Source organism: Haemaphysalis longicornis, unplaced genomic scaffold, assembly GCF_048455015.1.
Source record: "Haemaphysalis longicornis isolate Haplotype H1 unplaced genomic scaffold, Haemaphysalis longicornis Haplotype H1 scaffold_2, whole genome shotgun sequence".
In the NCBI taxonomy this organism is placed as follows: domain Eukaryota; kingdom Metazoa; phylum Arthropoda; class Arachnida; order Ixodida; family Ixodidae; genus Haemaphysalis; species Haemaphysalis longicornis.
In genome coordinates, this window is record NW_027526295.1 from 183,369,195 (window position 1) to 183,513,373 (window position 144,179).

Below are 144,179 nucleotides of genomic sequence, written 5' to 3' on the forward strand. Positions count from 1 at the left end.
TGCCATTTGTATTATCTGCAATCTGGCTGGTCGGCTACAATATCAACCGCTAACGTATTTTCGTCTATGCCACTTAAACTGTTCGTTCTTCTCGGCCTTGTTATCATGACGTTACCTTAGATGCCTTCTTTGTGTGGGCACCCGCGTGTGACTCGTGATAATCACGGCTGTTGCCGTCTAGGACAGGGCGCCCACACTTGCGTAATATGAATGCTACAAACCGAGCCCGTGATATGCGTGGCATCTTTACTACAAGAAATGACCCCCCGAACCACCAGGATATAGAAAACGGCGCTGCTGCTTGCGAGGCAAACATCAGCGCAACGTGCCTATAGCGTCGTGAACCGGTACCCACGAGTTCAAGCGCAAGACATCAAAACGAAACTTTAGGCCTAAGCCGCGCCTACCTGAAAGTTGCTGTTGGCAATTTAGTGAGAGAGAGGGGGGAGGGAGGGAGAGAGGGAGGGAAGGGGAGGGAGAGGGAGAGGGAGAAAAGCAAACGGAAAGGCCGAGAGGTTATCCAGGCTTAGAGCCCGGATTGCTACTCGACACTGGGGAAGGGGTGTGCAGGGGATAAAAGAGAGGGCCGGCAAAAAAGAGGAGAAAAGAGCTGGGCCGCGCACACACTTTAGTCCCTTTGCGGGCACTATAGATTTTCCATTAAGCCTGTGTCCTTCATAAAACGCAAAAAAATTACACCATCTTCCCGTAGGGGAACCCTGTATGCGAAGCAGCCATGGGGTCGACTGAAGTTTACATTAGTTTTCAGTTCGTCGTTTCCGTTGACGTTCAGCTTCGCGTGCCTTCGTTGTATCAGTAGCTTCTTGACGTAGTTTGAATGAGTGAAGGACATAAGGCGCGTTCGTAGCACATGCTCTAGTCTCGGTTTGTAGCGCAGTGGGAAGAGCGCCACGTACCTCCCGTTGCGGCCAGAGTCGTGGGATCGAAACCGGGCGCCGCCGAACTATTTCTTTTTATAGTGGACTGCGCTGACGTCAGCCCTAACGCTGACGGGGCTGAAGAGACGCGCATGCGCAGTAGAGTGCGGACGCCGGACGACAAGGGAGGGAGGAACACAGCACCGAGCGTAGGATGCTCCACATCTAAAAAGGCTCTTTTTGCGTTCTGCGAAGTCGATTGTAGGGGTCGGTGTCCTAGAATAGTCTCTACTGTGAATGATTGATCGTCCAATAGGTTGAGCTCGGCGGCCAAAACATATATTTCCGATTAATACTCTGGCAACGACAAAGCACATGTTCGATTGTCTCTTCAACCTCGCAGGCGTCGTAATGGGCACTACTGGCCATTCCGATGTGGAAGGAGTAGGCTTTTGTGAAAACCACTCCCAACCACAGTCTACAAAGTAAAGTAGACTGTGATCGAGATAGCCCACACGGAAGACGGCGCTGGAGTAAAAGGTCCTGGTTATGGAGGCACGGATGCACAAAGTCCGGTGTATTGCATTGAGTAGTGGAGGGGCCTGCGCGCGAACTGACGAAGCAGCCTATCGATAGGTATACCCCTATAGGAGAGCTTACCCGCAGTGGTCTGATTGAGAATAATGTACGCTGGGGAATCAATCAATCAATCAATCAATCAATCAATCAATCAATCAATCAATCAATCAATCAATCAATTTGAGAGCTTGCACTAAAAGGTCTACTACAAGAAATCTGTGTCAAAAAAAAAAAACATGAGGAGGAAAATTGAGCGATAAGCAAACAGAGCGCTTGTTCACAACTGAATTTCCACACGGAGGAACATCTATACATACCCAACACGCGTCCCAAATTGATACTCGGCGTCTCGCCACAGATTCTCTCCCAAACACCATATTTCTTTTGATTTGGTGTGAGTGATTACTGGCTTACCCATTCGTCTCTGCGTTTCTTGATTGCGTGAACGTCGAATATGCGCAGTTTGTTCATCCCTTAACGCACGTCCTCGCGATTTTAGTTTTTTTTTTTGCCTTTTCAAAGATGAAGAAAGATATGTGCCCGTATTCCAAATCCCGTGTGCATACTCTGAAGCCTACCAAGGGGCTACATACCAACACAGGAGTACACACGTGTTAGTAGATCATTCAAAGATAGCACAGTAAAAAGGACATGGACGGAGACAAGACGACAAGGACTGCGCTGATCAGTAATAATAGTCAATATAGTAATAGAATCCAAGCATAGATGGACACATTGTAATAAAGAAATCACGTTTCACAGGAAGCATGCCAAGTGACGCGCCGTTTTCTGCAGAGTTTTGCTTCGTATGTGGGAATAAAGATACGGAAAGCGGTTGTTCCCCGGTAGAAATTGTAAGGGCGCACGGTGACTACGGAGCTGCTATAATCTGGTGGTCGACCGGGATGTGACTACATACCTGGTAAATGTCGTTGTCAAGAGCTCTGGAGAACGCATAAGACAGCAAATGTCTGCACATGATGCCGGTGTGGTACAGTATTGGCAAGTAAACCCATATTGTGCACATTGACTCCGTGACCAGGTGAAGGTGTGATGACTGGGGTGAAAGCCGAGAGACTTGAACTCTTCCATGCGCAACCTACCCCGCGCGGTAGGGCCCCGAGAAAGATTTGATCCATCCACAGAATGCAATAAACATGCGCGTGGAGCGCTGATGGACTCCTGTGTCGATTACAGAGCGAGAAATTTGGTAATAAGGATAGCGAACCCAATACGTCGCATGCCAGTTGCTGGAAAGGAGTTGGCGGCGGTGAGGCCCATTGGCTCTTCATGACATAAAAACGAGCAGCGAACAAGGTTTATTGAAAAAAGAAGTGGCCCACCGAGGCATGGGGATAAATAACTGCAATGACACGGAAAGGCGGGCTAGATGATTTAAATTAATCGCAGTGAATACTCCGCTCAATAAAGACGGACAGTAAAAAAGAAGACAATAAAATCTGCGCAAACAAGAGGAGTGCGAATGTCTTCTTGTCTCCTTTTTGCATTGTACGCGTCTCACGCGCGCAATTATTGCCCCATGACAGAAGGGAAACGGGAATGAATATAGAAGTCATGAGAGATGAAAAAGTATACAAAAGGATATTACCGCACAGCACTGGTTGCGGTCCTCATTTCAAGACTTCATTGGATTTTCCCATATTTGGAGACTGGTTAATCAGCTTTTTCTGAAGCTGCAGGTCTGGGCTGGCAAGAGCCGCCTCCCACTGCTCTTGTTTCTCCTGCGGTGTTGTACTACCTGGCCATGTCTGCGCACATTCTCGTGTAACATGGTATAATGTCGTATTACTGCCGCAGTTCTAGAAGCTTGTCGTGGGGGCTGCATACTAATGTGCCGAGGATGGCAGAAATAAAACAAGCAGTTCAAGTATGCTCAGTGTGGTTGGTGTAGCATCACTGTTTATTAGTAAGCCTTCAGGACTTTAAACGAGACCCCAGAGAACTCCTCCCTGGAAAGAAAACAGTAATTAATGGTGGCGCGCGACGTCACTTCCGTAGCAGCAAACGATGCAAGTTCTGGCGGGTCCTTGAAGAAGACGGATTATAGTACACCAAAGGCGTTTTCGTTTTCTTCAGTGGCGTTTCGTTTCTTGTCAAGCGGAGTGCCATCACCACTCAGCGAATACGAACAGTTGTGTGATCGCTAAGGAAATTAAGATAGAGTGCTTCCTGTGCGTCTTTATGTGCGTGTGGTCCGAGCACGAGCGCGGAAGTGTTTATGTCAATGTGAATGCCAGGAGGAGAGTCATTTGTCAAACTTACCATGTTATGCCTATTTACTTGAAATATAGATCATCGGCTGCATTGTTTCGAAGTTTTCAAAGAACTTACTGAACAGCAATTTCAGACTGGAGCGAAAAATAATGCACTCGAGTATGCGTATTTTATGATGCGTGTCCTGTTTTTGTTCTCTTTTTCTGGCGCGTTAAATTTTCCCTTTCGGCTATAACTCGTTCTCAGTGTGACTCGTTATTGATCGCATCGCCGAAGACTTTCTGACTTGTCTATCTTTTTTCAAACGTCCAATACGAATAAAAACTCGTTGATGTACTCTAGGCCCCCGAGCTCTTTTCAACGATAGAGACGCACTTTTTTGTTGAAAACTTCCGGTTACAATATAAAGTAGCTTCTCTGTGACTCATTTTTACATATTAGTTGTTACTTAAATAAAATATAATCATCAGTCGAAACAACGCTCACAGCGCGAAAAAAAAAAGAAAAAAAAGGTGGTGTTGTCAGCCCCGAAAAGCATAAACGCCGGAAAACGGCCCCCGGATCTTTGGAGCCGGCAGTGCAATTTAGGTTTCGATATGACGAATGCCCGGGGGAATCGGAAGCGATTCCTTCGGGCATTAATAGAACTGACGAATGAGAGAACTCAGTAAGAAAATCGCGATAAGAGAAAACAAAACCAGCTGTTAGTGGAGTTAAATACCGGTCCCGCGCGTGGTAAGCAATGGTGCAGCAGACTGGGCGACACGTGGCTAAGGCACTATGGAAGCACGTTCCGCTGAAATAGCTCCTCTTTAAAGTTCAATGAGTCAGCGGCCATTGATTGATTTTGATTGATTGTAGGGTTTAATGCGCCGACGCAATGCAGGCGATGAGGCGCGCCGTAGTGGAGGGCTCAGGATTAATTTTGACCACCTGGGGATCTTTAACGTGCGCCGAAATCTCGCACACACAGGCGTTTTTGCTTTTCGCCTCCATCAGAAAAGCGACCGCCGCGGCCGGGAATCGAACCCGCGACCTCGTGCTCAGTAGCGCAACGCCTTAGCCACTGAGCCACCGCGGCGGGTCAGTGGCCATTCCCTTAAGTTGGACTCACCTGGTCACATTACTATGGGTCTTGCTAATTCATGCCCTACGGGCTTAAAAATCATCGGGTGCTGATACGAAAAGTTCTAGAAATTCATAGAAATGTTCGTAACGGCCTAGTTTGCTTCTTTTAGAAATATATCACTTCTTTACTGAGATAAAAGTAATCAAGAAACGTATTTTGGTTTGTCGAGTTTTGACTAGATGGCGCTAGCAGTCTAGCAAGCATGAGATTACTTTTATTATTTCTGTACAAAAGTGACGTATCTCGGAAATAAGCAAACCAGGCCGTTCTGAACGTTGATATGTAATTGTAAAAGTTTTCGTATTGATGCTCGATGGTTTTTAAGCAGGTGGGTCCTGAAGTTGTAACCCCCGTAGGAATGTTAACAAGTGAGTCGTCATCAAGAGCCACCTATCAGCCACCGATATCACTGTGCCTGTCATCCTACATTTCATGTCCCGTTAAGCAACGGACAGTAGAATGGTAGGAGTAGAGCGCTTAGAGATTGCGAACTAGCGTCATGAATTAAGAAACAAGCTCATGCAGAATACATTCCAGCTAAAGTTAAGAGGAATAAAGTAGAGTTTGGACAACCATGGAATGAAGAAGACGGACAACAGGTCGCCCAGCCTAGTAACATGACGGCTGTCCAGGGACTAGATGGGAGAGTTCGGAGGGTTGAGAATGAAATTGGGTGACGGAAGCCAGGGGAGTGCCTGGACATTACAGGCTGATGGTGATGATTACCTGAAAAATACACGCCACAGAATGCGCACAAAGACCACAGGCATACATCAGGATGACGACACACTGCATATAAGATCGGGTATGATCCATATCAACCCAGCCGTCAGGTGGTTACCCACCTGACCCGCCAGTTACCCGCCAGTCTGCTTTATCGTCCAGTAGCTCGAAGAGGGTTCGGGTAATTGAAATTTCGTCAGTGACGCCCGCATTCACAAGTAGGGCAAACAAGTAACTGTAAAGACCCGCCAGCACTTAATTTTTGGACCATATTAGGGATCTTTTGGAAGACACGCATACACACAGAGCGATCATCCTTGGGCTGCACCGAATCCATAGCAAACATTGCTTGATTCGTGCTGCAAAGGTTAACCGCAAAACCATAGTATAAATATCATTTCCTCTGCAAGGACCATGCATTAGTGCATTACGCTTCTCTTTTGTGTTCCGCTTCAACCTTTCATATTCTTTTCCAGGTTAATTCCATCTGAAACCTTTTCTCGGCTAGCGAATCTTCCGTATACTTCAAAGGAAGGAAGGAAAGGAAAGGAAGTAAAAGGAAGGCAGGGATGTTAACCAGGCCATGGCCTAGTTTGCTACCCTACACGTGGGAAAGGGGAAAATGAAAAAAAAAAGAGAATAAAACAGAAAAAGAAGGGAAAGGAAAAACGTAGAACGGAAGGAGGAGTGATTAGCGTTAGGAAACTATAAACTTTAGTGATTGTTCTATAGACTGTACAGACATTTGTGCTAGAATCTTTTGTACAAGTCCGCCATTTTTAGGAAACACAGGATTGATTTTGTCGCATTGTACGTAGATGACGGAGAAGGCCAGTGGTCAAGGATTTTCTGCGCAGAGAACGGCCGCCGAGAGTTTAGCTTCCATATACTTCGAAAAATTAAAGTAGCTCCACTCGACGTGAAAGCTGTAAGAAGTGCAGAGCAGTGATTCACCGTAAAGGCTGTAGCGCCGTTCTTCGCTCTTTGCTACCACCTCTCGCGCTATTCCCCTCCCTGTGTCACTCCTCTTTTGATGAACTCAACGGACGTTTGTTCAATGCAATTATATTTTCCCGCCTTCGCAGTGCTCGCGCGCCTTCTCCTGAGACATCTCGCATCCTTTTTTTATGTTTTGTTCCGTGGTCTGCCTGGTACAGCACGAGCGGGAGTTCTGTTCTTTTTGTGATTGCTTTCATCTCGCACGTGCTGGAGCCTTCCTGTGCCATTCTGAACGCGTCGTTTCTTCTTTGCCGGCCACTTTTTACTACAAAACAGTATATGTCTAATCCCCCCAGTTTTCATTCCGGTGTCATCGATTTACTCCGCGCCGTTCCGGAGTTCCTCCTCCCCACCGTTGGCACCTCTTTCACTACTATTTTCCTCCTCGCCTGCACCGACGCCCCCTTGTAAAGTTGCGCAGGCGGCAGCTAACGGCGATATGCGGCTATCAGATGATTGCGAAAAATAAACTGAAGCACGGATGGGCGTTAAAAAATGCACTGACGATTACTACAAATTGTGCGCAGCAGGAGCTGCAGTCTTCTCGGTCACGGCGCATTTCTATTGCGTCTAAGGAAGTGTTCGCGTGATCAGCGAATGTGCAACGGCATGCGTTACTCCGCTGCTACCTTGCAGTGCACCGCCGCCGCCGGCCAGCATGTTGCAAATCGTGTTCGAATCTCCCGCGCAAATTTCCCGTGGTTCGGATTAGCCCCGCGCAAGGGAGCAGCGAGCATGTTGTTGCATATCGTGTTTGAACCTCCAGCGCAAACGTCAAGAAGTTTGGATTAGCGGAGAAAGGAACAGCGCCTGGGGAAAGTGTAGGGGGAGGGCGCTCCTTGGTGGCGACACATGAAACATGTGTGAAAGGAAGGCAGTGAGAGAGATGACGCGGTAGCCGCACGTGTCGTACTCCAGTTCACCCTTCGCTAGACGCTCCTCTCCGTTTTCTTTGTTTCGTCGCTGCTGCGCTCGCTCACTCGGTTACGCAGACATAAACAGAAGCCGCTCCCGCCAAGCCCAGGTAACGAATGCCAAAGGGCTGCCCCCTGAAACGACTGAAACCCGCCGTCGCGGCGTATGTCACTTCCACGACCGGCTTCCACTTCCACTTCCACTTCCACTTCCACAAGCACGCGTACATGACCGGTTCCCGGTTTATGCGTGCGCAGTTTTGTAGTGAAAAATAGTGGTAGGGAGGAGGGGAGGCGTGCACGCGCAGCTATAGGTTTCATGCCCGTACTGATGGATGGTATAGGCTACGGAACGATCACCTGGTGGCGCTGCACTCTCCCCTGCCGCCGCTTTGGCAAGGGATTTTTTCGCTGCGCGCGTGCTGCATTTCTCGCGCTACTATGAGGTCTGGGGAAAATTTTCTTTCGACTTATGAAAGCATGCATGTTAGCACGTGTCCAGCAAGTTCGGTTTGCACGTAGAGTAGCTACTGGGTCCATTTTTGCCGGCGCTTGTGTTGTTGTCTGCTAGAGACGCGTCGTCTGCTACGCGCCGCTCGAACGGCCGAGTGCCCAGGCGGTTTCACGGGATGAAATGTGCTCTTGGGTGGTCGTCGGCTGCCATGTTTTTGTCGTCCAGGCGACAGCTGTGCAACTTGTCAGAGCGCACTTTTCTTTTGTTTGCTACTTGCTTCACGTATTCCCACTTAGAACATCCGGATTTTATGGACAGAAACATTGAGGCTTACAAGAATTCCCGCTAATGCATTGTGTCTAATCCTTGAAATGATCAGCTGCCTCACATGAAATGCGCATTAAAATGGACGTGCTATTAAAGGGGTGCGCTGTGCGCTGACAACACCGCATTTCCATTTTGCTTATCTTTGAAGGAATTTTGTTCGCAACGTTCGTCCTATATATATATATATATATATATATATATATATATATATATATATATATATATATATATACAGGGAGCAGTAAACTTTTAAAATCATGCAGAATGCTAGCCCTATACCTTATAGAAGTTATCGAACGGCACGAGCTGAACAACTCCCAAGTTTATTTTTTATAGCGGGAAAGAATAACTGACAGCACACATCTTTTAAGAAAAAGGAGCCGCGAACTCAGAATAATTTTAAAACACTAGTTCGCATTTTGACTGACAGGAAATGTAAACTGAAAATGGAGAAGTACAATAAAAAAATGTGCCACCTATACTTGACCCTTCGCACCGCAGTGATCCATGCTTGCCGTCTTTCGTTTTGGTAAGCTTATCTTGGAATCTGTAGAATCGCACCGGTGGATTATTATCCTTCGCCTTCTTGCTACTGCTGGGGCAGCCGACCACGCAACAATATATTGTGGCCGACCATTGGCTAGTCTCACCACCTCAGACATCGGGAAACGACTGCGTTTGGTGAACGGCTTTTCAGCGCTGTAAGCAGACGCCCGCCGGCCCGCTCATCCGCGTCTGGTAAGTGCCCGTGCAGCTCGGGGTGCATGCTGTCGCACTTCCAGACCCAATCCTGTCCTCCCGCACCGCCTGAGGCACCCCCCCCCCCCCCTACTCACGAATGCGAACAAAGTGACCGCCGGCCGCACGAGCCACTAAACCCAGCACGTACAAAGGGCGGCGAAAACCCCCCTGACTGCCTCGAACCGAAAAGGACGCCGCTTCGCGATAGAATCAGCGCTGCCCTCACCCGGCTAACTTTAGCTTCGCCGCCCTATGTCTGTTGTGCTGGTACAAGATTTAAACGCGGACGTTAAACGGACCAGTCGGACCTGTCCGGAGTCCATGGTGGTAGAGCGGATTGGGTTTGTGTGTTAGGCTAAGTTCAGCTTACCGACGCAAAACCCATATCGTGATCTATGGACGTAAAAAAATGCCATGTCACGTAGTTCGGTTAGCTGAGACGTGAAATAACGTCATTCTTTAGGTCATTGCGACAGTTGCGGCAGCAGTCTGAACCCGGCCTTACACAAACATTAAGATGCTTACGATGCGGGAGGGACACAGGCAGTTCCATGTTTATCTGCAAGAAAAAAACTTGGATCCGTCAGAGGGTCATTCAGCTAATGGCCTAGGAAATATGCTCCATCGCAAATTACGACAAACGTGTTTTGTTTCGTGCGCTCCGTGGACTGCGTCCAGCTTTGCAGGTCATCCTTCTTCACAGAGCGGAAAGGCACTAATTTTTTGCTTACTGTTTGTGAAAAACGACCCAACGAGCGTTCCCAACTAAATGGACTCGGGAAGTGCAGGTTAATTACGCATATTTTGCCTCAAGTGTACCTGCAGTTTTCTTCGCGCTTAAAATGGGGACACGCACGACAAGTGCCAGCGGTTCGAGGAGTTTTAGACGGTTCTGCTCTTGTTTAACGATCCTCAACTTTCGGCCGGAAGGCTGAATCGAGGGACAAGCGGGTATCGTCTAGAAGCCTCTGTTTGGGTGCGTGACGCCGCGTGACTTCGGTGGCTAGCTAGCGTGACTGTGGACGAGCTTCGACGAAAAGCCGCGCTCCTAAAGTGCTCTGCACTTAAGAAGCATCTGTTGGGTGGCGGGCTCTGCCTGGTAGCATCTAAGTCTTTGGAAAAAGCCCCCTGTACGGCTGTGAGCTTATCGAAAGACCCATTCTGCTCCATTAACGCTGTTCGCGCCATAAAAAGGGGAACGCAGAACACACATTTTGACGTCAATAAAGGCTTGGCACATTAATTAAACATCGTCAACTGCGAGTTCTGAGATTGCTGCATTCTTGATGAATGACTTGTACCGGTGGGTAACCAAGCGTACGTAGATACATACATACATACATACATACATACATACATACATACATACATACATACATACATACATACATACATACATACATACATACATACATACATACATACATACATACATACATACATACATACATACATACATACATACATACATACATACACATGCGGACGCATACATTTGCTTATAGCTTATACCTTTTAGATAGCTTATAGATACAGATAGATATATAGATAGATTATAGCTTATAGATACATAAGTTCACATAGCTTATACTTAGCTTGTGCCCACTGAGGAGCATTAAGCCAGAATTGTTGAACCCACTAAATAAGTAAACAGTTGAAGCAAATAAATTATATTGCAGGAGAAATTAAGTAGGCAAATAAATAACAATTTCAGCTGATGTCTTATTTTTTACACATGCTGATAAGAACGAATGAATAAATAGATTTTGGGTAGAAAAGACGCCGCGTTGGGAAAGAAATGGTGTGTCAGGCAAAGAAACGGAAGGGGGTCCCTTCGCTAAAGCGGATTAGTGCGTGTACGACGAGGAGAAGTCACCCTAAAGCGTCTGCTCCGTGCAAAGACCCCAAACACAACTCCCACCAGTTTAACGAGTATACACGGATTTGCTCGCAGAGGTCCGCAGCTAGCACGCAATTCGTTCCTTACGCGCCGGAGTTTTCCCGCGATATGAGGCATTTATCATGGTTTCGTAAGAACTGTGGTCGGGAACTGAACACCGCCTCAAATAGCGGAGAGCGAAGGGGTGGCTGACGTTTGAAGAAAACAAGTACCACATTGCACTGCATGGAGGCTAATTTGCGCCACGTGCCGATGAGCTTTAGAATTAACCGAAATTTTTAATGAGGGCTTGAACGCTCGCCCGCGTGGACTTCTTAATAACCTTCCAAATGAGATGGTAGCCGTACTGTTCAAGGTTTCTTGTTTCAAGCTACTAACGAATACTAGTTGGACATCCAGTGTTCACGAGGCGGTAAGTCGCCGCCGACGGGAGCCCTCTTTCTCGACACGACGCCCCAAGAGTCCACCAAATCTTGTACTGATCAGGACGGCTATCGTGGACTGGTCTCCGGTTTCCGGGCAATCTCTCACCAGACTCCCCTTGTCTGCTTCGCACGGACGCTGTAAGGTCACGGGAAGAGTCGCACCAAACGCTGTCACATGATGCGCCCCCTCCCCTCATTCTGCGCACTCGTTAACAGATTCTCCTGCCTGAAGACGCCATCGCAAACGGCAGAGGAAACAAAGTCGCTGTCTCAGCAAGTGAGCTCGAAGTCATATACGGGCAAATTAGTGCTCAAACCAGCCAGTTTTGCGTATTACAATCCGAAAAACTCTGGCACTGACCAGGAACGTCGCAGCGCGATCTTTTGTGTAAGGGCCCGACCGGAAAAAGGAGAATGGTGAAGTCTGTTTGCCTTCTTCTTGCTTTCGTCATTGGAGTCTGGGGCGATGTTTTGGAGGACCGCTATTTGGTTCCCGTCGACATGGACAACTTCCCTGACAAGATGATCGAGTACATTAACTACCTCAATACCACTTGGCAGGTAAGGCTAACCTTGTGTGAACGGCTTGTCTTTGGCTGGTGCTCTGGATTGTCGACTGGTTTGGTTTAATTCTTAGTTTCTGCCCCTTTAGGTACGAATGGGGGTTTCGAGGTGCGTGTGTAATGTGGAAATGGGAAAAAGAAAGTGGTTTGAGCGATGGCCGGATATAACACCGCCACGTCACCAAACATTCAAGTTGGGGTTGAAACGCTTTCAGCTTTTATCGAGAAAATTGCTCGTTCAAATTGACCGGTTCGCTACAACGCAAGAAAGAGAACAAGATATATAAACTGCTTTTTTGATGTAGAGCGTGGTATCTCGGAACAAGAGGCTTAACAATTTCAAGAAATTTGTAGCCGTAACACTTAGGTATGAAAAGTGTGGCAATGCTTGAAAGAATGAGACCAATCGGTGACGCGAAGAGGAGGAATGCCGACCAGGCGTCGCTGTTACGACTCAACAGTGGCCGCCACGCAGATTGAAAGAATGTTCATATGCTTGATACCGCTACGCCTAACATATTTTACTCGACGTTACAGCAGCCGCCATTAGCGGCTGAACAGAGGACAGGGTAAAGCGATCGAACGGCCTGTTATCGCGAAGTGTTGCTCCACTCTCGTTATCCTATGGGTGCCTTGGAAATGGAAGGCAGCAGCACTGTGGAGAAAAATTTCGTCCTGACAGACGGTAATTTTTCGTTTTCGCAATCGTCAAAACACTCCAAGAGCGATGTTTTTCTGCTCTTGTATATGCAGCATTCTTGCGCAACAATGTAAACAATAATGTGTAAAATGTTCATTCAACTTCCAGTTGGCAAACCGAGCTAGGAGTTGGCTTCATTGTGTATTTCAGCTTGCGCAAGTGTTAATTTTAGTTAGAGACCAGAACTTTAACTTTTTTTAAAGCCCGTAAGAAGAACAAACGGCTGGCGCCATCCGCGGTCTTCAAGTTACTAGCGTAGTGACATCCCACTGATTTACGAGGGGGATTGATACTATCAAAGTACCGAAGATTTCGGTTATCACCTTATTTATTGTTAATAGTGACCCTTTCTTTGTTAAAGCCCCGGTTATCAGGTCAGACGGGCGTAGGGGCTTGCGAGCCTTGTCTCATCGGTAGACGTCACCAATTACGTGGGGATGGAAGTTTTGAACACACTATTTTTGGGCAAAAAATAAACACCGCGAACATGGCTGTTTTTTCTCGGTTTTTTTAAGCAGGGGACACACAAAGATTATGTCTACGGTTCTGGCGAAATAAGCCGAACTTTCTTAAAGAAATTAATTATCCCGAAGGGATGAGGCTATACGAACGACGTCGTGTATTCCGACTTGACAAGTGACACCTGAAAAAAAGAAAAGAAAAAGAAATTGGCGCAGCTTTCAGTAGTGGTGCAGGGCTGGAGAAACAGCAGAGCTGGCGGCCCCTCTCCCTTCATCGGAGACCCGGATGTTGCATCTCACATGAGTTTCCGAACATGCCGATTAAAGTTTTCCATGACTGGGAGGCCCGGACCGTTTTGTCCGCAGCCTTTCACATCTCTCCCAAAGCGGACCACGTCAGCACGCGCTACAAAGCGATGGCAACCGGGTTCGCGAACTCGGCGTCTGTATAGCACGACCTGTTCTGTGCTCCGCACTTCAGGCGCAAACGCACGTGAACTGGCGAGGAGAACAGTATGTGAGAAATCACGCCGCGAACGCTGGGCCGAGTATTCTCGAAGGTCGAGCTGGCCGAAGCAAGGCGCTCCTCATGAGGCGCAGGCTCACGTGTGCTCGGTATTTTTTTTCTGATATTTTTTTCCGATAAAGCTGAATGTCGGAACTAAAAGCTTAAACAGCTCTGCTGTTAAAAAATGAACTACCCCTCTCTCTAACGGCAACAATGGGAGAACGTGAAGCTTTAGTCTTTCAGTTTGGCGTTCGATCGCTGTGTGTGATCGTTTGCTTGGCTCGGATTTTGCGCTGGTTTGGCGGGTTTGAAGCGGGTAGGCGCGCTAAAGCTTAGCGTCGTCCAATCGTTGTCGTTAGACAGAGGGGTAGTTCATGTTTTTCTTTCCCTTCACCCACGATCATTCATAGTCGTCGTTAGAGAAAGTTGGCTTTCCTGCAGGGCGTATTGGCATACAACGGCATCAGTGAGGACAATATAGCTTCGCTTTAAAAGTTGCATTTCCCAACCGCCCCATTCGATGGGGGCGATTTCCCGTACAAGCCAGGTATACGCAGGGCTTGGTAAGTTTTCGAAACTTAAACAGCGTTTTCAGGTACGCTGTGCCGAAAGCGACCCAAAAGAGTACCAGCCCGCATTACTCTGATAAAAAACTGAATTCTCAAAGTGAAGAGGAGTGCTTTACCTGTGTGCTGAAAGCGACTTAATACGTGCCACCCCTCTAAATCTTCGAAAAATAAGACGCAGAAATAGAGCAGCTTGTAGGGTTGTCTTTTTAAAAACAGCCCCCCCCCCCCCCCCCACCCCCCCAGTGGAAAAAAAAGTAAACAAAGGAACTCCAATAACGCTTGAATTTCAACCAAGAGCATCTGCACAGCATTCGGAGGTGGCACTTTGACAGCATTAAGCCAAATGGCTTCATTCACGTAACCGATGCTCAGGAAGATATGCGGTCGTGCGTACAGCCATTTCCGGCAGTGGTACACGATGTCGTGCGTATCAGTAATCTCGGTGAAAACACAGAGACTCGTTTTTTAAGAAAAGCACTTTCCGTATTTCGAAATAATAAATTACCCGGATATTCCGGAGAAGTTTTATACGCACGAAAAAAAAAAAACATCTTTTTTTGCAGTCAACCGAAGTTAACCGGCGAGTTCGCCCAAAAAAGCACGGGTGTTGCGGGGCACCATTTATAGATGCAGTAGTGATGACCGGGCGCCGTGTTTGCATAATCTGCAATCGCAGAAGCCAAATAGAAAGCGGTGACTCATACCGTAGATAAATCTGCAGGGGCACGTTCCTGGCCACAGAGAAACGCAAATAATCCGCGACACTGCTTTTGAAGATCGCTAATGAGCGCAGGGGGGAAGCTAGGCAACTTACCGATAAGCGCATTCACTGCGTTCTTGGGAAAAAAATAATAAAAAGCCGCGGTATTTCCGACGACCAGTGTTTTTGCTCGGGGCCCGAAAGCCAATAATTCTCTCACGCTGCGTTTGCAATTGGCTGCGGGCCGGTAGAAGGTGGCTGGAAGATGACATCCACAGAACTAGTTCACGTTCAGCGCTGTATATAGTATGACTAAGCATGGTTGCTTCGCACAAGCAAACACCGAAGAATTGAAAAGCCACAAAAAAGAAACGTTGCGAGCCAAGCCAATTACGACACAAGTACAAATCTTCCCACAGTTACCATGCAAGCAGGCGATTCCAGCGCCAGATTATGCTCTTATAGATTTTTTTTTTGTAAGCAGCTGTTGTTTTACGAAAGACTGCTGATCTTCTGACGTCTGACAGCGCACTTTTGTACTCTCCTACAATTTTCGAAGGTTCAACGTTCGGATGCTGATTCATGTGCAGGTTAATGGCGATAGATCAAGTGGGTTAATGGGCGCCAAAAATACGCTCTCTTAGCTTAGTTATATTTGGGGCGTTTTGGTTAGGCGCGATTGGTTAAAATGCTGCCGTAAAAGGGCCAATGATTGAAAGCAAAGTTTAACTTTTCATTAAGGTATTCTTCTCCGTGCTGTTACGCAAAGCAAGAATGAGAGCTTTTTCGAAATACACCTGCGGCCATATTTAGTTGTATTTCACGCAAAAGGGGTGGCTTTGACCTCAATTTATTTGCGAAATGTGGCCGATTTTATCCCAGGTTCACCTGTCCTTTACTTAGCCGTGCTCATTTACGGAAGTAATTTTATCAACAGTTCTAACGGGCAGAAGAACATGTGATATAATCAAGCCAAATACGACCCGACATAAAATACGACCCGACATATTGTTAACAGTTCTATACTTAAAAAAGCTGTCACATTAGAGCCCGCCCCCCCCCCCCCCCCAAAAAAAAAAAAAGCGTAGAAACAGGACAATTTTTGGGCGAACAGGGGGAATCGGTTGTCTCCACGTACGTACTCGTGAAATAAGAATACACACAAACACCCAATTTTTATTTTCATGTGGGAGTAGTGGGTTCGTGGTGCATGACCACGCAAAAAGAAGAGCTCTTCCCTCAAGAGCTCTAGTTATAAAAAGAGATCTGTTATCTGCTATTCAAAATTGTGAGCCGGACGGTAAGGTTGTGTACCGAAGAGTCGCCCCTTTATTTTGCTCCGGGTAACTGAGCGTAAAAAATAAAATTTCATTTTGCCGCGGAAAACATAAAGGGGAAGCCATGGCAATTTTTTCATAGTGCGAAAAAGTAATGATAACAACGCGGATGCGCTATCGTTCATTGATTTTTTCTCGCGAGAGATGGGCGTATTGATATCGCTTACAGTTGTATGTACCGCATATAGCAGTTCATACACTGGGCGTACATGGTCTATTAGCTGGTTACTGGGCACAGCTGAACACTTTTCAATATTTCAAGCTTGCATCCAGTTAAGTTCCGGCTAGAATTTATAATGAGCCAAAACTTCGCCGTCTCTATTTGTCCTCTCACCCCGAAAAATTGTGCTTGGCCCATATAACTGGATATATGTAGGTATTGTAAAGTGTCCGACTTAAATTTCCGGAATAAAATACGAATCCAATAACCAAGTCACATCGGGCGTTTACGGGGTGAAAGGCACGTATACAAAGAGACCACCCATTCGTATGATCTGCTCCGCACGACTCAGGCCGGCCGCAACTTGGGCTACGAGGACCCCCGCTACGTGCGCACCCTGCTGGGCGTTCACCCGAACAACCACAAGTACCGGCTTCCCGAGATCGAGATCGACACGAGCAACGTGCAGATCCCCGACCACTTCGACTCGCGCCACCGCTGGCACGACTGCCCCACCATCCGCGAGATCCGGGACCAGGGCTCCTGCGGCTCCTGCTGGGTGAGTGTGCACGATGATGATGATTGATGATTTCTTTTGGTTTCCCCCTTGTATCGGGGTGATGGCATGTCATCTTACCAAAAAGGACTATTATACCTATGTTTTACACTCTTGGTTTAATACTACCGCTGCTTAGGGCAGGCACTAAAGCTTATTAGGCACGAAATACTTTTTTTTTCTGTTACAGGTGGTAACTGTCTTAGGCAATATTCCCCTCTCTGCTTTTCGTCCACCAGCATTCTCATCTTCTTTTCGTCCCCTCGACAGCCTTGAAGTTAACTTCCTCTGTGATACCCTTAGATCCTAGCGCTTCTGGAAGCCGAATATTCCCTTCATGTAGATTTGGATGGATACCCTCACATTGTAACACTCCCCTCTCCCCTCCCCTCCCACGTCTCTCTCTCTCTTTCTCGCTCATCCAAGGATCCGCCGAAGGGCGCCCTTGAATTTATACCTGTCGTGCTGAAGGGACCCTGCAGCACTTACGATAAACGCTCTCACTGTTTGTTTCGCGTCTGGAAGGGCGAGACCCTAAGGGGCTCGCCCTTAGGACTGCTCATCTGAACGTGTAGTGCAGCTACGGTCGTATGGATCAAGAAGTTATTGGGAACGGGGGAACTTTGTTGCGCGAACAACAGGCATCTCATTACGTCTCATACCGCCCATCAAGGCTTTATACCCGAAGTCGTTCGTTGACGGGCGCAGGATCACGCCGGTTACCCTCAGAGCCAACCTGACAGTGTGGCAGCGAATCCTTCAAGTGTATGGAGTTGTTCTGGAGGGAAGTACGCGCTCTTTTAATGTCCTACCGTTGAATCCGTTCTCATTAACAAATTTTTTTACTCTGGCTGCGCTGTGCGGGAACTTGTACGCTGCAGAGCATCGGCGAAGCGAAGGTTGGAGGGGTGGTTGGTTGCTTTAGAACAGATTTCGATCCAAAGGGACGTATTTTGGTCATAGATGCAAACATGCAGGCCGTAGCACTTGGAATATGATAGTTGCAGCTTCAGTACAATGCACAAGGAAGCTTTTAATTATCTCGCCATGCTCGTACGCTGCATGATCGTTGCTTATCTTCAAAAGGCTGATTATGACGGTACTTCTTGGGCAGCAAAACGAATACACTTAACTTAAGCATGACAAAGCTAGCGGTGACAAATATTCCCCAACTCAGACAGAGTACCTGTGCCCTAGCTTTCATTTTGGTAAATTTGACCTCCGATTGTGATACTGTTTTAAAACCTTACGTTACTCGTGCTTGAAGCCAAGCGCCAAGACTGTTTTCCTTCTCAGTACTATAGGATCCCATCAGCGTTTACTCCCGAAATCTTTTCCTGGGGAGCTTAAATTTCTCTATTACCTCGTGCAAAGCTTATTTTCGATATATTCGCCCTCTGGCTTGTTTCCACGTCGAAAATCGCTTTCGCAGCTCTTGCCTTACTTCAACTGTTTTTGTTTCCGTCATGGAAGGAAATAACTGGGCCGTATATTTGATGCCGGGGCTCTCGTCCAAACGGGATATCGTCCAATGTCGGTGTTATTGTCCAATATCCCTAAGAAACAGGCCTCAGCTCTTCTCTGGTTCTTTTGGGCGGCCATCGTCAATACACGCATATATAGGGTTATGAGTTTTTCAGCCGTCGACGTACATTCTTCAGAAAGTCCGGCCTACGAAAAAAGCCGTCAGCGCAGCAGATCACAGTCTGTGCAGTAAGGTTGTGCTCGATGGTGGCATCTCAAGGGACCTTATAGTCAGGAGTGGTAAGCTTACAGGACGTAGAAATCGAAACGTATATCCCTCGTATAGGTTTCGGCGGCGAAGGAGACAATGTAGAGGCCACTGTGTTGCAATATTTTCTTGGAACCTGTATGAGAGATGCCTTTGTGTTCTTCATCAAACCAGGCGTTCTCCCACGGCCGCTGCTGCATGTTAGGAAGTATTTGTTCATAAGGATTTCCTTTCACAACGGCGAAAGTACGCGCAGAATAAAGTAGCAAGTGTATCCCCCCCGCCCCCCCCCCCCCCCCATTCATTTCAAGTTATGCTAATGTCACCCGGTATCCAACGAATGCAAGCCGTAAATGCAACGAATGCAACGAATGCAAGCCGGTTTACAAGGCGTGAAGCAAGCGTGGAAACGTGTGTGAGGGAGAAAAAATTATTCCAACAGTGACTGTGACTGCGATGCTATTAACCTCAAAACTAGAGCATAACATTTTACGACAGGGAATATTTTGGGGCGTCAGGAAAGGAGCGCGTCTAGCTGATTAACAAGCATTCGATACCTTGACGAAAACCAGGCTGAGGAAAGAGGATAACGAACACTACCGTCGTTTGCGACCGCTGCGAGCCTTAAACACCAAGATACAGGGTGAGCAAACCAAGCCATAACAACACCCAGTCAAATATCGAGCATTCTCGCGTACGGCGCCGTGTCACGGACGCTTCGTACGATTTCGTATTTTTAGTTGACAACTGCTTCTACGTATACAGACTGGTTAGGCCAAGTAAACACGTTTATTTAAGGCGAAAGTAGACGTGTATTTTCGGCGAAAGTAGATAAATTTACAAGTATCCGATCTTTCCTTTGGAAGGAAATGCTTAGAAGGAAATGTTTGTTGTGCTGTATCAACGAGCTGTGGCCGCTCCACAGGTGGTCACGTTTATGGCTCTAAGTGGCACTTGAGGTTGCATTTCAAATGGTCCAACGCGCGCTATACTGGGCCCTGTTTCAAACCTGAAATGTACGTGTAGAAGGCCACATGTAGAAGGTCATCTCGACTTGTGTAAACATCTAGGTAGAGTGAGGTAGACACTCTCAACTCTCCCCCCCCCCCCCCCCTACCTCCCACACATAGCTGTACAGAGAGAGAGAGAGAGAGAGAGAGAGAGAGAGAGAGAGAGAGAGAGAGAGAGAGAGAGAGAGAGATGCGATAGCTGCAGCTCGTGGCCTGCCGCAATATCGTACGTTAATCGCCATAGAGGAACCACAAAATAAAGGCACGCGGTTTCGCCGGCAAGTACCAATTTTCGCGGCGAAGCGTGAAACTCGGCGTCGACCATGCGTCGAAAGTAATGTAAATGCAAATCACTGCGCTCAAGATAACTCCCGTCTCCGTGCGCTGCACGGTCTGCGCTTCGTCTCGATCTGCGCCGAAAGGGGTGAACACTTTCAGTAGCGGTACAACTGAAAGAGAGAGTGAACGCAATCTGCGCAGCGAGGCGGTTTGTGCTCAGAGGATGGTGATTGCCTTCGAGGTGCTTCGCGAAGACCGTAGGTGAAAAGGCCTCTCGAATGGTCGAAATTTGCTGAATAATGAATGAGTGCCACCATAGCTTTAATAGCTACTGTACAGTGAGCGTGGCAGTATACGCGGGATTTGCCCATCTCGTCAGAAAGTTATTGACCGAAAGCTGCGGCACCCACATGGAGTTTTATGTACCTGCATGTGCGAGTATGTAGATGGTGCGAACTTATACGCCCGCAAATTTTAGCTGGCCTCGGAGAACTGCTCTGCTCAAGCAAATATTTGCGTCGGTGTGTAAAAGCATATAGCCTGGGCTAATACGAATTCGGCCATGCGTGGAGATAGAGAAAAGATGTAATTTTTTGTGCTTTCGCTCGTGGAAAATTCTGGTGATATGCGCAATAATACCAGATATCTAGTTTTTGTTTCTACTCATACTCCTGGTATTAAGCGTTTTGTAACTGCTGTTGCAGACGCTTACGTTCACTTGAATATTTTTCTATCACCGTCTTCTCTCCAACCCACTCGTCACTCATCACTCTCCCTCCCTCTCCCTTTCTTTTTTTTTACTCACGATCCCTCTAATCCAGCGCGGAGATATGGGTCGCCGCCAGAGGCCTGTATTTTTGGCCTATATTTTAAAATATAATAAGCAATTACTCCTTTTCTAGAACACCACCCCGAGGGGTAGAGCCCTAAGGAAAGAAAATATTGCTGTTGTCGAGAAAGGAAGCTAAAATAACAACACTCAATTCCCTCTTTGCCATGAATTCCGTTGCAAGGGATGCCGGTGGGCCTAGACTTCTTATATCTGACTACAGTAAACGCAGCCTGACTTTCCTCTTCAGCTGCATGTCCATCTCCGGTTGTGTGGCGTTGTGACTCCTCGATGGCGCGCTTTTTCATGGCTGGCGGATCATGTTCATTGAGTAAAACGTTGTCCTCCGGTGACACGGACGCTGTACGATGCTGTCCTTCCGTTGTAGCCATGGTAGAAGCCTCCATCATTACGGCATGAGGCACCAGTGATGGCGGCCCCCCGCTTAACAGCAGAGACCGCTTATTGGGACCATGAATGGCTCTCTTGGCTAAGTTTTTCCGGTTCGCCGTCGTCCTTAGTCGTTTATAACGCCATACTGCATAGCAGAATGAGGCGGGAAGCTTTGCAATGGCACAAAGAAATGAAAACTCACAGAGCGGCGAAAGCAGTGGACCCTGCCCTCCTCTCTCTTGGGCCTTTCTTCCTTTTCCCCCTCCCCTAACAGAGTAGCATGAAGGCGATTTTGTACGCCGGCTAAACACTATGTTTTCTAATAAAGAGCTTCTCTCTCTCTCTCCCGTTGCAAGGGACATAACAAAGCACATTATTTGTCCATAGCCGATGACCACGAGTGCGGAATTAATGGGTAAAACATTTTTATACCTCGTTTAGCAGGGTTTTTTTAATGAGGACAGGGACTACGCTTCGAACTCAGCAGAAAAAAGAAACTCCGGAAACTATGAAGCAATATTTTTTAGATAAAAAAATTCGTGGTGAACTGCATCATAGTACACGATTTGCTCAGTTTCAGTTTCAGTTTATTATTAATTCCAAAACAGTAGTACAGTAATAGTATTATACAGACTAGGGTCCCAAAGTTAAAGTTCAAAACTGCAACCGGAAACTTCTTTTTTGCTTCTGCTGCTTCCGTTAAAATGCATTTTCCAAGAAAGGACACGTAGAGGATGAAAAGATGCACCAAAGAAGTAGCTAGCTAGCTAGCTCACTCACTCACTCACTCACTCACTCACTCACTCACTCACTCACTCACTCACTCACTCACTCACTCACTCACTCACTCACTCACTCACTCACTCACTCACTCACTCACTCACTCACTCACTCACTCACTCACTCACTCACTCACTCACTCACTCACTCACTCACTCACTCACTCACTCACTCATTTATGGTATAATATAACCAACATTTGTGTAGCTCAAGTAGGAACGCCGACGGAAGGCCTACGAGGGACTTCAGACAATGCAGATCAACGTTTCGGACATTACTGAGAGCGAGGGGAAAATTGCCTAGGCGACTCGTGGCTGCGGTCGATTCTCAATGCGCTTGTGCGCAGCCACGCAGCTACGATTTATAAACAGCAATATCGTAACATGCCGTGCAGTGAAATGAGACTCGCTTCCTGAATTCCCCGCAGCTGGCGACTAAAGGTCATTTCTCACGGAAGGCTGAACACTTCATGCCCACGAGGGCAGCGAAAGCGCAGCGCGCATTTATCATCGCATGTCGCAGCGAGCGATCGTCATTTGTAGGCAACGGGCGAATACGGAATAAAAAATCGGAAGAACCGAAAAACAATTCACTTTTCTACTTTCTTCTCGAGAGCGGTCATGCATGCGTTGCTGTGGCCGGCGTAGCGACTGAAGCCTTCGACATCGATGTCTTGGTGTTCCAGTTTTGAGCTGGCGCATAGTGTATACGCGCACTTAATTCGTTTCCGGTCCTCAAAGGGAGACACAAGTTCCCCAGCTGACGTGGTTGTCGGGCAATAAAGCACGTTTCTGTGCACGAAGGTTACCTGAGCGAAGCTAGCTGATAGCCGTACTTGGTGCACCGAAATAGAAGTCATGTACTTATTAAATGATCGATATACTTAATGAAGTAGGCTTAATGGGGTCACCTTGTTCGCTGAGGTTCTTCTCAGATTCGCTGAGAATCGCAAATTAACGCGGAGATGTAATAAGTACTCTGTGATTGTCAGTGATATACAACTTAAAATTAGTTGAAGATCCATCAATGTGTCTTATGCGTGAGCATCTCGTGCCAATGCGTATGCCTTGCTCCTGTTTCAGAAGTAAGCCCGCAACGTGGCGTTTCTCGCACGCCCCTCGTCCACCGTGTCAGCCGTGCTTAGCGCTCTAAGCATATCAGCACTTGGGTTTGCTCACTTTAGCAGCGGAATTGACAGCCTGTCGCTCATATTCTTGTCCACCAGCACCGGAATTTCGTCGCCGCCATTCACATTTCTTCCTCTTATGCCACCATGCACTGGCTGAGATCTTTATTCTACAACGCGAACAAGCGCTGCTGGTAGTCACGCGACCCGTCAAGACGGTGTGCGACAGGCGCGTCTGCAGAGGCAGGTGGCGGGCTGCGCTTCGAGTTGACATTCCCCTAGCACCGTCGGAAGCGTCCTGAAGTCAAAGGCTCTGCCTTCACGCGCTCCCTCCACTCTCTTTGTTATGTGACGTTCTCCCGCTGGCTCTGGTGACAGATCGACACGAAAATTTTGCCGACATGCCACATGTTCTGCTCAGGCGAAAAAAGGTTTGGTGCGACAAAATTAGAGCATTTTTGCATGAGAAGGGAAGCTTTAACAATAGGTATACCCTGGAAGGTTTCCAAAGAACAGTCGCAAAGTACTTCGAAAAGGAATGACGTAGCCTCGAAGTGTTGTCATGTGGATTCGGCATGCTGGGTTTGTTTACAGTTCCCTCAGAAACAATGCCATAACTAAACTACAGGAATAAACAGGAAAGCGTATGAACTGACTGTAATTGATATCGATCCATGTATATTTTGTAATCAGTTTCAATCGTAAAGCGACAGGGAAGGGTCTAGGACCGCTAAATCAGAAAGGACAACATCGCGAGGGGGGGGGGGTAGGAGGGGGGGAGTTCAGAGAAACAAACAGCGAGGGCTATTTTCTGGCTGGATTCGGAAGTTGCATATATCAATGCCTGATACGGGTGTGATACTATATAAGTTGCCAAAGGGCTCTTTCACTCGAAACCCTGAGATGAGAGAATATTCATCCACAATATTTATTACGGCAATTTGTTGATTAATTATTTTTCTGGAGGGACTCATATTGAATCAAAAAAGCGCGAAAGTAGCCAGGACAAAAAAAAAAAAAAAAGAAAACTTCACAGAACAAGCGCTCGTTCTGTGAAGTTCTTTTATTCCTGTGTATTTCCGTGCTTTTTTGCTTTAAAGGGACCCTGCAACACGCTTCCAGCAGTGCAAATAAACCTGCGTCTCGTGTAGATTACCATGATTTGAAGCGCAACAAAAAACACGGACGAAGAAACAGTGTAGACGTCCGTGTTTTTTGTGGGGCTTCAAATCATGGCAACTGTTCACCAACTAGCCCAGCAAGAAGTTCTCCTCGTTTAGATTACACTGCCTGGAATACCTGAGCCAAATATTACGCGTGCACGTGAAGCGGTAAGCACGCAAATCGCTGTGAAAAATGCGGAAAAACCAACCGCGCTCTTTTCAATTTTCCTCATTATGCACAACAGGCACCGCTCTAATTACGCCATTACAGCGTCCTATTGGCTGTTGCTGGTCAACTTCACGGTTTATTTCTCGCATTTCCTGTGACTATCCGCCGTCGGCGGCGCTGTTCACCAACCTCTTCTAAGCCTAACCCTGCACGAGCAGTTCGGCGTTTCTTTTGTGTTCTGAGAGCGCGCGGAGTTTGAGTGACGAAATCAATACTTTCCTTAAAACCAGACCACTCGAAAACAAACTTTTATGGCTTCAAAACGCCCTACCAGCCTGAGCGTGGGCTTGCGAGCAGGCAGCCATGCCTGCTTTTTTGTTGCACCAGACTAGAAATAGACACCTCCATGTTGCGGATAAGGAGAGAAAACTCCCAGGCCTGTGATATATCGAAGGCCGCCTAAGAAAACGCGGCGAGCCGCCACCGTCTCCGGAAGAGAGCGCACAGCTTTCGTCGCGTAGTCCACGGTCTAGTCGAGAGGGAACGATTATGTGATATTTCTCATCGCGCGTAGCTTCGATGATAGTGAACGAATTTTTATAATTCTTGCGGTAGGAGATATATTGCTGATGAAATAGACTTTATTCCAAAATACATTGCGAGTAGTCGGTGGTAAGTGCCGCAAGGCCCATTCCAATTTGCCCGTCTGTCGTCGCTTCTGGGGGGTCAATACAACTGTTTTTGGTAAGAACGTGACTGGTAATTTCGCTCAAGTCAAGCATCTCTAGCTAAGCTTATAGTCGGGCGCCATCGATATGTTGGCATGAAATGTAAGGCAGTACTTCAGGTTGCTGATAAAAACCAAACTCCAACAATGAGTCATGTTGACGAACTACACACGCTCAACAGTATAGTCATTAAACGGCGCGAGCCGCACAACTTCCCAACGTACAGTAATGACCGCACGGGTTCTTTTTGTCGGTTGTAGCATTTCCAGGAAGCCCCGAAGTTTTCGTTGATAGTGATTACGACTGCGTTGTGTTAAAGGGACCCTGCAACACTTTCGATAAACGCTTTCATTCTTTCTTTCTGGAAGCACTGCGAAAGCTATAGTTGTCGCCAGCAGGGAACGACACTGCGTGATTTGCTCGTCGCAGCAGATACGCCCTCCGTGTCTGCTTTGTTTTTGTGGTTTTCTTTTACAGCGAAGATGTTAGCCTCTCGTTGGTCGGAAAATTTTGTGTCGTAAACAAAAAACCCAGGCAGGACCGAGCTGTTCTCGTACAAGACGCCGAGCGCATGCGCGAGGATATTCAGGCGTGCAGCGTAAAGCTCAGCATTCGTGCAAAGAAAAAAATACCCAGAACAAGCATGGTAATCACATGATGGGTGATAAGGCGTCGGCGAACAATGAAAACCCCTCCCCCCCTTCCCCCCGCCAGGTGTTCTGGTAAATATTAGGTTTGCAGCTTCTCTACAAAGGGGGAGGGGGTTGAGGTCATTCGAGGGCTAGCGCATGCGTCGGGCTAGACAGGACCCAGCAGTTCTCGCCCAAGACGTCGAGCGCATGCCTCAGGACCCAGCAGTTGCCGCCAGAGGACCGAGTGCAAGCGACAAGCCCGCCGAGACAACGAGGAACATTTCATACCGTCCCCCATCAATCGGCATGTGTAGTGGTTTACAACAGCTCCACTGGACGACATCCACTCTCGCAGGGCGGGATGGCGCCCATTATTTAACGTGGCTATCGAACGTGTTCATGGCTGCAACGGAACGAAAGCCGGCCAATAGCCGCTACACCGCTGTAATGACGTAATTCCAGCGGTCGAAGAACGCCAAGGCCGGGAAAGGGAGAGACATCTTTTGAGCAAGTTTCTAAATTATCGGATGGGCCTAGAGCAGTAATTTTCGGGTGAGGTACTTTGCGACACATAATTAAGTACTGTATGTGTTGACTGACTACGCTCTGCCAGAAATGAATTGATTGTGATTGTGGGGGTTTAACGCGCCGACGCTGCACAGGCGATGAGGCGCGCCGTAGTGAAGGGCTCCGGCTTAATTTTAACCATCTGGGGATCTTTAAAGCGCGCCGAAATCTCGAACGCAGCGGTGTTTTCGCTTTTCGCATCCACCAGAAAAGCGGCCGCCGCGGCCGGGAATAGAACCCACGTCGTTGGGCTCAGCAGCACAACGCCATAGCCACTGAGCCACCGCGGCGGGTGCAAGCATTTAAGATTTCGAAAAAAAAAGTTAAAAAGAAATGGTGCAGCTTGCACGAGTGGTGAAAAGCTGGAGAAACAACAGAGCTGGGACTCGACCTAGCTCCTTCCGGTTTTGCTAAATCTTGCTAGGTTTTGTTAGGTTTTGCGATGCCTTTGGTAGGCTAGGCTAAGTGTTGAGGGGTTAGGCCGAGGTTAGCCGGATTTTGCAAGATGTTTTCGAGCAGCGACATGAACGCGTTCGCGCTGCGCTGCTTTTTCCTCAGGAGTTTCGTACCTCTGTGGCCGACCCATGTTTTGCGGAAGTCTAAACGATGTGCTCGGCGCGGAGTCACGAGGCCATAGTTGTTTCCGACAAACCTTCTTTTATGCCGCTCGTTACCGGCGATGAGCCCGGTTGTGAGGCTAGCTCTCGACGCTGCTGGAAGCTGGGCCCGACTACAGTTGAGCCCCTGCTGGGAGGCTAGGCCAGGAGGCCAGCGCGTGCCCTCCGCTGTTGTGTGACGGGCTCTGCTCTCGCGCTCTCCCTCCTCGCCAGGAGGCACCGCGTGCGTCTTTTTTCTTAGCTTTTTTTTTTTTTGCATACGCCACCGGACCTACCTCAAGCTTAAACATCTCCGCTGTTAAAAGTGTTGCGGGGTCCCTTTGATGTTAATAATGGTCGCCATCCCGCCCCGCGAAAGTGGATGTCCAGCGAAGCGTTTGTAAACGACTAGAAACGCTGATAGGGAGGGTATGAAATGTTTCTCGTAGTCTCGGCAGGCTTCTCGCTTGCGCTCGGCTTCTCTGGCGGCAAATGCTGGGTCCTGCCTAGCCTGACGCGTGCTCTCGGCGTCTTGTGCACGAAGTGCTCTATTTAGTGACACTATTCCTGTCTAGACTTCAAAGATAATCTGCAGACAATCTGTACCAGGAACACAGGGGGGGGGGGGGTCCCTTTGTTCACAGGCGCGTTATCATCCATAATGCGGTTTCGATGCTTGTTTTGTGGTGTCCTTAAACGAATTCTGAGCTCTATGTTGTATGCCTGATTAGCCTGATGCATGCGCTCGGTGTCTTGGGTGAGAACTTCTGGGTCCTGCCGGGGTTTTTTGTTTACGACACGAAATTTTCCGACGAACAGTTTCGCTGTAATAATGCGTAAGCACTGCAGGAGGCTCAGATCCGCTGGATACGGTTGTCACGATGAGCAAAGCCGTCTCAGCGGTGCGCCGCGCCGGCGCAATGGGGTGCGGGGCACCACGTCAAAGGTGGAGCACTGGCACGCGGGCAACTGGGATCGGAGCGGTAGCGAGCAGTGTGCAAAAGGACGACGTTGGTGTCATAATGCACTGAAGCCACGGTCAGCGCGTTGAGCGAAGTGTGATGAACGAAGTCAGCGCAGCAAAAAAAAAAAAAAAAAAAAAATCATTCTAATCAAATCAAGGCGTCTGAAAAGAACTAAAAATATCGAAAACGTGATTAGCACCTATAACTGACCTGAAACGGATTGTCACCCAAAAATACATTTCCTTCGATTTTTTACTTACCTTATGCAACAGGGTCTATGTTTGGTCCTGCTGAATTCTTGGGAATGCGGGGTTTGTGTGTTTTATCCATAACGGAAGTACGACGAGGTGAAAGCGGCTTTCTGAGTACCGAGAAACTAGGCAAATTGGGGCTGAATATTTCATATTCCTAGGGCCCATTCTGGTCGCACCGGGGGCGGTCAGGAACAGCTAAAAATATATGCAAACGACACCGTTTGCACGATGGTCATCAAGGGGCGGCAGGAGCAGTAACCAGGAGCGTAGCGGAAAAAAGCTAGGTTAGCTGGATGTTAACCGATGATCATGCGCCGAGAAGCCCATACATATAGAGTCATATATCGTATGCGTCGTCTGGAGTTGGTGAAAGGAAGGAAAAGTGCCCGATGGTTACCATACCAACACAGCGAACAAGATAGATCGAATGGCGTGAAAATCACTGCGCAAGTTTCCATTCTGCCCTCGGCCTATGGCGCAACAACTTCTTGCTCTGGCCGTGACGTCGATAGGTGTATAATAAGCAAATCGCCCAATGCGACCGGGCGTGCATACGGTGGATGCAAACGTTGGGCAATTCGCCGAGTTCCTTCACTGGCGACGTTCGATTGTTTCGCTGGAGATTTATGTGGTCGCGAGCGCACGCGGTGAGGTACGCCGATGAAGTCGTTGCTAGGGGAGGCAGGTACACAGTCGCACGAAACATCGATGCCGTCAGCACTCATTATGTGCCTTTAGGGCCCGTATGCACTTGTAGAAAAAGAAAAAGTGAAATGAAATTACTGCGATAAACAATAGACTACATTGCATTAAAGCGTCGTTTCAATGGGCTTGTTGCGGGGACACGTTTATGTTGGGACAGCGGTGCAGAGCTCACACTGACGTGTATACGAGGCGAATTTCGAAAAGGCGATGTCTGGTCTATTATGCGCGAAGCGTATATATCTTAGCGAACACCGTAAGATATTCATAACGTCGGTATTTCATGCCACAAACAGTAGTACCACTGCAATGTCTGTGAACGAGTTGTATATGCTATAAGAAAAAAAAACTTAGTCAACTGCTAGCACAAGGGCCACGCAAGGGTGCATTTGGGACAAAACTTAAGTACCATAACCAAGTCTAGCAGCGTTAGCTTACTTACAAATATCAATTGAGTTCATTTGCACCAGAACAATGTAAAACTAGCGGATTTGGGTTGCATATTTATGCTGCGTCATGATTATGAATAAATTGAAGCCATTCCACTCAATGTGAAAGCTGTCGTAAGTGCAGAGCAGTGATTCGCCATAATGGGTGGTAGCACAGTTATCCTCTCTCTGCTACCACCCAACGCAAATCAAATTTCCCGCCTTCGCAGTGCTCGCGCGTCCCCTGCCTGAAACTGCGCCAGCAGGAGTTCTGTTCTGTTTGTGCTTTTACTCCCGCACGTGCCGGCATTGCACTGCCACTTTTTTTCGCTTACTATTGTAAAAAACCAACCCAAGGGGCGTTCTTAATTAAACGAACGCGGGCGCTGCCGGTTAATTACGTATATTTTGCCTCAAATGTACCTATAGGTTTCTTTGCGCTAAACAACGGGGAGATGTTGGACAGGCGCCAGCGGTTCACGATTTTCGAACGAGTCTCGGACTATATAAACCGCTTGATTTTCGAAGCCTCCGGGGTACGCCGCGAATGACAGCGTTACCACGGGACGACCTGTTGCTGTACTTGGGTCCAGCGAGCGAGCTACGACGACAAGGCGCGGCCCCAAGGTGCTCTGCACTTAAAAAAGGAATATAGCTGTTGTTGTTGTGGTTGAAAACGTTTATAATAAGGAAGACAGTTGGGTCAAAAAAGTAGAGAAATGCGTGGCCATCCCATTCCGGTAGATCGCGAGCCATAGCTGGAGTCTTCTTAATGAGAATCAGGGCTTCCTGTTCTTCGAGCCGGTTGTAACGCAGCACCCGTTTCCAATGTTCAGTAGAAGGGGAGGAGGGGTATAGAGGGGGAGATTAGACGGACATGTTCCCGAACTAAGTGGCTGGTGGCGTTGGGAGAGTTGTAGGATGGGTATTTGAATGGGTGGAGGGTGGGGGAGACATGCCGAAGGCAGGTGTGACTGCAGTACCACTGGGTTTGGATGCGCCGCCACATGCGGGCGTCCGTGGTTGCGAGGGAGGGGTAAGGGGGGATAGAGCCGTCGGGTATATGATACTTTGATATGCCAGACAGCTGGCATATCAAAGTACGAACAGAGAAATAATAGGAAATTACAGGAGGCACTTAAATTTGCTCGCGCGCTTTGAAGGCTTTATTACGACGGTGGTTAGGTGAATAGACGGTGAGCCTTTGTGGGCAGGTGTCATCATCATTAGCGCACCCAGGGTTTTTGTCTGGGGTGGGGTGAAATTTTAGCAACAAATATAAAATGTAATAATTTATAAATTAACATATATACACAATCAAAATAAATGTAAATAAATAAATAATTAAATAAATAAATAAATAAATAAATAAATAAATAAATAACAAAAATAATGAACGGCGAAGACAGCTTCGAGGAAAAAAAGCCGAAACCTGAAATACGTATGAATGCAAAAGTTTACTCAAATTCGATCTACCTGCTAGTGAACGAAATAGTATACGTTTGCACAATTTACGCTGAGCAGTAAAACTAATGCATATTTCTTGAAGCCTATTCAGCACGACATTATTGTTATCCGTGTTCACTGGCTTCCGTAACTGTGCACAAAACGTTGCCCCTATCGTCGCTAGGATGTCATAAACTCAGGTTTTATATATATCTATATATACATATACAGGGTGTCCCAGCTATCATGCACCAAGATTTAAAAAAAGATAAATTGCGTAACTCGAAGAAAACTTAGTGCATAATGTTTGCAGTACTGTGAAGAAGCGGAGAGTAATTTTTTCGTTAATGAGACTTAATTAATAATTGTGATTAATTATCTAACTCGAGAAATACTGTCCTAATCACTAAAATGTCAATGAGGTACTTGTAGGTAACCACGAGGGGCATCTAACTGCGCTATTTTCAGCGACGAACTAATTGCGTACTCATTTATTCTGGCTGATAAAGGAAACCCGCGAAATATGAAAAATACCACGTGACGACGCTTACGCGCGCATTGTAAAGCAGCGTCCCCAAACAAAGCTGATTGAAAGCAACTGCTTCGCGTGTTACCCGCCCGAAGAGACAGCGCATCACCTTGATAATAGCATGCATGGAAGGAGCAGCAGCAGCAAGATTCGCGGGACCCGTGTGCAGATAAGGAACAAACTCGGTCGCGATTTCTTCTTTCTTTCTTTTGTCTATTTCATTCTGGCTAACTCAGAGGCAGCCTGTTTGAGGGCGTTGCTTTACGGTGCGCGCGGAGGCGCCGTCACGCGGTATTTTTCATATTTCGAGGGTTTCCTTTATCAGCCAGAATAAATGTGTACGCAATTAGTTAATCGCTGAAAATACCGCAGTTAGATGCCCCTCGTGGTTACCTACAAGTGCCTCATTGACACTTTAGTGATTAGGACAGTATTTCTCGAGTTAGATAATTAATTACAATAAGTTTATTAGGTCTTATTAAAGAAAAAAATACTGTGCGCTTCTTCACAGTACTGCAAACATTATGCACCTGGTTTCTTTCGAGTTACGCCTTTACTCTTTTTTTAAATCTTGGTGCATGATAGCTGGGACACCCTGTATATATATCCCGAAATTTTTTTATTTAACGGGAGAATGAGGGCTATTTCAGCTTGCAGGACTCTTGGTATTAAGTGCTTGGTGCTTGGTATTAAGAAACAGTTGTTTTGGCTTTCTCAAGAAATAAAATAAATTCGATCTGATCCAATGAAATTTGATCTGGGGTCAGAAGGCAAGCTCGACCATACAGAGTCCCAACGTATGGGAAATTTGAGCGTCCTTTTTTTTCAGATGTCGGCAAAGGATTCAATTTCGTGGCTGCAGTTGTGCACAAAAGTTTAAAAAGTGGTATTACGTGGCCCTACAAAAATTGTAATTGCGGTTTAACGTGAGTGAACTATGAGGGGCGCCGTAGATTGGGGCTTGCGCACTAAAAAATCTTCCTACCCACGCACACTTTTTCTGTCACTAAGACGTTTTCTCGTTCTTTTTCTGAAACTATACTTCCAGTAATACGCAAGTTGGTCCGCACTGTCTTAAAAGCACATAATCTCAAAAGCTGGTGCTCCTGTTTTCTTCTTGTTTTATTTGTTAATACCAACGAAACTGTATTCTTTTTCGAGATTTAACTAAGAATGTCCAACAATAGAAGCTCCCGAGACTACAAACTTCTCTCGGTCAAATTCTGTTATCGGTTCGGTGGAAGAGGGGGGAGAGGGTTTGGGTCGACGGACCTGGGGGGTAGGAATTACAACCCCCCTCAACCCCCCCCCCCCCCCCTTCCCGTAGGTGCGCCACTGATCACTGGTCATTTCACCTAAGAGGATACGTGGGCATTTCGGATGGCTATGTTTACATCACAGTCAAATCGAAATAGAGCTTTTGACGACAGCTTCCATCGTCCTGGGCCACTTTCTTTAAAAAAGTATTTTATGTCTACATTCCCTCTTAGCCTGTTGTTACATTCACGTTAAGCCTAATTATGGGCTAAGAAAAGTAGAATTCGTTGTATGCCGAGCTGCGCGTGCCAGTTGTCACCGTTTTCTTTAAGTCGAAGGCCACAGCACATTCACTAGGTTTACGTATAGTGAGAAACAAATGCGTGTGAATGGGCCGAACTGACTCGGTGCTTGATCAACGCCTTACTAAAGACCGTAATCTAGTTAGATAATTAGGCTACGTCTATAGGTTCCCATTGTACAGTGTAGAAGTCACTTTTGACCCATATTGTGTCACTTCTTTTAGCTTTTCTATGGTGTTATTCCCTCAACTCGATGTAAGACCAACTTTTGCTCGTAATCCGCACGCGAAACGCACACACGCACACAAAGAAAGAAAACACTGTTTCTTTCTTCTCACTTCTTTTTTTTTCTTATTTAGCAAGTTTTCACCTCAACAGAACCGCAGCGCCGCATACCGATTAGCTCCGCTCACGGCGCTGCGGCCCGAACCCAAACAAGCATTCTACGCAGGCTCGCATGCGGACCCCCGATACCGGCCGTTAAATCCCCGAAGGTGCTCGCACGGCGCGTGTCGTAAACACGTCTAATCGGGAGGAAACTTTTTGAGGTACAAGCCGGTGCCGCGGTGCACCGCACAGCGTTTTGGCTTCGCACTCGGCGACCTCTCATGGGTCCGCATAAAGCCTAATGACCCCGCAAGGGAGAACGACTGCTGGGTAGGACCCACCGAATTATAAATAAGCGCGAGTTTTCTGCCGCTGTGTGGCATACGTGTCGCCCTCCTGCGCACGCGCGGTTATTAATGACGCGAAGGGCAAATGGCGCGTCTGCACGTCCCAAATTCACCGGTTACGAAGCCGCCCTGTATTGCTCCTGGCAGCCACAAAAGCCGGCAGAATTGGCGCGGGGGCTGACGGAGTGGGTATTAGGTCAAGTGCAAAGGGGGACGGAAACTAAACAAGCGCCCTGCGTACACGCCCGGGAGGGATTATCTCGCTGTTTGGATGACACTCTTTGGAGCTAACGGAGTTAGTGCGCCAGCTTCTTTTTCTTTTGTCTTGTTGTTCACGCAACAGCATGCATAATTGGGACATAATCAGCTAAGAAGGAACAAAAAGGGCGCGAGAACACAATCAGTACGCACACCCCACTGGCATCCCACCTTTAAAGGGACCCTGCAACACTTTTTCCAACTTTTTTTGAAATCTTAAATGCTACTCCGTGTTGCCGCGGCAGTGGACCGATGACGTTGTAGAATTTCAGTGAAGCATCGGCACGCAGACCGAATGGATCACTTGGAAGAGTCAATTAGGGAACGTGGGTGTGCGTGCTCGTGTGTGTCTGTGTGTGTACGTGTGCATGTTGGTGTGTGCGTGCGTGCGTGCGTATGCGTGTGTGTGTGTGTACGTCTGCGTGTGCGTGTGCGTGTGCGCGTGTGTGCGCGCGTGTGTGCGTGCGTGTGTGTGTGCGTGTGTGTGTGTGTGTGTGTGTGTGTGTGTGTGTGTGTGTGTGTGTGTGTGTGTGTGTGTGGTTGCGCGTGTGTTCGGAAAGCCAGCCAGTAACAGAAGGAAATGTTGGCAGTCTATAGAACGCCAAGACAGCCATTGAAGTAGTGTTAGGCTTTTTTTACTACGATTAGTGAAGTTAAATTTTTTTATTTTATATGAGAAAGAAAACGAAAAAAAAATCCCGGGCCATCTCCAATAACGTGAAACCTGGGGAGCGGCGAAACATGCAGTATATAAGTGTATTCTTCGCACCTTGTCGTTTTTCCCAGAGATATGAAGCCGTTGGGGGGGTAGAGGTATACAGCTTTTCTGTAAAAGTCTCGTGTCTTTGAATTAAAGCTCGAAGCGTGCTAGCGCGAGGCGTTGGAAAACGAATGCCCCAGTGTGTTTTTGTACCGTGACTACATGAAACGACGACAACAGGAGATGCCGAGAACCCAAGCCCCTAAAATAACAGCCAACAAAAGATACAACCACCACCGGCAACAATGTTCAACAACAGCCAACAATAACCAGAGCAGCAGCGACAATAATTAAATACGACGGGCTTGTCTCCACGGCCACGAATGGTTATTGATGGCTTAGTTCCTGGAAAACCCAACTTTTGTGACTCCAATGTTTGGTACAAGTTACGCACGCGCGCTGCCGGTCCACTGCCAATCACAGCGCAGCCACTGCGCTGGCCAGGCGGCATTATATTAATTGACCGTTCGTTGAACCCACACCGCCTCGGACGGGACTTTCACCGTCCTTTCGTCGGAAGGAAGTGTTCGCTACAAATCAATATCAATATGCCGGGCGACTCGTGGGCATTGTGCTGCGGGTGCTTTGTTGCTGGTGGAAAGGGAAGAGCAAGCGGTAACATTCAGCGAGTCGATCAAAAGGGATCTTCGGCTTGATCGATGACCGGTGTAATTACATCCCGCGCATAGTGCGGAATGTAAGCGCATCGTCATGAACCACTACTTAGAGGAAAAAAAGAAAGAAAGAAAGAAAGAAAGAGTCAGAGAAGTAAATAAAGAAAACAAACCAATCGGAAGCGCGGTTGCTGATTGAGAGCGCGTGTAGGAAATGTACACGGCTGAGTCGGTGACAAGCTTGACGTTGTCAAGGAGCTACGTGTTGTTCCGTCCGTCGATTCAGTTTGCCTTATCGATCTGGAGGCTTAAGTGAAACAACGTCGTGCGGGCGACATCCTGGAGATTGAGAAATGGCGTGGTGAATTTTGTTCGGGCGAAGCCCAATGGACAATGGGATTGAAGCCGCAAAGTAAACAAACAAACAACTAACAAAGAAGCCGGGAAAGCACCGCGCTGGTGAGCTGAAGTTGATTTGTGTTCCTGGACTCACTGCCGCTTCCTTGTAACTGTAATGAAGCGAGGATGGCGAGATAGCGAGAAGACATTATAGTACTACAGCGTCCCCATTACTTCGCGTTCAGGCGGCCATTCTGTTGATCGGCGCGGCACAGTTAAAAACAAAGATCTGAGAGTGCGGCCATTGATATATGGGGTGTAATTCCGACTGCTTGGTATACGTACGAAGTGCGGCGCACAGGTTGCGGGTTTTTTTTACTGCGTTGATTTTGAGGCTAGCCGTTCGAGCTGCCGATAGAGTGCGTGGACAAGTGTAGCGTTGTTAGTGGCGTTGTAGCAGTCAATCTATACCGCTTAGATTTGGTGGAGGAGAACGTTGTTGTTAGAAATGTTATGAACATCAAACCCAAAAGCTAATATACTTAAGGTGCCACTTCATTCTGTACACGTCGAGAACTTTGAGTGATACGTTTCCGCATTTCCACACCTACGACGTCCCGTGTAGTTTGATATTTCTCATGATCTTATTGAGGTTCAATTCACTTGAATAAAGCGAAACATTGCTACTGATGATCATGTGCATCTAGAGTAACGTTTTCGGGCATTCAATGTTAAAAATTTAAAAGAGAATGTAGCGCTGGCTTCATTTATGCGGACCCGCCGCAATGGCTCAGTGGCTAAGGCGTTGTGCTGCTGAGAACGAGGACGCGGGTTAGATTCCCGGCCGCGGCGGCCGCTTTTCTGATGGAGGCGAAAAGCAAAAACGCCCGTGTGTACGAGATTTCGGCGCACGTTAGACATCCCCAGATGGTCAAAATTAATCCGGAGCCCTCCACTACGGCGCGCCTCATCGCCTGTGAAGCGTCGGCGCGTTAACCCTGCAATCAATCAATCAATCAATCAATCAATCAATCAATCAATCAATCAATCAATCAATCAATCAATCAATCAATCAATCAATCAATCAATCAATCAATCAATCAATCAATCAATCAATTCGGTTATATGGAGCATTAGAAGTGATGTGAGCGTGAGAATGCTGAGTGTGAAAAAGCACGCACAAAAAACAATTAATCAGAAAAAAACCTCGTCGTATTCTAGCACCTCATTTGTTTCTTAACGCCTAGTTCTTTCATATCTCGTTATTTTATTCATGATTACTTAATTTCTTTATACCGTTGGGATTATTTCAATAACCAAAAAATGCCTCGAACCAGAATAAGCGGCGAAGCCGTTTTATTTGTATTGGTTTGGCATTCAGCAATGCGCGAAACATAAATGAGCTTTAACTTTATGCAGACATCACCAGCAGCAAGCGGGCGCTATTATTGCTGTCACTTTACGCGCATATGCGCACCACAGAAAGCAGGCCACCGATTTATTACGTTTAAACTATCACGCGCATAAAAGCTGCCGCGTTTTCTACGCAGCGAAGAAGAAGAGGAGCCAAATAAAGAATAAAAAAGGAGATAACGTCCATGCAACCTACTTGAAATTCTACGAGTAGTTTCTTTCTTGTGGCAGGCAGACTTTATACGTAAACCATAACTCGTGGAAGCAATGACTCTATCCGTACTTGGGTCTTGGCGGACTAATGTCCTGTGAAATCGTGGTCTGAACTAAACCGTACAGAAAATTAAACCACAAGTTTGGTGAAGCCGTACCTTCATTATAAAATGCAGTGCTGAAATATTGGTTTTTTGAGTACATATATAGTAGATGCTCGCGAGATATGCTGCTCTGACCGCTTTTCTTACTGCACGCCTCTTACGCCGCTGCTGCGAAGCCCTAATCATGAGAAAATCAAGTGCAGCAACTAAACTTCTTAGAGGGCCAACCTAGTTCTTTTTAGTTTAAATGAAAATAAAATAAGTCCTATAATTAGAAGTGCCTAAACGAAACAAGACCGGCAAAAATTTGAATTTATGATGCTAACGCTAACCTAGATCGATTCTTGTACTAAACGCAACCTGGTCAAGCGACTGACCTTTTTGCGCTGGTCGAACTTCTGGTATCTCTACCATACGCTTGGTTCATGTGGCGCTAAACTCAGTGTCCCCGATGTCACGATTGTAAAGCAATGTTTCATGCAAACTGATACACCTCGGAACGAGGAAAGTATTCAAAATTGTGCGTGGCTATCTCTTTTACAATACCATAGCATTGTAGTGGAACGTTCTTTGTGCACAACTTCATTCAAAGTAGCAAATTTCTCTCTTCAACACCAAATGCAGTGCGGTGTTTGTTAACATTGATTTGATATGATATTCGATAAATTCACGACGATTACGACGTTCCGCAACGCGAAATTTGAGCGCAGCTCTTTAGGTGCTTTGATTGTGCACGCATGTACAGTTACAGATTACTGCTAAAGCAAACTCGCTCTGTTCTCTGTGTTCACGCTGTCTGAAGCTCTCTGTGCTCACCTGGCTGTAATGCCCTTTTTTTTTCATCCCCATGGAGGAAATGGTCAAGATTGCCTATAACCCGAGTCAATCCTTGGAGTCGAGAACACGCTATCCAGACGGGCGCGCAGGGACAAACCTGCGCGCAGCGGAAACCCACTATAGCTATAAAAATACGGAACAAGCCAAGGCCTTGTTGCATGTTTTGAGCTGCGAAGTCTCACATGAAACGCTTCTTGTAACTTCATTTTTATACTTCAGGGTGTGACCCGCAAGTGCTTTTAATGCATCTCTGGCCCCACCTGATATCCTGGCCCATCCTTCTAGCGGTAGCTGCCTCCCTGAGTTTCTGCACGTAGACATATATGTACGACCGTCATTCTTATCTTGCTGGACGACAAAAAAAAAAAAAAACCATCAGCGCGCTCATCATTTTCTTAGGAGAGGTGGCACGGTGGTGGGGTTGGGGCCGGGATATTTTTGACAACAGATCTGGAGGAGATGGGAGGCAGGCACGCAGCGGGTCGAACTCTTTTTTGGCCACGGGCGAGCGGAGACGGAAGGCTTGTACCCTGTAACCCCCATCACGCTCTTCCCAACGGCACGGTCGTTGCACCACGAAACACAATCCGAAAATAGCGCCTATAATGAACCCGCCTTCACTTGTGTCCGCACCGTGCGTTAGCCGTGTCAATACGCAGGTTCAATTGGTGCTGCCCGTGACTGCGAGTCATTGGGAACCCACCCTGTCCCGTCGTGAGCTTTGACGTGACATCTTGCGCTCTCTTCGGCGGTATCGCTTACCGTCCTCCACCTGACAGACGCTGGCGTGGGAGCGCTATGTTTGCTGCCCGGAACCTCCCTGTTTACTGTAGCCGCGCCGCGATATACTCTCACCGTGTGCGTACTGTCTTATGTTCGGCTTCCGGAAAAGGCTGGGAGCAGACTGTGCTTTGTCGCACGCAAAAACACTGGCAGCAGCAGCAGCAGCAACAACAAGAACAACGTGAAAAAAAAAAAAAAAAACTAATGACCTTGCCAGCTGTTCCGCGTTTCGCTGGGTGAGGCAACGTGGCAGGATGCTTGAGTCATGAGAAACAGCGGTGAGTGATCGTCCAGTTGTGGTTCTTGGATTCTTCGTGCACACGCCACAAAAAGGTGGAAGTACAGTTTTCGCTGAAATTATAAGGGAGTATAGTAGGAGGACAGGTTTCGTTGCGACAGCCTCCGCAACGTCAACGCCACCGGGCGTGAGTTCAGCTTGATATCCAGGCTCGGTGCGCAAGTGGAGTAGCAGCTCCTGTCGAATACCAATTCTCTAAAACGAGAGGCCGTCGTTTCGGAACGACGGGGTAGCGCCATGCAAATGCATCTGTTTTGGGTTGGGGCGCCGCTTTGAGCTGTTTCGGGCATGAGAATCCCTGCAGAAAAGCACTGCGGCAAGGGCGCAAAGCGACACTCTCTGCCCCCCGTCGTTTCGCTTTTCAGTTCACGCCTTTGCAGCAGTGCTTTTCTGCAGGGAGTCTCACGTCCCGAAACGGCTCAAAGCGGCGTTTCAACCCCCAAACAAATGAATTTGCATGGCGCTAGCCCGTCGTTCCGAAACGACGGCCTCTCGTTTTAGAGAATTGCGCCCCTGGTGTCACAACGCGGTTGCTGCAGCGTAAAGCAGAAAGTTTGCCATATTCGTGCGGTATAGGGGTTCATGGCCACCTTTGCCGTTTACGTGGAATGACAATCCGTACGAAAATTCTCGTTCCCACTTTCCGCTAACCTGTTGTATTGAAATTGGGGTGGTAGAGGGGGGCATACACCAGCCGTTGCAGTAGTGAAGGGAGCGACTGCGGTCTGGGAGAATAATTATTTTTCCTGGTTAGCATTCTGCGAGAAAACAAAATTTATGTAAAAGGGTTCAAAGTTGGGCGAGTTGGTAATGGTCCATCTTAAAAGCAAGATGGTTTTAAAGATGGAAAATTTGTGTAAGTTCAGTCATAACACGCAGCGTGAAAAGGCTACATCTACAAGAATGTACAAAGGGCTAGTGCCTGCCGCCCATCAACACGTCTTCTCTTTTTGAAGTGTGCAACTGCAAGCTGCACCCTCCGTTAGTCGAAGACCAACCTGGCCTACACTATTCTGGGGCGGTAGTCTCATGTTTTGTCCGTTTTGTGTCCGTTTCAAAAGTGTCCGTTTTGACCAAGCCCTGATTGGCTAAAAGCGAACACCCGGACGTGACGCGCCTTGCAAGCACGGCGGAGCTATGAGCCGCGGATTCTCGGAGGAGACGATTTGTAGCAGACGATTTTTCGTCGTCTTGTTGTTGGTTCGCTGGCGGAACGATAAACACATAAAAGATAGTTTAAAATAGTTTTTAGTCGTTCAAAATGTGTTGACAAGGACAGTTGCGCAAAAGTCAACCCAAAGCCCGCCTGCAACTGGAAGTACGCCACAATAAAACGGGAGCAAAACAGACGTTTTCAAAACGGACAAACACGAGAATACCACCCCTGCATGTAAGGATGGCAAGACGGACGCACGCAGGACTTGCGTACACGTAAGAATTTCGCACAACCCATGGGCATGAAATATTATGCTTCGTTTAAACCTGAGTGTGACAGTTTAGTTCGGTTTGTTCTGCTTTTCAGGCCTTTGGTGCTGTCGAGGCCATGTCCGATCGCCACTGCATCCATTCCGGTGCAAAGAACATTGTCCACCTCGCTGCCGATGACGTGCTGTCGTGCTGCATGAGCTGCGGATCAGGGTAACCTCCTCCTCCTCCTCCTCCTCCTCCTCCTCCTCCTCCTCTTCTTACTGAACAACATTTTTATTCGGGCATAGCAAAATGTTTCTTCAGGCAAATTTATCCTGTTATGTGGGGTTGCCGTTTTGGGTGAGTGCTACACGTATTATTGTTGGTCCTTTTGGCAGCGTGGTACTGGTTAGTATTGCACAGATGTGTTTGTATTGGTTGTCGTTGTCTCCATGTGAGTAACCTTGCCTGCAAGTGCTGATTATTGTAGTACCCAGTCTCTTGCCACGCCCTTTTTCCCTCCATTTCCAACTTGAGTGCTTTCTGGTGCTGTCTCTGTACTACCTCATTACATGACCGCAATCGCCAAGTTTACTTACTGGAAGTGTATACTTTCTATACTTACGACCTCTACAGTTTATCGCGTGCAGTCATTGAGAGGACATATCAGGTTCCAGACAGTGAATGTTCTTCATATACAGACAATAAACTTTAAAAGTTTCGTACTTACACGAAGGACACTGTGAAAAACGAAGCTTTTCAATGTGGCCCTAGTTTTTAAAAACAAAAATACAATTACCGGTAAGGAACCTTTGGAGTTATCGTTAAACTCAGTCGTGAGTCCCACCTTCCATAAAATTTTTATAATAACATCGCGAGCAACGCCTTTACTGAGGCTCCTTTTCTCAAAAACGGTGACCTAAACCCCCCATTTAAGGCTTTTTTGTCTGCTGAGCAGGGGTTACCGTGTAGGCCCCAAGAGATGAACGCCCTCGCTAAAAGACGTTCATAAAACTGCGGGCATACTTTTTAAATCTAGCCCTGATGGAACAAGCATCAATGTTGACAGGTGGACAGACGAAAACTTTCGCGTTTAGGCAACTCAAGAAAGACTATTGCGTTTAAAAAGACCCCCCTCAACACCCCCCTCCCTCCAGCAGAATTTGTTCCGAGTCACATCCCTGACGGTGCGCGTTCTACGCGAATGGTTTAATGTAAAAGCGAGGGCATTAACTTCATGTATGGCATGAGTGCGACCGAAATAAAATCATTGCACAGTTATATTAACTGCACTGAAATCTAACTGCTTAACCCTATACTTGATTTCTCCCATTTATGTTCGTGCTCGCTCCACAGTGAAATGTGTCATAATTTTATGTTCAGCGACACTGGACGACGAATCGCGCACGAGTCTGCGAGGCTTCGACCAAGTTTTCTCGCTAAGGTAGTGCTCGCGGCAAAGCTTGCCATGTGCAAAATGTCAGCTGTACAAAACCGTTTCATTGGGTTTCCGTAGCATACCCCAGTGTCCGCATATGCGGCCGGATTTTATAGGCTTTACGCGTGTATACTCACGAGGAACTGAACAAGGAGGACGACGAAAGCCTCCAGCAAAATCACATGGTGGGTCCTCAGTTGCCTCGACCACTTTAAACCGTCAGAGAAAATTTAAAACTAACCCCATGGCACTCACACATCATGCACATGCACAGGTCCCAATCAATCAATCAATCAATCAATCAATCAATCAATCAATCAATCAATCAATCAATCAATCAATCAATCAATCAATCAATCAATCAATCAATCAATCAATCAATCAATCAATCATGTCGCTACAGGTGCAACGGCGGCTTTCCGGGCGCCGCGTGGAGCTACTGGGTGCACAAGGGCATCGTGACGGGCGGCAACTACGACTCTGACGAGGGCTGCATGCCGTACCCGATCAAGGCGTGCGACCACCACGTGAACGGCACGCTGGGACCCTGCGACAAGAGCATACCGCCGACGCCGCGCTGCGTACGCATGTGCCGCAAGGGATACAACGTCGACTTCGCGGACGACAAGCACTACGGTGAGCGCGCTATGTGTCGGCCCACGTCCTGGCGCGTGTGACAAACCCCGTTTCAATCTCCCTCCTTGCGGCAAGGGTGGGTCTCAACGGAAGGTGATCCGCACTCTCAAACGTCGAAGGTCGAATTCTTGCAGAACACAGGTCAAGCTCGGTCGAGGAACAACTTTTCACGGAAACCCTTCGGTTGGGGCCACTTTCTAGAGCACGGAGTAAGAGGGACACAGGACGAAGGGGGGACAATAGTGTACATGTATACCCAGAATGGTCTGCTTTGTATAAGTTTAGCTTGATAACGTGGAATAAAATTTAGCTGTTTACGCGGTGTCGCCTCATTAAAATGGTTCTGCTGGACAGTGGCGTCCGCGGGATTATTAAGTTTCTTGAGAAAAGTGTTTTTCTTGAACCGTACTCTTGAAGAATATAAAGAAATAACGCTTATCGGAGCCATATGTTTCTAAGAAAGGCTGGACATTTCAGTCTATTTTTTAGCCCGAAGAGTTGTAGAAAAGAATGACCTATTCCTTATCTTTGGTATTGGCTAATACGCGCTGTTACTGTAGGCGCAGCCGGCAAAACAGCCACCTCCAATGCCACCACACATTGCCAGAAGTTCAAATGTGATGGCTCAATCAATAAACCGAGGCTATCGATTGCGTACAGCTGAAAATAAAGAGCACGAACGTCCTTCTGACTGCCTCGTCCGAGCTCGCTTATTACACATCCTACAAAGCAGCCGTATACAGTCGACGCCGATACACGTGCATGGTACGAGTACGCCGTCAATAACTCTGTTCTCCTCCCTCACCCTTCTCTCGACAACTGAAAACGGACGAGAACAGGCAAGAAGTCCTACTCGGTGCCATCGAACGTGACGCAGATTCAAGTGGAGATTATGACCAACGGCCCCGTGGAGGCTGACTTCACCGTCTACGCGGACTTCCCCCTCTACAAGTCCGGTGCGTGCTTCGTATAGAGCCCTGTTTCTCAACCACGTATTGTATGTATTTGCCGTGGTGCGTCAGAGGGTGAAACGGTGGAGAAGGAACCCCATTTGATAGAGGAGAAGAGGGAATCTTGACACGTGGCAAAGCAATTCGTCCTTGCGGCCAAGTGAGTTTTACGCAAGCCTTTTTGAGTGTCCAGTTGTATCGCTCAGTTATGGTGTCGAAAGAAGGCAGTAAATTAAATAGCGGGCGATAAGCGGGAAAACGAGAGAAATGTAGACACGACGCAGCAATAGCCCTGGATACATGGATTCGACGAGAAAGAGTCCAGTCGACTGGCGGGTTCAGCTACCTCGGTCCCTCCCGCGTTTACATGAATTCTGCCCAAAAATTCGAGGTTAGCAGAGGGGAGGGGTTCCCAGAGAAGGAGCCACGTATTTTCACGATTCTACCGCGCATCATTTTTTGCTAAAAGGTAGCCTTAGTATTTGTGTGCGTGTTACAGTCGGGCTGAGAACCTCAATAGGCTTTAAAGCGGCCAGCAGCATTGCCATACGGACCGGACACGAAGTCCCCCCAAGATCCTACCCAATCCAATAAAAAAAGTCCGCCAACACCACTTGAGTAAATTTCGGCGCACTAAACCCTCAATGTCACGCCGCATACCTTGGACAGCTGTTGCACATGTGCTGCTACTATTTCCCCGGCACGCCTAGAATTGGGAAGATCAAGACACTTGAAATCGCAAACAGCTTCAATGTTCCCCGCTATAACTTTATTTCCAGCAGCAGCTGGATAAGAAATCTTATGAAGCACAATCATTTTTGGCTTCCACAGATGCATACGCCGAATAAAATATCCCCTTCTTCCAGGTAGGTGATGTCATGTCCTTTTCATCTGTGCGGTACAGTCAGCGTCAAATTATTTTGTTTTTTTTCGATTTTTCCTGCGCGTTAGTACCGCGCAAATACGGTATTCTGCTCGTCGCGGCCCGCCAATTCTGCCCGACGAACGAGTCAGCCTCCCCCTGCCTCCGGGTCGTCTGGACTCGCCGCGACGGCTCTCCGACCCAACCCGTCCGCTTATACAGGGGGGCGGGGGTTGAGTCCAAAAAACCTGTTGTTTTCGACTCAACGCATCCTCGTCGGGTCAATGTAAACGGGGCTAATGCAAATTTGGCAAGGAATAGGCGGAATAATTCATTACAAGGGGCATACAAACGCCGTCGGTGCGGAACGTGTTCATTACGGCGGTACACCCAGCGCAGCCTCAAGCTCACTCAAGGAGGGCCGCTACCTGCATTCGTGGGGAGGAGGGTTGGGGCCGGTGTGAAAGTGAATTCGTTGCGCGCGTGCAGCCAGTCAGGGAAGAGAGTTATTGGGCACGACGTTGCGCATCCTGAAATGGACTCATCGGCTGCAGCAATGAACTACACCCACTCGAGGACAAGGCTGTTCCACGGAGCGAAATACGTCAAGGAGATAGCGATCAACGCGAGACAAAATGCAGGTTCCCCCGTTTTCCTACGAGGTTTCCGACGCGGCGCGGAAGCGGCTATCCCGGGGTCTTCCGGCAGCCAGACCGGTCCTCGGAACGGGTGACGCGTGCCCTGACGCGCCCTTTTACGCTCATGTGTTTCGCCCTCGAGGCTGCAGTGGGGGATCTAGGTGCCCTTGGTAATGACTTCCGGGAGTTTCAACTCTAATGTGATATGGGGAATGCATCAATAGGGCAGCTGCCGCTATCTTTGAATTAGTGAAACGGTTGCATTATTTATGCGTAATTTTTGTTCTGCATAGCACCAGGATCTGGTAGAAAGACGGGGTGTAATGAAAAAAAGAAAAAGGAGGGAAGAGCAGAAAGAGTGTAGGGATATGCACGTTTGAGAGCCCAGGATGGGCAGAACATTCGGATTTGTGTGCATCGGAGTGCGGAGCCGGTGTGCGTAGTGTGCAGCAGAAGCCCTCGTTTCAATTCGGTGCAGTGTTGAATACACCGAAGTCACTACAAGCTGGCAAATTTATTTGCTGTCGACGAACAATACCTTGAATAGCGTTACAAGACATAGGATGCGATTATTTTAATTTTGTTAAAAGGTGTAACTTTTTATTACAATCTCTCGGTTTCAAAAATAAGTGCAGAGGGAGAAAGACCATCCCAGTTTTTTTAAGTCAGCTTCACTACCACCTTAAATGAATTGCCGGGAAAACATTTTTCAGGGCGATACAGCCAGTCATGCTGAAATGAAGGCCCTAGGGCATTTTATCAAATACCTCCTTGAAGACCATGTAGCCCAATGAAGTTCCACTAAAATACATTAACGAAGTGCTGGAATTACATTTTTTCAAAGGGCAATATAAACATTTGTATTAAGATATGAATACCTAAGGGCATCTTAATAAATTTATTCAAATTTATCATGCCGTATGTAGCCACATGGAGGGCAGCGCGTTACGTTACCGTCGCATCATTTTAATCGCAGAGCTGTTCAACATTTAATAGTATTAGCGTCATCCGTCCGTCGCACCAAAAAACCTCGCGTTGCCTAGCAACCCCTGGCGAAGCTGTGCCTAGCTTCGCGCTCGCTTGGCTAGCCTATAAGCATGGCTGCACCGAGCGTCACCGGCGCCCGCCAAGCCGTGACGTCACTGCGCAACCCATGATATAAAGGCTCGTGTACAGCGTCGTCGTCCAGGTTTGCGCGTGGGCTTGCGCCACATGAGGAACTCGCAAAAACGAATTCGGCCGCCTTCAAAATTCTGGTGTGAAGACTGAGGAAACAGCGGAGCTTGTGGTCTTCACCAGCTTTAACTTCGCTTTTGTGAAATCTGCCCCTTTATTAAGAGAAACGTAGTTAGAAAGCCAAGCTTTCTCCATGCAAACTGAGTAAATCAAGGTCCACAATCCGCAATACTCAAGTCTAAAATCCGAACTGCCAAAGGTCAAAGCCAAAGTCTACCTCAACTCAGCTAAAGGGTGCGTTCCAATTTACCGTTTAGACAGCTTCGTTGCCGTCTTCGCGGACAGTACGCCATGTTAAGCCCCGTTCCAATTCGAACGAAGTAGTCAAGGAAGACTGCTTCGAGGAGACAGCATCGAAGTCAGCAACGATGCAGGCTACCTTCCTGTCTAAACTAATAAGTGACGCCAGCGCCACCTTTTTGAGTATTAATGTTGAAAGAAAAGCACTTGTTCTTTTATTGAAATATTTAGTATAATTTACTAGTGATGAAGATGACTTTGTATAATTTTTAAATTACGTAACGTTTGTAATAACAACGCTAATCTTAGTTACGAAACTTGCGGATTGCGCAACTCAACATGTATGCTACGACGCTGTCGTCTGCGCTGGTGTTGCGTTTGCGACCGCGGCGCCGTTCCAATTTTATTCCTTTAGACGTCTAGTTAGACTGCTTCGTAGGCTGTCTACGAAGCTGTCCGCGAATTGGAACGCAGCAAAAGTCTAAAGCCAACGCGAAAATTCATGTGAGGTGCACCAACCGGGTTCCCGACGAAAGGAGAGGGGCCGCCAGCTTTGCTGTTTCTCCAGCGTTGCACTACTTGTTCAAGCTGCACCAATTTGTATTCCAAAAGCGATAGTGCACGTCTTCTCAGCAATACGTTTGTGTATGATGGCGAAACCGACTTTAACGAGTTTGGTAAATAGCGGTCGGGGCCATTATACAGTGACTTGGTCTTTGTTACGTCAGCTTTCTTACATCCCTGTTATGTATTGCAGTGAAGTGTCAAGACAGTAAATGAGCCATGTAACAAAACCTGCATGGGCTTCGCAAAACTGTATTTAAATGGCGTAGTACCTGACTACTGTTCTTCGGTGACCTAACGTTGCTCGCGAGCCCAGTGGCAGGAAGCGGTTACAGGCAATGAAGCATGACGCATAGGAACCCTGTCGAGTAAACGTTTCCCACTACTCCGGTCTACATCCGGCAGCTCGCCATAGAGCACGGAAAGGAATTACCTGCCCATTTCTATCGTTGCACGTGTTACCCACGTGACCTGTTGAATAAAGAGAAGGAAGCGCGCCACGAGCGTAGGCAGCGGGAGCTCGCTCCACAAGCGCGGCTCACGCGGCAGTCGGTCGCCGCCATCTTTGATAGCCGGACGTATGGTCTCCTCGTTCCCTTTCGCTACACAAATATCTGGTGCCGAAACCCGGGACATGACCCTTGGGGCGTCACGCCAACAACGTCCGCTGTCTGATCCCCGTTCCGGCCCTACGCAGGCGTGTACCAGAGGCACACGGACCAAGCCCTGGGCGGCCACGCCATCCGCCTGCTGGGCTGGGGCGTCGAGAAAGGCGTGCCCTACTGGCTGGCGGCCAACTCCTGGAACACCGAATGGGGAGACAAAGGTAACCGCACACAGGGGCCGGAAATATCGCGATTCGTGGCTAAGAACACAGTGGGTATACATTGTGCAAGTGTGCTGGCATGGTTGACTCGACGTCAGACGCTCACGAGGCTGCGGGGTCGAATCTACACCGCGGTAATCGAACTCCACTCATTCGCTTTAGAGGACTGGGACCAGAATTCTATTTCCCGTTCACCTCCTCACTAGTGTCGCGGAGCGTATCATCTTCTGATATGGATCCCGCGGTGCCCATTTGCGTACACGTTCGTACTTGGATCTAGGCCTTAAGCCTTAAACTACGATTCTAAAGAAATGAACTGGCGCTTAATTATGTACTTCACTGACGGGATACATTTATCGGTGCCGAGTTGAGGTTCCAAAAGGTTAGTAATGCTGGCTGGGCTGGATGCCAATAAATACAGCATAGAAACTAGCCTACGAGGAGCGTCGGGGCCCCAAGCCAGGTTGGCTACATCTGCGGTGACGACTCCGGCCAAGTCATGAAACCCTAGCAATAGGACTTTATTCGGAGGCCCCAACGAAGTTTTCCCCATCCATACATACCCAGTTCCGATGCAGGTAAAAAATGAACACTTATATGTTGCACCACTGTCGAAAAAAAGTCAAGGTGTGCCTGGCCGCCATGTGACCGACTTATGAAATTGGCCCTTGTTGTGATGAAAATAAAATATATGTGTGTGCACTTCTAGTCGTTCAGCTCCTTTTTATGTGAATATCGTAGGAATGAATAGGCGGAGGAGGAAAACATAGCTACACCTGCGTATGCGTAATTGTCACGTGTGCGTGATCGAAAATTGACAAAAAAGTTATCAATTGTCTGGTCAATAACCCCGATATTTTCGTAAACACGTTCTCATTGTGATTAACAAAACATATGACGTCTGAAAATGATGTGAAATAACGCCAGCTGGTTAAATTTCTTTAAGGGGCCACGCAGACAAAATACAGGTTTGTTTTATTCGAAAGATTGGGTGTTTTATAGGGCCGTCAGCGCTTGTCCGGCAGCAAACGATGCTTTACTCACTGATAAATTAATGAGTTTCAGTTAACAATTTGGTTCTCCCGCGAAATCACGTGTTTCGTGAGGTCTACGAGGAAGTAACAGGGACAGGTCTTAAAGCGAACCGTCGTGCGCTGTTTAATCTGCAGCGGACTGCGGAACAATTTTTTTAACCATTGATCCTCCTAGATGGCGCCCCCATACTGCGCAGGGCCGTTGCCTGTTCTTGCTTTGTTTCCGACCGTATTTGCACCTGGCTTGTTTTTGAGACGGTAGGTAGTAGTCGTTTCGTGAAACATGAGGTATGCTCGGCAAACTGGGTCACGTAAGACAATGTCACTTGCGCTGATCGGCCAGTGTAGTGTGAGACAACCCCAAAACAGCGCACTGCTGTGCAGCTATAATAAGCATAGTGCTGCGCGCAGTACCAACAACAGTACGCACTGGTACTTCTATGTTTACGTGTACTTTCGTAACTTCCATTGTTTCACCCCACCATTCTTATTGCTATAAATAGACATGCGGTACATTTAAGCGAAAATAGCTCGTTTCTGCAAGCTTATAAGCGCTGCCTAACCTCCGTTCGCTTTTGCTGGCCTCAGCCAATCGCACAGATGTGCATATTACGTCATAGGGTCTAGTGCGGGAAATGGGCTAGTGACTCGCGTGGCCATTCTATTTTTTCCTGATTATATTGCTTATTTGAGCGAAGTTTACGTTAAAAGTATACTCTCCGTATGATTCCAACGAGGCAATGTTTCCAATGAACCAAACTTGTGTGTTTTGTCTGCATGGCCCCTTTAAATGCATTTCGCTGCTAGTAAAATTATGCGCGTTTTTACAGTAGTAAAATGAACGCGCTAACTGATTTTCAGTTGGGATATTTTCTGTGGGATAACATGTTACATCTCAATGTTGCCGAAATTGCGCGACTGAGAAAGGCTCTGGTTAATTATACACACTGCTGTGGGCCATATGTTGGGTCGTCATTTAATAATTGAACCGATAGGTGCCAAAAAGCAGAGAAAAATACGCAGCGCGAAAGCTTCGTGTCAGTACTCTTTTCTAAAATATTAATGTCGTCGGACGGCAGGCTAGCCATAGCTCTAGCGCTGACTAGGAGCTACAGTATAGTATACGCCGGACACTGCGTTTTAAGGAAAACAGTCCTTCTTGGGCTACCTAAACGCGGAAATTTTGGTCCGTCTGTCGCTCGATTCAACCGCCTGGCCAAAAGTTCAAAGTCCAGTGCAAAAGCACGAAAATTTTATTGGCAAGGACGTTCCAGACTACTACGACCGCTGTCATCGGTAACATGTGCCCACATTGTGCAGTGCAAGAGGAAGCTGAGGTATGCTAAAGGCGAGGTGTCAGTACACAATCGAGAGTAGCACAGTTCTTTTATCTAAAAATGCAGTTGAATTGGTTTTTAGGCTAGCAAATACAAAAATGACGCTTTGGACACAAAATGGCGTCAAAGAGAGGCAAATTGCGCGTTGTCCCAAGAAAAAGTGAATTGACAAAATCTTCATTGCGTTAATCGTGGAGGGGCGAGATTGGAGGGCAAAAGACTCAGTGGTGAGAGGGAAAGAGAAGTTAGGGTGTTATGGGGCTGCGGTGACAGTAAACAGCGAATGCGCTTTGTGTCGTGTTCTCTCTTGTGTGTCTTCGTCTTTTTGCGCAAGCGAACGTACAGCATGGAAGACCAACGTGCCCAAACCTGTGCCCTACTAAACGTGCAATCGTGTTTTTCTTATTGCAGGTTTCTTCAAGATTCTTCGTGGGTCCGATGAGTGCGGCATTGAAGACGACGTTGTAGCTGGAATACCTAAATATTAAAATAGTATTCCGTCCAGTTCCACTGCAGTGGACGTTGACTAGATGTACTTTGTACGCAGCTGCGCACCTCATATCCTCTCTCTTTTTTTTTGTGGATTGACATAATGCTGTCTTGAAAAACAAGGGTTGATTCCAATAAACTGTTGAGTCAAAATCGGTGTCTCGAATTAATTTAAACCTGCCACAGCGTGCTTTTCAGGCATTGCGAGAAAGTAAAATTATGCCAATCATCAGCACTTTCGCAGGATCATCGTGGCAGGGTAGCTGTAACAGCACTCCACAATTTTTTTTGCAACGCAGCTGTTTGAATATAATCGTATGGGGAAAACAATGTAGCGTGCTCGGTCGCTCAGGTAGACACTTACGTTCATAATCATTGTCGTAGTCGTCCTAACCGTTGCAATTGTCAAACGTTATAAAGCGTCGCAGCCGTCGGCGTCGACGAACGGAAGGTCAACAGCGAAAACAGTTCTCGTCAGTCAAGTCGTTGTCGACGCAGGAGATTGGCCGGGAAGGTTTAAATGCAACCAACTATAAATGTTCTCATCGTTATCACATGTGACGTTCGGCGCTGCGTCGCAACATAGGTGTGCTGCCCTGTTCAGCTACGTTCTGCCGTCAGGGTCATCCCCAGCCGTACTAAAACACCCCTTTTGCGATGGCCTGCCAACTTTCTTTGTGTTTTTTTGTTGAAAGGTTCGAAGTTCAGAAAACACTAGCCTCACAGGCGTGGCACCAATACAGCTGACAAAGCGCCGGAGCGAACTCAAAGGATAGGGCTTTGAGTCAGAGGATCTAGCTTACTGAAACGCGTGAAAGCATGTCTTTGCTACAAACAGCAGTTAGTGAACAGGCTAATCTGGCCTAGTGCAGCGGATTTGGGCAAAATATTGTGGCCCCCTTTACCGGCAGACAACACGACCGAGGCGTGCGTATAGAGCGTCGGGGAGGGGAGCAAGTCCAGAAGAACGGTAAAGAAAGAGAATGTCTCTTGAGCGGGCGGACGACGGGCTAAGCATTGACGCCATCGCATGCCCATAAGGATGTACCCTGTTGAATGAAGTAAAAGTGCGTATTAATAATGGATGAAGGCCATATTGCAGTCAAGCCTCCATTACTCCACTTTACAAAAATAATTCGAGGGAAACTTCGAAGTTGTGTATTTGCTGTCTAAGGTACGTACGCGGAATGTTGCGTGCAGCTGACTCAGTAAGGCATTACTTTAGTGCATCTCCCAGTGAAAGTGACCATAGACGGGACTTGCATGGAGGGAGCCCCACTCGCTGGATTTGTAATATATCGAACGAGCGCGTATGCACTGCAAAAAAAAAAAAAAAAAGAAGCCATGAACACGTGAATGTGCCAATGGAGGTAACCCTTCCAGTTGATGTTGATATAGACGGCAAAGCTCATCACATTTTCTCGGCGGGGTATTTGGGTTATCCCCGCACAAACTAGACACCTACATACACGCAAAAGAGAAGAGCTAAAAGTAAGGGTCGCGTAAAAGATCAGTAACAACGACCAAAAAAAAAAAAAAAAACCGAACGAAGCTGGCGCGGTCTTGATGGCAAGAGAGCGGCGATGCATCCCGTTTCTCAGAGCCGCCCGTCTCCCACGCAGTTCGGACCGATGTGCCATCGTGCATGGAAAGCAGCCCACACTGGTCGCGATAACGCTGATCTAGTCGTCCTCGTCACCGTTCATCCAGCTGCCGCTGCCCGTGCGGTCGGCGCCAAGATGACATTAGGCGGACACTAAGCCCCGTCCAGATTGTCTCCCAAGGACATGTCGTATAACACCTCCCCCGCTTTGCTTTCGCGTTCGATACAACCGCCCCTATCTCGGCACAATATTACCACTGCGTCTAAAGAAGCACAAAGCGCACTGACTCCATCTGCTTCCCTGTGAGGAAGCCGTCACGACATTTCTTTGTTTATCTAGTTCCCCTGAAGGGCGTATTTGGGACAATATGCGGGGCTGACGCACAGCGCGGTCACCGTTATCTCGGTGGCGTTCCCTAATGCCTCGTCTCCTCCCCGGTGCACAACGACGTGAAGGGGATTGCCGCGCCGCCGAGCGTCTGCTGCGCGACCCGACAACGACCGAGAAAACGCAGATAACGACAGCGCAGGCGTCTGGCCCGAAACCAGAGCGCGCGCTGTCTGAGCCTATAAGCAACAGCATTCCGACGTGCGGGGGTCAAGCGCGGAGACGGAGCTGCGACTGCGTGGAGGTGCGGCAGGCGGAAGTTCTCGACGTAAGTCTTTGCTGTTACGCGCTACGGAGGACAGAGATTGGAGTTCCAGGTTAGCTTGGAATGGGCGTGCATTAAAGCGGTTGAAAAGATTTTGCCGGTGCGTTTGGCGGACATTTTACAGTGTAAATGGCCCAGTGGGTTTTTAAAGTGAAGCCCTCTATGCCACACTGATGGAACTCGATGTTGCTACATAAAGTACTGCAGAAAAGCTAACTGTACACCATGAATTTCGCAAAACGATGATGATGATAAGCGAAGGCACATCAAGCGCCTCAAAAACAAAAAAAAACAAACATCAAACAAACAAGCAAACAAACGTGTCCTGTTGGTATCTAACCTGGACCCCCCGCGTTATGAAGCCGATGTCCGTCCGATTGCGCTACTCCTTTTTTTTTGTTTTCCACAGGGTATTTATTGCCCTACATGTAAATGTAGGAAACGATGTTTACAACACATATTTATAACTATGTACACATACAAATTAGGTAGTTGATTACGGTATACACATACAAATGAGTTGATTACAAGCTGAAAAACAAAACTAAACACAATGAACAATTATGAACACTTAGTTTAAAACGGGGGAAACATTGACCAACGAACAAGGAGGGGATACCAATCAGACCGAGAATCATTTTGGCCACAGACGTTTTTAATATTAATGATGAAACGGCAGAAGTGTGCTCTGGAAAAAACCATAGGCTCAGTGTGCCTATCCAGCGTTCGCGTTTTCCATAAACTATGCAGAGTGATTAAAAAAAACAATTATATAGAACATCACCATCTGCGACACGGGCGAAGCAGTTTGGATTTTGGTCATCGGCTTTGAGTTAGGTTGTATGGAATAAAGCTGCGTGCTTTAACCGTCTTGCCCTTAATAAAGGGCTTTGATCTTTTTATAGAATCCTCGTCTACAAGAAATTGAGTAGTCGAATGGAATAGCGCAAAAGCTGGGTTTTACTTTTCTGCTGTTCAGAAATACGTTTTTAGGAAGCCAGCGTGATGGCTAAGTTAACTAAACAAAAACAAAAACAAATTACAAACTGCCTCGGCCCAACTGCTACCTTTCGGTTGACTGCATCCATCCAGATTCTATCGCTTGCATACAAGACAGCGTAGTTTCAACATCAACTGGAGTAATTTGAATTTAAGAGCCCCAATTGTTTTTATGTGAAATTTACTGGAAATACACTTACATGGTGCTGATTAAAAACGCGTCAACCAGGGGCGGGAATCCCCACGAGGTTCAACCTCTTCAGATATATTTCAAATGAACCTGGGTGGAGTTGAGGTGAGTTTCTGCGACCTGTTAAGTGAGTGAGGTCTCATTATCTGACCTCCCCTTTGGCCGAGGAGTTCGTGGCTCAGTGAGCTAATGCTTCTCTCCTTGTTGCGAGACCTTTATTCACGGGCAGGGAGGCTCTGGACCACGAGCGGAAGACGGGATAAGGGAAAGGTAGGCTAGGCTATATGGTTGAGGACTGAATTATCGGTCTTGCGGAGGGGTCAGTGTAGACCTTCGGTGATCCGCATATGGAGTGGTTCGAAGAACTTAGTAGGCCGTAGTGAACTACATTGATCGTGTGGGACAACTTTTTAATGCGAATTCAGCATAGCGATTACAGTGCGGTTGTCAAGAGAGTTTGGGTCGATACGGGTGTTCAGATCAGAGGTTGAGGGAAAAAGTTTCTATAACACGTGAATAAAAATGTCAGTTGAGGTTTTGAAGATTTCTGGGTCACGTGAATAGCTGGCAAAAGGTAGCTGTTTGAACTGATATCAGATAATTATCGCCTAAGTCCCGTTATCAAGTGAATTTATTTTACTAAATGAAACCGAACTTATTTTTCAATCAAACGCGCTTCGCATCAGTTGCAGGTTTGCAACATTTACCCGAAACGATGGTCGTTAGCTATTCGCTTCAATACTACTCGTTGGATTGTGAAAGCCACGTACGTATTCATAAATTATTTAAACACAACGCGTCTCATCTAGAAAGGCTTAGTGCAATTCAAAAGTGCTTTTTATCTAACTTAGCAGAATTCAAGGACGATGTTGTACCTTTTTGTAGATGCACACTGAGCGGGCTACCGCTTATTGTCCCAAGTAAACGTTACCAGCTATTTTTTAGCTAGGACAACTGCATTTTCTTTTCTTAAACATAAAGCTTATGCGTCCCCGAAAGAAAGCTCTAAGCTAACTTCATGTTCAAGGGGCAACTGATTTGTATTTTAGACATGCGGCTTAGGTACATATTTAGATTAGATTGACGGTGACGTGGGATAGAGGCGACACCGGCGGCGTTCAGCACATGTTGAGGTTACGTTGCTGAGCAGACCTCAACCGAGTCCCAGGTAAGGTTGGGATTAAGGCGAGGTTTGGACTGATTAATATGAGGTTGAGGTGGCGCCCAAGTTAGGGAGACAATCAAGCAGCATGGTATATTATGTATCAAACATGCTGACAAACTGTCTCGGGCTCGGTGGCGCTTCGATAATGCCGCGCTGTTTTTTAGTTAGGATTACCGATACACGTGCGCAAAGATTTGCTTTCATTAACACGCGTTTCTCAGGTTGGGCCCATTTAGCACCACCTACCGCATCGGAATATCACAAACCATCGTTTCCAAGTAAATGTACTGGGGTGCACTCAAGAAGGAATTTAGACCTGGTGCATTCATGTCTAGTTTACCGAGAGCACTTCGCATTCCTTAGCAGATGAAAATAGATTCTGCGAGCTTCAAAGCTGCAGAAATCTGTGCGCAGAAAAGTTTCAAGGCGCACATTTAGGGCGATAATGGAGTTACCTTGTGCTTGTCCTGTCTGCGGCCGCGTTGGGCTGTTTATTTAATACATATGTAACCTTTCATGTCACTACTCAGTAGAGGTCTAAAGGCTTAGTTTCCATGTAAAGCAGCAAACAAAATAAAAATACATGAGGCCCTTGAGGCAAACTCATGAGCTACCACAGTGATGTCACAGTTTTGTTGTAGCCCAGTCATCCAAATTTTTCAAGGTAATATTGAGAAGATCACATGTCGCATCAATCATGTCGTCACAATCGGTTGGGCTGCATTTCTACCATTTCTTTCAAGATTCTTGTCCAATGATCCACCGTTCCCGACATCGACATCGTGTGGACTACGGGTCACGCATCCCTCTGAAGAGTTGAGACGGCTCATAGACGGGGTGTCCTTGGAAGATGCGCACTGGGACGATCATGCATGGCGTCATCTCTCTGTACCACGTCGACACGACATTACGGCTCATTATCCGCTTCAACGGCGAACTTTGGCCTTTCCTTTCCCAAGCTATGCGCAAGACGGAAGAAGCCACGTTTTGAAAACTTCAGGTAAAAATTCGTAGGGAAATCAAGTGTGCTTAGGCGCTTTGAATGCGAAAGGCTAGCGATTACCCTTCTTCTTTATTGCTACCCGGTGATGCCCGGGTGGGCTAGTCTACGAATGACACTAACGTGTATGACACGCCCTGATTTATTTCTTGCTTGTTGTAATTAGTGCACCTCGCAGTTGTACAGAATTCCGTCTGTGTCAATACAAGGGCTCCTACTGGAGACGTGTGGTTATAGGAAACGGCTGAACTCGTGTGCTGTTGGAACTATCGCTAAAAAAAAAATGTAGCAAGATAGTGTGCTTAAATGACTGCTTAGCCTTCTTTGGAAGTGTTATATCAGTAGAAATGGTGGATAACCATCAGTCACAGTTTTATAGTAAATAACATGATATCCTACGGGAGACTTGTAGTAAAAAAAGTCCGAACAGATGGCGCGGTATTCGAACGCACGAAAATTAAACTGAATTTCACTTCCTGAGAGGTGAAATATAAAGAACCGTGCTCGCCTATTTGCATGCTTGTTAGGACAAAATCGTGAAAACTGTTTTTGGATTTTTGGAAATTTGGAAATTGGTTGCATTTGTCAAAAAAATCGAATTGGGTATATCAACGCACTGAGTAGTTATCGGGAAATCTCTAAAAACACGTAATATGCCGAAAATCGGGATAGCGCGTAACATGAGGCTGTTATAGAATAATGTCGCAAAACATTTTTTAGACATCTGCATGGGTTAGTTCTATCAACAAAGCCTGTTCGAAATAGCAGCGGGTTTGGGATAAAAAAAAATTCTGAAAAATGTTTTAGCACTTTTCACTCTCTCAAGTGTGTAAATTAAAAAAAAATCAGCAATATTGAGCTCCTACAGCATAAAAGGAATGTACAGTCGGTAAAACGCTTGTCTATAACAGCGATTTCGACTTAAACCAGCTACATCCGAAAACTGCCGAAACATTCTCGTTCCAAACATGTCGGATGCAAAAGCGAAGGCCTAAAACTTCAGAATTCCGCAGTAGTTTTATTCAAATCCCGCTCTGGCGGGGCAGGATAGGGCTGAGAGTGCGAAAGCTGTGTTATAGACAAGCCTTTTACCGGCTGTACACCTGAAATTTAAAGCTTTTCAATAGAGCAGGTTGACTAGACGTTAACATCACGTGTTAGGCCTTTGCGGCACGTCGGGGGGGGGGGGGGGATATTTCGCCCCTTTTAGAGGCGCTCTAGGGAGAAGTACTTAAGGGCTTAAAGTTAGTTTTGTGCATTTGTATTATTGAGCATGATTGCCGTTTTGTGCATTTGTGTGAGCAACATTTATCAACAGAAACAAATTGGCTCTACCAAGCAGTGAAACATATATTGGGGAATATTTAAAAACACCTAATTTGCTCCGAAATGCAGATTCGTGCCGTTAGTGTTGCTTAGGGCAAGACCGTAAAGCTAATCTCTAGAGATTGTTGTTACAGGGTACATATATAAGCAAAGACAACTTCGATATTCTTCGATAATCATAAAACTTGAAAAACACAATTCCCCTCTTTTCTTCTGTTAGGGACATTGTTCCAAAAAATACCGCCTTAGTGAGCCCCTACGCCATGAGATATTTTATTTATTTATTTATTTATTTTATTTATTTGTTTGTTTATTTATTTATTTATTTATTTATTTATTTATTTATTTATTTATTTATTTATTATTTATTTATTTATTTATTTATTTATTCGCAATGCCCCTAAAGGTCCCCGTGAGGATGCATTACATAGGGGGGTTACATAGCACACGTATTGCATTAGCGCAATAAAAGGAAGGGTAAAAAAAAACAAAAAAAAAACAGAAGTGTTCAAACTGTAACCGCAAATAAACACACACTGTAAGCTTGGAAAAAGCGATAGTGCAAAATTCAATACATGATAACAACACAAAAGGCAGGAATATAATACAAATGGTTCAAATTCGAGCACGACACGATGAAAAACCTATCAGCACAACAACGACAAAAAAGAAAATACATAGCGGAAACAACAATGTTCAGTGCACGTTTTGAAAGACAGAAAAGAAAAACCCAAAATGAGAGCAAAGTGTTAGATTAGCTCTTGAATTAGTTCCTGGAATTTCGTGTTGTCGTTTTCAGAGGCGATATGAGGTGGTAGATTATTGCATTCGACTATGGTACGTGGAATGAAAGACCGGGCAAAAGCAGATGAGTGGCAATTTATGCGCTTAACTTTGTAGGAGTGGTCGCGGCGAGGGAAAATGATATCCTCTAATATGCTCCAGAAGTTTCAAGTCTCCAAGTCCAGCAGTTTTGACTGGGCGTTAATGAATCAGTCAGTTCCTTTTCAATCAGTCAATTCCTTTCATTTGGAATAAAGAAAATATACTCGACAAAAATCGGTTGTCTGTCCCCTTAATACCTTCCCTCAAGCAACCGTACATTTTTCTTTCCATCTCCCAGTCCATCTCCCTGCACCATATACCACGTGGTATGGAGGTGCTCTCACTGAGCTTGAAATATCAATTGGCGAATCAGCCGCGATCTTCCGAATCTGAAGGCAGCTGTCATCGTCACTGACCATTCCTCACCCGCCCCCCCCTTCCCCCGGAATGGGCATGTGAGAATTGCGGGTATGTTAACGCCGTCGTAACCCAATAGGAAGTGGTAAATCGACCACGCATTTCAGACGGCTGTTGCCATGGCCACCGGATAGTCCCCCTAAAATGGGTACGTTGTTAGGCTAGTAACGGTAAGTAACTTTAGCGTTAAGCCTAATGACGTGCGCTACAGGGACGCCAGGACGTCGCATGCCACTAGATTTGATGCCATTATAACCTGCGGTTGTCTGGAAAAACTAATTCTCTCCCCTCTCATTCGACCAGTTTTAAGCGGTTTCCAGCTTACCAAAATGTGTAAAACTAGCATTTAACCTCTGAAAATGACAGTTTGTGGACTCCCAAAATTTGGGACATAAGTGTAGCCATGTTTAGCTGCGTCCCACGCATTCATGCGACGGGAATCGTCATGAAACCACACCCCTCGAAGAAAGTAAAGGCACACGTAGCGCGATACGCCCTCTCCTCTGGAACGCCTCGTATACCTCCCAATCACGTGCCGACGAAGCGCGATTCCGGGGCAGGGACCCAGAGTTCCGGCTATGGCTACAAGCACGAACGCACAACCATAACAGGGCAAACAACGGGGGTTCGAAAGGGTGTAACCGTACTACGGAGAGCCAAGCGATGGGAGAACTGTCCTGCCCGGGAAAGACACCGAGGAGAGAGTGCGCCCGAGACGTCACTCGATCGTGAAAGGGGCCAACTTCACAGCGCTGCTGCCGTATCACGGCCTCGCCTGCATCTATCTATATTTATATATACCGATGCCAAGCCGATGGCCGCAGCCTTCATTCCCTCTGGCAGGTCATTACGCGTCTCCCAACGAGCCAGTGCCGTTGGCCCGCGGAGCGTCCCGCGCGCAAAACCTTGTCTCTGCTGGGCCTGTTGTTCTGCCGGCGGGTTCAGCGGGTCGTCTTTGTCCTCGTGCGCCGGTGACACAGCGCGATCAGCGGATGCCCGCCGGAATTAGATCTTTGCCTGGCTGCCTTCGTGCACGCCCGGCCGCCGCTTCTTCCCTTGTTTGCTTTCTGTTGCACGGGTTTCGGCGGCAGTGCGTGGGAATTCCCTGGCTGGGCCACTCAGCGTCCCCTTCCTCTGTGATGCGCGGCCTGGTTCCGAGGAGGCTGCATCCGTTGTTTCACTGACAGGTGAAACGGACGGGGAGAGGGAGAGAGAGGTAGGAAGAGAGTTGGGAAAAGGAGGGAATGAGGTTCGCTGTAGTCTCCAAGCTTTGATGGCTGCCCGTATCACGCCAGTAATTGACACAGTTTTTTTTCTAACAGACGCCACAAACGGGAGATCCAAGTGAATGAGAGGGTACGAGTTCGAAAGGGCATTGATTTTGAGACACCACGCATAATGGAGCGATTGTTTGCGGCATTGGTCCGATATAACGCTGCCTGCATAAACGAGCCAGGGGATGTTAGCATGATAGGTACCATGCCATTTGGGTGAAGGGACGTCCGGGTCAACAAATGTGGTACATGCTTAAAAAAGAAGCGGGGAAACAGTAGAAAAAACTGTTGATGATTCCTCTCTCATAGGAATAAGTAAAACGCAAAAGGGAAATGTGCAGCGAAATCTGCAGCTGAGCATGATTTGCGGGTCGGCGGCTGTCTTCTAGGCGTACTTGGCGAGCGACGTCCAGGGTCGCTTCAGCAAAGGTGTACTGGCTCATTTCCGTGACGGATATGACATTACTGAAATCTTGGGGTATCCCGGCATAAAACTCTTTCGTGTTAAAATATAAAACCCGAAAACGAACAACCATAAGTATAACGGAGGAGGAGGAAAAAACTTTATTCAAACGCAACATTAAGCGTTGAGAATGTCCCTGGCCAGGTTCACCAACGCCATCTGGTCCGAGAGTTGGTCCGAGGCTAGCCAAGTCCTTGGTACTGAAGGTTGCTTCCCCGCAAGAACAACCTGTGTGCAGGGGTGCACCCTTTACGGGCCGCTTGCTTCGTTGTACTGGCGTCACTTCCGTGACGGATATTACGTCATCCGAATGTTGGTGTATCCGGGAATAAAACACTTTCGTGTTAAAAATGATACACAATTTGGCTGCGCCAATCACGTATTCCATGGTTCAGTGGGCCATTCAACACCTTTGCAGTAAAAGAGTAAAAGGGAGACTGGAGTGCACAGAGCCATAGGACTCTTTTTGGTCTACACGCAGTCACGATTAGACCAGAGCAAAACAAAAAAAAGACGACGGCGAATGGAGGTGCTGACACTCGTTTCGCTCGTTCATTGTTCATCAAATTAATGGTCTCTCCTTGTCTCATCGGTGCAGCGGCTGTTTCATAGCGTGTTCTCACGGAAAAGGAGTCAACGCTGAGTGCGAGGACGAACAGACGTTCTACTGTGGGGCAGAGTTCGACCCGGGTGAAGTTAGCACGGAACAAGCGTGACAGGAAGATTTTCGCTTCCCGATCGTACGGTGTCACGCCAAGAGCATCGGACAGCTAAGCTTGACTCTGGCCAACCGTGACAACGAGTCATCCCGAACTCAACGAAAGGTCATACCGCCTTCTGTTGAACACAGCCACAGTAGGGGCTAGACAAACATGCACGACCTTTCTATTCGTAGGAAACTCACCTGTCCACCGATTAGTCGCGCAAAATCTACCTTTTTAATCAGCAGGTAAAAAGAAGAGCTTTTCACTGGACCAGTGTACACGGTCTCTCCTCTTGATTACATTCATGAAGTTCTGGCTCCACGCTGCATCACTGAGCTCTTTTTAGGCTCGTTAGTACCTAAAACGCCCTGTGAATAGGAACACCTGCCAGCCCGAATTGGCACCATTACGGAAGCTTCTTCCGTCAGATCTGGAGCTGATAGGCCTTTTTGTCAGTGACGGCTTAGCCCATCAAAGCCCGTTCATGAGTTCAGCGGCGTAGGTGTAAACGAGCGTACGCAACGAGAGCACATTAGAGGATGAAAGAGGCCGGAGAATGAATGACGGTGATTGTAAGAGAGCGCAAGGAGGAAAACGGAGGAAGGTACAGAGGAAGCAGGAGGAGAGAAACAGACGACGAGAGAGACGTATGGCGAAAGAGACGTGCTCACTAACGGCGGCCCGCTAAGAGATGCCGCCAGTACAGCCCACCGTTGTCCATTCGGCGAGGTCCTCATCGGTGAGGTACGCGGTGAGCGCATCCGCCGATTCCATACTTGGAAACCAAGCCTTGCATGAGCGGGGGTTCATGGCGGCGTGTTACGAATCAGCCCGTTGCTGTGCTTTTTGCAATACTCCACGGCTGTGCGGCGAAGCCTCCACTACGTGTGCCTTTCGAGCGGGTTTCCCCTATCGGTGACTCACACTTGCAGCCGACAATTCAAACGCGTCGCTACACGTCTGGATCCCAGGCGCCTCGCTATCGGCGCGTTTCAAACCGGCTTTGGCAGACGAAGCAGGCTTCAACCTGTCCTAAGGACGCAGAAGCCCCGCGTCCGCTGCGGAGACCTCCTCTTCTCCTCTCTCGGACTCAGCATGCGCCGCTACTACCGACCGCTTACGAACTCTGGAAAGAGTGCTGTGTGTGTCTGTGCCGTTCGTGACGTGTGCACGATCTAGAGGGAACGCTTGTTTTGACCGTTGGCGCTTCGGGTATAAATAAGACCCCTCCAAGCGCTGTAGTTCATTCCAGTTTGAGCAGTGAATCAATGCTGTCACTCTGCTCGAGTCCTGTACTGTAATCTCGCCCGTCGGGGCATCGTTCTTTGGCTTCGGCTCATCTCTTGCTATGAAGTAAACAGTTACGTTTGCCTACGGCTTCTGGACTTCTTCGCGGCTGCAACATTGGCTGGCCGCTCGCTTCAAACCACGCTACCACATGCATGTCGGAGGCGACGGAGCTCGGCTTGGGTTGGCCTTCCCGTACCCAACAGGCGACTTCTCTGAACGCGCCCACACATCCCCCACGCGTTCCATCTCGCAGGCTTCGGATTAGCGATGCAGTCGCGGCACGTTCCACTATGTTTGCAATGCTCTGCACAACACACTTCCCCGGCAAGCAACGCTACTCGCAGCGTTCTCTGATTCAAAATATGAAAGTAGCGATCGTAACTGTGCATATGTGCATGTCTGAACCTCGAGGTAACGTCATCGAGGTGCAATTAAGCACCCCCATAGATAGCAAAATCAAAACGCGTGAAGAGCTGTGCTCAAATTTCACGCTCAAAAGTATCGTGATTTTCGGTGCTTTTACAAAACTCCCTTTGAATTGCTCTTCCCCCTATTTTACCATCTGCTGTCTCTCATGCAATGTCATCTGGCCATTAAGATATTGAAATACATAAGTAAATGGCATGCACGCAGTTGCAAGGGACCTTGTTCGGGCTGCTTGTTAACCCGAATGGTGCTCCCTAACACTGCGTCGATGACATATGGGGAGGAAAAGCGGACCTTTAACTGAGTGATGAGGACTTCACGCGATATAAAAAGCCAGTAATGTATAGTAACAAACTGCAGCAATCCCTTTCATACTGGATCACTCTGAATTTTGTTTATCTTGCTGGTGCGGGGTGTCTACGAAGCGCGATTGTTCCGGTATGACATGGTTTCTAGAAGACTAATTGGCGTTGACCTTTAAAAGGAAACGAACGCTAATTATATCGCAAAAAAGGGCCATGAAAGCCCGCTTCTGTGGCTTTTTATCATTCTTTTAAAAAGGTACAGCAAAGACAAAATTGTCAGACAAATCCGTAAGCCAAAGTGACAAAAGAAGTGTCACTGAGAAAAAAGATTGGTACACGCATGATCGGGGAAGTAAGGAGGGGGAACTTAAGAAAAAACACACCACTACATCAAAGATTTTATGCCCAACAGATGAGCCGAGTGGAAAATGGGTTTTGATCTCACCTTTGAACTATGAACATGTAGGCGATGAGTTCAGTAATGCAATTAATAGGTAGCCGGAAGTCAGTGAAGAACTGTATAAAAATGTGTTGTTAAGCTCAAATACGAACGGGGAGCAGCGAAAATAAATGCCCTTGCAATTTTCTGTTTGCTGCTTGCTGAAAACGTCTTGATGCAGAAAAGTTGCAGCGACCAAACGGCCTGCTTTGGAACGCTCACTAATTGTATTAATAATTATGACCTGCTATGTTGAAACACACACTAAGCCGGGCGATCTGTTTGCAAGGCAAGAAGTGTAATAAGTACTGACAGAGGCGGCTGTCGGCTTTATTTGCAGGTACCCGACAGAGCATGCCAGTTTGTTAACGAACAATTAATTACGGCGATTGTTAAGCAATTGTGTTTCATACGTGAAACATTGCTACGCCGTGGCCTGTTGCTTGTTGCTGCCGGTCGTTTCGCGTCTGGCTTCTCATGGCTTGTTGTTTCGTGCGTTTTTGTGCATTGCCACACAAATTACGAACGCTTCAAGTTTCAGTCGCAATTACAGTTCTGAGCAATTAATTTCCAGAGAATAATTACATTCACGGTCGTCCAGTTCCCCAAACTCTCGTCTGTCGACAAAGTGTTGAGCGTACTCGGCCTTCTGCCCACCTATTGAGCACCGGCGTAGCCAGTGAATTCCGTTCTGAGGAGGAGGAGGAGAAAAAACTTTATTTGTGGCAAAAAGTAGATTTTCGCGCCCATCAAATCCTGACTAAACATTCGCCCAGTCAACTACCCACAACTTCAGTAATCTGGACACCAGGACACAGCTCCCTGGGCGGGAACGAACGAGCGCATGCATCAGCCCGAGCAATGATTATCCGGGCCCCGCCACCTCAGGACGACCAGTCCACAGTTCCAGTGCCAATCCCTTTGACATATCATGATATTCTGCAACATCAGCGTTTAAGTCGCCGCTCTCTTCCTCCGCCGCACTAACACCTAACCAAAGAGGAGACAGTAGAATGACGCCTGTTGCAGACGAACACCTACCCACATCTCAGCCTCCTCCACTCGATGTACTGAGGGAAAGGTGGTCTCTGGGGCACTTGTGAATGACATAATTTATTTATTTTATTTTGTTGCGTCAGCAATAGACGGAACACCGGTAAAAAATTTCTGCTGTCGATTCGTCAACAGAAAGCGAAAGAAGAAAATAGCAAAGCGCGTAGCTGTGGTGGCGCTACCTTCGCACCACAGGCGACGCTGCCACGGAGGCGTCAAGTCGAAGCGCGGCTCGCCAGCTGTCTCTGCGACGCGGCCTTAGCACGCCGTCTCGACGGGTGCCGTGAAAGCCGTTACCGCTTGTACGCACTGTAAAATGTTGTGTTCAGCCAGTGGATGGCGCAAAAAAGGACGCAATAGGAATGACGGCGACGGAATTCCGATACTGGTGGCAACAAAATGAGCGACAGGCAAGCAATGCCACAACTAAAGCGAGCAACCTGACCACTGAGACGCTAACGGACGAAGCACGGTTGGGACGGTGTACGATGGGCGGGGGAGAAACGTTGTGTTGAAGCCGGAGCAAGACGTGCGCATTTCGCCGAAAATCAAGTTCGCGAGGGAGAGGAACGATTCGGTCACGCAACCCCCCCCCCAAAAAAAAAAAACAACAACAACAAAAAAACAATGAATATGCCATCAACTAATGAATTAAAAGAGAATATATTATTATTACAAATTAAAATCATGACCCGCTGTATAGAGGAACTACATGGGCCGGCAAGTAGGTTGAATGAATAATTGAAGCGAGAATTGATTACTTAATCGTTAAAAATTAACTCATCCAAGCTTGCGGCTACCATTCCACTAGAGAGTAGTTGATGCTAGAATGAAGCCAAGATTTTTATAAGACGCTGCTGATGGCAAATGGGAACTGGCAATATTAGAAGAAAAAGAGCAAGAAGTTTCGCGGCCGGAAAAAAGAGTGTTACTTTATTTGCTGGAATTAAGGACCATTCTATCTTTGCCAACGGCAAGCTTCATCGCTTTGGCCCTGAGCCTTCTCGCAATTTGATTTTCCTTAAACTTTGGTGTTTGTATAATGACAAGCGTGCTTACCGTGCTCCTATTAATTAGTATTGACTGATCCGCCATTTTGAATTGGTCCTCTGTTCTCGCAATTTCCTGCTTAAGCGTTTCGCAATAGGCTTTTCTGGATTGGGATATATAGCCGACTCTGAATAATTTTAAGTCGCCTACTTGGAAGTTCAGGTTACCTGGAAATGACGTTCCGGTTCCGGCAATTTTACGTGCAATTCAGGGGGAGAAATCTCTCGATAGTTGGAAACTAAAACCTAGTATCGGTTATTTGGAAGTCATTTCGAATAACTTTGAGGGACCGTCATTTCTCAGAAAAATTCAGAATTTTAAGCGTCAAAACACCGCCGGGCTCTGTACCAGGTCGGCGCCATCGCAACTGAGGCAGCTCACAGTCGGTAAAGTGGCCGTTTAGTTGAAAGTCGCGCCAGCGCACGCATCTCTCTCCCTTTTGTGCTGCTGGCCACGAGGACGCGGGTTCGATTCCCGGCCGCGGCGGCCGCTTTTCTGATGGAGAGAGAGAGAGAGAAAATTTATTTGCCCTCTAGGCTAAAACCTCCTCATTGTGGGGGCCACTGGAATTCCTCGTTAGTTGGTATTCCAGGGGTCTCGCCGGGAAGGCGGGGTGCATATGGTCTTTTGGACAAAGCTTGCCAACGATAGCTGCTGCTCTAGCGTGGCCGGTTGAGTCAGCCACTCCCTGAGGATACTGCTTCTATCTACCTTGGGGCATAGTCATAACATGTGCTCTTGATTGATCGGTACGTGGCATTCATCACACTCTGGCGGGGAAGTGTTCATACAGCCTTTGTACATGTATACTTTGTCGGGGTGTGAGTAGCGTTTGCGTTTGCGTCAGCCTTATAGTGGTTTGCTGTTGTCTGGAAATTTCTCGTGCGGAGGAGTGAATTTGCGTTTGCTGTCTGCGTATTATTTAGGCTGAAGTTTTGGCGGTGTCACAGACTTTCGGGTTTGACCACAGTTGGCAGGTGCCCGGAGAAGCGCTTCGTGGGCGAGCAGGTTTGCTCTTTAGTTTCCTGCCAAACCTGTGTGTCCCGGTACCCAGTGTACCCTTATCGTGCCTTTAAGGTGTTTAAGCTCTTCCGAAGCCGGTTTGGGAATGAAGCCTTGTGTCAAAAGGGTGCAGACCTTCTTGCAGTCAGTGTATATGTTGGTAAGAGTGTGCTGTGTCGCAGTGCAGGACGCTGCCCGAGCTATTGCAGTGGCCTCGGCTTATTCGACGGAATAGCCACTGCCCTGGTTTGTGCCTTCCTGGCCTAAACTGCTCGTGATTGCAATGCCATAGCTATTTCCTTGCACTGCAGCGTCGGTGTAAACATGGATCTGATGCGCGTCTCTGGTGGCTTTCTTCGCGTAAAATTTGGCCCGGATGAGTCGTCTTGCTGGGTTGCGCTCCTTGTCCATATTTCTCGGGATGGGTGCTGTCTGAATGAGGTTCGACAGTTTCGGTGGCAATATAGCCAGTTCTCCGGTAGGGGTCCGCAAGGGGTTGTAGCCCGTAGGGCGTAGAATGTCCTGGCCTTGCGGGGATTTTCGCAGTCGATCCAGTTGGTTATGTCTGTGGACTGCCAATACTTCTTGGAGTGTATTGATGGTGCCTGTGTCGAGTAACAGCTTGGTTCTGGCGTACAAAGGTACGCCGAGGGCGAGACGAAAAGCAAAAACGCCCGTGTGTACGAGATTTCGGGGCACGTTAAAGTTCCCCAGGTGGTCGGAATTAATCCGGAGGCCTCCACTACGGCGCGTCTCATCGCCTGCGTTGCGTCGGGACGTTAAACCCTATAATCAATCAATCAATCAATCAATCAATCAATCAATCAATCAATCAATCAATCAATCAATCAATCAATCAATCAATCAATCAATCAATCAATCAATCAATCAAACAATCAATCAATCAATCAATCAATCAATCAATCAATCAATCAATCAATCAATCAATCAATCAATCAATCAATCAATCAATCAATCAATCATCTCTCTTTTCAGGTCCTGAAACACCTTCGTTGAGCACGGCGCCGGGTGAGCAGTTTGCGTCCTGGACGCTTCAGGCTTCATTTTAGCGATAAAACTCAGCTATCAGGTTTTGGGTTTTGTTTTGCTTTGTGTTTTGTTTTTGTTGCGTTCTGATGAGTTTCGTTTTGTCTTTTCGCCTTTCAAAACATTGTAAAAGATTTATCCTGTATATGTCCTGTTTTACGCCCTGTTTTTGTGACTTTTTATAGGCCGTTTTTTATGCCTTGCTGACAGTCCTTACCACATATCATTACAATTGTTAACTGCCGTGCTCAAGCTTATTTGTTATTATTTTGTTGTTTGCTTGTATATTCTAATTCTTTGTCTTTTCAAATTTTTCTCTGACTGCAGCATTTGAAACTGATACGCGCAATTCTTTGACGTCGTGAGCTCAGCGCGGAAAAGTGGCTAGAACGCCGCATGGCTATTCTGTTTTCCTCACTGCACAGCTTATCTGAGTGAAGTCTGCGTTCAAAGTGGTGTCAGTGCTATTCTAACAAAGCAGTCTTTCGAATGAATCAAACTTGGATTTTGTCTTTATGGCCCCTTTAATATGGCAAACATGGCAAACATGGCAAACATGGCAAACATGGTGAGTTGACAGAGCGCGCTGCGGTCGACCGGTGTGCTGTTTTTTGCACATTTTCATTGTTTCGAGGAGACGCTGTTTTGTAAAAGTGGCCCTGACGGCAAACTAACTAAATTTATAGGTACTAAACTAATTTCTGAACTAAACTTATTTTTATGTACTAAGTAAATTTCTGGTCAAGCTGCTCCAAAGGCGCAATAGCGTGTCGTTATAAATCATGATGGCCCTTCTTGTCCGGTTTCTCGCTTCCGCCGGGAGGAGGATGCGTTGTGATGGCTACCGGGATGGAGATCGCACTCATCGATACGTATCTCCCATTAGTGGGGAGGGCGTGTCTCGGGAAGATGGTAGGAAGGGAGGCACGAATGCACTACCAAATGATTGCTTGGGGCCGTGTGTACATCATGACGTGGTACAAAAAAAGGGCTAGGGTTACACACAAGCGTTCGGGCGTAAAGGTATCGGAAGAGGGCGGAAGGGGGTGGCTAAGGCTGACCGATTTGCGGCCTGCCGTAACCTAATCTGACAACATCACTAGAGCGGATTAATTTCGGAGGGAGGCTGAAGTCTAAATAGTAAGTGAACAACAGCGCGGAGAGAAAAGGGAGCAAGGGGTGGGACGCAAAAAGAAAAGAAACCTGTAAAAGCGGAACAAGCATACGAAGGCGAGAAGAGTAATTACGCCGGCAACCAGTTTTCCCGCTTGCGGTGTGTGTTCGGGAAAAACAAACCATTAAGCCACATATTGCGGCCAGGCTGTAGCAAAAAAGGGAGAGAAAGAGGTCGTGCAGAATGACGGAAACTATAGCCGCCGAGAGAGAGAGAGAGAGAGAGAGAGAGAGAGAGAGAGAGAGAGAGAGAGAGAGAGAGAGAGAGAGAGAGAGAGAGAGAGAGAGAGAGAGAGAGAGAGAGAGAGAGAGAGAGAGAGAGAGAGAGAGAGATGCGGTGCAGGTGTTTCGCGTTCCGTGATTACATTAGCGTGCGCTCCACGTTGGTTACTCGAAGCGGACAAAAATAAAAGGATGGAACATTTAATAACGAGAAAATATCGCCCCAAAGGCGCACAGCAGGCTACCAAGGATCTTTGTCATAGCAGGCTGCCGAGACGGACCACGAAGGGTAGAACGGCCGAAGGACAGAACGTGGCTCCCCCGCAGCCCGGCACCGGTGAGCCGGGAAGCTGCGGAACGAAATGTACCGCGGCTCACGTCCCATCGCGTGCTCACCACAACTCGCGTTTCGTGCGAGCGATCGGGTCCTCTCGCGCTCTCGCATCCCCAACAGCGAAGGGAGGAACCGCGCCGCGATGGCAGAAAGAGAAGAGCTCGCCGTAAATTATAATGCAGGCAGCCGCATCGCACCGAGCCGACACGGCCGCCCGCGCATTTAGCGCGAAGGACGAGCCTTGTTGTCGACACCCGCGTGGAGGAAAAACACCGCAGCCCCCTTCACGGCTGCGCTTCGGCCGCCGAGATTTGTCGCCTGCTTCCTCAATCCCCCGCTCTCGCTTCCTTTTTTTTCGCACGGGACGCCGGGAAGCTTACGCGGCGTCCCCGACGTGTTGTACAGACGGCGGAACAACGACGTTGACGCCCGGGCTGCTGCCGCTAACGGGGATGGAGCGAACTCCTGCTTCGCGTTGTCAAACCGTTGTCGTTGCGCCGGCTGGGTTCGTGCCGGCGTATGACGCCGTGCGCACGAGAACTCGCCGCGACGAGTTTTGGGGACAAAGCTTTCCCGTTGATCCGTGTTAGGCAAAAGTAACGCGTGCTAAAGCTATACGCACGGCTGCCTTGCGGGCTCTGCATATGCCAGCCAACGCTTATGTCTCCTCCGTGTTTGGTCGCTGTCACGGTCTTTATCCGTCGGAATAATTAAGAGCTCGCACATTCGCGTTGACAAGTTGCGCGAGGGCGAAGAAAACCGGTTTGTATTTTCCTCGCGATGCCACCTAGCCTGTTTAAAAGCGGGCAGTTTGTTGAAAGAGAACTTTTACGTCCCCGTGTGCTTCGGTACGCGTGGTGAAAACGTGGTGATGGGTGTGCGACGTACGTCATACATAAGTCTTCGCGCAGCGGTGCGCAGAGCCGATGTCACGGCACGTTCTAGCCCACATTTTACACACCACCTTCAGTGGAGTCGTCGTGCGTGAAAGAACGAAAAATAATAAAAAGAAAACCTTTCGCGAGGAGCGCAGACCCGGGGCGCTGCGGTTTCAGCAGTAGCTGAAGTTACTGCCGAGGGAAATTATTGGCCGATTGAAATTGTTCGTTTGGTGGAATGATGCACTTCTTGATTGAATGAATATTCGGTCGACTCATATTCGCAGCTCTATTTCGCGGTTGTCTTTCAAGCCATTTGTCGATTTAAATCGATTGAATTACTAATATTGATTGGTTATGTTATTGACTGAAACTGACTTTTTGAAGTCATAAGAAGTCGAATCGTTCTTACACCCAAAGTGCTATTACACTGCATGAGAGTCCAGACAGATTTTGCACGAGAATGTGCTTGAACAATTAAGTAGACTTCGCTCGCTGAGTGTGATTGACGGCGTTGCCCTTTCCTATGAGCGAGCTTCTTTCGGGATACGTCAGTCGGGAAAACGTGCGTCCGTCTGTGACGTATCCATTCCCAAAGAAAGTTGAGAGAGGCGCGAAAGCTTAAAGTGCGTACAACCTTTGTTGGAAAGTGCGCCCAACAGATCGTCAAACCTTCAAAGACCCGAATCGCAAACGAAGAATGAACCAATGCGACGATTTTTCGCGCACGGAGTAAACGCACCTACGAACAATCTAAATGTATACCGATACGCGGTTTGCGAGAAAAATGTATGGCCGGTATTCAATGGCGTGGAATGCATGCAGGCAACCATGCGAGTGCGCCGCCATATCTGTGGCCAAGCGTCTGTTGCTAGGCGACGTTGTGCTCACGGTCCCCAGATCAGGCACCCCTCTTCTCATCCATGCAACCGTGTGAGTGCGCCCGTGGCCTCCGCGATCGGCTACCGGCGGCGCGCCGTTGCACCGCGGCCGTCCCATTCGCCCGGAGAGAGCGTAAGTTGAAAAGGGGGTGGGGTAGCGTTTTTCGCCGCACCGCGGCGCGCGTAGCCTAAGGTCGCGTAGCCTAAGGTCGCTTCCGAAGGATGGGCATCCTTCGAAGTGAGAGAAGCACAGAGCAAAATATGTTTTGAAGAACGGCTTAGAAATATGGATGATCAGAGATGGGCGGCCAAAGTGTTACGGTATCTTTACATGAAAAGCGTGGACACACAATGGAGGAAAAGAACCAGAAGGCTCAGGACAAAGTATATGAAACCTGGAAGTGCAGGGGAAACGACCAAGGCAATAAAAAATGAAGTGAAAGAAACAGAAAAGAGGACGTATGCGAAGAAGTCCCTAGATATCTACAGGATCGGGAAGCAGGAGATCACAAGGGCAAAATTATTCGATAATACCAAAGGGAGTGCATGGCTTTTTGAAGCCAGAGCGGGTTGCTTGCGGACAAAAACGCTTATCCGCGAGCCGGTACAGGAAGAACTATGCGCAGGCTGCGGAAGTGAGCAAGAAACCATGCGACATATTGTAACGGAGTGCAAAAGTATCCTTCCAGTCCTCAGTGATGGAGCCACCCAGCTTTCGGAAGCCCTTGGCTTTAAGGTTAGCGGAAAAGTGAACTGGACAGCAGTAGAGGTTAGTAAAAGAAGGTTAGAATGTTGGTGGGAAAAGAGCAGAGAACAATCTGGGAAGACATGCGAACAAAGAAGTCAGACTGGCACAAAAATTTCGTAAAAGTATTTGCTTTTTATTTTGACATTATTTTTTATTTATTTTGTTTGTATTTTTTTGGCGAGGTGATTGTACAGTAGCGTTGCGACTAAGGCCGCTGTGCAACGCCACCCCGTTACAAAGGGGAAGCCACTAAGCATCATCATCGCTTTCCCTGGCGCGGGCGGGCGCAGAGGACGAAAACTCGGCCTTCGCAGCCTGTGTGCGACGTTTAATAATAAAAAGTTACCGCGCACACCAATACAGGAGAAAGGTAGAAGTAGTTGCTGGTGTCATTAGGGTAGTTACTGGTGCCTTTGAATTTTCTACGTAGACTATGCCCGGGGTGATTCTTTTTCTTCTTTTTTTATTTTTTGTAGTCACGCATGGTTCCAAAACACAACACGTTTTCCGGTTTTATTTCGGAAAATCTCGTACATGTTTGGAACGCACGGAACGCATATTCCGTGCGTTCCGAGCAAGAACCAAATTATGGGAATTCAACCGACCGAAATCCAACCATTCGTAAGCACAAAAATACCCCCTATGTCGGCGCGCCGCCGGCAGTAAATCGCGGAGGCCACGGTGCGCCGTCACTCGTTACGTCGGGCTCCACGGGATGGCGGTACTTGTCCATGTCCGTGGCGCATCGGCCATGTCTGTGGCCGTTTCCAGTGTTGCCAAGCGAAGAAATAGACCGCAAAACTTTTCAACGAATACCATCTATACTTTTGTACACTTCGTGATCGATGCGTGTGTTGTCTTTTCTATAACCGTTCCTTTTCGCGATTTTCAAGTAACCGTTTTGACACAATAGAAGCCCAGTTTTACGCACGCGTTTTGTGTCCAGAAATCTTATCAGAGCTTTTCGGTTGTAGTGGTGGCAGCTTCACCCGCTAACAGCGCCACTATCATCATCACCACTGCATCCCACAATCATCATCAGCAGCGATGCTTGCCCGGCTGCGTCAGCAGTGCCACGCGCCACGAAGATCGACCACGACCGAGCGCCGCGGCGGCCGCACGTCCACGCCGTTCCCACTCCTGGCCGGGCCTACGCTCCCCAATAAAATGTAGGAAGCCACCGCACCCTACCGAGTCTGCTTCCCTACAAGTGGTGACCCGGACGTGATCCCCGGCCAGCGGCACACCGACATGGCGCCGTGGGGGGACCCGCCGATACCGGTGTTCGACGCACGCCACGTCAGAGGATGGTTCTTCAAGTTCGAGGCTACCCTCTGGCTCAACCACGTCAGTGTACAGCCTCTGAAACACTCCATCCTCTGGGAGACGCTTCCCCTCGAGCTCCGCGGCGTCCTCGCCCTACCACCGCCCAGCGAAACACCCTACGACGACCTTCGCGCTGCCGTGCTCGCGCACTACGGCTTCAAGGACGACTGCTTTCGGCCTGCAGCAGATAAGGTACCGCGCGGTCCGCGCACGCTTCGCCGCCGCACATCGTACCTTCTGCAACATCGGCGTCGTTTCCTGCCACGAGTGTCGCCATCGTAGACTCCACCTCCAGCGCGGCAGCCACACATACACCGACGAGGCTCACAGATAACGTCATCACGGACGCCCACCGGCCACAGCCCTCCTCCCCTTCTACCACCCCATGCAAGGGCTCCGGGGAGTGCTCCGTGAGCGTTCCATCCTTCCTAACCTGGTCGCCCGCTACACCGCCGTTGCACGTCAAGTCCACCACGACAGTGACACAGAGCCCGGCTCCACTCCTGTCACAGCATAACTCAGGTGCAGCGCATGTAGTGGCACCCTCCGCGGACCCCGACAACACAGCCGCGACCCTGACTCTACATGAAACGCCCCGCGCCCACCCCGTCAACCGCGACGTGCACGATTACCAGTTAGAGCCGACCCACTGGCGACAGACGTCCAGCCTCATAACTCACCGATGTCGCCACCAGAGGAGCGCGTTCCCGAAACTCGACGCCGTCGTCGCCAACGACTTCGTAAGCACCAGTCGAGAAAGCGAGTTTCGTCAATGCCACTGCCAGTGCCGTCTTGCCAAACAACGTCTTGCATGCCGGCTACGACCAGCATTGTGGGCTCATATCCGTCGGCGTTCCGGGACGTGGGGGCCTCGCTGTAGCCGCTGTCACCCTAGGAGTCGTACGGCGGTTACGCTTAGAGCATGCGCAACGATGTCGCAACAGACACCGTGCTCAAACCGTCACCGCCGACAGTATAAGCCTCCTCGTACTGGCACACGAACGCCAGTGTACACACGTCGCAAGAGTCTACTCATGGAGCACCCGTTCTACCGGCCTCGCCAAGTCTGCACTGTGGCCGCGGTTGATGCCTCTCACTTCGGGACTATTCCACCGTACACCAGTTCGTCCCACCTAGCACTCCCAGCCAAGGCCACCTGAGGCGAATCAACGCTCCGGAGGCCCACAACAGACTGACCAGGACTGCTCCCATAGTTTACCCGCGATTTGACCTGGACCGTCTAAGGACCTTTACCATGGATAGGCCTAGTTAACTATCTGCACATAACTTGTACTTCGGCTCCTTTCTTAACGCGCTACGCACTAGGGGGGGGGGGGGGAGCCCTGTAGTGGTGGCAGCTTCACCCGTTAACAGCGCCACTATCATCACCCCTGCATCCCACAATCATCATCAGCAGCGGTGCTTGCCCGGCTGCGTCAGCAGTGCCACGCGCCACGAAGATCGAACACGACCGAGCGCCGCGGCGGCCGCATGCCCACGCCGCTCCCACTCCTGGCCGGGCCTACGCTCCCCAATAAAATGTAGGAAGCCACCGCACCCTACCGAGTCTGCTTCCCTACACAGTCTATCAACTGGTCTATGAGGAATTGCATTAGATTTTTACAGGTTGCCATCAGACCCACTAAGGAAACCTTCGCCCGTCATAGTGTAACATCAAGGCTTATACGCCGCTTGGAAGATGTCTTTTCCGCGACACAGCAATGTGTAATAGTGAAACCAGTTTTAAAGTAAAGGGGCCCTGAAATACCTTCCGCCGATGCGTGGAGGTACCTGTAACCAAATAAAGCAATGTATTAGCAATCTCGTCCCGCAAAAAATTTGTTAAACCGATGAGTATTAGCTGAGAAATCGTAAATCAAAAACCGCGTATTATCGTCGCGCCGCATTTCCTCCTCCTTTCAACTTTTTATCCGCTGTTGACGGCGCGCGCCTTCCCTCCCATGATGCTGCGCTCCTCAGCGGTGACGTACTTCCGCTATTGCGCTCCTCAGACTGCCGTCTGCTACGGGTAAGCTCTTTTGGGTTTTTTTCAAATTTGTTGATACCATGGATCCCGCAGTCCGCTCAAGGCTGAAAAAGCGAACAAAAATTGGCCGCGCATCTGCTCCTTTCGTTGCAAATGTCGACAAAAGACAATCGTCTTTATCGACTTTTGCCAAGTAAATGCATCCCTTCGCTTTTCCGCTCACCTCTCATGTTGTTCCTCTTGCGTCGCGCTCCTCCTAAGGTAAAGACCCCAAAAGGCTGGCTTAAATCATTTTAAATTTACCGCGTTCCACTGCTCCAGGCCGGGTGTCTCGATGCCAACGCTGCCGTGCGGCGGAGACGTGCGTAAATAGAGGCGCCCTACTTCAACGGTGATAGAACCACATTGCCCTACTCCACGTGCGTTCCAAGCAGAACGTGGAACCTATCTAGTGGAACCTTTCGTAACTGTTGCCGGTTGATTTCTTAGAATGGCACCAGAAGATATAGTGGCGCGGGCGACAGCAGGCGACGGCTGAGTGAATTTTTTGTCTGCAGTTGATGAAGTATTTAATTTCACAAAAATCAAGCATGTATGATTTTTTATAAAGGATCACTGCAAATATCACTTCTGTATTAATTTGTTGTCTTATATTTGCGTAATGTCTTGTTCTTCTTCAACAATGTTGACAAGTATGAACATTACACCGGGCTTAGAGGGGTAGATTTTTCTGTGACTATATAAGACTATTGCGCAGGCCTTGTTTTACTTTGGCCGGGTGGCTGAATCGAGTCACAGACAGACAGACAGACAGACAGACCAAAATTTCTGGGTTTAAGTAGCCCAAGAAAGACTACCGTCTTTAAAACCTGGCCGCATGTGTGCGGCCTGGCCTTGCCCTTTCGCGGTGCACGTTGCTGCATTTGCTATCGGCGGCACGTGAGTTTTTATCGGCGGCGAACTCGCAGCCGCACGGGGAGGATCGTGCGCTCGTTCCCTTTGATGCACCGCGCACTGTTTATCCAAAAAGTACGTCTCAGATGTGGCCCCGCTGGTGCCGGGTCTTATTTTGGGGCGGTGGTAATTCCTACCGGCGGCACGTGAAAAAGACATTTTAAACTGATACAGAACCCGTGCACAAAACGCGCCGGTTCTGATCGCTTTACCAGTGGCGATGAACGGGAAGGCGCAGAGCAGCGCCGCACTGGAGCAGCGTGCACCCGTGTTCTGACAAGCTGCACCCATATCTTGTGAACGGTAGTAATAGAGGTAGTAATAGAGAGCGCGACAACCAACCATGGTTGCGCTCTTCTGTGGACAGTAATTTGCACCAATGAACCGAGTTCTTTGCCCCTGTGTTTTTAAACACGTCGAGTGGTTAGCACGTCGCTCTCACGCAGATCTGTATCGTCGTAACATTGGACTGTCCGAACGAAGCTTGCAGCTAAGCCAAGCCAGCGACCGAAGCTGTGCGTGTGTGTGCATCGCCTCCTGTATTTTTACAATGACAAACGCATCAGCCCGTTCGCAATCGGTAGCCTTCCTGGCGCTTCAATCATGTGAGCAGTTCAGCTTGGGGCGACGCGTGGTGGAGAGCGGCAACGTTGGCAAAACATGCTCCGCCGCGGCTCTGAGCTTTCTAGCGCTGGCGCGAGCGCCATTTCTTTGACAATCTCAAACATCGGTTGCCTTGGCAACAAGGCACAAACCGCTCTCGAAGTCAGTTACGTTTGCGTGATCCCGGTTCATCTCGGGGCCCCACCTCGCGACATGTGGGCACTGAAGGCGTACCACTCACTCCCATCGGGAAGTGCGCGATGCGTTTGACATTGTACAAATACAGGAGGCGATGGTGTGTGTGTGTTGTGGACGCGTTTGTTTTGCGATGGAATGGGACGTTGTGTTTCCGCGGGTGGATAGTGCTTCCCATCGTCTGGATTATCTTTCTCGAGCGACGTACAACTCAACCTAGCATCGGGTATGTGCAGTGTGCGTGGCTAAAAGCCTTCTCGGCTTGCGCGCCAGTGTGACTTGCTGTTCGTCTCGGCAAACCGCGCGCGAGGTGAGCTCCAAATTTACGACGGGCAGGAGGAGGCAACCGATCATCTGTCAATCGTGGTTCAGACTTGCAACGCATGTTGTGACGTTGTGTTCATTCGAAACGCATCTCTGGATTGTTTTGAAGTTGAATCAAATGTATGCGTCAAACCCAGGCATTCGGCTCAAGGCGTTCTCTGCGATTGCACGAAAGAAGTGTCACGGGGCTTCAACGCTTTCTTCATAGAACGTACTCACGTAAGAGAATATCCATGTCGTGTTATGGCCGTGTTGCATTCAATACAAACGATTAAGCGTTTGTTTACACTTGTTTGGATAGCCATAAAATGTCCAAGCACTCCGGCACTCCGCTGGCAGATCAGCCGGCGAGCCGACGCTGTGCAGACGACGCATCTCTTTGCCGGAAATGCGTGAAAAATCCGCCCGATAGCAGGATGTCTACCTCAAGACGTAGACCTGGGAATCGATGACGTAGACATGTGAAGATGGCGGCATCCAAAAACACGCAGGGAAGGGTGAGAAAAGAACGACAAACTTTGCAACAAAAGTGTGAGCTTTCCGCTGCGCGTAAAAGAGTAATACTTGGCGCAGATGACGTTGACGACCCAATCTAACGATTGCGCTAGTTTATTTAGTGTGCTCAAAATGCCTTTCAGGGCCCCTTTAAAAGGGCGCAATATGTAGCCGTCAAACTGGTGTACCGTGACTCGGTCTTACTAATGCTGGCTTTGTCACATTGCTGTAGTGTACTGCAGCAAAGCTTTTTTGTTGAGAGAAAAAAAAGGTCGCTGTTTAGATTAAAAGAATGCGTTGAAAGGGGGGAAATAAAAAACACAAAGGAAAAGTATCACAAAAAGTTTCACAACAGTGAATGAGCCGCGTCAGAAGGCCAAAGAATATTCCGCATAGGTGCGACAGATCCGGCCAGAATGCTAAAACTCATAGGACTTCCTTACAGATTTTTTTTCTGTTTCGCAGGTGCGGATCGTGAGACCTTGACAGACCGAGTTTTTAACACGAAAGTGTTTTATTCCGGGATACACGAAGATTTCACTGACGTCATAAGCATCCCGGAAATGACGGCAGCACAACGAAGCAAACGGCCTGTAAAGGGTGCATGCCTGCACTCAGGGTCTTCTTGCGGGCAAGCAATCTTTAGTACTAATGAGTACGTTATACTTGGGGTTGTTCGTTTTCGGGTTTTATATTTTAACACAAAATTGTTTTATGCCGGGATACACAAATATTTCACTCACGTCATATCCGTCTCGGAAATGACGCCAGTACACCTTTTCCGAAGCGACCCTCCAGCAGGACGTCGCCCGCCAAGCACACCCACAAGACAGCCGCCAAACCGCAAATCATGCTCAGCTGCAGATTTCGCTGCACGTTCAACTTTCGTGTTTTACCGATTCCCATGACAGAGGAACCGACCACAGTTTTTTGAACTATCATCCGCTAACCCTGATAGTTCTGAGGCAACCCTCCTTTGACAGATACGCTCTCGGTCCTGGGCACGCTTCGTGTTCCTGAAGGTGTCATGAAAACAAAATACTAGTCTAATTCTTCCAAAAGACTACTTGGCAATGGTTCCGGTTTTACGCAAACTACCAGCAACTACGCTAGCTGTACGGAAAGCAGACAAAGCACTCGCGTCCCATCAGCCACTCTATCTCCGGGTCCTTAAAGGGGTACTGACACAAAATTTTGAAGGCGAGATAACTTCAGTGATAGATTGTTGTGAAGACACATACATCATCTGCAAAATATCAGCGTCAAATACAGCCTAGAGCATATTTAAAGTCAATTTTAAAGTGTGCGAAATGTAACCGAGCAACCAGCGGAGGACCTCGCGCAATCGACATTCCCTGGATATTTTGTAAATAAACAAAATCCAAACACGTCACAAGTTTGTGTTGGCCGCTTCGCACTGCCGGTGTTTTCCACCAGCTCGCCGCTCCAATCGGTGGTCGGAGCTTCTGCTCTCAAGCAACGAACGACCCGATCGTTGGCGCCCGAGGCGCCGTGATTTCGTCGGCTCATCGGGCAGCTGGCCGCGATCTAGGTTCTACAGCGATTCCAGGCACTCTATTTTATTGCTTTTTATTACACTGGACGCAAAAACGCACCGGGGACTCGAAAAGCGCACTGAGCGAGCTGAACGGTCGCTGCGGAGGCGGCGGCCACGGCCGCGAAGTGGCGCAGGCCGGCGCAGGTGGCTCGAACAATAGCTCCTTATTGCTGCACGAAAGGGACCCAAGTTCCAAACATGTCAGCACATATGAACAAGGAGTTAATGATGCAATGGCGGGTTGCCTTAAAAATCGTTATCTGCACCGCTTACGAGAGCGGCAATGGAGTATCCGCTGCAGTGCTAAGCCGAACACATCGGTAGGAGTACCTGTAGGCAGACCGGCCGGCTGCTCGCAGCGTGCGTCTTCCCACCCACTGTCTCGAGCGTCGCGCGTCGTTATCTAGCCGCGGCAACAATTTGCACTCGCAGCGCCTGCGTCACGTCCACGGTCGTTTTTTTTTATTAAGCGGTTCACGAGATCAGTACGTGTTGGCATTCGCAGAAAGTGCCGGCGACGCGGATTCGACGGCAGCTCTGCTCTGTGATATCCGTTCGATGGTCACTTGGTGAGCTTTGTTTACACAAAATCTCGCGTTTCGTGGCACCCGCTGAAACCGAAACTGCGACTGGCCGCATTGAAAACGCTTCTCATTAAGCAACTGCCGCACGCTGAAGCAAATGATGTTTTCATACGTGAGAAGTAGGTCATTAGCTACTTATCGCAACAAAAAAACCGAGACGCAAAATTTTTTTGTCAGTGCCCCTTTAAGACGTTGCGAGGACTTGCTTATGCGACTGGCGGCTGCGCAAAATTGGCGAGTCATTTAACATCTATTGAAGACGACAATCTTTCTCGGGATACTTAAATTCAGAAATATTGGTCTGTCTGCGTGTCTGTCTGTTTGTCTGTCTGTCTGTCTGTCTGTGTGTCTGTCTGTCTGTCTGTGACTCAATTCAGCCACCCGACCAAAGGGAAACCAAGCCTGCGCAATAGTCTTATATACTCACCGCCAAATAAAGTTTATTCAATCAATCAACCAATCACAGCCAAATATAAACCTTCAAGTCCAGTGTCAGTGTTCATACTTGTCAACATTGTTGAACAAGAACAAGACATTCTGCAAATATAAGGCAGAAAATCAATACATAAGCGATATTTGCAGTGTTCCTTTATTAAAAGATTCATAGATGCTTGGTTTTGGCTATAACAAACTAAATACTACATCAACGGCAGAAAACCGTCACCTGCTGTTGCCAGCGCTACACCCTGGCGGCATTTAAGAAATTCAACGGCAAAAGCAACGAGAGGTTCCACTAGATAAAATCCACGTTCCGCTTGGAACGCTCATGGAGTAGGGCAACGTGCTTCTTTACGCGCTGTAATGGGGTGCTTCAATTAACGCGCGTCTCCACAGTACCGCAGCGCTGGCACCGACACCACCGACCTGGAGCAATGGAACGCGGTAAATTTAACTTGACTTGGGCCAACCTCTAGCCTGTTATCTTGGGAAGAACTAAATACGAGAGGAACAGCATGAGAGGTGAGCGGGAAAGAGAAGGGAGGCCTTTACTTGGCAGGGGCGCCAGTCGACTATATATCGTCTTTCGGCGACATTTGCAGCGAAAGAAGCAAATACTCGGTGATATTATTTTTTCGTTAAAATATGTTTTAGGGATGAATTGAATTGAGAGATTTAAGAAGACTGGTTTTCTGAGAAATAAAAAAAAGTAGTATTTTGTTCTCGTGGCTTCTCCAAGGCAAAGTCACCCTTCAAGAGGTAGTACAACTTTTCCCTTTTGTCTTCTTTGCCAATTTGTATGTATGCATGTTTGTGTTTATTGGCGCAAGGGTAACTAGGACCAAAGAGCGCCAAAACTATGTTAAGTGGTCCATCAATAGTCAGGTTTGAGCTTAAAATATGTATGAAATGAGTATGATATATCCTAAAATACTGTATATATGGGTGTAGAGGGCCCGTAGACTAAAAAATGGAGATGTTCATAATGGCGGATGAAAGGGATTGTGAATGGAACGCGACTGTAGCTCGAGCCGAAGAGCACGCTACGGCAGCGGGCCCCTCGTGCGAACAATGAAAACATGAAGGCTTTGCTCAATGCTTGTAGGCTCTGAGGTCACGCACTGTACGAAATGAGCTTTAAAAACTTGACATCTGCAAGATAACTTAAAAGGGACTTGTTTGTGAACATAGGTTCATCTCCTAAGAACAGTGACGGGTGTAGCGGAATGTTGTAAGTATAGATTTTAGGGAAATGCCGTTTTCTGGCCTCATTGCAGGATGCGCACTCAATTAACACATGGAGGACGGAGAGCCGGTCCCCACACTTATCACAAACCGGTGGGGGTGTGCCATTTAAAAGATATGCGTGCGTAGCGTAAGTGTGGCCGATGCGTAGTCTGCAAATCGATACTTCAATGAATCTGTTTTGTTTTTCTGTTGTGTATCTTCCTAGGTGGGGTTTTATTGAGTGGAGCTTGTTTTCTGTGTGTGTGTCCCACGTGTCCTGCCAGCGTTTACGGATTCCCCTTCGGATCACTGGCTTCAGATCGAGGTAAGGGATTTCCGCGACGTCAACACCACTATGGAGGGCCGCCAAAGTGGCGTTCTGGTCGGCAATTTCATTGCCTAGAATGCCACTGTGTCCAGGGATCCAGCAAACAAGTATTTTTAGTTGTAATTTATGAGCAGTCACGAGAGCTTTAAAAAGGTGATTGAGGACAACATTTTTTGTAGGTTTAAAGGAACCTAGTGCCGTAACGACACTTAAGGAGTCTGTGTAGATAACTGATTCTTGTATTTTGTTCTGTGTAATGTGCTCCACTGTGATTAAAATACCATAAGCTTCTGCTGTAAAGATACTGGTATTTTTGTTCAAGGTCCTCGTGCTGGCGAAATCCGGGCCATGTGCAGCACACGACACAGCGGAAGCACACTTCGAGGCATCCGTGTAAAATGAGGTGTATGGATATGTGTGTTGTAGTTGTAAAAAATGCTGGGAGATCAGCTCACGAGGTGCACGGCGCTTATCAATGCGTTTAAAGGATGTGTCACAACGAATCGTTGACATTTCCCAAGGCGGGACTTCGTCGGCGATGGAAGTCTTCATGCCCTCATCGAAAGACACCCCTATTTCCTCTGCAAGGCCTTTGACACGTAAGGATAAAGGGGCAAGGATCGAAGGGCGCGCTAAATACAAATGGGCAGATGAGACGTCATTCAGAAATGAACTGCACGGGTGATTCTTCACAGACATTGTCCTAGTAGCATAGAGCAGTGCTGTATAAGCACGCTGGTGCTCTAGGCACCAGTGGTCACATTCTACATAGAGACTTTGAATTGGACTTGTCCTGAAGGCTCCCGAGGCAAGGCGAAGGCCCAAATGTAGCACTGGGTCCAACATTTTTAGGGCAGTTTTAGATGCAGACCCGTATGTTACGCTTCCGTAGTCTATACGGGACCTAACTAAACTGATAAAGAGGCGTAAAAGGCAATCTTTATCAGCACCGTAAGACTGATGCGACAAAACTTTTAAAATGTTTATGGTGTTTAGGCATTTCTGTTTGAGTGTTTTTATGTGCCGTATGAATGTTAGCTTTTCGTCAAGTATAACACCTAAAAACTTGTGTTCTTTTTTGACGGGAATCCGTTCTCCGTTCAGCGTAATGTCAGGTTCCGGATGGATTCCACGCTGTCTTGTGAATAAAACACATGTACTTTTCTGAGGATTCAGTTTAAAACCATTTTCCTCTGTCCATTTCCGGAGCCTGTTTACACCTAACTGTATTTGCCTTTCACAGATGGACAGGTTGGAAGACCTAACGCTAATATGAACATCATCAACATACAGTGAGTAGGAGATTGTGGGTGGCAAGGATTTTCCAAGCGAATTCATTTTAACTACAAATAGAGTACAGCTTAATACTCCACCTTGGGGAACACCATTTTCTTGTATGTACGTTCTGGATACAACTGTCCCTATTCTTACCCTAAACATTCGCTCTGACAAATAACTTTCAATAGTGTTTAACATACGCCCAGACACACCGAAAGCCTTGAGATCAAGCAGTATGCCGTGGCGCCAAGTTGTGTCATATACTTTTTCTATGTCAAAGAAAACAGAAAGACAGTGCTGTTTGTGGATGAAAGCATCTTTGACATATGACTCGAAGGCTACCAGCTGGTCAGTTGTGCTTCGACCTGATCGAAAACCCGCCTGACAACTGTCCAGGATGCCGTTATATTCAAGATAATACATTAGCCTCTTATTTACCATTTTTTCAAAAAGCTTTCCCAAGCAACTTGTTAAAGCTATTGGTCGGTAACTGGCAGGTAGTGAGGCATCTTTCCCTTCTTTCAGTAGGGCAACTACAACAGCTTCTCTCCAAGCTCTCGGAAAGTATCCTGCCGCCCAAATTTTATTGAAAAAGTGCAAAAGTGTTTGGAGAGTTTCTGTGTGCAGATGTTGTATCATTGCATAGGATATCCTATCTGCCCCCGGTGCTGAAGCCTTACATGTTCCTAGGGCAACCAAAAGCTCTGTTGAAGAAAAATCCGAGTTGTATGGTTCATCGGATGTTCTGTTATCTCTAATCGGTTTTTTCTCCATGGATGATTTGTGTCGTAAAAAAGTTTTCGTGTAGTGAGTAGAACTCGAAATATATTGAAAGTGTTTTGCAAGTGCGTTGGCCTGGTCCTCCAGGGTGTCGCCCGCACTGCTAACCAAGGGTAGGCTGTGTGTTTTATGTCCATTAAGCTTTTTAATTCTATTCCATACCTTGCCTGTATCTGTGTATGAATTGATAGAAGTCACAAAAGAGCGCCAGCTCTCCCTTTTGGCTTGCTGGCGAATGCGCCTTCCTTGTGCTTTCGCGCGTTTGAAGGAAATTAGGTTTTCAGAAGTGGGATACCTGCGGAGGACACCCCATGCCTTATTTTGCGCCTTCCGTGCATGCCGACACTCGTCATTCCACCACGGCCTCCTGGCGTTAGGTGTGGCACCAGATGTTTGTGGAATTGATCACTCAGCGGCATGAAGTATATGGGCCGTAATCAGTTCACAGGCTTCATCAATGCCCAAATGGCTTAAAGATGTGTATGAAAGCTGAGATAGTTGTTTAAATTTCAGCCAATCTGCAGCAGATTCCCTAAATCTTTTATAGGAGTTGAAGCTGTTAGGGATTTTGTCAATGCTTTTCAGGCTGACTGGGAAGTGGTCGCTCCCATAAGGATTATTGTCAACTCCCCATTCAACAGATGGAAAGAGGACAGAAGAGCCGATTGCCAGGTCTATGTGTGAGTATGTGTTGTGTGTAGTGTTGTAGTATGTCGGCTGTTTTTTATTGAGTACACAAGCTCCGGAAGAAAATAAAAACTTTTCTAGCAAGCGGCCCCGGGCATCTGTCCGTTGAGACCCCCAGAGTTCACTGTGAGCATTAAAGTCGCCTACCAATAAGAAGGGTTCCGGGAGCTCATCTATGAGGGACTCCAATTCTGAGCTCGATAGACGGTAATCCGGGGGAACGTATAAAGAGCAAACTGTTATTAACCTATTAAAGAGGATTGCTCGGACTGCCACAGCTTCGAGGGCAGTGAGCAACTGAAGAGGTGAGCAGGGGACAGACTTTTGCAAGACAATCGCTACACCACCAGAGGAGTGAGTGTAGCAGTCCCTGTCTCTCCTGAATACCGAGTATTGTTTGAGAAAGTTGGTTTGTGTAGGTTTTAAGTGTGTTTCTTGTAGGCATAGGATATTTGGATGGTACTTATTAAGGATTTCGTAGACATCATCGAGGTTTCTAATTAATCCCCTACAGTTCCATTGGATAATGCTTTGAACTGCCATAAAAGGTTAGAAGAAAGGTGCTGAGCATACGTTTTGTTTAGATGGAGATCCCTATGTCACTGAGCCCGAATCAGGGCCAATGACTCGGGGAGCTTGGGATTTTTTGCCGCGGCCAAAACTACCGCGCTGGTCTTTAGATGACTGCGATGCAGGCCGGGATGGCGTGACATCCATGTCCTCGTCCGGGTTTTGGGGCATTGACGGGAGGGAGGTTTTACGGCGCCCATCCCGCAACGCGTTTGATGGGATGGCAGAAGATTCAGCCACCACCTTTTTTGATGTGTTGGACATGGCTGCAGAAGAGGCGCCTCCTGTACCCACATCCATTGCCACCGCAGTTTCGGCGGTCGGGGTCTGTCGAGGAGCGACAGCAACGCCACTCCCAGAGCAATTCTGGTCAGGTGCAACGCCTGCGGGCACTGCTGGCGATGCACGAGTTGTTTGGCCTGCCAGGGGCAGCACCTCGAGGGGTGTGTGCGCCACTAAGTCAGTTTCACTATACTGAGTGGCCGCAGAAACCAGACGCCGCCCCACCCCCCGGCGGGCAGCGCTGGCGTAGCTCCCTGAAGGAAGCAGAGCATAACGCTTACGGGCTTCTGGAAATGAAAGATTTTGCGTCACTTTTAGGTTGATGATTTCTTTTTCTTTCTTAAACTCCTGGCAAGAGCGAGAGTATGCTCCATGGGGTCCTCCACAGTTGCTGCACTTTAGTTGTGTGCTTTTGCAGTCGTCAGCATAATGGTCCTGCTCAGAGCACTTTGCACACGTTTGTTTTCCTCGGCACGAATTGCTGCCGTGCCCATACCTCTGGCAGATGAAACAACGTCGCGGGTTTGGTATGTATACTCTGGTCTTACAGCGCAGAAACCCTGCGTTTACGTACTCTGGCAAAGTGCATCGATCAAAGGTCAGTATTATGTGCTTCGTCTTAATTTCGTTTCCGTCCCGTCTAATGGTGATGCGTCGCACAGCGGTTACCCCCTGCTCGCGCAAACCTTCGAGCAGGTCAAAGTCTGTTTCGTTGATTAGTTCTGATTCGGAGATGACACCCTGGCAGCTGTTAAGGGTACGGTGGGGAGTTACTGTGATCTCAAGGTCGGCTAGCTTGGTTTGCTTCAAAAGAGTGTTGGACTGCTCTCTACTCTTGACTTCGATCATCAGGTCTCCAGAACTGAGCTTTTTCGCTTCATAGTTTTTTCCTATCAAACCTTCAATAAATTTTGCAACCAAAAATACAGATTTGCTGGTAACGGGAGTTTCTTTATCAGCTGACTGCATCACTAGGAAGCGTGGGAAGTTGTCAGGGTTGTTGAAGGCGAGGTTAGAAATCGGTTTGAAAATTTCTTCGGTGCGGCCTCGTTTCGGAGGCCGATCAGTTCGTTTGGATGGAATGGAGAAGGAAGCCATAAACTATGGAATGAATTCGGTGGCAAGGCCAGTCACCCACCATGGAGCCCAACAAGGGAACGTGGCTTTGCAGCGCACGCTAACTGTACGTTGCCACTATAACCCTATGCTCGGGATCTAGGTTGAAGCCTTCGCACAGGGTTAACCCTCGCCGCCTGGGGAAAACGGAGAAATGAAGAAAAGAGAAGATGACAGGACAGGGTTAGGAAGGACAATAGGAAAGCAAAAGAATGGAGAGGAGGACAGGAAAAGGCGACTGGCTGATTTCCCCCAGGTCGGGTCAGACTGGGGGCACCGTCTACGGGAAGCGGGGGCCGAAGTGGTGTGTTGCCTCTGCCAGGGGGCCATAAAGGTCCAAAACAACCCTGGCTTTGGCTCAACCACCAGGATGCCCTTTTCCCCGGACACGGCAAAGCCACGCACAGCCAAGGGCGTGGGTGGGTCCAACCCACATGGGCTCGGGGTCCGCGGTGTCGCCACTACCGTCACCTTGAATAGACAAGGCGCCCCTGCGGGCTTCTTTGCCAATTTCGCATCGTCGAGAGATAATGAGTAGAGTGATCATTTTTGTGCCTACTAGACAATTACAATGCATTAAACGTACCCTTAACAGTTACTTCTGTAGAATCAGACTAATTTCGCAGGCTAAAGGCGCTGCTAGAAACCGAACACGAGACAACTTTGTTGCACTTGAAAAAAAAAAAAAAAAAACAACAGGAGATAATACCAAGGCCAGACTACAAAATTTATTTTAGCGAGAATGCATGTGTACAGTATAGACTAGACTTTCGATAAACGCAACTTCAAGGGACCAAAAAAATTAGTTCCATTTAACAGGAGTTCCGTTTTCTCGGAGAGATGTGCAAAAGTGCAAATTTATGTGCGCACGTATTCCTAAGGGCACTTAATAGAACTCTAAGCACCGGAACGAGACTGTAGTTGATAGCTATTTAGAAAGCAAGAAAACTACAAGAGGTTTAGGCACAGCATTCACAAAGCTTATCCTTTCTTTTCTAACGTAAGCGCATGGTGGGCATGCCTCAGGCCTCGACTTAACCGGTGCTTACGAGCAGCCGAATTTAGAAGACTGCAACGCGGTAATGAAGCACGAATAGCACCAGGACGGCATGAACTAGGCGGCGTGAGCAAAGCCTTGTAACCTCGGGGACTTGAATCGAGACCGAACGACTAGAACAAGAACTGCGATGTTCCATTCGCGGCGCTAACACGGCTGACTACTAACGAGATGAGGCTTACGAGGCCAACGAGGCTGAAAAAAGAAAACAAAAACTAAACAGCCAGAATCGGAAAACGCTGATGCTATGGGCCATGGGTTTGACAAGAATTTTCATTTGCGGTTCCGTTCACACGGTGAGGCGGAAATTTTAGTTCCGATTACCCAAAGTTTTTTTACTTTATCTGAATACAAAACCTACAGTTCCGTTTAAGCGCAAATTCCGTTTAAGCGATTTCCGTTTATCGAGATTCTACCGTATAAGGTAACGCCTATAAAAAGTCCAGATACACCTAATCGCTCGTGATCTGTTGCGAATGCGAACGCATTAGCGTCCAGTTGAACCTTGCCGAGTGCACCTTTGAACGGGCATGTTGGCGTCGCAGCCAATACGAATTGGTGAATCGGCCATCAGCTTCTGACGGTAGCTGCTATTGTCATTGGCCAATCCCCCTGAGTGGGCGTGTGAGAAGCTTTGTTGGTTATGGTGACATCGGAGCCGAATTAGAACTGGTGAGTTGGTTGTGACTCTTCAGACGCCGACTGATATCACCACTGGCCAATCCCCATGAGTGAATACGTGAGAAGTGTCGGTGGCTACGGCGACGTCGCATTCAAATGGCAATTAGTGGGACGGCTGTGAGGTTGTGACGGAAGCATCATCGTCGCTTGCTAATCCGCCTGAGTCAGTATGTTGTTATGCCTATATTCAACCTTAACATGTGCTTATCTTAACGTTGAGCTTAACGATGCGCCAAGCAACTTTAAGCTCATTTGTACGTCGCACTTCGTGAGCCGGTTGTCCACGTTTTCTACGTTCAAGGCCACAACACTATAGGTCATCATCATCATCATCAACAACAACATCATCATCGTATCCTGCACCACTAGCCTATCTACGCCCACTGCGGGACAAAGGCCTCTCCCATTAATCTCCAATTACCCCGGTCCTGTGCTAACTGCGACCAATTTATCCCCGCAAACTTCTTGATCTCATCTGCACATCTAACTGTCTGCCGTCCCCTGCAACGCTTGCCTTCTCTAGGGATCCACTATAGATGGTATTCAGTAAAACGTTTACCTGTCGATTTCTTTGCTTGGCAACACTGGAGACGCCCACGGACATGGCCGAAGCACCACGGACATGGCGCGACTTGTGCCACAGCGCCCGCACGCCGCATAAAAGAAAAACACCGGCGTGCGTCTTCTGCTCCGTTTCAACTCGAATCTCAATGGTGGTGTCAACAGAGATGTTATTAATCGCACTCACATTGGAGTCAATGCATTACTTTTGTTCGGTGGGGTAGAGTTTCGAACGTCCAACAGAGACCTTCCGGGAATTGCCGAGGGGTTTCACTGCTCTCCAGCGCATCGGTGCGGATCACGTAACGAGGAAGGAAGATCAAATGGTATACCCGTGTGGCGGATGCTAGAGCATTGTGCGCATTCGGCAACCATAGCCGAAGCCACTGGCCCGCACTCGTCCGCGCGGCCAGAAATAGTGCTTTTTTTGTAGTTTTCTCAAGCGTGTGCACTACAATTGATCACATACCAGTTTCAACAACACCTGGAGGCCACTGGAGTGAAATATCATTGACAACAAGCCCGGACAAACCCATCAACCAAACCAAAACGGACTCTACCCCGGAACCATTCGCCTATGTTTGCGTCACCAAAACAGTCAGAACAGCCTGTGTGCCCGTGAGCATGCATGAAAATCTTCAGTCCACCGAGGACCACTGTCACCCAAGGCAGCTCCGGTGAGCAAACTCTCCCGCTCAAAACGACACTTTTTCGTCAGCTGGCCGAAACCTGCTAAAGTACCCCAGTCTCTCAACGCAAAGTCATCCCGTGGAAATTCAAAACAGTGGACGGAATGTAGGTGACTGCACCTCAAAACCTATTCATGTAGCTCGAAAAGGTTCCACCTAACACCTAGGCAACTGCTGTTCTGGCCCTGCTCGTAGGAATTGCAAATCGAACGAATAAAACCGTGCAAACCACGTTAGCACTTGGCCTGTGTATGTAGGCAGTCATTTTATAAGACAGCAGCCCAGTGGTTACCGACCAAAAAAACCGAAGGCACCAAATTTAGCGGATTTTGCCGAAAAAGTTTCAAAACGTGATTTAAATTTCCGGCACCATAAACAGTAGCCAAATCAATGTTAAAACCAAGGTTCCCAACAAAAAAGAACCGCCAATTTTGGCTGTAAACTTGGAACCTGCTAATGATCAGTATACTGGGCCGAGTAAGCCGGATGAACGATGACACGGACGAAGGAAAAACGCAAGGAAAATACGTATCAAGCACGGAAAAAACTTCTCAGAAAGAAAAGTGAAGGCACAATGAATGAAGAACCGTCAGATCCTGCCTTAGACAATGCAGAGGTTTGTAAAGAAGGGCTTCTTTCCGAGACAGACAAAGCAGAAAAACTCAAATAAGTGCAGGGATACAAAGAAGAAAGAACACCTCCCTTCACAAACGCGAACTCAACAGAGGACTCCACATCGGAATGCAGCTTCCCAGAACAACAGTCGACAATGAGTAAAAGGGCTGAAGACTGTGAGGACGATTTCCCTAGCCTCCAACCATCTCTCACAAGTTATGCAGGCAAGGATGATTCTCTTCTGGCCAAGTTGGCGAAGAGCGATCGCAGATTCTTTAAGCCCTTGATGTTGATTTCAAACAAGTGTCAAGAACAAGAAGTCCGCAAAGACTTGGACTTTGTACTAACAGAATACACCAGAGTAAAGACGATTGCGCTTGAAGCAAACCAAGAACTGAAAGTTGCACAAAGGGAGGTCAAGGGTCTCAGGGAGGCGTATGCCATTATCCCAGGAGCTCCCATATGGCCCAATAAACAATTCCTAAAGTCTGAGCCAGACGAACCTGCAACAAGACTGAAAACGAAGACTGCACTTGTAGTGCAGTCAAACCTTCCTTCCGTGAAGGTAATTGAGGAAATCAAGAAGACCATTGACCCCGCGGACATAGGCCTTAAGGAGTTTAATATCAGGCCGTCAAGAGAAGGGGTAGTCATCTCTTCCACTTGTAAAACAGGAATAGACAGACTTAACAAAATTATCAAGACACATGACAGCTTGAAAAAAAAAAAACAGTTCACGTCAAAAGTCCCGAAGGCAAAGCTCCCAGAAATCAAAATAGTCGGCATAGAAGAGGACATCGAGACAGACTTCATCCCACAACGTCTCATCAAGCAAAAACATCTCGACTGCTCGGAGGAGGATCTCAAGGCCAGGGCATCGTGGGAAGGAAAACATGGCAAGACAGACATCCTGCAAATCAAGAAAAAAACATACAATGCACTGCTGGGTAAAACTCATCTGAACATTTCGTGGACACGGTGTCGTTTTTTTGATAACACATTCTTCCCACGCTGCAGCAATTATTCAGTCTACGGCCACCTGGAGAAATACTGCAGTTCATCATACTCAAAGTGCTCCAGGTGCGACGACAACCACCACTACGAAGGCTGCAGCAGGCCTCCCTCCTGCTGAGTGTGCAAGAAGCACAACTACGACAGCGGCGAGGACATTGACACGCGCCATGCCTTCTCCTCCCGCGACTGCCCGACTTACCTCCGGGGCGTCGCGGGGGAGGCTGAACGCATCTTCTTGTCAATGTGTGAGTAGGCTCCAAGTAGGGAATTTTCGAACTGCCATAGAAGAGCTTCCATCTGTGCATATATGTACGTGCTATTGCTGCAGTGACTATAGCTTCGAACTTTGAACGATGGAAAAGGACAGGGCGAAAGAAGCACAAAACGCGAAATATGTCAGGGAAAGTGGCATTTGGGGCTCTGGTCGGGAAAGTACAGACTGCAGTATTAGATGTAACTTGACAAATTCTTTCCCTTTCATTACGACAGTGGTGGAAAGCAGTAAATCTTATTAAGACATTGACAGTTTTTCCGAAGCGTTTACCGGTTGTCGTAGACTAGCTTTCATGCATATAAATGCCAGGAGCATGAGAAAAAAGCTAGATGACATTAGTATCTTCTTTGGAACAATTAAGCCTGAACTTGATCTGGTGCGTTTTTCAGAAACCTGGTTGACTAAAAAATGATGCGATTCCATTCTTTAACGGATACCGTTCGAAACACCTTTCCAGACAGGTCAGGAGGGGGGGGGGGGGTGGAGTTGTAATTTACCTTACAGAATCCATAGCGTATACGGTCATTGACGACCTTTGTAGGAGTAATAACGATGTTGAGTGCTCAACAATTCGTTTGGGAAAGACCACAGCGTCTGTGGTCTATAGACCTCCGAATGGTGACAGGCAAAACTTTAGTATTTTTCTTGAATGACTCCTTCATTTTGGTAGCAGTAATAACAACACATGTATTATTATGGGGGATATAAATATAAACATGAGTTCAGCGGATAAGTGGTCGCTGGAAATAAAAAAAAAACGTACTGGCATGTCATGCATACACAAATCTCGCAGAACTACCGACTAGGGTATCTTCTGGTAGTGCTACCATGCTAGATAGTCTTCTAATATCAACATCGATGAGATTCAGGCTGGCGTGCTTTCAGTTGATGTTAGTGATCATTTACCAGTGTTTTGTTTTGCCAACACGAAAGTTACTGTAAGCGGTAATAGTTGTGAAAGAATTTTAATGTGACGGCATTTAATTCACTCGCCTTGTCTCTCCATACGGCGTTGTCGTTGTCCGTCCACACCCCTCCCCCATTCTCCTCGCCGCGCGAGCTGCGCTCTCCGCCGCTCACCCCCTCTCCTCTCCGATAGCGAACGCTCTCTCGCGAGGGGCATTGGATTGGATTCGATTAAATTGGCTCGGCTTGGCTTGGATTGGATTTGGATTGGATTGGATGAAAGTGGATTGTGTTGGATTGTGTTGCGTCATAGCCGCGCCACGTTGCGTCATAGCCGCGGCAGAGGGTTCACGGCACGCTTCATGCGATGGGAGAATCAACCTAACGGAAACCACAACGGAACCCCCTATGCGTAGCATCTACACAGGGGTTCCCGCGAGGAAAGATGGGAGTAATTTTTCGGCGTAGAATGACCAGTTCGGAACTGGAGCAGTTTAGAGACCTTGTCAGAGTTTTCGACTGGAAGCAAGTTTTCCCTCAAAACGACTCAAACAAAGCTTATGGCCTATTTTTGAGGTACATACTAGCGTGCAACGACTTAGCGTTTCAACCAGTGGCATAACAAAGAAATTCCCGAAAGGTGCGAAAGCCCTGGATAGATCAACAACTTCTTAAACGAATTAAAAGTAACAACTCGATGTATCACTTTCTTGTGCGAACCCGTGACCCTAACCTGCTTCTAGAATTAAAAAAAAAAATATAGAAACAAACTGCAGAGCGACCTGAAAAGTGCCAAGCTCAGATACTATGAACGCCTCTTCGGGGATATAAGTAACGATTCAAAAAAGATATGGGAAACAGTGAATGTGATAACGGGCCGCAAGAACAGCACGCAGTCCCATGTTGCTCGCTTGAACGGTAGACGGGTAGAATCAGCCGAAATGGCAATCGCAATGAATAGGCATTTCATTAAAGCAGGGGCTTACATTTCGGAGGTCGATGAAGATAAAAGTAGCGCTATACTGGAACAGTCACAACTTTCAAACTCGATCTTTTTAAGTCCGACAAACGCGAGTGAGGTGCAAACTTTTATTCTTAAACTTAAAAACAACGTCGCATCTGGCATTGATGGTATTGCACCACTTCCTGTTAAACACATCGCTTCTGAAATTAGTGAAGTTTTAGCTTTTATTATTAATTTGACATTATCTACTGGAGCTTTTCATCAAAAATTGAAAGTAGCACGAGTTAGGCCAGTAGACCAGTTGTCCAATTACAGGCCAATCTCTGTGTTGACTGTCTTTTCAAAAATATTTGAAGATGTAAGACATAATAGACTAACAAACTTCTTCAACACACACAAGGTCATTTCACCGTATCAGTACGGCTTTCAAAAAACAAGTCAACGCAGGAAGCCCTAAGTAAAGATGGTCCTGTAGTTCGTTTCCCCGATGTCTGGTGTCGATCAGGAACCCAATCGCCCGGGCTCCGGTTGATTTGGCAGGAGGCTGGCAGGGCGATGCTGTTGAAGTTCTTGGAGATGGCAGTCGAATTGACGAACTCGAGGCGTTGGGGTTGATTAAGTGAAACGAAGGTTTATATACAGCTTTGAGGATAACTGGGTACATGAGTAGTAAAAGTAAAAAAAAAATTCCCCCGCACCTCCCCGAGGGGGATTGTGAGGATGCAGAAATGCGAACGTCGAACGCAACGTCCTCGGGTACCATGCGAGGAAGGCACCGCACAACCTCCGATACGTCGATGGGCACGTTCACCGCCTGTCCCTTGATTCCAAACTGCCCGTTGCCTCGAGTCAGCCGCCTGATGCTCATGAAGGGGAGTCGAGGCGCGATGAGCCGCTCTTCGACCGGGTTCAGATCGGGAAGATGCGCCGGCCGAGGAGGATAACGGTAGCCAAAACTCACGCAGCCCTCCTCTTCGCAGCTTTGTCTTCTTCTCTTTCTTCTTCTTCGGCGGTTCCCCTACGGGAAGATGACGATGGTGGTTGAACGCGAAGCTATCTCGTGATGGATTGTTTGGTTGGCCAATCCCTAGGGGCATCATGCCACAATCATCATCAGACGCGCTGCGCACGCCGGCAAAGGGACGCACGACAACCCCCGACTATAATGCATTTCTGCATAAAACTTCGAACTTCAGCTAGACGCTAGCTCCGAGTGCGCAACAAATCACTCGAGCTCCTCAACTTCGTCTAACTGTCCTATTCTCGGAGCATACACAAACCGCTCGAGAAACGACGGCCGAGACCCTGTCTCGCCGCAGGATCCGTCTAGTTGCCCGGTACCACGCTGCACCCTAAACTTCCGACGCGATCCTAACCTCTATCCTAGGGGGCTCACAAATCCCAACCTAGCTTCAACGGTCGAGACTCCTTGTCTCGCCGGGAACTGCCCAGCTCGGCGCTCAGACAAGAACGATTTCTAACGGCCAAGTTCGGCCTTATAACACCTCGAGGTCACACTCTCTCGGGAACGCCCCTGTGGCGTTCGTACACGCGCAGGGGAGTGCCCAAACTCACGTAGACAGCTGTCACTCAGCCCGCCACGGAATATTCAATGAGGGGCCACCACCTTTGGGTCAACGGCACGCTCGCAGACGAGCAGGTGCGCGCGACCCTGCGGGGTGAGAGCGAAAGGCGGCGACGGTGCACTGTGCCGGCCGGGGCGCGTTAACAATGGTGTCTCGCGCGGCGCGCGCTTCGACGCCAGTAATGCCACCACCTCCGCGCGTCACGTCGACGGTTCCCGGAAGCGTGATTCTAAACGCTTCGCTGCACAGAGCACCCACGTGACACGTGTGATGTCACTGCGCGCGCTACTCTTTTGAGCGCCTGCTAAAGGTTACCCGCCGTTCTGGCTCTGTAGCCATGACGTAGAGCACTGAGTATTGGCGCTGGCGGCTTGGGTTCGAGCCCCAGCAAGTCGATCTGTTTCTTTTTTTTTTTCATTGCCTATTTTATTTCTACATTTCATTTTTTTCTTCTAAACTAAAATCTACGGGTCGTTTTTGTTAATAATGGTGATTTGGTACGTTTTAGGTCGCTTTAGGCTTGGGGCGCAGCCAATAACCACGTTGAATTACGGTTCTCCATCGCGCGAACAGACATGTCACGTGGGTGCTCTGTGCAGCGAAGCGTTTGGAAATACGCTTCCCGGAATCCAGCGGCGCTGTCTGCTTTCTCAATGGGGGATTACCCCTGTGGTATGCGGTGGGCCAGGCAATCCGTCTCCCTTGCGCGCCGTGACGAATTGGCGACGGCTGTGGCGTAGAGTCCACCGTGCTGGGCCCCCAGACAGAGTGGCGGGTTCTCATGCGCAGCCCGGGCGAGTGGCCGCTGATCTCATAAGTGGACCTTACAGCCCTACTTAATATTAAGGATAGTATAATAGAAAATATAAAGGGAAAGAAATTTACACTCGGGTTATTCGTGGACCTACAAAAAGCATTTGACTCTATAAATCATGAAATATTGCTACGTAAACCAAAAAAAAAAAATTAGGAATACGCGGAGTAGCGGCTGACCTATAAAGGAGCTGTTTAAATAATAAAGAACAATTTGTTGATTTTATAGGTGTTTCATCGGAGTTATTGGCAATAGAACAGGGTGTTCCGCAAGGATCAAAGCTTGGACCGTTGTTATTCTTAATATATGTGAATGATATTGCCGCGAACTAGGCATTGGGTTTGTTTGTTTTGTTTTTACTGCCCGGCCGCGCCCGGCTGTGTTATCTGTGTCCCAAGCGAAGCGCGTGTTCAATTCTTTATTTTTATGCCGCACGGGTTATCTCATTCTGATACGGAGAGCGTTTCGCGCTAAAATCACTAGCCTCGAATAATCTTGTTTGATCTACAATGTTCTAGATGTAAATCGACGGTTCGAGAAACACTCGCGCCTGCAGAGCAGACGCCGCGGTATCCGAATCCCCGGCGCTCACCCGCACACGTTATTTTGTTGACTGCTGCTTCGCCGCCTTTGTATTCTTTGAGTTGAAAGCGGAGCACAAGTTCGCTCCAATTAACGTGTTTTCCTTCAAGACAACTGCGCCGTCTTTGGCTTCGTGACAATATTCCAAACATACCTTGTACACCCCAGATAGCCATGTATGCAAATGACATGAACATATTTTTCTCCGGTAGTAGTATAAGGGAACTCCAGTATGAAGTAAACAGATATTTAGAAATGTTGTCAAAGTGGTTGCACGAAAATAAATTACAGCTAAACGCATCGAAGACTACTTCTATTATTTTTAAACCAATTAATAAGAAGATAGATCAAGGAATTCACATTAAGTATCGCGGCAATACGATCAGCCAAGTCAAAAAACATAATTTATTAGGAGCATGGTTTCATGAAGAATTATCTTGGCATCCTCATGTAGAACACTTAGGCAATGAAATTAAAAAAAATATTGGCGTTCTCTACAGATTGAGAGGTTTAATACCGCTTTGGTTGAAAACACAGCTTTATAACACTCTTGTCTATTCTAGGCTTTGCTACGGAATATTAGCGTGTGGAACAACATATAAAACAAATTACAAACGGCTGATCGTCTTACAAAAAAAAGAGTTCTCCGTCTGTTTGCCAATTTTCACGGGCACTATGCCGACTTGAGAACGGGTCCACTTTTGGCTCAGTGCAGTATGCTTAAAGCTTACCGAATTTATTATTTCAAGCTTTTACAAGTTTTACACAAAGAAAATCTCCATGGCAAACATAACGGCAATAGCAGTATATATCCTTTTAGGTGTGCCAAAATACATACACCCCAAATTGCGAACAAACTACGGCAGGCAGTCGTTTCTGTTTCAATGCACCTACATACTCAACAAAGTTGGAGACTACACTGATTTCAAATGCAGTAGAAACATATTAAAACACAGGCGAAAGAACACCTCTTAAATCAGAATATCTGCTTCAACGGCTAGAACTGTGGATGTTGTTTAGACTTGTTTAATGCGGAGATTTTGTAGTTGTGTCTATCTTTAAAACTCAACCATAGTTCTAGTCTGATTGTCCTCAATCATAGTTCCAGTCTGATTGTCCTCTAGTACGTTGTTTTACTTTACTCTTTTGTACTCTAATGTACCTAATGTACCCTAATGTACCATGTACCTTTCCCATAGTGTTCTGTAATGTCTTGTGCTCTACATGTTGCTTGTATTTTTATAATCGCATTAGAATTTCCAGCTTGTTTGTTTGTCAGGCTTTGTAGCCTTTAGTCCCAGCCTGCCTCCTCGTACTTCTGAGGAAATTATATTTTTGAATCTTTGAATCTTTGAATCACGTGCTTAGCACGGACAAGTAACGCATCCCGCGGAGCCCGACGTAACCAGTGACGGCGCACTCACGTGGTCGCCTGCATGCCTGCCTCACCAGTGAATGCAACCTATAGGTCCGCCTTTAAGCGGCCAGAGGCATGGAGCCGAACTGTATAACCAACTGTCATAGGCGTGCTTCGCGTTTTGTTCGCTCTTGCACAAAGCAGGCGAAAGCATAAAATATTCTTTTTTGAACACTGCTTTTATAAGGCGCCAGCTTGCATAACCCGAGACGGCGACGCTTAGTCGCTCACACCGGAACTGCTTACGAGTGCAAAGAAGTCCTCTGCCTTCGGTGAACGCAACTTCTATAACCGCATCAGAATTAAAAAGAAACGCTGTGTGGATATGGTGCACAGCAGTAGCTCATATCGTTGCCAGTAGAACGATGACACGTGGGGGACTTGTATGGGGAACAATTTCGCTGAGTGGCGCGGGCCTCTCGTCAGGTTCGACGAGAAACGCGCAATTCGGGCCGCCGAGCACGCTTGGAGGACTAAAAATCGTCGCGCGTGTCCGGATTCCCTCCCACCCCCGTTTCGTCCGGCGCTGCCCACTTACGACTTGTTTCAAAATTGGATTCTTGCTCGAATCTTCTCCCCCCTGATTTCGTTTTCTCGCGTCTTCCCTGGAGAGATGTCTATCGGCCGTCCTTTCCCCCTCCCCTCTTCTTTCCCTCCCTTTCCTTCGATTTTCTTCTTCTATCTTCCCATTTTGTTCCACGGCTTCACTCTCGCCGCCATATCTTACTACTATTTCAGCTTCCGTTTCCTTCTATCTCGCATCTCTGCGAATTACTAGTCTATATCGCACGGAGTCGGCAAGCCTCTTCTTGTTGCTTTGCGGCGCGGCTCACACTCGTCCTGTTCGAAGCAAAGCTTTCTCTTGTTTAGTCGATTCCCCGGAGAAGTGCGCGGGGCCGCTCCGTAGGAGGAGGAAATTCAATTACTGCTTCCGCGGTCGACCCGAAGGACCCACTCCTCCCCATTCTGGGCGGCGTGGACCGGCCGATGAAGTGAAAGGGACTTGGCGCTCGCCATCTCGGGCGGCAGCAGCGGCGACAGCTGTAAAACTACCCTAGCTGGATAAGTGGTCAACTAGGAGAAAAAAGGTCCTGTATTATGTATGTATATTTCAGGCGTGTGTGAGCGCAGTGAACATTAATGAGCACTTGTTGCGCTGTAGGACCCTTATATATGCTGTGGCCAATCGCCGTCAGTTGGTAGGGCCAATCTCTCATCTGTGCATACCCATTATAATCATCATCTGTAGATAATCATCGTCACGAGTGGCTTGTTCTGTCGAGTCACCGACGGGCGGATTAAAACCAAGACTGCTGGTACTGCTGCCGACTTATGTGGGGTCTTCCCTCGCCTCACAATAATTTAACGTGGCGGCAGAGCATATGAGACGAACCATGAAGAAGACGAAGGATCTATTTACATTATTTACAAGAGGGCGATCAGTTGGCCAGTGCAGGGTACGCCAGCACCTTCTTCTTCGTCGTCGTCGCTGGTCCCGTGTAATGGCGCTGAATGGTATTGCCCACCACTATGCCTCGTGACATTACCCCCCTTGAGAGGGCGACCGTCCCGGTCGAAGCAGCGGCACGGTGAGGATGGTGATGCGGATGAGCACAGCGAGAAAATACACGAGAAAGAGCCGCTTGCCGCCACAGATGAAGGGGATAGGTTTGGTGAACACCGCCCCGTAGCTGCGATGTCCGTAGGGCAACGACGAACCGGTGAGGGCTTGTAACCACGTCGTACCACAGGGCTGGGGGCACATTGTCGTCGTCGTCTTCTGGTCACACGTCGTCGAATCTTCGCGGCTCTGGATGAGCTCGTCACGGGCTAGGGACACGGGGCGGGGGGACGTCGTCGAGTGCTGGTAGCGGCGGGGTCATTCCTTTGTGGACGTCGCTGCTGCGTGCCGGAGCTCACCAAACCCATCCCTTACATCCGTGGTGGCAAGAGCTTCACACTATATTTTCATCGCATCGTTCACCTTCACCGAGCTCATCATGCTACCGCGGCGTCGACCGGGCCGGTCGCCCTCGACAAGGGGGGGGGGGGGGCGGTAATGTCACGGGACTCCTAGGCGGCCGATGCCCCATACTGACAAGGCTTATTACAGAAGATGACGAGGACGCCGAAGAAGTGGCGGGGCCCCAGCGTGTGATGTTATGGCCGCATTATAAATTCTGTAAATAGTTTGTTCCTCATCCTTCAACCATCGTTCGAGTCATTGGCTCTGCCGCCACGTTACTATATATATATATATATATATATATATATATAGCAGAACATAAAGATAAGGGACGATGGACTCGGTAAGGACACATATCAAGGTTGCAGTCATTATTGCCAATGCTATTCGGCTTTTTTCTAAATATTTAATAGTGCCGAATGGCGTATGTTTGTCATGTTTCTTTGATACAGTGATAAATAAGGGAAAATAGAAGTCGAGAAAAAATCCGCCGTTTTTGTCCGGAAGCGGGAGTCGAACGTGTGGTGTACTAACCATTGTGCTATTCCGCGACGGCTCCCCTGTTTTTCCCAGCGGCCGCCACGTAACACGTGATCGGAGGTCGGGGTTAGCAATTGGCATTTCCGGACTGCTGGAGCCAGAGCCCTCGTAATGCATGTAGCAAAACAGTCTTAATAAGTCTCAATACGCCTTTCTCGTCGCCGGTATTAATTACATAAGGACAGTAACTACCTACTTTTACCCCCCTCTCTCTTTCTCTCTCTATATATATGGTGAGCATTTATGGGAGTGTTGGCCGCATCAGAGGACTCATGGATCTAATTATTATATCGCTAGTGGGAACAAAAAATACCATAACATAAATACCCCAGAAAGTGGAAGGGAAAATAGTCCCGCTGGTAGCGTAGTGGTCATCGCACCAAGCCTGTATTCTGGAGGTCGTAGGTTCGCATCCCACCCGGCGGGCATTTTTTCGCCACTTTCTTTCTGACTGAAATTTTTTTTATCTGTTTCTGTAACCTACCGCATTCCCCCCTGTGCTTTCCGAGGATTTCTTGACTGCCAACCCTTACTCTCTCTCTCTCTCTCTCTCTCTCTATATATATATATATATATATATATATATATATATATATATATATATATATATATATATATATATATATATATAGCATACTAAACGGGTATTCTGTTTTCATTAAGAATCTGGCAAAACTCTTAGGCCCATCGAGTTCGCCTCAATTATCCTTCCCTGCATCCCGCCCTAAGCTCCTCCTCATTTTTGTCTCCGTCTCTTTGCACATTGTCTTTTTGTCTTGTACTTTGTCTTCGTCTATCGCTTGCGACCCGCTGTTACGGTGATCGGCTACACGATTTCCCAGATTGTGTACAGCCAGCAGCGCCAGAACCGCCGTCTCGTGTTCTTGTGTCGGCACTGGCTTCCCCCTGGACGCTCGGTCCAGCTACGGAACTCTAGCAGCGCCGGCTTAATGCGTGGCCCCCGGCGGCACAGGCCTAAACCGGATTTGTCGCTGAGCGCGTGTCCCGGACGATGGCTTAAGCAGTTTTGCTTGCTGGCCACGGGCTATTTTCATTTAATCTTCCCGCCACTGCTTTGCCCATCGGTTCGGTGGGTCGGCGCGACCGATGAGCCGCGAAGTTGTGTTAACTGGAAGTAAGAGAAGGTCGTACTTAGAAAAAAAAAAAAAAACGCCGAGCGGTGTCGTTGTTGAAAAGCTTTATTTTAAGCCTGGTAATTTGGGGGTGGTCCCTCATTCCAGGAGACCATTGGACGACCGTGCTGTCTCAGCCCTGGACACCAGGAGTTGCTGGGCATCGCAGCCGGCAATGAAGGGGGTCAATAGTCAGTTGAGAATAACCTTGAATACCGAAACCACTAGTCTAGGGAAGGTCTCTGGGGGATATATGTCTGGAAATTAATGATAAATACGCGATTCACCGCCGAACGTGTAGGGGAAGAACCGACAAATTGTCACTGCGTAACATTATTCAGCTCGTACTCCGCGGGGCCTCATAGTCAGTGGGGCCTCATGGTCCGTGGTGTCTCGAACCCGCCCGATTGGCTACGGAACAAGAAGCTAGCGCCGCGCGTCCTTCTTGGAGCAACAGTACGCATTCCTTCCTGGGCACATTTCCAAGGGTGAGAGATGGACGCATCCGAACTCTGTACTCGCACCAGACTGCTAGCGGCGCAAGGAGTTAGAACCGCGCCGCACGCGCACAGAGGACCGGCAGTACGTATTATTTAACATTCGCAGCCAGGCAATTAGGAAGTCACTCAAAACCGGTTGTGAAGTGGCGCTGCGGTTTCGCTAAGGGCAATAATTTGGTCGTAAACCACGTAAAAAATCGGATCTTGCGTCCCAGGTGAGATGGGTCTCACAAGCGACCACCCCCCGCAGAGATGAGCTCCTCAAGTGGAAACGACGTATGTAACCGAGTGCTGCCATACGGGACGAAAGCGGACGACGACCTGCAACGGCACCCACGGAATAAGACCTCATCTTGTAGGTGACGTCGTTACAGACATGGTCCTGATGTCACACATCCATGATGTCGCAAAGGGAAAACAAAACCAAACAAATAAATACCGTATCAAAAGACAACAAAATGAAAGCAATAAAAGCTATAAACAGCAAAAGCCTACGAACTCACCAAATCACAAAGCGTCTTCATGCTATTAACTAAAACACAACAACGAAAAAGAAAGATCGGCCAAGACGTTCTGGCTATGAATGTTACGTACTATGGCAATTTCCCAGTACGGAGCTTCGGCTAAAGTTTTTTTTTTCGCTTAATACGACTAGAGATGGAATTTTTGACAGAGCAATTCAAATATTTCGTGGTAGAAAAGCAACAATAAAGAAAAAGTGACAAAAATACAAACGCATACGAAGCGGCTTTTGGTAGCTTAAAACAAAGAGCTAAAAGATTCGCCTCGGATGCACGGTGTCCATGGCGTTTCGCCGTTGAACTTTTATAGAACGCGGGTTTCCATCCAGGCCTGCGTTGGCTATTTTTTTCCGGGGGAGGCGGAAAATTTAACAGCCTGTGTATGGAGATGTCGGCACTCGTTAAATATCTCAAGGCGGTCGAAATGAATCCGAAATCCTTCAGTTTGGCGTGCCTCAAAACCAAGGGGTGCTCCGGTTCGTCAATCCCCAATTTGAACCGATAGGCCTTCAAAAACTTCCAATACCTTTCGGTTCAATTTTAAATTCGACGTCGAGTTCAGTTTCTCCCCGACATTGCTTCTTGGCGGCGAATATTCTTGCGAAACATTATATACGGACATCATATATAAAGCAGTCGCAAAAGCGGGTGGCAAACTTTTCCTCTTAAGCACTGTTTCTATTAGCTGGCCGCTAGACGGTAATAAAGACAAATTTGATGCGTTAGTCGTCTGTCAGGAAGCAATAAAGACGAATGTGATCCATTCGACAGCTGTTAGAGGGTAAGAAAGATGAATGGGATACCGCATAAATATATTTTTTGCATATACCTTTAGTTTAACGCAACGTTTTCCTTATATTTTAGCCGTGGACATCACAACTCTTTCTCAAAATAAAAAGATGGATGCTCTTTTGTTACCTCAAAGGTGCTGCCCTGAATGCATAGAATTTGTTTAGAGCAGCGAAATCAATTTTTAAATATGATAGTCTTAAATATGATATGATAACAAGAACAACACATTACGCAAATATAAGGCAGCAAATCAATACATGAGTGATATTTGCGGAGTTCCTTAAAAATTATGGATGCTTGGTTTTTCCGATAGCAAATGAAATACTACATCAGCGGCAGAAAACCGTCCCCTGCTGTTGCCAGCGCGACCTCCTGGCGGCATTTAAGAAATCAAACAGCAATAGCAACGAAAGGTTCCACTAGGTGGGATCCACATACCGCTTGGAACGCTCGTGGAGGAGGGCAACGTGGTTCTGTAAACGTCGTGGTAGGGTGCCTCAATCACGCGCGTCTCCGCCTTTCCGCAGCGCTGGCACCGAGGCACCCGACTTGAGGAAACCTATATAGCGTGTTATCTTGGGATATATATATATATATATATAAACCTATATAGCGTAAACCTATATAGCGTGTTATAGCGTGTTATCTTGGGAGGAACGAGACGGAAGGGGAACAGCATGAGAGGTGAGCGGGAAAGAGAAGGGAGACATTTACTTGGCAGGGGTGCCAGTCGACCATCATCTTTCGGCGACATTTGCGACGAAATGAGAAGATACGTATTTTGTGTTGGACCACTTCGATACTGGAAGGTAGGAAAGTGACAATGAAATCTGCGGCCTAGAAAAGTTGTGAGTCTTTATGTATACCTGCAGGCCTTATGCAAATTGGGTCGCATCGAACGAGAGGCGGTCTGATTTCGGTCATATAATGGTGCCGCACATTCTTCGTAGCCCTGAATGAAAGCAGACATGCAAGGTTGATTAGCCAAGATGTTACTGCACAGATAGGTTAGTTTGGTTCTCGTAACCAATATTTGGCAAAGCCTTGTTCGTAATCTTCTCTTGTGCTTTCGTGCACGCGGCTTTGTCAAGCGAGATTTCGTGCGACGAACTCCTTCGGGCAACTTGCTGGACCAACGATAAGGTAAACATCGCGCTGGTAAGATCAATGTCACGTCGTCAGGCATCTGTTCATTGACAAAGCCAGTAGTGGACGTCTGTTTCAAACCTTCTCGAGTCTGCCCCTAGCAACTGCCGCTATTTCTAAAACCAATACGCTGTCTTTGAAAACTTCGGCCAAAGGAAAAAACAAATGTTCTCTCAGTAGATCTAATCTCTCGAACCACTTGAAGAAGTGAAATAAATTGTGCAAGAAATAAACCAGCCAGCCTCACCCGTGACTGGTGGCAACACGATTGTTGGGATTATAGATTGTCGCAACCAGTGTTTTCGCAACCCATGAAGCGGTACACTTTTCTTACAAGTTTGCGTTGGGCAAGCGTGGTTTTTTCGTTGACTTAACGAAGCTGAGGAGTACCCTCGCAGATGTTTTCGAGATTTTTGCGATGGTGTTGCGGCTTTCAGGTGGACATTAAAATCAGCTTTCTCAAAGTAGCCTTCACAGCTGTTCAACGTAGACGATCAGGGCTCAAAGGACAAATGGAACATTAGTGCAAAACTATGCTACTATAAGAAAAATCACCCTTCGAAAACACTCAGTGGACCTTGGCGTCCATACTCAATGCACTGCATCAATAAGTGGCCTACTATGATGCTGTTTGATGACTTCTGTGAAACTCGAAACGCAATGTTCTCGGATTGCGAGTCTGCCCCTAGCAACTGCCGCTATTTCTAAAACCAATACGCTGTCTTTGAAAACTTCGGCCAAAGGAAAAAACAAATGTTCTCTCAGTAGATCTAATCTCTCGAACCACTTGAAGAAGTGAAATAAATTGTGCAAGAAATAAACCAGCCAGCCTCACCCGTGACTGGTGGCAACACGATTGTTGGGATTATAGATTGTCGCAACCAGTGTTTTCGCAACCCATGAAGCGGTACACTTTTCTTACAAGTTTGCGTTGGGCAAGCGTGGTTTTTTCGTTGACTTAACGAAGCTGAGGAGTACCCTCGCAGATGTTTTCGAGATTTTTGCGATGGTGTTGCGGCTTTCAGGTGGACATTAAAATCAGCTTTCTCAAAGTAGCCTTCACAGCTGTTCAACGTAGACGATCAGGGCTCAAAGGACAAATGGAACATTAGTGCAAAACTATGCTACTATAAGAAAAATCACCCTTCGAAAACACTCAGTGGACCTTGGCGTCCATACTCAATGCACTGCATCAATAAGTGGCCTACTATGATGCTGTTTGATGACTTCTGTGAAACTCGAAACGCAATGTTCTCGGATTCTGCGCGACAACATTTGGCTCCGCCTCGAACCTGACGTAGCGGCTACGACGTTAGGCAACGAAACGTTTATTTCGAAGCCTCTTAGATAAAAAAGCATTCGCTACGCAAGCCCGTCCTTTTGTGAAACGGGTGAGAGGAAAGGAAAAAAGTCACTGCTTTGATGACCAGTGTCCTCGAGTTGACACCAGATAAAGTGAACACAGTAGAACCCCGCTATTACGTTCCTCAGTGCTGCGTTTTCACGACTGCTACGTTGTTTTCGTCTAGCCCCGGCGCTGCTCACTGAGAGTCCCATGTATTACGCCGTGGCTCAGAGTAAATTATCGGATCATTCATCACAATCTTACACTCTGAACCCCCCCCCCCCCCCCGGGCAACATGCGCGGACCACGATTTTGACGTTTGACGAACCTTGGCCAGGCTTGGCTACGGATCTGACTGCATGAATTTGCACGCGGGTGCAATGCGTCCCCACTAGATGGCTCTACGCTACTTTATGCTGTCACCATCATCACTGCGCTTACAACGGAAGTTTCAGTTCGGAAGGCCGGAAGTGCATGTTTGCCAAGCACCACCGCAAGAATAGCACGCGATCTTGTCGTCATTGTGCGCTTGAAGCTTTGAGAACACCGTTGAACTTGCCCGCGAACTTTGTCGCGCCTTGATGGCGTCCCGAAATCAGGAGGCGCTTTCCATTCAGGAAAAGCTTCACGTACTAAAGACAAGCAGCTAGCGCGGATGAGAATCGACATCGCTACAGACCTTGCATTGCCACGCGTGGTGTTTTCAGCGATCGCGATGTTTCCAGCGTTCGCAAAAAGCAGCAATCCAACATTCTCGCGTTTTTTATGGTTCGAAAGCCAAAGTTGCAGAAATAGAGGGTTGCAAGTCAAAGCTACACTGATTTCGTTCATTTTCGAAGGTTTCCTCGCTGCCGCGTTTTCCTGGTTGTTACGTTTTGTTTTTCCGGTCCGGTGAAAAACGTATGAACGGCGTTTCACTATTGCATTCTCGAGCGTCAAGCGTCTTTACTGAGTCATTCTAATGCGCTGAAAATGCCTGCACCCCGATATAAGGTATTGCAACAGCATGGCATTTCACAGACTACATAGAAGTGATGAAATATGAGCTACAGGGGGATGTTTTTTCATACCATATACATACCTCTGCTAAGGTACGCGGTCTGCGACAAGCTTTGAGAGCTATCCCCGTGGCCTTATCTGTTGGAAATGGCCGCTGAAAGAAAATACGGTTTCTTCCTAATATCACGACGTTTAGTGTGGTCCATTCGGGCCAGTTAAAAGAACACTGCAACATTTTATTCAACTTTTTTCGAGGTCCTAAATGCTTGCAGAACGTAGTCAACTAACGCATCAATTATTTATATTAGAGGGTCGCAAAGAATTTCAGCCAAAAATTACTGCGCATGCCTGGAAACTTGTCCAAGAGATTTTTCCCTCCTTTCCGGTTTTGGCGTTCTTCGACAGCTGGAATTACGACTTTACAGCGGTGTAGCGGCTATTGGCCGGCTTTCATTCGGTTGCAGCAATGAATGCACTCGATAAAAACTTTACAAAGAAATCCACGAGAGCAAAGCAGAAACGGGATCCACGACTGCTGCGACGAGCAAATTACGCCGTGCCGCTTCGTGCTGGCGATACGTATATCTTTCGCAGTGCTTCCAGACGAGAACACAAAGTGAAAGTGTTTATCGGAAGTGCTACAGGGTCCCTTTAAGCAAAAATAGCTCGTTCGGCAAGCTTATAAGCCCTGCATAACTTGCGTTTGCTTTTGCCGGCCTTAGTCAATCGCACAGCTGTGCATGTTACGTCATAGGTTGCAGTATGCCCCTCTTTCATAATTTTATAGCTTATTGGAGCGAAGTTTACGTTAAAAGTGATGTCAGTAGGAATATAACGAGGCAATGAAGCGAACTTGTGTTTTGTCGGCACGGCCCCTTTAAAATAAAATGATTGCCAGCTGTTACTTTATAAACTACAGATGCGAAGGCCTGTGCCGACCTGAGCTATGGGCTTCGATTTATTGGTTCTGTATTCTCCGTAGTATTGTGACGATTGAGCCTATTTGTACGGAGAAAATGTTGTGAATAGCTCGAGTGTAGGCCAGCGGGGCGTATACGCTGGCGCCTCCAATGCTTGAAAAACTCCAACCGCTTGTCCTCCCAGTATGAGACAGAACAGATGCACCCGTTTTGCGCAAGGTGACGTTATGGCAGCATTCGAAGGTTGTTGCGACATTATTCGTAAGCCGCTTAGCCGAGCAGAGTGGCAATCCCGGTGTAACAGCTTGCATTTTTAACCGACGCACGGCCTTCGAATTACAAGATCGACTCGCCGTACTGTATTTCGCTTTCTTCGAATCTGTAAAGGGGAAGTCGTTAATCAAGTCGTGGAGTCTACAAACGTGCCTGCCGTTACACCGAAGTGATAAATACGGCTAGGCGGACAAAAAATCAGTCTGGATCTTATCACTTGGGTCAAGGTAAGCGTCGCGACGTGTACTTGAAAGATGGCGTGCTGTTTCTGCATGGGCTGGGGCAGTCGTGGCCCCGCAATGATTGATTTCAAACTAACACTATTCCTCTTTACACGACACACACATAAAAAAAACCACTGAACCCCGTCTTTATTGCAGTCGTTAGTTTAATAAACTGGAAATATATACACGGCAGCTCAAAAAATAATTATTTCTGGAGCATTTTTTCTGTTAATTGTTTCCGTTTCTCCTTACCCCTCCCGTCGGTACGCCTTGTTCATTGGACTCTCGAGATTCAATCAAGTTCCGCGCTGCCTGTAGAGTTAACGAGATGGGTCTGCTTTAAAAGTTAATTTGAGTCTTAAATTAATTACTCCTCAGTCAGAGGAGGATAATTAATCCCCCGTGACGCCACCAACGCTTTGCTCAGGCTATTTTTAAAAAAAGGAATTGGCAGCGCGCTAGGCGCCACGTGGTTCTTTCCCTCTTGAAGCGCCCAGGCCTCATTTTGAAGCGTTTTGAGGAGATCGATCGACCTGAATCTTGCGCCAGGTTTGCTTGAGAGGGCCGAGGAGGTTGCGATTGGACGGGTGCAATTGTGATAAACGTTTTTCCTCGCTCCCGCGCTCTCCGTGGTTGCGATCCTCCCCGACTACAATCGCTCCTACAATTTGGTCGATTACTTGTATACAACAAGCGTAGACGAGAATCGACAGTTTATTCGACGTACGGTGGGCTTTGTTTACACGCCAAATATAAAAACTCACTGCTGACGGATGACTCAGTTAGGTAATAAACTCTGCTGCATGCTGCTGTTCGCGTGCGGCAAACGTGCTTTACGCAACATATGTACTTTTGAGGCTGGCTGGTCGAAGTCGCCATGCCGCCATTATCAGGATTCGGTAAGCTGTCGACATTTCCAGATTGCTGCAGCACACGAAGCGCCACTCAAACCAGTCGGGGGGAAAGTAAGAAAATAATGACTCGTATATCAAATACCCCCCCCCCCCCCCCCACTACAAAAAAAGAGCTCCATAGCGAGAGAGAGAGAGAGAGAGAGAGAGAGAGAGAGAGGGTGGGGGGGGTAATACAATCTCAATTTGAGATCAGAAAATAAAATTGGTCGCCATTTCACCCTTCGTAAGTGGATGCCCAGCAAAGCTGTTGTAAGCCACTACAAATGGTGATGGAGGAGAGTTAGAAATGTTTCCCCTCCTCTCGGCGGGCTTGGCGCATGCGCTCGGCTAGTGTCACTAGATAAGGGTACAAAATATCGGAACTCTTTTCTCCGATTTTTCCATGCCGCCGCCGTGATCATTGGTCAGTTTGCATTACGTGATTCCGTTTGCATTACGTGTTTACTCGGCGACCGTTCGTGGGCGCCGCCTATTTGCTGTTTATGCGTTTTAGTCGGCCAACTCTAGTAGGCTTCGCTGGTCCTCCCTGCTCTGTGGTTGTGCGCGACGGACGTCGTTCCGGATGCGAATCAAAGATAACGCGTGCAACAGCATTTCACCAGCAGATGTGTGTCCAAAGATGCCGTTTCGCTGCTTCTCCGGCAGTGTTCTTAACAAACGACCCGGTCGAAGCTAACGGCCAGACCATAGGTGCAGCAACTTTGCGACACTGAAAAACACCAAAATGGTCGCTGTTGCTGAATTGCGTGCCTCAATGGCGGTACTGCAATACCTTATCTATTGACACTACGCTCGGCATCTCTGGCAGCAAATGCTGCGTCCTGCTTAGCATAACGCATGCGCTCGGCGTCTTGGGCAAGAGCTGCTCCATTTAGTGACACTAGTCCTTCTAGCCTTCAAAGATAATCTGTAAATATAATCTTTACCAGGAACACATTAGATGGCGGGGGGGAGTCCCATTGTTCACAGGCGCCTTATCCCGCATAATGCGGTTTGGATGCTTGTTTTGTGGTTTCCTTAATTCTGAGCTTTATGCTGCATGCCTGATTAGCCTGACTCATACGCTCGGCGTCTTGGGCCTTGGCGCCTTGCCGTTTTTGCCCATGGAGATGAAACCGTTGGGGGGTAGAGGTACACAGCTCTGCTGTAAAATGGGTGCGGAAAAATATGCCTCCGGATAACTGCGACTAGTGGGCATACGTAGAATGCATGGTTGCAACTATGAAGATGGTGTCTCGGGGATGACAGACAGAAGTGAACAACGAAGATGTAGGATGGTGTTCTGTACTCCGGGACATTGCACAATGCGGAACGAGCGATTGCGCCCACTCTATAGTCTCGTGCCTCGAACAGGGTGTTGCCCGGCTCAGCCGATATCCACGCGACAGCATAGCTGCTCTTGTAAAGTTTGAATACCACGCCAGGTTTTATGAAACGTTACACCCGTTATTACATCATCATGCATTTGTGCCTGTGTATAAAACAAATTTTGGACATATGTACGCATCGTATTCCGTGTACATTGTAAAGCAAGAACCATCATCATCATCATCAGCTTGCCTACGCCTACTGCAGGGCAAAGGCCTCTCCCATCGATCTCCAATTATCCCGGTCCTGTGCTGACTGCGGCCAATTTATCCCCGCAAACCTCTTGATCTCACCTGCCCATCTCCCTTTCTGCCGCCCCCAGCTACGTTTGCCTTCTCTAGGGAACCACTTTGTTACCCTTAATGACCAACGGTTATCTAGCCTTCACATTACATGCCCTGCCCACAGACATTTCTTCATCCTAACGTCTACTATGCCGTTAGCACGCGTTTGTTCTCTGGCCCACTCTGCTCTCTTCTTGTCCCCATGGGCGTCCGGAAGGGGGGGCAAGGGGGGCAACTGCCCCTCCCTGGAGATTCGGATATTTTTATGCACTACAAAAAAGCTGCGCAGCTTGGTTGGCCCATAATTAAAATAACTTTGCCCTGAAGGACGGAAGAGAGGAGAAAACGACACCGACGTTCCCTCCGTTGTCTCGTGCTTTAGCGCAAAGTTTTTTTCAATTATGTACGCGAACCAACTAGCCCAACAATCCACGCTACTCAAATGATTAACCCGCCGCGGTGGCTCAGTGGCTAAGGCGTTGCGCTGCTGAGCACGAGGTCGCGGGTTCGATTCCCGGCCGCGGCGGCCGCTTTTCTGATGGAGGCGAAAAGCAAAAACGCCCGTGTGTACGAGATTTCGGCGCACGATAGAGATCCCCAGGTGGTCAAAATTAATTCGGAGCCCTCCACTACGGCGCGCCTCATCGCCTGCGTTGCGTCGGCGCGTTAAACCCTACAATCAATCAATCAATACTCAAATGATTAGCATACCCAGGTCCTGCGTATCCGTATGGAACGCCCTTCAGGACTGCGCTCAACATTGCACTTTAGGCACTGACTAACATTGCCGGTCATATATGACGGCAGTGAAACAGGCTGCTTGGGCTGGCTATTGAAGATAGCGAACAATTCTGAAAGGTTTGACGTTTTTTTCTTGTTTTTTTCTAAACTTTGAATTTATGCAGTCTTACCACAAGAACTTCAGTTTTCGGACAAATTTGCAGCTATCGTCACCGCTACACTTAAAAGGAAGAGTGTAACATCCTCCTGTGCCATCCCATCACCTAGTACACCATTTCCTTCGAAATAGCGAAATGTCGGCACCACCCAAGCCCCGAAACAAAACCTATAAATCAGCCCCTCAAAACGCTGGTATGTCTGTACTGCATTGAAAGTCAGGAAGGCCAGTAGTTGTGTGAGCCATTTCAATAGACTTCATCACAGATGTCATCTCGCAATTTGCACAGAAAAACCCGAGGCGTCTGCAGCTGCTATTTAAGGAAGATTGACGGCGTGCAGCTGTGTGTATGTGAACGTATTGTGCTGTGTGCTATTGGCGTGAGTCGAGAACCCTCCCGCAGCGAGACTGACCACACTCTTTTACAAAGTGAGAGTAACTTTTCGCACTTTCTTTATTCACTTTATTGCTTTGTTCGGTAATAAAATCCAATGTATATTCTCCAAGTCTGGTTCTAATTCGCTGTTTGTAATTTTTGTAACCACATATAACGCCTTTTTGGTGCTATCCAACCGTACCCCCCCCCCCCCCCCCCCCTGATGGATGCCCCCCCTTGCAAAAAGTTCTGCGGACGCCCTTGCTTGTCCCTTAATGTTACGCCTATCATCTTCCGCTCCATTGCTCGCTGAGTCGTCCTCACTTTAAGTTGAACCCTATTAGTGAGCCTCCAAGTTCCTGCCCCGTAAGTGAGTACCGGTAAGACGCAGCTGTCATACACTTTCTTCTTCAGGGACACTGGTAGGATGAGTAGCAAGGATAAGTAGCCTTTAAGGCAGGCATCAGCGTCGCCCGGCAAATAACCCCAACTTTAAAGCGAAAATAACCCTGAAGCATCTAATAGTCGAAAACACATCTTAATCACGAAGTTCGCTGGCCAATGAGAAAGGCAATAGATATATATTTATTGGCACCCTCCAGGAAGACGGGGCAACCTAAAGGAATGGGTCCCATGCGCACACCACCATCGGGACGGGCATGCAAAGAGGTAGCGCGCCGTAAAGAGATAAATGAAGACAGATCGGGCCAAAGCGGCCAAATTGGAAAGCAAACGAAAGTCAGCGAGGAAGCGGCGAAACACTTATTCTGCCTACGCTGCGGACAAGTGGCCAAGTAAACAGGCACCCCAGCCTGGCCGAGGAACAGCGATCCTCCCGTAGCTGGCTATCTGCCCTTTGCAGACAGCCGGACAAGCGAGCCGGGAGAAAGGATAAAACGGAGAAGGAACTCAAGAGCACAACAGCGAGTCAGTCGATCCCGCGGGAGGGTTTCTTTATTCAGGGCCGATGGCTCCTCGCGCGGTGGCCCACCGATATCTCGTTGTTCAGGGCGTCCATGCGGAACGATGGGCCCACGGACAAATCAGCCAGGCAATCGGCTGCAGCCGGCCGGGGAAACAAGACGAAAGGCGGCCGACCCGGTGAGCGCTTGCTTGCCCTGCTCGCCGCAGAGCGCCACAACGATGTGAGGAGAAGTAAAAATGGAAGCGCAAGGTTTGGTAGCTACGCAGCATAACTTCCAGGACACAATGACAGTACAGCTGACGATGCAACGAGAGTGGATAGGATGAGATAGGAGTTTTGAATTTGGGGAACGTCGTCCATTAGCAAGCTGAGTCACCGCCTGGCGGGGATTTGAGGAAGGAATCGCGATCAGCACGTGCTCGGCTGTTGTGTCGTTCGTTTCGAGCGACGGAAGTTGAGTGACCGGTGCCCGAACTGGCGCTGTATCGACGTCGATATATCGATCAGTGGAAATAGACACCGCGATATCGCCCGATCAGGTTTTTTCGCCCGCGCGGAACCCAAAACTTATTCTGCGCGCGTCCGCAAAACAAGTACTGAATCCGTAGCAATGGGAACGGGGGGAGGGGCGTCCATTTTTTAGTGGTTGTTTTCTTTTAAAGCAAAGCTTTTTACCTCTACCCCCCAAGGGTTCTTTGGCGACCGTTGGTGACACCAGAAAACTCCAGCGAACAAATAAAAAAATTCACTGGCACCGCCGGGAATCGAACCTGGAACTAATAGACTAACAAAGCGAGAGCCCGTTGTCTTACCGATTTAGCTACGAGCCCACGCCAAGACTGGGAAGACAGGTGGTGTACTCACCAAGCACATCTACGGGTTTACCGCCTGCATTCTCGCTGAATGCCAAATGAAAGCGTCACGCGACCACTCACGCCCGTCTAGCGGCCCTGTGCGCACCTTGCTCATGTGTTAAGAGTTACAAAAATTAAAGGAAGCTCACACCAAAGCATGACATCTCACTTCTTGTACGCCAATGTGCTAAAGCCTGTGGCCTCCAGTGTCCACGTAAACAATCACAGCTCCTTGTCGTCCGCCCTCACGCCAAACCAAGGAATACATTCAAATACTCCTTGATGGCCAGGCCATCACTCCAAGCCCCAGCATCAAGATCCTGAGCCTACATCTCGAGGCTAACACCAACAGTGACGTCTCCTTGAAGCGCCTCAAAAACAGAATTAATCAAATCATACACATGATCACGCGAGTTTCCACCAATAAGCGAGGCCTAAAGGAATCCGGTACCTTTCGAATAATTGAAGCTTTTGTCCTCTCGAGAGTCACTTACGTCAACACCCTGTCTTCTTCTCGACAATAAAGACATAGAAATTCTTTATATAATGATTAGAGAGGCGGTCGAGCAGGCCATTGGTCTTTTCATGAGTTCGTCCACACAGAGGCTGCTTAGCACGGGGCTCCACAACACGGTGGAGGCCATCTTTCTAACCAGAAGGTCCGACTCAGAACTGCGGTGGGTAACCGCATCCTTCACCAGATTGGCTGGGCAGCCCAGAATGTCACTCCGTTTGACGTACTCCCAGTTTCTTGGCGACTAAAACTGGAGATGCTCCCTTTGCTTAGAACAATGAACCCCTCACATGACGAGGGTCACCAAAAAGCACGAGCTCAAGCACGGGCTAAACACCACCCTCGGTGGGGATCATGCAGTTATCTACACAGACGCCTCCAAACATCGAGGGCAGCAATACGCCATCACCATGGCTACCTTCAGAACCAACCTCCTTGCGTGTGCCTCTCTCAGGACGCAAGAAATGACGGCAGCAGAAGAGGCAGCCATCACCTTGGCTCTCGCTCAACCAGGGGTTCGGAGGGTAGTCACCGATTCCCAGCAAGCCCACTGCAATTACCAGTCGGGTTGGGTGTCCTGACCTGCACTGCGCGTGCTAAAAAACCACTCCCCAAGCGGTTCCATTCAGCTCATCTGGACACCCCCTCACGCTTCAATGGAGGGCAACAAATACGCAAGCCTGCGCTTTTACCTCCCGTGTTAAGGAGCTGCACGAGGACAGTCACCCGCTTGTCACGTTCAGGGAAATAACCCAGCATTATTGCCTTCTGAGACAGACCGTACCTTCGCCTTACCCTGACATTACCAGCGAACAACAAACTACCCTACGGCTCATATAATCCGGGCTCCTCCCCACAGCCTACGCGTCTTCACTTAATGTATTCGCATCGCTACGACGCTGAATGTACATTTTGCTCAGAAGTAGGAACACTCCGCCCCGTAATCGGGGTGTGCGACTTTAGCCCTGAGCACCCTCCTCTCTTTCCGTCAACTACCCAACAAGAGCAATGGGAGATGCTGCTGTCCAGGCCCTCTCTACCTACCCAGCTTCAGCGGGTGGACAGAACACAGGCCGCACGGACTGCATATGGGCCCCACAGAAGAAGGAATCACTCCCCAGGGCTGCACTCTGGGCCGTTCAGAAATCTGAACAGAAGTATTTCTTCCTCCTCCTGCTCCTTCTCTGCCGCAAATCACGTCGCCTCCGTCCGTGGCGCAGAGACAGAGAAGTCAGATCGTCTAACACCGGGTTGGAGCTTACTTTAATTTTATAAAAAAAGTTTCCACTCTTGTGCTACACCAATAAAACTCAACCAAACACCGTTCATGCATCATGCACTGATTTAACCTTACCAAGAATATCTCTTTGAAGTAATAAATGGTGTGGTTAAGTGCGTTTCACTTCTCTCTGGTTTTGCTATTTGTAGAGCGATGTGAGTGAATTTAAGTGACGTCGCACGGGTAATCGTTATGGGTGCCGTTTGCAGCTTTGCTTTCCAACCACATTCACGGGGTGGATTGGCGCGATTTTTTTTTATTGATTGCAGGTGAAGTCAGGCATGCTGGCTTGCTTCTGTGAGGTCTTAATTTTGAACCTGGTATTCTGCCAGTGTTTTTAAACACGGAGAGGAAAGCAGTGTATCTCCGTTCTCGCTTTTAGTGCGGCTCTGTTTTTTTTTTTTTTGTATGACGAAAAACGTTTCTTAAAGTGGAGCTTAGTGTCCTCACTGATGCCGTTGTTAGTCCATACTACGCCCTGCAGGAAAGCCAACTTTCACAGACGATAATAGAAAATGATCGGGGTGAAGTGAAAAAAAAAAAAATAAAAAGAACACCCTTCCCGCGGCCGGAATCGAACCTGGGTTCCTCGGGTTATGAAGGCGGCGTTTACTCGATTGCTTCATTTTTTTCTTTATCGCCTTGCTTTGACAAAAACATGCACCAACAAACAGAACCAAAAAACAAAGTTACAATGATAAAACTGCTATCCGACAGCTTGCTAGCAGAAAGACGGTTAAAATTACTTCAGGTTTGTGAGTGTCTCCATCACAGGCAGCCAGTCAGGCGGATCGATCTGAGCTCTCCAAACTTCAATTATCATCCTCATAGACTCGGCGAAGTATTCTTTAGCTCGCTTCGCGTCAACGTCACGATGGCGTATGGCCATACGTGATTTCCATATTCCGTGCAGAGCCAGAACCATTGCGAGGTCGTAAGGAACATCATTGTCGCTCTCGATTGGTAAAAACCTGATTCCGTGAGCGTCCACTGGGAAATCCTTTTTTAGGGATCGCTGCAGCACGTCCCAAAAAAAGACGCCGTCCCAACACTCCAAAAACACATGTTCGACCGTCTCGGGCTTTTTACACGGGTAGCAGTCGACCACCCATGGAATGTACAAACCTTTCTCTTTCTGCCACGTTTTTACAGGCAAGACTCCAGCGTGAAGTTTGAAGAAGAAGGTCTTAACCCATGGTGGCACAGCTATTCTTTTCACACGCTTTAGGACATCCTGTCCTGACCCTGCTCGAGACATTATGCAGTTTAATAGGTACTGTATCAACCAGATTATACAATCACTTCCATGTCGCACTAGATAGATACTCGAGACTGAAGCGGGCACATAGAAACTTAGTGGCCTGTACCACTTCACTGAAGTAACCTCTAGTTCCGCCAACAGAAAAATACACAGACGTGACAACGAAGTTGGGTAGCGCCCTAGACAGCTTCAATTGGCATACCGTGCGCAGAAAAGGGTCCCTCACATCTCGAAGGAACAAAAAACGATTAACAACTTGTCTCAAAAACAAATGTGATAAGGAAAGGCCCCCCAGACGCAGGCGCCGAAACAGGTTCGTGCGGCTCGTTCGCTTCCATGCTGACTCCAGGATAAACACTGCAAAAACGCGGTGCAAACAAGGCCTGTACATTCGTTCGTGAACAGTGCAGTACTTGTAGAACATACCACAATTTGCTGATAAAAAACAAGTTACACACAGATGCCCTCGCAAACATTGACAGCCCACTCCCTTTCCATTTTTCAGCTTTTTCGCGCAGTTCGACAGCCTGCCTGCGCCAGTATAGATCACTGTCGACATAATTTTCCAAAGGCACTCCCAAGTATTTTGCTGGCGTGGTGGGGTAGTTGATGCACTCAAACACTCGGCGCACACTCCCAGTGGCCATGCCAAAAACCTAAACATTTTTGCCAGTTCACTCTACTGGCACTGATAGATAGATAGATAGATAGATAGATAGATAGATAGATAGATAGATAGATAGATAGATAGATAGATAGATAGGTAGATAGGTAGGTAGATAGATAGATAGATAGATAGATAGATAGATAGATAGATAGATAGATAGATAGATAGATAGATAGATAGATAGATAGATAGATAGATAGATAGATAGATAGATAGATAGATAGATAGATAGATAGATAGATAGATAGATAGATAGATAGATAGATAGATAGATAGATAGATAGATAGATAGATAGATAGATAGATAGATAGATAGATAGATAGATAGATAGATAGATAGATAGATAGATAGATAGATAGATAGATAGATAGATAGATAGATAGATAGAACTTTATTTGAGCCCTTGAGGGCACCGTTGAGGCGGCCTCCGACGGGGTGGTCCCTTATTCACAGGGCCCATAAACGGCCAGCACCTCCAGGCCCCGGCCCACTAGGGCCGCGTGGGTGGTTGCGGTGGGGCTGGACCGTAGGATCTCCCATCGCTCTTTGGGGGAAGGGGGTAGGGGGTAGGGGGGTGGTGGTTGGGGATGGGATTTTTGGGATGGGGCTTTGAGTGACGTACACTCTGCGATGACGTGTCGCAAGGTGCCTTTTTCTTGGCGACAGAAGGGGCATGTGTCTTCATAGTGTTGTGGGAACATGGTGTGTAGTAATTTTGGGTGGGCCAGCGACTCCACTTGAATTCTTCTTAATATTGTCTGTTCTTTCCGTGTAAGTGTACAATGGGGTGCCGGCAGTGTGCGCCTGTCCTCCCTGTACATCTCTGTTATCGCTTTGAAGCTAGCGACGGGAGTCGGGTCGTCTTCTCCTCCACTCGCCTCCTCTCGTGCCCGGCGTGCCATCTCTCGGGCGTAGTAGTCGGCAATTGTGTTGCCGATTAATGAGGAGTGAGCGGGTGTCCATACGATCTCGACTACCCTTTCTGGTGGCTCTCTCTTACTTATGTGTGCTGCCAAGGAGGAGATCGTACCCTTCCGGTAGCTGCTGTAGGCCTTCTTGCTGTCAGTGACAACGACCTCGACGCCGGGTTGAAGCAGCGCTAGTGCCATGGCCACTTCTTCCGCTGTGGTTGGCTCTCGTGTCCTCGTAGATGCCGTGGTAATTAGTCTGTTTCGAGAGGTTACGGCCACTGCTGCTCTGTCGCTCCCCTGTAATAGGGATGCGTCCGTGTACAAGACGTGAGGGTTGTCGCCGAATCTCCTCTCCAGAGCTGCTGTTCGCGCCTTTCTTCTTCCCTCGTCCTCTCCCGGCGTCATATTACGTGGAAGGGGCTTCGACGTGATTTTTGCTCGCCAGTGTTCTGGCATGAGGCCCGGTGTTGGCATCAGCTCGATCTTCCATCCGATCTTCTGGAGGACCCTTCTGCCGTGTTCGGTGCAGCTGAGTCGCATCCTCTGGTTGGACAGGTGGGCTTCAACAAGCTCGTCCACGGTGTTGTGGACTCCCATTTCATGCAGCCGTTTGGTGGACGTGTAGATGGGGAGTCCCAGGGCTTGCTTCGTTGCCTTTCTTATGAGTATGTCTAGTCCTTCCCTCTGTGTCTTCGTTAGTTGCAGGTACGGTGCTGAATAGGTGATTCGCGAGATGACGAAAGCCTGGACAAGGCGGATTGCGTCGTCTTCTTTGATGCCTCGATTCCTGTTGGCTACCCGTCTCAGCATACCCAGTACCTGTTCCGTGGTGGTTCTGATCTTGGCAAGGGCTGCGTCCGCTTTACCGTCGGTCCTCAGTATGAGCCCCAGTATACGGCATTGCTGGGTGGGCTTTATCTCGATTCCGTCTATTTGAACAGTGATTTGACTCCTGGTCTTCTTGGTAGCACCCGGCTGAACTACTAAGAGCTCGGATTTTTGGGGGGCGCAGCTCAGGCCGCACGACTTAGCGTACTCATGCACCGTCTTCGCTGCTTGCTGCAATGTTTCTTCTATCCACCCCTCAGACCCTGCTCTGTCCGTCCATACCGTGATATCGTCAGCGTAAAATGCATGGTCGATTCCTTCAATCTGTTCCACTGACTGTATTTACAAAACACTTTTAAAGTGTTCACGGCGACGCTTATGCTGCTCCTATCAGTGAAAAAAAGAGCGATGTCGTCTGCGTACGCTAAAACGCGCACCTCACACGACTCTAATCGAAAGCCATTGATACTTTTACTCCGAATGATACTCAAACAAAAGGCTTCAATATACACACAAAAGCAGAAGGGACAGCGGACAACCCTGACGCACAGACCGCTGAACCTGGATGGATTTGCCGATTGTTTTATTGACAACGAGGCTGGTTGAACAACCAGTGTACGCCATGCGTACGCCTTCCAGAATAACTGACCTGACACTAACGTGGTCTAACATGTTTAACAAAAGTTCGTGCGCTACCTGGTCAAAAGCTTTGGCCAGGTCTATCTGAAGCATAGCCAGAGAACCTTGCAAATTGTCGCAGCACTCTAAAACGCTTCGGGCGGTGTGGATATTGGTGACTATGGACCTACCCTTTATTCCACACGTTTGGTGTGGTCCGACAATGTCTTTGATAACAGTCTGCAAGCGGGAAGCCAACACTCATTAAAACCTTGTAGTTTACATTTGTCAGACTAATTGGACGGTACACAGTTATAACTCAGTTTGGCTTCGTACTCTGATTTTGGGATGAAAATGGTGTGCGACTCTAGAAATGAAGGCGGAAGAACCCCGTTCTTGTAAGACTCCAAGTACACTCTAGACAGCACAGGACTTGGGTCGTTTTTAAACTTCTTGTAGAAGGCTGCGGATAAACCACCGGGGCCCGGTGTCTTTCCGGGGCTCAACTCGTCGATAGCTCTCCTCACCTCGTCTACAGTAATATCCCTTGCGAGATACTCTGAAGATTCTTTGCCCAAGCTTGGCAACAAACACAAACTCCTCCTTGAACTTAACCGCATCAACAGGGTGACGCGCGAATAGCTTCTTGTAATGCTCATAGAAACCGCGTGCAATATTAGTCTGGTCATTATACACTACGCCATCAAGTTCTATTTCGCTTATCGCGTTTCTGCGAGCGTACCTTTTTTCTTAACTTAGCGCTCTTTTAGTCGGCGCTTCGCAAAGAAAAAACATTTCAGCTCTCGCCCTTACAAGGGCTCCGTGGTACCTTTCCTTGTCGATGACCTCAAGCTGCGCTTTTAAAGTTCGAATATCTTCTTTGAACGTACCAGGCGACTCACACTCTTCTTTTAGAAAAACGTCAAGACTACCTCGTATCACGGCTTCCTTTCGCCTCTCCTCGTTTTTCCTGGCGCTTGATCGTTCAAGGGATTTCATTTTAATCTCCTGTTTAAAGAGTTCTTATTTAGTAGCATCGCTCCGCTCATCTTCAGTACAAAAATACTCCTGTGCGCTTGCGTCAACAACCTACCTCAACGAATGCCTCATCTTGGAGAAGTTTGTTATTCATCTTCCAAAGCCCCCAACAAAAGGCATTTTGTCGTTTCGGCCCCCTTCCAAGCGTTACGGACACTAGGCAGTGATCGCTGAATGAAACAGACGTTACTTGATAGACGTCGCAATCGGGAACAAGATCTAACGAGACATACACTCGGTCTAGACGCGCATGGCTGTTGCCCTGAAAATGTGTGTAGCGGACGGTGCCTGCTATCACCTAAATCTGCTAAGGCGAAGTCGGCGACTATCTCGTTCAATACCGCCGTGCTTGCGTCTCTGAAGTTTGTAGGGCTACTTTTATCTCGCGCGGAGCATACACAATTGTTATCGCCCAGTCGAATTAACAGACGCTCTGTGCAACACTATGTCCTTAAATCTTCAAAAAAGGGCCCATCTCCCCGCGAGGGGGACTCGAGTAAATGCGTCGCATAGGGGGTGGGTGTATTGCGTTGTTTGAATGAGTCAAGGATATAAGGCGCGTTCGTAGCCTTCCAGTCTGTGTCGGCTTTGTGGCACAGTGGGTAGAGCCCCATGTACCTTGCGTTCCGCCCGCAGAGTCGTGGGATCGAAACCTGGCGCCGGTAAGTATTTTTTTTATATAGTGTAGGGGGAGGGGTGCGGACCTGTTGAGAGCGAGGAGGGTAGCGTGATGCGGGAGAGGAGCAGTGGGGGAGAGGGCGCGCCTGCGCGCTGAGCTGTTGCGGACGGACATCGGACGCTACATGTGAGTTAAAGAAATGCTCTGCATTTAAAGAAACACTTACTTCCGTGGCCTTATTGGGCGCATACACACAGATGACGCGCCATTCACTTGCACAAAACTCGAAATCACACACGACAAACCGCCCCGTTTCCGACGCGGTAACTGTGTAGACTTCGTCGTATTAAAAGCGCACAGCCTGCGGAAAACCCCACGGCGTGAGAGACGCACACATCGTAGCGTGACGCGAAGGGCCGCACCATACGGTCAGTGTGGTCCTCTGTCTCAACTTTGGTATCGGCCACTAGATGGTACAACTGATTCTGCCGTCGCCTGTCAGCTAGCCCCCTGACATTCAGGGTGGCGATGCGAATAGCCTTACTTAAAGAAACCATGTTAAGAGATTGACCAGACCTGGCGCGCAACACTGTTCTTTCCCTCGCTGAAAGTACACCTTATTTACTTCCACTACTCGAAAGCACTCCCAACAAATACCGCCGAGCCGCTTCACCAACTCTGACCCCTCCTTAGACGCGCCAAAATACGTCTCCCCCAAACCACACACACTGCATTGACTCTGAAGACGCCACAACCCTCCAAAAAATGCCCATAGTCTTAACTGCGTAGTTAAGCTTAGTCTACTGGTGCCTCGAAAAAAAAGCAGTGCAACATCAAACCCAGCACACAAAGATGCTGACTACCTTTCGAAGCAAAGTCGACTAAGCGTGTCCGGGGGCTTAATGCGGCCTGGTGGGGCACTGGGCTTCGGTTTGAAGCCTGGACGTCGCCCAACTGTCGCCTTGGCAGGCGGCTCGTCATTGCCGGTTCCTTCGGCGCCTTCCCCGTCGACGCTGCTCTCACGCTTTCGCTTTGCAACCGCTCCGCTAACACCGTCACCACCCAACTCCATGTCCGTGACGCCCGCTTCTGGAGCTGGAGACGTTGGGCCCTGGCTTTCCGTTCCGACGACGCTGACTTCGTATGGCGAGTCGGGGGGTGGAGGAGTCTTCGGCTGGGCAGGATGCTCCTTTTCAGGAACGGGCTGACCAGCCTCGACTTCAACCCGTCCCGCTGGCGTCCTCTCATTCGCCGCTTCCCCGGTTGCTCCTGCTGCGGTCTCCTCTGCGTCCGCTTCGTCCATGAGGAGTTCGCGGAGGTCGTCCTCTTTCGAAGTCCCGGTGACGCTAGCGTAGGACTTGACACAGGTGCTCGTCTCGTGGCCGAAGCGACGACACGAAGAACACCGCGGAACCGTACACTCGTGCCTGACGTTCCCCTTGGTGTTGCAGCGTAAACACTGCGGAGCCCTTCCGGCGACGACGACGAGGGCCTTGTCAACCGCCATACGAAGTTCGTGCGGCAGGTCGTCAATGGTCACACCCGCCTTCAGCTTGATGGTCACCGACCGCAGCGTCGAGCCCTTGTCCTGAATGCCGTCGACGCGCCACCTCTCCTTACGTACTTCGCCGACACGCCCGTAGGGTGCCAGCGCAGAGCGAATGGCATCGTCCGGCACATTGTAGAGAAGCCAGTGTGTAGCTTCAGCCGCACTTCTTGGTTGGTAGGGTCGACAACGACGCAACGACGGTCTTTCACTTTCCCGTCGCCGATAGCCAGAATCTTCTGAACGCCGTGCGCCGACTTGAAAGTCACGGCCCAGACGTGGCTCATCTGATACGCCCCCAATGCCAAAACATCGGGGAGCAGTGCCAGACGAGACAAAGTGTCTCGAAAATCTTCGACGCGGTAAGGGCGACCGCGCATGTCCGCATGAAAAAAACAGTGTTCAACACCGACTGACCTGAAGGAAACTGGGGCAACACAACTTGATAATCATCGCTATCTTGAGCAGAATTCCTTTAGCGTGGGCCGAAGTGCCCGCCAAAGCCGCTCCTTGGACGGAGCTCGACATTCTGCGTCCGCACGCAAGCGCAGTCGGAAGCAGACTACCCATTGTTTTTCCCAACAATAACTTTATTTACAGAAATAAATATGAGTACAGTTGACATGGGGGCAAGAGATAGGACGTGAAAGTACGAGAGCACCTACAAGAATTATTGTTACACGTGGACACACAGGCACATAGATAGATAGGCAAAAAAGGTCTCGGTTACAAACAGTACCAAACAAATTTCAGAACGCATCAAGAGAAAAAAAAACGCCAATAAAAGGTTTCGGGATCTCCGGTATATATACAAAGCATGAATCAGACTTGACGAGAGAAATCAAAAGAAAAGAAAACGGAAATAAAGAGATGGATAAGTTAAGTACTGCCGCCTGCCGTATCTGGCGTGCGTGCCTTCGATGCCCAGTCACCCCTTGCAGCGTATATGCTAGATGGCATAAATAAGCGAAACAGACGCGCGTTTATCTCGGCGGATGGCCTCCTTTGTTTTAGATGAACTCGCCGGCTGCAGCCACTCTTCGCAAGCGCCTCGCGCAGTGTCTCGTCCGACTCGGGTCCCTCCAGCGCGCTCGTGATCCAGTTTACTTTTTGAACGAAGTGGCGCCAGTCTGGTTTTGGGCTCACCGAGCACTCAACCGCGTCCGTCCGTGTTCTTCATAGAGAGTGGAGGCCTAGGATGAGAACACAATCGCGAAAGACCGCACATTCCGCCTCCGCGCTTAGGAACCTGAGGCTCGACCAGGTTATCTGCCTTCGTGTACAAAAGAAGGTCTTAATTTCGTCCCAAAAGTAGTGGGCAGTGTTGCATGCAAGGAAAGCGTGCTGAGGCGTCTCCTTTTGCCCTCACGGGATGCATCCTGCGCCGTAAGGCATAAAAAAAACCCCGAGACTCCTGTCGCGCCTTAACGGGCAACACTCCGACGTGAAAGCGAAAAAAGAAATTGTCGAAGCGACCGCTAAGCAGCAGGTACCGATTCGCGCCGTACAGGACCCCAAACCGAAACGTTAGGCCTATGGAGTGCGCACCCGGGAGTTGCTGCAGGTGTTCTAGAAAAGTGGGGCTTACCTCCAGAGGAACACATGCTCGCAGTGTGGGATTGGCCAACCGAGAAATCTATCACGAGAAAGCTTCACGTTCACCATCGTCGTCGTTAGATAGAGGGGGGGGGGGGCGATTTTTTAGACGATGCTCTTGTGAATATGAAGAAACGAGATGCCCCGTATTTTAAGTGCGAATGCACTTCTTAAGCGACCCTGAACCTGCGTCCACCGGCGACGTCCGCGCACGTGGAGATGGGCGCGCGCAGCCTGGCCGCTGACATGGTACATACCCACGTGGGGGATTGGCCAAGAATCGGGCGTGAGAAGGGCTAATGCACCTGCTTAAAGGAGTACTGACACGAAATTTCAAAGCTGAGATCCGCTCTAGCAATCAAGTACAACAACAACACAAATAGGTGTCTGTGAATAAATGCATCTTTCTTTCTTTGTAGTTGTGTGTGTGTGTGTGTGTGTGTGTGTGTGTGTGTGATCTCTCTTTCGCGAACATTACCGAACCGCGCAAATTCAACTCGTGCATTCGCACTTTCGCATTCTTCCCCTCGGGGAAATGCGGGGAATTTTTTATCAAACAAACCGCAGATAACATTTGCATAAATTTGCCATTTTTAAGTATAAAATTCTGTACGACATGCAGCCTCATTGTACGCGAGTTCATAATTCTGTACGGAAGTTCACAATGTCACGACATTGTGAACTCTCCTTTCAAAAAGCCGTTCTGCTAAGACAAACAGCGCGAACAAGAAGTGCTGTAAAATATCGAAGTCGACAGCATGACGGAATCCCGTCTGGCCGGGAGGGCACATTTTTTTTGTTCCCAAGAAGTGCTGTAAGCAAAACCATGCGAACGGTTCGTATATGGGAACACTCTTTCCCACAAGTGAAATCTCAAGCATGCTGGACCGGAAACATGAGCACATATTGAGAATTCCAGGGTTACATCTTTCAATAAAAATTCACGTTGTAGTGGCTTTTACGAAAACAAAAGACCGAAGAAAGGAACGGCGCCAAAGAGGGGAGAGTTAAAACCCCAATTTAGAGTGTTCAAAGCGCTATAGAGTCGCACAATATCGTACCTTGAATGCTGTCTGGGGTCTCAGCTGCAGCAAAGCGCGATGTCATCGCATCCTCGTTGATGAGTTGCCCGTTCTTAAAGTTTTCTTTTCTTAACTGCTTAAGCGTATTTATTGCATTTAGTAGCTGATCAGCGTGACATTAAAGGCGTACTGGCACAAAATTTTGAAGGCGAGATAACTTCGGAGATAGATTGGTGTGAACCCATATACATCATCTGCAAAATATCAGCGGCGAATACAGCCTCGAACATAATTGAAATCAATTTTAAAGTGTGCCAAACGCAACCGAGCAGCCAGCAGAGGACCACGCGCAATCGACATCCCGTGGATATTGTGTAAATAAATAACATCCAAACACGTCACGAGTTTGTGTTTGCCGCTTCCGCACTGCCGGCGTTTTTCGCCGGCTCCAATCGGAGGGCCGGAGGGTGGAGCTTCTGCTCTCGAGAACGAACGACCCGATCGTTGGCGATGGAGGCGCCGTGATTTCGTCAGCTCGTCGGCTGCAGCTGGCTGCGACCAAAGTTCTACAGCTATTCCGGGCACTCTGTTTCTATTACTTTGTATTTACATTGGATGCGAAAACGTGCCGGAGACACGAAAAGCCCACTGAGCGAGCCGCACGGCGCTGTGCAGGCGGCGGCCACGGCCGCTAAGTGGCCCAGGCCTGCGCAGGTAGCTCGAGTGATAGCTTGTTACCGTTGCACGAAATTGTCCCCAAGTCCTATCTATGGCAGCTTATATGAGAAAGGAGTTAATGATGTGATGGCGGGTTGCAGTAAAAATTGTCATCTGCACCGCTTACGAGAGCGGCAATCGAATAACCGCCGCAGAGCTAAGCCTAACACATCTGTAGGCGGACCTGTAGGCAGACCGGCCGGCTGCTCCCAGCGCGCGTCTTGCCACCCACTGTCTTGAGCGTCGCGCGTCGTTCCTTAGACGCGGTAGCATTTGCACTCGCAGCGCCTGCGTCACGTTCACTGTCGCATTTTAATTAAGCAGCTCACGAGATCAGTACGGGAGGGGGGTATTTGCTGAAACGGCCGGCGATGCGGATTAGACGGTGCTACAGCAGCTCTGCTCTGTGATATCCCTCCGACGGTCACGTGGTCAGCTTTGTTCACACAAAATCCACCGTTTCGCGGCACCCGCTGAAACCGAAACTGCGATTGGCCGCATTGAAAATGCCTCTAATTAAACAACCGTCGCACGCTGAAGCAAATGAGGTTTCTTCAGGTTATGAGTAGGTCACTAGTTACTTATCACAACAAAAAAAAAAACAAGATGCAAAATTTTTGTCAGTGCCCCTTTAACTTAGGCACCTCAAATGAACAGCGAGGCCACTACTGTTTTAACATATAGCAATTTAGTCGGAAAACATTTTGGTAGGACTTATTAGCTTTCCACCGTGCGAAAGCACAAAGTGTCGTGTATGAAAAGCCGTTCGCGCGAGCTCTCTGCTTCGACCAGAAAGATACGAGCGTCAATGAGCGGTGTTAACGGCATTTTTTTCCCCAAGGTCAGAGCGATTTGACGAAGTCGGCGACGAGCGCCAGCATGTCCCAGGAGTGAGCTAACGTAAGGGTCCCTGCCGTAATCACTTCCTCGGAAATGAAGCGAGCACACTCGTACTTCCTTTAGCTCTCTTTCTCCTCCGTTTGCAAAGTTCACAAAACGTAGCCACTTGCTTCGCCTAGGTTCGTCGTTGGGCAGCACATGAAAGGAGATCTCCTCACCGGCGGGGATGTCGCACTCCCTCGACGATTTGCCCGTACTACATGGGCATTTCAAAACGTAGCAACGAAATTTCATTGTAAAGTACTCGAACAAACTGAAGTTTTCAGTGGTTGTAAACTGGAAACGAGCTCGTAACGACAGCAGCAAGCCAAGACCATTCGAAACTTACGCGGCGACTGGCACTATCTCGTCGCTTCTTGCTGTTCCTTACTCCCCTCGTTTCTATTTTTACCTTTGCTGGTTGGCGATATGACAGCCAACCTCCTGTGAAGGGATTACGATACGAAGCAAGGTCGCGGCTGTGCGTGCTGGAACGGTTCGTTGGCCCCGAAGAGCCTCGAACCCGAAAATTCGTCTGCGCGACGGCGAGATGTCGAGCTCGGCCGGCGCTAGTTTCGTACGCATTGGCGCACACGCTTGCGTGTTCGTTCGGACCTTCAACCGTTTACTCCACCGTTCTTTGTCATACAAAGAATGTGCGGTATGTTTCACGGGCATTTAGCTCGCTATGCAAACTGTAAGCCCTGCCTAACATGCGTTTGCTTTTGCCGGCCTCCGCCAATCGCAGAGCATTCCCAAGTGACATCACAGGTTCTGTTGCGGAAAACGAGCTGGTGGGTCGCATGGTCATTTCCTTTTTTCCTAATTATGTAGCTTATTTGAGCGAAGTTTGCGTTATAAGTGGTGTCGTTATGGTTCTAACGAGGCAATCTTTCGAATGAACCAAACTTGTGTTTTTTCTTCATGGCTCCTTTAAAGGGACACTGAAGTGATTTGTAAACGATGCGGGATTACGAGCGCAAATTGTAGTCCGGAGTCCCTAGGCCCTGTTTCGACCACTCTGAGTGCGTTTACGCGAATTTATTTAGTAGAAAAATCAATTCGAAAATGCTGTCCTCCTCTCTGCACTCTCGCCCATTTTCTTTGGCGTTTTCGTGCGACGTCAGCAGGAGAGGAGCTGGCAATTGGCTGCGCTACTGCACAGCTCGCCGACCTTCCGCGACCTAGTCAGTCGGCCCAACGTTTAGTCCGCCGGCCGCCGACGGGTCATGGCAATTCGCTCGATCAGTTGAAACTAAGCCACAACACGTTTGTGAATGGAAGAATGTGCCTTTCTTTACTTCGTTAGTTTGTACTCTGTATCTAGCTCCAAGTCAAGGTCGCTTCTCAGAAGCGCTGCACAAGCGCACATGCGACGCTTCGCGGACTGGTACGCCAGTAGGAAAATATAAGGCCTCTTGAAGTTGTAGAAGAGTCAGCGAAGTCAATATAGGTGCTATGGAAATAAAATCAACTGATATTTTTACCGTACAGCGTAAACTATGGTGCGGGAGGCACTTTTTTGCGCTGGGCGAACAAGCACAGCGGTCAGCAGCACGACTACGCATCTGCGAACGCTTTTCCGTCTAACAAATGCAATTGCTAGACGTGAGCTATTGTGGAAACTCGGGGGACGCTTACTGCACGAGCGCAATACAACAAATAGTCACTTAAGCTCCGTGAAATACTGAAACTAAATAAAAGTGCAAACTGCTTATACATTATATACCTTATATTTCCGTTACCGGCAGCGCTCTCGCCCGTGGCCGTGTGGTCTGTAGCGCTGGGTATATCTTCGGAAGTGTTTTGCCCGTCGCAAGTTCGAATTCCCGCGGTTACAAGCTTTTTTTTTTTATGAGGTAACTTTTTCGTTTTTTGCCGATGTTTTCTATACTGAGTTCACCTTTTTTGGGGCCGCAACGTTCACTGCTCCACGAACTAGTCCGCAGAACTCGCGCAGCCTGGCACTGGCGCGCTAGCGAGTTCTCGTTGGCGTGCTGTTGCCATAAGCACCGACTGCTTGCTAGCAGTGGGCACAGGCCAGAATCAACAGACCCTTGGCCTGGTGCGAACACGCTTTTTACGATACAGGCATGAGTGAGGCAAGCTCCAAATATGGGGGAAAAGCGCATGCATTTGTGCGTCTGCGGGGACGCGGAGGGCGTTCATGCACTGGGTAGGCCTCGGCTAGTAAATGCTACGATTCCAAGCCGTCCTGGGAGGCTTATCTTATGCGTTTTACAGCCGACAACATGGCAGAAGCGCGGTAATACGATTACTGGGATATTGAGAATGCCCATCCAACGACGCCATCGGATGTCAAACATGTTGTTTTACAGAACCGAAACCGAAACTTGTTTGATTGCTAACCTTGGGCATCGTCCAATCACGGTGCTCCCTCCTCCCAACGTCACAGCTTAGTTGGTGCGGCCGCCGAAAACCGCGCATGGTAGTTTTTCTTCTTTCGCGCTTTGTAAAATAATTACCGAGTTGTCAACCGGATAAACGATGAAAAGTGTACTAATTTGAGCCAGCCTACGCAGTGCAAGCAAAAACGGGACCTTGACAAATTCACTTCAGTGTCCCTTTAACGCGCGCTGAATCTTTAACGTGCGCTGAAATCTCGTACACACGGGCGTTTTTGCCTTTCGCCTCCATCAGAAAAGCGGCAGCCGTGGCCGGGAATCGAACCCGCGTCCTCGTGCTCAGCAGCGCAATGCCTAAGCCACTGAGCAACCGCGGCTGGTGTTGCGAGGCTTTTTTTCAAGCCCGTGCATATTACCTTGAAGCAGAGCGCTTTATCCTCAGTTGCTACTATGGACAGACACAGCCCTTCGGCAGTTTAATCTGTGCTAAAATGCCGTGCTAAAAGTGCTGGGCATAAGCGGAAACGAAGCAGAAGCAGAGCGAATATACACCGATGCCGCAATTGTGGAAAAGCGCCGAAATCTCGAACACACGGCTGTTTTAGATTCCCGCCACCGTCAGAAAAGCAGACACCGAGGCCGGTATTGAACCCGTGTCCTTGGTCCCAGCTGCACAACGCCTTAACCACTGAGCCACCGCGGTGGTGCAACTCTAAAATGTATATTTTTGTTGTCGTCACACCCTTGCCTTGCCCCTCGTGTTAATAAAAAAAACACATTTTCATCTCACATTTTTCTATTTTCATACGGGATTTGAAATGTCTTTAACCCGGGGTTTAAATTTGCATTAAGGTGGGGCCTGTATCCAGTAGAGAACATTTTTTTTTCTAACAGTGATGATAGGCCGATGGCCCTATTGGCATGTGATAGTGTCAGTAAATTAATGCGTACCTTATCTAGTGGCTCTAGTATGTTTGATTTACCAAGGAATCCTTTTTCTGATGGAGGCGAAAAGCAAAAACGCCCGTGCGTACGAGATTTCAGCGCACGTTAAAGATCCCCAGTTGGTCAAAATTAATCCGGAGCCCTCCACTACGGCGCACCTCATCGCCTGTGTAGCGTCGGCGGGTTAAACCCTACAATCAATCAATCGATTTACCAAGGAATATTATCACAATCATCATCATCTCTTGCGCAGACTGAATATATGCCCACGGGGCACTTAATTTAGTGCGTGTGATACGGAATTTCTGCTCGGTGCATAGGCGAGCTGTCCAGGATGCCCTTTCTAATTATTTCGAATTTACACAGAGGATCAATTAATAAAGTCACCCGCGCCTAATTACAAGTTCCCCCGCTGCCATACGCCGATCCGACCAGCCAGACCGACAACAAACCAACCGAGGGCACAACCTTCAGCTTGACGCTCAACCCTCCGAATATTTTCGGGTTTTTGTATAGCACCTTGGGCAACCACTGGAAGCAAAAGTAAGCAATAAGTGTTCTTCTAATAACTGCTCATTGTTTAACAGCGTGTGGGTACGAGCGAGTTGGTCTTCTTTGTCGTCGTTGTAGTTGGTCGTCCTTGGTCGTCCTTGTGCAAGCGTTCGTCCCTGTATTCTTTGTCCTGTGTTTTCTCTAATGCGCCCAAGAAAGTTATAATTTCTCATTGTGTCACAAGCAGTCTACAAGTTGGTGCCCTGAAGAAATGCCAATAAAAAAGGCTGTACCACGTTTCGTCGGCAGTTAGTCTACGCTGTAGACTAAAATGATGTACACCCTTTTTGTCTATTTCTTGTATTCACTGGCGACGCGCGCATGCAGGCAACCGTGTGAGAGCACCGTAACTCGTTACGTCGGGCTCCGCGGGATGGCGGTACTTGTCCGTGCTAAGCACATGACTGTGTTGCACGTTACTAACTCTACCTCACTGAACGCGAACTATTGCCTCTAGTCCAATGTGAGTGCGATTAATAACATCTGTATTGGCGCCACCATTGAGAATCGGGTAGAAACGGAGCAGACAACGCACGCCGGTGTTTTTTTTCTTCGGCGTGCGGGCGCAGTGGCCCAAGCCGCGCCATGTCCGTGGCGCATCGGTCATGTCTGTGGCCCTATTCTAGACTGCACAAATTGCCGGCAATTCGCCCATGTTTTTTTGCGTAAGCACGACGTAAGCAATCAGTGACGTGCTGCACCTATAGCTATGACGACATGCAGTGTAATTTGTCGAGTCACTCATAAAGATGGATACCAAGGTATCAAATATCGTGCAAGAAAGATATAAAAACACTTGGCATGAACTATAAAAATTATGACGGTAGCTGAGGCTGACAAGAAAAACACATTTCTGGAGGTCAAATTTGGCGTCAACGCCACAAGGCGATCGAGTAACGTTGATCCAAAAGCGAGCGAAAGGCGGATGTCGAGCTAAAGAACATCACACAATTTTTTTACTGTATCAATGTATTTGTTTGAATCGCTTTTAGTAACATAGCTGGGCTCTCTGCTTCAATGCAAGCATTGTTGCGTTATCACCTTCCCTGCCGCCACCGCCGCCACGCCATCGTCTGGTGCTATGTTACAAGTTTATGGCGTGATCACAGAAAAAGACGGCTGCGACCATCGCTTCTATGACACATAAGAGCAGTGAAGCGCTACGCCTGATAACCGCGGAGCGCACCGATGTCGCCGATTCACTCATCCATCAAGCTCTACTTTAATCAGCGCTGTAATGAACCAAATAGTCACTTTTCTTCGTTATTTTTCTCTTGAGTTCGATCATGTGACACAACAGCTTACTAGGATGAGTATGGACAAATGCCATGCATTGGGTTCTCTTTGTCATGGAGAGGCTTATACTGCCCTCTTATGTTGCGGTTACACCAAACAAATAATTTTTATTTTATTGCCAAACATAAAAGCAAAATACTGCACGTTATTTGTATGCTCCATGATCGCTGACTTGGCAGCAGTTGAAACTACAATTTGTTTCGTTAGGAAACATGCTTTAAACAGCGCGCATGTGAAACTGCGCCTGATGCAAATATCCGCACATTTCGCGGCGCCGTAAGCCGGGGCAATTTTTTGCCATATTGTGCTTGTATTTTGCGACAAAAACAGCCGCCATTTTCAAGCTGTTACGCAGCATTACGTCACTTTCACGCAGGCTGAAGTGGCCAATGCATGACGTAATCATTCCCGCCAATTGTTTAAATTACGTAACGCCTTCTCAGCCAATCACAGAGGGGGTGTGTATTACAAGCAGTATTGTTGTTGAATAGCAAATACAGGCTTACGTTGTCATGTCCGCTGCATTTAGTCTGGTTTTTCATTGCCGGCCAGGAATTATGCGCCTTTAGTAACGAGAAATAAGTCAAACTTTAGAATTGGTGTCCGTAAACGACATGAAACGTCAAAATGACGACAGCACACACAACCGCTTTGTCAACCGGAAGCACGTGACCAAAATTGAAAGCCAATCAGGAAAGACTTCCGGCAAATTGCCAGAATTGCCGGCAATTTGTGCAGTCGAGAATAGGGCCCCTGTTGCCGTTTCCAGTGTTGCCGTGCGACGAAATTGACAGCTAAACTTTTCAACGAATACCACCTATAACCAATACCCTTACACCATTTCAAAAAACAAAGAAAAACTCTTTGAAGGGGTGTAGTTAGCGCCGAAACATTCTTTAAAAGCGTGTATTCTTGTGTTTTTGCTAGAGTACAAGAGTGTTATAAACGACAAAGTACCATTTTTTTTGTTTTTTTCGGTAGGGCGTAAGGGTGTTAATTATAGACAATGATTTACACCCTGAAGTGAGTAAATCATTTTTCAGGGTATAGTCCTCGCAAAATAGTTCATCTGCACATAGGCACAAAACTAAAGTAAAAAGAAACGGGAAAGATCAATGGCCCAACGGACTCGTCAATCGAATACACTGCAGGTACGGTACTGGGTTTCGAAGTTTTGTAAGAACGGCGCGATAGCATTACCATGTAACCGGCCAGTTTTTCCAACAAGATTTTAATAAGTACAGTCTACTCTGCCCGCCTGTACAAAGTCGCCGGCGAGAATTCGGAACAAAGCACCGCACGCATTGCGCAGTCGCGATAAAACTGCTTCGGCTACTTTGACCCGTTTGTACTTTGTATAGACGTGAACTGGGGTCTCTTTCTGGCATATATGTGCTTCGTTCGCAACTTTAAAGAACATCGGCCGGTATTGCTGCGAAACAAACAAGGCACACACTATAGATATATATGCGTGTACGAAGACAATAATCTAAAAAAAAAAAACGTGCATGATAGAGCCATGACTATTGCGTTTTCCTGGCGGTCCGTAGTTCAAGCACGTCCCCACAGATAGACTGGAAATGAGCTCGGGTAAGACGAAAACTGTGTTAGTCTCCTACAAACGGCTGTCGTCTTTGAAGATGATGTCGAAATGAGTACACGACCCGAGTATGCGCGTACGGTCACGTATTGCATGTCATCCGCTCAATAGGCGCAGCATGTTCTTTGGAGCATGGCGCAATAACCAACGGGTTTAAGCCGGCTGCAGACTAGAACGAAAAGTTGGGCTTGAAAAAGAAGACACTAGTGCAGCACAAGTGGAGAACATAAAGCACGCCAGGCATTCGAGCTGCATGAAAGAAAATCCAACGTTTCCAGTGTCCCACCGAATTTGGGGCTGATTAAAGCCCGTCTGCATATATGTATATAGATATATATTTATAGCCAATCAGAATGAGAAATGAAGGGCTCATTAAATTAAGGCAGAAATAAACTTTAGCGGTCAAGAATGCCAAGGAAAGCAAAGGGGAGAATGTGGTAGGTCATTGAAACAGATAAAGAATTTGGAGACAGAAAGAAAGTGGAGGAAAAAATACCCGCCGGTTCTTGACTGCCAACCATTATTTCTCTCTCTCTCTCTCTCTCTCTCTCTCTCTCTATATATATATATATATATATATATATATATATAGACTCTCTCTCTCTCTCTCTATATATATATATATATATATATTATATATATATATATATATATATATATATATATATATATATATATATATATATATATATATATATATATATATATAGAGAGAGAGAGAGAGAGAGAGAGAGAGAGAGAGAGAGAAGCCGTTGCGGGATAGCATAATGGTCAGTGCACCACACGCGTAATGCGGAGATGTGGGTTCGACTCCCGCTCCCGGAAAAAACGGCGGATTTTTTCTCGACTTATATTTTCGCTTATTTATCACTGTATCAAAGAAACATGACAAACACACGTCATTCGGCACTATTAAAATATTTCGGAAACAGCCGAATAGCACTGCCAATGACGACTGCACCCTTGATATGTGTCCTTACCGAGTCCCTCGTCCCGTATCTTTCTGTTCTGCTATTGTATATACAGGGTGTCCCAGCTATCATGCACCAAGTTTTAGAAAAAGGGTAATGGCGTAACTCGAAGAAAACCTATTGGATAATGTTTGCAGTACTGTGAAGAAGCGGTGACTAATTTTTTCGTTAATGAGACTTAACTAATTATTTCTAATTAATTATCTAACTCGATAATTACTGTCCTAATCACTGAAGTGTCAATGAGGCATTTGTAGGTATCGACGACGGGCATCTAACTGCGGTATTTTCAGCGATGAACTAATTGCGTACTCATTTATTCTGACTGATAAAGGAAACCCGCGAAATATGAAAAATACCACGTGACGGCGCATCCGCGCGCATTGTAAAGCAGCGTCCCCAAATAAGCTGATTGAAAGCAACTGCTTGCGGTTTTACCCATCCGAAGAGACAGCGCATCACCTTGATAAGGCGCGTGTGCAGATAATTCACAAACTCGGTGGCGATTTCTTCTTTCTTTCTTTTGTTTATTTCATTCTGGCTAGCTCAGAGGCAGCCTGTTTGAGGGCGTTGCTTTACGGTGCGCGCGGACGCGCCGTCACGTGGTATTTTTCATATTTCGCGGGTTTTCTTTATCAGTCAGAATAAATGTGTACGTAATTAGTTTGTCGCTGAAAATACCGCAGTTAGATGCCCCTCGTGGGTACCTACAAGTGTCTCGTTGACACTTTAGTGATTAGGGCAGTACTTCGCGAGTTAGATAATTAATTACAATTAATTAATTAAGTCTCATTAACGAAAAAAATGCTGTACGCACATTATCCACTAGGTTTTCTTCGAGTTCCGCCATTACACTTTTTTTAAAATCTTGGTGCATGATAGCTGGGACACCCTGTATATATATATATATATATATATATATATATATATATATATATATATATATATATATATATATATATATATATATATATATATATATATATATATATATATATATATATATATATATAAAATTGGTGTTATGGCAATGACATGCGTGGTGTTACACCTAAGTTAAGAATGGCGATAGCTCATGTACGGTTTCACTCCGCCTAAGCGACAGACAAAAGGCGTGCGCGTTTTGATAGGCGATTGCGATAAATTCGTGATATAGCCTGCCATTTCTCACATTGTTTGTAGTCGCTGCAGTAGTTTATAAGCATATTAGGTAAGAAAAATGATGGAAACGGTTCGTGCCATGTTAAAAATATTCAAGTAACGCCCTACTTGCGCCGCGCGGAGTACCATCCGGCTGCGATGATGAGGCACAGAGGCAACCTCCATTGCCGTTCTTAAGTTGTAGCGTAGTATAGCAAGAATTGATCGCTGTGACAGGGGGGAAATAATGCAAACGAGGATGACTGCGGCGGTAGAACTTTTGCAATTTTTTTTATCTTGCATTGACCTCAAGAATTTTTCATGAAAATTAAAAGAGATGATGAGTTCAAAGATATTCATTTTTCCTTCTTCTATAACGCGAAGGCTGGAGCTGAAATACATCCAGTAGGAATTTTTTCTCTATTTCTTTTTATATTTTGTTTCTGTCTTCGAAAAAGAAAAAAAAATAATACGTCCATTACCCGGCGCTCAAAGGTTTAGTGGGCTCTCGCTGAATACGGCCGAGAATAAGTTGGAGTGCTCAATCCTGTCGTGCGCCGAATTTACAAGATGGTTACCTAAGTGAAGTCGTTTCCCAATAACCTCATTTTCTGCTGCCTAAATTAAGTTTTGATGATGTCTCTCTTCGTCTAGCTTGCGACGGCTACAAATAAATTTGCAAGCCCGAAATACGTTGTTATTTAATTTACAACGTCATTCCCGCTGTTTGAGAGACAGAACTGGAAACTGTTACGCCACGAAGCTTTCTGTATTCTGTCAGAAAATACTACTATGGTGCTCCAGAGATACTTTTTTTTTTAAGTTAAACTGACTAGTTGTGTATCCACGTTGTGTAGCTGCTTGCCTCGCGCACCGTTTTATTCGTAAATCGACGAAATATTTTTGCATGGATGGAGTCTTTAGGGTAACAACACTGCCCTATCCACTCGCCACAGCGCTAGTACCAATCGAATGAAACTGCGAGTAATAAGAAATTGAGTGCTCCGTATACTACGGTTTTGAAGGCTAAGATGAAAGAGTGCGCAGGTACGCTAGGTGTCGTTAGTGTTTTCTGAGAATCTACGTCAAATCGATTTCTTTTTCGCATTTTCGCAACAGGTTGTAATGGGGATATTACGGCCAGCTCGCTGAACAGAACCCTAAAAAATTGCCGCAGCTTGCTTTAGTGATGCAAGGCTGGAGAAACAGCGAAGCTGGGGGTCGACCTGGCGTCTTCTGGTTTTGCGATGCTTTGCTAAGCTTTTTTAGGCTTTGCGATGTTCTTGCTGGGCTAGGCTAAGTGACGCGTTTTTTTTTTCTAAATGAGCCAGGTCCACCTAACGCGAACTTGAGAAACAAGCGAAAGTTTGTTACTTGAACTAAATGCACTGCTGTCAAAGCTATTATATGATATATTTTACATGTCAGCTATGGGAAGGTTATGGCTACAAGTAACTAAAAATTATGCCGTGAATTTCAGCAATATTGGGGCGATAAGTTTGGATTTGGCTCATTATGAATGAAACACTCAAGTTGACGCGATATTCTTATGGAATAATGGTGTGATTCAGTTTTGGTGAAAAAGGCATTAAAATAAGCAACAGGGCTTCAAGAATAGTACACCTGTACATGAAGCGGGATTCACATGACGGAGTAACCCTCTCACGGAGGCGGACGTATATGTGACGTCAACAGCACGTGACCGGATTATCCGTCCTGGCGGCGCATCCACACGTGCGGAGCTACGCGGAGTGACTAGCAGACGACGGCGCCGAGGAATAGGTTCCATTCCCCGCCGAGGGCCACCGCTGTCGAGCGAAAACATGCGGAGGCATTTTATTTCGCGGAGCCACCGCGGGCTATCCCCACCGAGGGGCAGAGCCTAAAACCGGTCACGTGAGCGGGTCCCGCGGGCCAAAAAGAGGGGGTTTCTCCGTCGTGTGAATCCCGCTTGAGCAGCAGGTGAGACCTCTTGGCACAATTTCTTCCCTAGGATAATTTTCTTGCGACCTCATTGAGACACTCACGAAGTAAGCAAGCTCTTCATTGCTTTTAGATGCGACGGCATCTCATTCACTCGCCTTGTCCCTCCATACGGCGTTGTCGTTGTCCGTCTACACCCCTCCCCCATTCTCCTCGCCGCGCGAGCTCCGCTCTCCGCCGCTCACCCCCTCTCCTCTCCGATAGCGAACACTCTCTCGCGAGAGGCATTGGATTGGATTGGATTGGCTTGGCTTGGCTTGGCTTGGCTTGGATTCGATTTTGATTGGATCGGATTAAAGTGGATTGTGTTGGATTGTGTTGCGTCATAGCCGCGCCACGTTGCGTCATAGCCGCGGCAGGGGGTTCACGGCACGTTTCACGCGATGGGAGAATCAACCTAACGGAAACAACAACGGAACCCCCTATGCGTCGCATCTACACAGGGGTTCCCGCGAGGGGAGGTGGGAGTAATTTTTCCATGAATTTCCAATACGCGCCACAAGAAGGCTGCTTGTATCTTCTTCTTCACCTTAAGGAAGCTGGTCGTACTCTCAGGGGGTGGGGGATGCGTCAGGGCTTGTATAAGCGGCGGCTATTTAGTTAAGTGCTAAAGATGGTAGATATGGGATTGAAAAAAATAAATATAGCCCGGGTTTGTTTGATTTACATCCCTCAGTTTCATTTATTTCACTTTTTTTCGTTCGCTTCGTCGTTGACATCTGGGGCAGATGTTTCGCCGACCTTCTAATTTTCGCCTTAATTCATAATAGGCCAGCTTCGAAAAAGAAGAAAACAACTTCCGAATACACCTCAGAAACAGTCTCAGCAGTCAAGCGAAAAACAAACTCCCATTGGGCAAATGAATATGGCTCATTTCGGTCCGTGAAACAGTACGTTCTGGCTCATTTTCGATACGAACTACGATTTACGTACACGTTGTCAAGGCGTTATCTCAACTGTTTTCTTCACTCCTTTTTTAGGCGAAAGTTGCCGTGTTTCTTTTACTGCGGCTTTGTGCGACTTAGTTTGGGCTTCTGGATCTGGCTCATTTCGAAAAAAAAAAAAAAAACGCCTCAAGTGTTGAGGGGCGAGGCCAAGTTTAGCTGTATTTTTCAAGGCCGTTCCGGTCGGTCCTCCACACTGACAACGGATGCCAGGAGATAATAAGCTTGGTCGACCCCCAGCACTATTTGTTCCTCCAGCCTTGCACCACTCGTGCAAGCTGCGCCATTTTGGGGGGGGGGGGGGGAGATTTAGTAGCCCAAGAAATGCTATCCCCTTTAAAGTGGTATGTTAAGGGGTGCGCATACGCGTATTCCTCTTGTGGTCACACTCAAGGAGGCGCGAAAGCCGGCTTAATTTTTATAATACCCTATCTGCGGTGGTGCACCCTTTACAAGAGGCACAATTTTCTTGGTATTTTTTTTTTGCTGACGCCACCGGATCAAGCTGAAGCTTATTAAACAGCGCCACTGTTAAAAAAACTTCAGATCTGATTAGAGCAACCTGGTGTCGGCAATTCAATCCCAGTTATAGCATACGCACAGCATTCGGATTCCTCTCATAACGTTCGGGATATTCTTGGAGCAGAAGTTGGGCTATCCCATGTGTTGGCCAGTATATGTTTGTTGTTCCGTTAACGCTGCTTTGACCTATATGAACGCGCAAGCTGTCTTACAGTGATCCGTATCACGCCAATAATTACTTGGAGACCATTTTGCAGCGATATCGTTCCACCGTGAGTTCGTTCGAGCCCGTGCTGACCACTGTTAGACCTAGACCGCTGTCACAAGCCAGTGGCATGCTGACACGCCAACACGCCAGCAAGCGCGTTCGTTGGCAAGTGAGCACGCTGTTTGACAAGAACTCAATGCAGTTTAAGCGCCGCCGTCATATTTTGCAGCATCAGTTGTCGAATCCGCGATGAATGCATTTTTGATCAGTGTCATACGCCTAGAACAAATGAACGCCGAACATTTATTAGTAAGCGCACGCTTACGCACACGCACAAGCACAAGCACAAGCACAAGCACTAGAACAAGCACTAGAACAAGCACAAGCACGCGCACGCACACGCACACGCACGCACACGCACACGCACACGCACGCACGCACACACACGCACGCACGCGCACGCACGCACGCACACACACACACGCACGCACGCACGCACGCACGCACACACACACACACACACACGCACACAACACACACAACACACACACACGCACGCACACGTGCACGCGCACGCACACGCACACGCACAGGCACACGCACACGCACACGCACTCGCACACGCACACGCACGCACGCACGCACACACACACAACACACACAACACACACACACGCACACACACACACGCACACGCACGAACACGCACGTACACGCACGCACACGCACACGCACACGCACACGCACGCACGCACGCACACACGCACGCACGCACGCACGCACGCACGCACACACACACGCACACACACGCACACGCACGCACACGCACACACACACGCACGCACACACACACGCACACGCACACACACACACATTCAGGCAGCGTTTTGACTGGTCGTTTATTCTATGAACCACTGATTGCATCCTAATACGCTTTAGTACGTCATCAGACTATTTATTAAGTGGTCAGTATGGATGATATCTGCGCGTTTAAGTGCCAATGGGCTTGTTATGAAAACATCACCTCGAAAATAATTGTAATGGCTACAGCTTTATTTATCTCAATGCTCTGACGATGTCTCTTCGAAAAACTCTAGGAAAACGTAGAGTTTACCTTGTACAGTCAAGCTTCGTTTCAACGAAGCCCTAGGAACAGGAAACTGACTTCGCTTTTAATGGCCTTTTGTTAAAAGTGGGGGTGATGACCTCTTACTGTGGTGCAGTTGGGACGATAAAAAAAGGTTGGAATAAAGCGAGGATTCGTATAAAGCGATTTCTTTGTAACGAGGGTTTACTGTAGTTGTATCCTCGCAGGAGTTCAGCAGGACACTAAAGAAAAAAAATATAAAACTCTTCATGGTCTCCACCTGGAAGGATTTCCAGTCAGTTCACCTTTCCTACTAGAATCTGTTAGAGATTGTATGGAGGGATTCTGTGCTCGTTCCAGGGCTGCATCGGATTTGGGAGTTATTAGTTACGCAACAACCGACGCTTGACTTCACTGCGTAAAACAGGCGTCCCCAGCGTCGTCTTGAGGACTGCGGACGTGAAGAAGAATTGTTGTTGGAATCCCCATTGACAGCTTCGCTGTGTTAGTATCGTATAGTAACGTAAGTAGTAACGTTGAGGCGACCCATCATACGCCTGGCCATAGCCAGCAAGCTGTAACAGGCGTGAGCGCATGTGCTCAAGACAGGACGTCACGGGTAGGACGGCGTGTTTGCTGAGGCAAAACTCAGAATCGTCCTCCAGACATGTAACGGACAATTACGGCGAAGGTGAAGTTGCAATGACGTCGAATTGACGTGGGATTGCCTTGGACGACACAGCAACACCGTTGATGCGGTTTTTACACTTCTCCTTAAAAAAGAGGATTCACGATGAGACCTGACATGGTCTATAAGAGTTTATCACATTGAACAAATTTCGCGCCCCTTCTTGCCAAAACCCCAGAGTTCGCGGTATACAGATCAAGGGTTCCTACTTCGCTAGAACACGACAGCAAACTGCATAGAGTGTTGACAGAGTTGCGGAGGAAGAAAAATGTTCCAATTAAATGAGAATTGAATATTGCGCAGCTTCAGGTATTTACTTGTTTCTTTAATAATAAAACGCATTAATGAACAGGAATCGCTTATTATGGGGGGTTGCGATCCCTTCTCGGGGCTCACGTACCACCGAACTTAGGACCTCGTTTAGAAACGACTTGTTTACGTTCGATTCCAATTCAGGCACACTCTAAGTCAATCCCGGGGTTCGTCTTCGCCACTATGCACTCGACTGGCCAATCCGTGGTTCCAACGAAGCAAGTTCGGCGAATGACCAATTTTGTCACGTGCCTCAAAATGGTCACCGCCTCTAAATCGGTATCACCTCAAAATGTGACCCGAAATAGTCACCCGCGCTGTGGCACTGTACAGTGCAGAACGCCAGACTTTCATGATGCCACACCGTAGAGAGAGAGGGAGATGGGTAGAAAGGAAGATAGAAAAAAAATCGTGGTTGATTCCTCTGTCAAAGAAATCGGTAAAACACGGAAGTGACATGTGCAGCCAAATCTGCAGGCTGCAGGCGAGCATGATTTGCGGGTGGGTGGCTGTCGTGTGGGTGTGCTTGGCGAGCGACGTCGTGCTGGCGGGTCGCTTCGACAAAGGAGAACTGGCGTAATTTCCGTAACGGATATAACGTCAGTGAAATCTTGGTGCATCCCGGCATAAAACATTTTCGTGCTAAAATATAAAACCCGAAAATGAAGAATCCGAAGTAGAACGTACTCTTTAGTACTAAAGGTTGCTTCCCCGCAAGAAGACCCAAAGTGCAGGGGTGCACCCTTTACAGGTCGCTTGCTTCGTTGTACTGGCGTCACTTCCGTGACGGATGTGACGTCAGCGAGTATCCCGGAATAAAGCACTCTCGTGTTAAAAGTGGCAGCGCATCTGCTCACTTCGCTGGAAACGTCGTCGAAAGACGATTGTCGTCTGCCGTCCCTGCCACGTGAATGCCTCTCTCCTCTTTCCCGCCCACCTCCCATGCTCCTCCGCTTTCGCCTCTCTCCTCCCGCGGTAAATACAGTGGGGGTTCGCTCAACTCAATTCAACTTCTGCCGCGTTCCACTACTCGGGGGCCATCTACTGGAACCCTTTGTTACTCTTGGACTCCTTGGAATGCCGCCACGAGGTGTTGGATTGGCGCGAGCGCCTTTTGTGTTTTTGGTTTAAAACACTGCTTTCAACGCGCAGTACTTCTTTATTTGCGATCGCAAAAATCAAGCCGCCATGTATTTTTAATTAAAAGAACACGGCAAATGCCACTTATGTAATTATGTTTTCCTTCAAATATGCCCACTGTTTGCTGTTTGCTGAACAATGTTGAAAAGTATGAAGTGGTTGAGTGTTTTGGAAAAGTTTTGCAAATATCAACCTCTACTTCAAGTATTCTTTTAAATTTTGCTCGAAAGGCTGAATAGGCGGATATACATACATATATACAGACAGACCGAACAATATTTTGAGGTTTAACTAGACCAAAAGGAGACCATCACCTTTAAATCCCAATGAGGCAGAAAAGTCCGCCTAGATTGGGGCTTGGCTTGCAGCTCCGGGTGGGAAATATGTAACGTTGAAGATGAGCCCGAACCCTTGAGTCAAACACTAAACTCGACAACGCCATTCGCCGAAATTTCATTGTTGGCTGCATAAATTAGCCATTCGAAGGTATTGCGATGTAGCTAAACCACAGGCCCGTCATAATGTGGTAACAAAGTCTGAATGTCTTCGTGCTGGAAACTGGAATTAACCAGACTCGTTGACACGCAGGCGTACACGAAAGGCTTGCTGTTTTCCCTCTCGCATGCTCACACGCATGCACAAATAGACAGACACGCACACGCACGCACGCACACACGCACACCAAGCAGGCGTCAACAGCATGGTGCGATGGAGAGCTCAGCATCAGTTCCAGACACGGGGCCATGACGCGGGTCTTCCGCGCCTTGTAGGGGGCCTGTGTTCTCTCTTAGAGGGCAAAAGTACGAGCGAGGAAGAAAGGAGGGATTCGTTCTTGCGCCGCGATGCGTCCCGCGAGAGACATCAAAACCAGGCTGCCGCACTTCACTTCAGCGCTTA

The 144,179-nt window shown here is 47.9% G+C and overlaps 2 protein-coding genes across 3 annotated transcripts; one reads left to right on the forward strand and one right to left on the reverse strand.

Annotated features, from left to right (window-relative positions):
- Positions 1-11,505: 11,505 nt before the first annotated feature.
- Positions 11,506-50,848, forward strand: LOC144169620 (cathepsin B-like). Its single transcript, XM_077698873.1, has 7 exons — positions 11,506-11,865; positions 16,655-16,861; positions 40,561-40,676; positions 42,287-42,519; positions 43,359-43,475; positions 47,707-47,835; positions 50,618-50,848. Exons 1-7 carry the CDS (start codon positions 11,719-11,721, stop codon positions 50,692-50,694), a joined length of 1,026 nt encoding a protein of 341 aa, XP_077554999.1. The 5' UTR covers positions 11,506-11,718; the 3' UTR covers positions 50,695-50,848.
- Positions 50,849-113,006: 62,158 nt separating this feature from the next.
- Positions 113,007-123,783, reverse strand: LOC144167551 (uncharacterized). 2 transcript variants are annotated; one of them, XM_077696782.1, is made up of 2 exons: positions 122,632-123,783; positions 113,007-113,371 (listed from the first exon to the last, which is right to left on the reverse strand). In XM_077696782.1, the coding sequence occupies exons 1-2, from the start codon at positions 123,273-123,275 to the stop codon at positions 113,212-113,214; spliced, it is 804 nt and encodes a 267-aa protein (XP_077552908.1). In that variant the 5' UTR covers positions 123,276-123,783; the 3' UTR covers positions 113,007-113,211. The 2 variants fall into 2 exon arrangements, with proteins under 2 accessions (XP_077552908.1, XP_077552909.1); XM_077696783.1 differs by lacking the exon at positions 113,007-113,371 and adding an exon at positions 116,473-117,443.
- Between the last annotated feature and the right edge of the window lie 20,396 nt (positions 123,784-144,179).

What these genes read in the sequence shown, in the direction of transcription:
- LOC144169620 (XM_077698873.1), top strand. Translation starts at nt 11,719, where the DNA reads ATGGTGAAGTCTGTTTGCCTTCTTCTTGCTTTCGTCATTGGAGTCTGG. An exon ending in CTTCCCCCTCTACAAGTCCG is followed by an intron (nt 43,476 to 47,706) that starts GTGCGTGCTTCG and finishes GGCCCTACGCAG; the next exon opens with GCGTGTACCAGAGGCACACG. An exon ending in CACCGAATGGGGAGACAAAG is followed by an intron (nt 47,836 to 50,617) that starts GTAACCGCACAC and finishes TTCTTATTGCAG; the next exon opens with GTTTCTTCAAGATTCTTCGT.
- LOC144167551 (XM_077696782.1), bottom strand. Translation starts at nt 123,275, where the DNA reads ATGGCGGTTGACAAGGCCCTCGTCGTCGTCGCCGGAAGGGCTCCGCAG. An exon ending in AGTCGACTTTGCTTCGAAAG is followed by an intron (nt 113,372 to 122,631) that starts GTAGTCAGCATC and finishes TGCGGCGAGCAG; the next exon opens with GGCAAGCAAGCGCTCACCGG.